The sequence below is a fragment of the Lutra lutra genome, chromosome 1 (genome assembly GCF_902655055.1).
Source record: "Lutra lutra chromosome 1, mLutLut1.2, whole genome shotgun sequence".
Taxonomy (NCBI): Eukaryota; Metazoa; Chordata; class Mammalia; order Carnivora; family Mustelidae; genus Lutra; species Lutra lutra.
The window spans coordinates 117534470-117677028 of record NC_062278.1 but is presented as its reverse complement, the minus strand read 5'-3'; the positions used below and the strand labels follow the sequence as shown (position 1 = coordinate 117677028).

Below are 142559 nucleotides of genomic sequence, written 5' to 3'. Positions count from 1 at the left end.
TTGTTCCGGGTAACTTGTGTAGAAAGCCTGAACACAAAAGAAAATTAAAATACATCCCAAAGTGGTGTTATTCTCCATCTCTTGTTGAACAGAGTGAAGAAATATGGACACTTCAGTGATAGCAATACCGTTTAGATCTTAATCAGAACAGTAACTGAAACTGTTAATATCTCCTCTGTACACTAGGGAAAATGGAGAATAGTTTCTCAGCTGAAAATCTCTGTTGCAAAATTTCTATAGGATCGCTCGCTGTAGGTAGGGCGATAATCCATGACGTTGCGACAGCTGGTCTCCTCCCAGCACACACCAACCCCTGACAGCATTCATCTCTTGGATCTGAATCATTCTTGGCAGCATACAAATAGCTCTGACATGGGTGGAAACCAAGATACAGACAGGTTAAGTAACATACGCTGGGTCACGTGGCTAATTAGAGAGCTGGCTCTTAGCTGCCGTCTGAAGTTACTCCACTACCAAGCCGATTGATACTCATGTCCCTTGTGGTAAAGTGAGGCTTTTAGCGGGAAAAGAAGCACAAAACAATGAATCCAAACCAAAAAAGAAAAAGAAAAAAAAAGTCAAGTGTTTGTTCCCAGGCTTATTCTCTTTGAACGTGGCTTTGGAAAATGGTGTAGTCAGCGTTTTTCCTACCAGTGGATTTTAATTTTCCCACCTCTAACATTGCAGGTATTGGCAAGAATCAGAGGGAGTTTTAAAAAACTGGAAGTTCTTGGTTGGTGGGATAGCCCACTTTGAATCAGAAAGCCCCAGCACAGGGTCACCTTGGTGACTCAGTCAGATAAGCATCTAATTCTTGATTTGGCTTAGGTCATGATCTCAGGGTCTTAGGATTGTCCCCTGCCCTCGGCTTGGAGTCTGCTTGAAATTCTCTCTCTCCCCCCGCCTCTGCTCCTCCCCCTGTTCACATGCACTCTCGCGCTCTCTCTCTCTCTGTAAAATTAATAAATAAATAAAATCTTCTTTAAAAAAGAACCACTAGAAAGCCCAGTACAGTCCAAGTTTCTCCATCCCCCTCCACCTCCTCCTCTTCTTTCTCTCTCTCTCTTTCCCCTCTCCACACAGACACAAGATCATTCAGCCAGGAGTTTGGGAAGAAGAGAGATAAGCCAGCAGACTTTTAGGTGCCTTTCACATTTCCCTTTCAATGAACTTAAGTAAAACATCTGTCTTTTTCGGCATATGGCCCAGAGAGTCACCTGTTAATACTGTGTCTCTAGCAAGGGTTCTTTAGCTAATGCAAAGTCAAAAGAGACTGGAATGAGCAGGTAATCAGTATTCCCACAGAGACAGATCACTTGGTGATACATAGAGTTTCCATCCGCAAAGTGGAGGAGACAAACACTTAAAATTTTAAGTGTTCTTTTTATAAAATAATAATACAGGAAAATCAAGAGCTAAGCCCTGACAGCACGACTAATTTCAAAATACTGCAAATTGGTCCAATGTTTTTCAAAAATCCTAAAAGTAAGGGCATCTGGGTGGCTCAGTTGATCAAGCGTTTGCCTTTGGCTCAGGCCATGATCCCAGGGTCCGAGGATCGAGTCCCGCCTGGGGCTTCCTGCTCAGCGGGGAGTCTGCTTCTCCCTCTACCTTTTACCTCCGCTTCTGCTCGCTCTCTCTCTAAGCTCTCTCTCAATATTTTAATTGAGAGAGAGAGCTTTAATATTTAATTGAGAATAAATATTAAAATTAAATTAAATTAAAATTAAGTTAAAAAATAAAAAACAAAAATAAAATATTAAAAATATTTTAATTTTAAAAATCCTAAAAGTAACAGTCCACAGACTCACCAACCCTCCCCATGTGCTTTCAGGAAATTCTACCAACGGCAGAAGAGAACATGAAGGAGGACGGGTCTGTCAAAGAAGATGAGGGAAGCCAGGTAGAAGCTAAGGCAAACCCTACAGCTGTGTTGTACCATTCACTCTGCCATGCCCAGTACCCTCCAACACTCACACTCTCCACTATTCTCTCCCTCTCCACTCACCTCTTTTTCAATCAGATCATTTCAACAGTTTTCAGTAAGGAAAAAAAAAATCCCTCCTCTTTCCAAGGTGGAGGGTAGGGGAAAATGTCCTCAAGAATGCAGGATTCACTTCATCAGCCTGCGGTGGTTGTGATAAACTGTGAGCACTCCCAAATGAACGATTTAAAAAAAAATACTTAATCAAGGGGAGGTATCAGGCAGTAAACACACACTTCTTGTACGCATGCACATCACAGCTGTGAACAAGGCTAGGGCGTAGCCCCTGCGCTGGCCCCGGGTGAAGCCCCAGCTCATTCTCTTACTGGGCGCCTTTGGGCAAGTTATTTCATCTCTTGAGGCATCCAATCTTTCATCTATAAAATAGGGATAATAGATAGATGATTGATAGATAGATAGATAGATAGATAGTTAAAATAGGGATAGTAATAATACTTCCCTCCAAATGCTGTTGGGAAGACTGAACGAGGTCAATCCTGTACGGGCAGCTAGTCACACTTGTTGCAATATAAGTACCTAATGTGTGTGATTGGTGATCATTTATCTTCCAGTATCTTTTCTGAGATATCATACAGGACATGGGACTGGGACAGGAGGTGCCTATCTATAAAGATTTTCAGAATAACGAAGCCCAGGTCTTAGCTCCCTGGAAATGGATACAATTCGTCTCTGAGCATCAAGTGTCCCTGTCCTAGAGACTTCTGGGGGGATCCTGAGGAGCAAGTGTTCACCCCTTCTGTGACTTGTGAACATAAGTTTGTACCACTGGGCTGGCTTGGAGCAGTCCCGCTCTGTACTGGTCCTCGCAGGGAAGGCCACCTGTGCTTGAAGTGCTTGCGCTGTTGAATTGCCTTCTTTTAGTCACATGGTCTATGACGGAAAACTGGAGTCTCTCTATACTATACTCGGGAGGAGCCTGAGGGCATGAGGGAAAGAGAGGTGCACCTATCACAGATCAGCGATAACTTCATAGGGAGTTCGCGCCTCTGTCTCCCAAGTGGTTACAAGCACAGTTCAAATCCCGGCTCTCTCCCCTCCTGTGGAGACCTGTGCAGGTTACTCATCCTCTCTGAGCGTGTTTTCCCATCTGAAAAATAAAGAGTCGGTCCTGCCTGCCTTGGAGCATTGCTCTAAAGACTAGAGGTAATATATAAGGTGGGCACATGACACCTGGAAACGCGTCCCACACCATGCAGCGGTTCACACATCCTTCATAAACAACAGCGCTTGTTCTGCAAACTGGAATGGCATGGGTCAGAGAGGATAGTTTCCTTCTGTGAATACTGAGAGGTATTTGGCCCATGTGAGCCCAGAAATGAGCAGACCTGGAGCAAACCCCCACTTGCTTGCCCTGTGACTTTGCACCAGTGGCTTCCCAGCCTGAGTGTCAGGCTTCTTGTATGAAAATGAAGAGGCTGGACAGATCATCTCAGAGGTCCTGGAGCTTGGAGACTTGGAGAGTGTGGCCCTAGTATCTAGACTTACGCTTCTGGGCTCGTTGGATAACAATTACAAGATCAAATTATACGCAGCAGTGTAATGTATGACCCAGCATCCCACTCTTGGTTACACACTCAGCAGGAAAGTGTACACACGTGCAACTGTGTGTGCAAGGACATGCATTACAGGGCTAATTGTAGGAGTCGGAAGCCAAAAACAAACTAAATGTCGAGTTGCAATAGAATGAGTAAATAGGGGCGCTGGGTGGCTTAGTCATTAAGTGTCTGCCTTCAGCTCAGGTCATGATCCCACAGTCATGGAGTCGAGCCCCGTATCTGACTTCCTGCTTAGTGGGGAGCCTGCTTCTCCCTCTCCCTCTGCCTGCTTCTCCCCCTACTTGTGCTCTCTCTCTCTGTCAAATAAATAAATAAAATCTTTTTTAAAATATATATTAAAAAAAGAATGGGTAAATAATTGTGGTGTCTTCACACAATCCAATACTACACAGCAAAGGCAATGAGCAGACCCATACTACACACTAACAAAGGGAAGGGGACACAAATACAATATGAGCCAGAGAATTCAGACATAAAGGAGTCCCTACTGTTTGTTTCCATTTACGTAAAGTTCAAAACCAGGCAAAAAATTAGATGTCAATCAACAGATGAATGGATAAAGAAGATGTACATACATACAATGGAATATTACGAAGTCATCAAAAAGTCCACAAAGTCTTGCGAATTGCAATGAGGTGGATAGAACTAGAGGGTATTATGCTAAGTGAAATAAGTCGATCAGAGAAAGACAATTATCATATGATCTCACTGATAATGAGGAATTTGAGAAACAGGACAGAGAATCATAGGAGAAGGGAGGGAAAAATGAAACAAGACGAAACCAGAGAAGGAGACAAACCATAAGAGATCTTAATCTCAGGAAACAAACTGAGGGGTTTCTGGAGGGGAGAGGGTGGGAGGGATGGCATGGCTGGGTGATGGACATTGGGGTATTTGCTATGGAGGGTGCTGTGAATTGTATAAGACTGATGATTCACAGACCTGTACCCCCTGAAACAAATAATACATTATATGTTAATAAGAAAGGATGTTTACCCAGTTTAAAAAAAAAAAAACAGGCAAAACTAATGCATGATGTTAGAAGTCAAGACCACCATTAGGTTGCAGTAACAACTTTGGGGGGTCAGAGGGGAGTGTCAGGGGTGTGGGTAAGGCACTGTTTATAGACACAGGTGTGTTCACTTTGAAAACACATAGAGCTGCCACACGTACAATTTGTGTGTGCATATATATGTTATATAGTTCAACAAAATGTGTACATAAAAGTATGCACAGAAACATCTTTGGTCTCCTGAGTCCCCAACTTTTATTTCCTCCTCTGTGTGAGACACTGTCCTGGGGAAGCCGAATAAGAAGACAAAGCATCTACCATCAAAGAGCTCACAGCTTTGAGGGAAGACAGATGGGTAAACAAAAAATTACAATGTGATGAAAGGCTGTGATGTGGGTTTGAGCTGAGGAATGTGGGAACCCAGAGAGACAGAGGAGTGACGTTTGAACTGGGCCTTGAAGAGCACTCCAGGCAGAGAGAACCATGTGTGTAAACACAAACTGGGGAGGAGGATTGAGAAGGATCAGCGTGGATGAGGAAGGATATATAACCCGGGGCCAAGTGTTTATCTTTTAAGTCCTTGTATCCTAGGCTGAGCTTAATGGGCTCTATAATGTAGGGCACAATAGGGAGTCACCGAAAGGTCTTTAAGCAGCTGAGATTTTCTAAAAGCACTTCCCATCACATCATCGTACTTACTTGTATCTTCCCGTCTTACAGATGAAGTGTCCTCTTCAAGCACAAGCCAGCCCTTCCACATCTACTCTAAAGCCCCATTCCCTCTCACCTACCCGAGAATATGGCTCTGGAAATGCTACTTCTCTTGCCTGCATCATCAACATTTTCTCTTTATGGAGCCTTTGACACTAGCACACAAACCTGCGATTACTTCTTCCATCCTAAAAATAAAAGGTGCACTCAGCCTCATTTTTTTCTCCAGTTACCATGTCCCTTCTTTCTCTGTATGACAAAACTCCTAAAAACATTGTTTATGCTTGACCCTTCCACTTCCCATCCTCCCATTCTCTAGTAAACACACTTCAGCTGTACCTTCACCCCCAGAACTCCACCAAAACAATGATCTCCACATGGCCCCACCCAGTAGTCAGTTCTCCAGTCTCTACCTTGCTTGACCTTAAAGCAGCAATGACTTAGTCAATGACTTCTCCTCAAAGCATGCTCTTTACTTGGCTACCAGGGCACTCTGCTGGCTTTCCTTATACCTTACACCCTGTTCTTTCTCAATCCTTACTGGATCCTCCCCTTTTCTGGGCTTCTTTGTCTTGAAGTTGCCCCAAAGCTTGGCCTTTGAATCCCTTCTCTATCTCCACTTATTATCCTGGTGATCTCATTCATTTCCACACTTAAATTCTGTCCATAAGCTGATGACTCCCAGATTTATATCTGTGGTCTGTATTTTTCCTCTGACTTCCAGACACATCAGTCCAATTGCTGCTGACATCTCCCACTTGGATCGTTAGTAGGCATCTGAAACTGAGCTCATGATCAGTCCCTCAGATCTGCTCCTCATACAGTCAACCTCATCTCAAAATGGCGACTCCATCGTCCCCAGTTCCCTGGTCAGAATGGTCATCCTGACTCTTCTCCCATACAATGCATCCAGTCTGTTAGCATCACACTGCTGAATAGTGGGAAGTAAGATGTAGAACAATAATGTCATTTACAACAGTCTAGAGGAATGTGGGACACAAGCCTGACCACGAAGGTTGGACCCTGACCATTACTCTTTGAAAGAGAATGTGGCCTCTTGAACTATAAGACCTCACAAACAACAAAGTTCTTCACTATGAATGAAAAAAAAAAAAGAATAATTGGTAGTGGAGAGCTATCATTCAGCCGTAGTTGGAAAGGATTGTGCAGACCTTAGTCAAACCAACTGCTTCGCTTGGTTAGGGAACCTCTCAACTAGGACTCCTAGCCAAAGGTCGCCAGGCTCTGTACCTGTACAGACTCTGTACTCTGTACACACTTAATTTCCAACATGGGCATATAGCTGTTTAGAAAAGGAGCAGCCCTTCCTATGATTAACATTAGCCCACTGGCTAACCTAGAGTACTTGTCTGTCAAAAAATGGTGTAACAAAAACCATATGGTTTCACTCATATGCTCATATGTGGAATCTGAGAAACCAAACAAACAAGGAAGCAAACAAAAACCAGAAATAGACCCATAAATACAGAGAACAAACTGATGGTCGTCAAAGGGGAGGAGAGTGGGGAAAGAGCAAAATGGGTGAAGGGGAGAGGGGGAGGTCCAGACTTCCAGTTATGGAATGAATAAATCACAGTGATGAAAGGCACAGCATAGGGAACAGAGTCAATGGTATTGTACAGCACTGTGTGGTGACAGATGATAGCTACACTTGTGGTGAGCATAGTATAATGTAAGGGGACATTGAATTGTTATGTTACACCTGAAGCTAAGGTAACATTGTGTGTCAACTATACTCAAATAAAAACATTTTTTTGAAAAAAAAAAAGTAAAGGGTCTAAGATGATCTTAGCAAATGCTTAGCATTCATGCTTCCATTCCCTCCCCGAATGTGTTCTAAGACATTACTAATCAATCTTGCTACTCTTTTGCTCTCAACGTAGATTTGATTTCAGAACCCCTTTCAACCCAGGAGCCTAAGAAGTCATCACCAATTGATCTATCAGCTTTGGCAAACAAGTTTAAACCTAATTATCTTCCTTTGTGGCAAACAAGTTTAAACCTAATTATCTTCCTTCCTTCCTGGTCCTTGACAAGTAACTATATAGTCACATATACATACTCAAAACAAACAAAAAAAGAAATGATAACAGTAACACTAGGCCATGAAAGTTAGGCTCAAAACCCACCCCCCTCTAGGATGGGGTTTCCTATCCTAGGATTTCTGCCCCACACTCATCCCTCCCTCAAACCATACACATATCCTCTATTGGTTCATGTGAGAATGGGCAAGTCCTGCCCTCTCCCAAGGTATATTTCTGAAAATCGTATTATAAGTGGGTTATATTTTCTTATAATAACAATAGAATAATTGGGAGGTTGTGCTTCTGATTGAAAAGTTGGCAGCAAGTAAATCACAAAGATGATCAACAGTATGTCATTCAAAGTCATCCAACAACAGCCTCCTGGAATTAATTAAAGTGTGAAACTTTAAAGTCCCTTAAAAATGGGCCTCGTATATGACACGTACAGATGAGACAGTGTTTATGAAGTGATCACGTACCATGTAAGAGCACCCAACTCTCCTGAATCACCAGTTAACCCATCTAAAATGAATATGGGAACGTCAATAAATGGTAATTAACTTTTTAATTTAAAGGATTGGGTTGTTCTTCTTATGAATTAAGAAGACTTTGGGGGATAAGTGAGATGATCCAGATTTCTTTGGAGAAGAAAAGGAGTTGCCAAGGGAAATCTAAACCATGGCTTTCTCTTTTTCCTAAAGAGACACCATTGGCCAGTGTTTCTTGAAGGCTTCTTTGTGCCAGGCACGATGCTGAGGGCTCCAACAAACAAAATGATTCAAACTCATTCTGCTGACCTCAGAGCTGCATTTGTGGAACCATTCTTTCCAAGACAGCTCTCACATTGTCTGAATATTTGCAGACCTTACTAGAGAGTTTGAGTACATCATAGATGTCACCTTTTTTTCCCCTAAAGATTTATTTATTTATTTATTTATTTATTTATGAGACCGAGCACACAAGCTGTGGGGGGAGGAGAAGAGGGAGAGGGAGAAGCAGACTCTGCTGAGCAGGGAGCCCGATACAGTGCTCGATCCCAGGACCTTGAGATCATGACCTGAGCTGAAGGCAGATGCTTACCTGACTGAGCCACCCAGGCACCCCTGGATGTCCCCTTTTTGTTTAACTTCTTTTCTCTCTTTAATATATATTTTAATATTTTTACTAATTTTCCTTAACTTATAGTAATCATACAGTACACCAATCATCTGGAATCTACAGGGACTTCTACTAGTGCTTCTCAACCCTAACTGCACATCAGAATCACCCAGGGAAACTTTCCAAAATCCTGATACCTGACAGTACCCCAGACTGCTTAAATTAGAATCTCCGGGGTGGGACCCAAGCACCAGGAATTTAGAGCTCCCAAGTGCTTATCATGCACCCAGGTGAAAAACCCGTCAGGTGTCCTTCCTTGACGCTCAATAAATCCCTGTCAGTGCCCAAAGCCAACCTCCTGATGCTCTTGGATTGGGTCAGCTCCATGCTCTAGGAAGAGCCTCATTTTTCCTACATAAAAGTGGTTTGTTTGTTTGTTTGTTTGTTTTTGGTCTAGAGTTATCAGTTAACATGGTAATCAGGTAACAGGAGAAAAGCCTTCATGGATGTTGCCAATTCCATTCCTGACTGTCAAGTTGTGTCTGGGTTCCTTTTTCTCCCCACTGGGTGACATGCATGCTCCACCTACATCTAGTCCTCAACCCAAGGGTCTCCCAAGAAGGTATAATGAGTGTTGGTCCAAATTCCACTCCAAATTCCCTTATTACTTTTGCAGAGTTGCTGTAAGAAAGTACTATAGACAGTGTGGCCTCAATCAACAAATGTATGCTCTCACAGTGATTCTCTCATGGGCTAGAAGTCTGAGAGCAAGGTGTCCACAAGACCATGCTGCCCGAAGGCTCTAGCAGAGGACTCTTGCCTCCCCCAGCTTCCCAGGTTGCTGTGTCCTGCTCCCTGGCTCCCAGCTGCAGCCCCCCGTCCCCCCCGCCATTATGTGCCATCTCCTCCTCTCTGTGTGTCCTTCATGTAGCCTTCTTGTAAAGACAGGAGCCATTGGATCCAAATCCCGCCCTCATCCAGTGCGACCTCACCTTAACTAACTATATCGGCCAAGACTTGATTTTCAAATAAGATCACATTCCCAAATTCCAGGAGGACATGAATTTGGGGAACACACAATTGAAGCCAGTACACCTCATAAACTACCTGTGGGTATTCTTTCATTCCTAGGATGCAGACAGTAGAAACATTTTATCCCAGTCTACCTGTAAATCTCATTAGGTAATTAATCCTTCTCTAGGATATGAGAAAGGAAACCATCTGCCCATAGCAAAAGAAAACAATTTAGCTAATTAGGTTGGCCTTTTAAATGTTTTTAAGACAGAGAAATGAAAAGGGCAAGTGTTATGCTTGTATTGTTCCGGTTTTATGCCATGTTTTTAGTCATTTTGCTAGTTCCGTGCCTGTTAAGAACCAGTAAACATGTCATATTTAAAGTGTAATCAACTCATTTTTTCCCCTAATGAAGCTTGACAGGCTATAACACACACACACACACACACACACACACACACACGCACACTCACAAAGGAACTGAACTGTAAACACCTTTTATTGTTCAAATTTGACATTGTAACTCTTCATTTAGATGACCCCAGGAAGCTTCAAGCAGAGCTCAGGCCAATGATGACAATGGTCAGACTTTGTAGGAATCCCTGTGAGATAATCATCTAACACGAGTGGCATCTACTTCACTAACAACACTCCTTTACAAAATCGGAGGCAGGTTTTCTCCAGATCTGTTTATATTGCTCTTCGACCATATGCCCCAGGTGTATTTGCAAAATTAAATGGTGTTAGGCTTGGAGAAATGAAAAGAGGCATTTATAAAACCCCAAAAGTCCCTGAGGTTCCTGGGCTGACCTAGAGGTCTGGGTTTGGGAATTCACTATTCCCACTCCCATTTCTTCCTGTCATTTGAGCTGTTGCCTTAGAGATGTCACAGCCCATATGTGCTTCCTTCTGTGAAACAAGGCCCATGATCATTGGCTATAGAACATCAGGGGAGCTGGAAGAACAGCCGGATATGGTAGCTTATTCTCACCACCAAGCTGCCCTGACTCTGTGCTCAGAAAGGCAGCAGGCAGAAGCAGATCAGAGATGGAAAATGAACAGCAGGAAAGGGTGAAAATCAGGATGCAGGCTCTGGAGTTGGACATCCTGGGTTCAAATTTTAGATTCATTTTGGGGAGGGAGGGAGATACTTAACTTTTCTAAGCCTGTTTGCTCATCTGTAAGAGAATGACAGCACTTGCTTTGTGGAGTTGTATGGAAATAATGTGATTGTGAATGTAGCAGAGCGCCCAACACATCGTAAGCACCTTAGCAAATGCCATCAGCATCTTAGGAGTCCATGAGCCAAAATTAAGCAGAAACATTCCCTGAATACAGATTCTTCACTGCCAGCTTTCCTTGGCTGGCACTGATGTGAGCTGTTGATTTCAGGTCTGCAGCAAAGGAAAAGTGAGCCCTATAGGCAGACCTGTAACCGGCTCCCAGGACAGGCAGAACAGAAGTACACATCGGGTCTCGGAGAAAACCTCAATTTGCTCTTCAGGGCAGCTTGGGCATGATTTCTGGTCCACCTACCACACCAGTCATCCAGTGTAGAAGTTAAGGAAGGACTATGTGAAGGACCTGTAAATTATTAGATGTTTTCCAGGAAAGCATTTGGAAAACGGAAAAAATGAAGGGATGGTCATTTCTTCCCATTGTTATGATGACAGAGAAGCATCCCAAGGAGGGAAGGAGCCCAAGACAAGGTTGAGTTGCTGATAGAGATCAGACTTTAGGGTCAACTAACTGCCTAGAGTGGGCATGGTGAGATAAAGACTATACAGTGTCTATCCTCCAGCCCCACACCAACTGAATCGCATTCAGTGAGGATGAGCTGCAGCTTGGGGCAAGGGGGCTTGTTTGGGGCTTGGGTTTTTTGGTGTTTTGTTTAGCTCCCTAGAGGGTTCTAAGTTTCTTCTAGATTGAGAGCCACTGTTGGAAAGTCTTGTCCAGAGCTAGAGGCTGGGGCTTAGGCTGTTCTGTCTGAGCCTGAGCATCCAGAGATAACCTGGGGGAATGGACTTTGGAATAAGAGAGGAACAGAGGAAGGAAGAGAGGAAGTAGCGTGGTGGGAAGAAAGAAATGATCTAAACCTGAAAGGCTCGCCAACGTTAATTGCTGATTTTGACCCTAGGAAAAGCTAATAAGTTGTGTCTTGTGCAGACACTGTGCTTGGAACCTTGACAAGCGAGACATTATGCAATCGTGACATCATACCCACCCTGGGAGGCAGGCATCCCTGCCCCACTTACCAGAGGAAGAAAGAGAGAGGTGACACAGTTTGCCTAAAGGCATCTGGCTCCTGGCCAGCTGAGCTGGGATCCCAGAGCAGTTCCCCTGATCCCAAGACCTGACAGGAGCCCTGGTGAGAAGGCCTAGTCTGGATTTTCTTGGAATGTTGGCACTGAGCTGGACAGGACTCAGGTCTGTGAGGTATAAGGAAGATGAAACAGACAGATGAGTAAGTATGTGAAAGCAGGACACTGGAGACAGGAACACCTGGGAAAGCCTAAGAAAGGTAAAATAATCAGGATGTCCAGGCCTCCGAGATTCCTCCACCCCTTGGCAGGAGGTGGACATGAACTTGCACTGTTCTTGCACAAGACCCAGGGGTACATAGGCCAGAGCCACCTAAGGAGATACACGGGGATTGCAGTGGGAGGTTGCGGGGGAAGTACCAAGCAAAGGTAGTCAGGAGCTGAATCTCGTTCCTGAGAGTTGCAGTTCCCAGCAGGCAGCACGGCCCCTCCAAGGAGCCACCAAATAGGACTTGGAAACAATTAGTGGAAAGAAGCACGGAGAAGCACGCCCGCGTGGGTGGGCGGGGTAGGGAGTGTGCACCCCGCATCCGGGGCCTTCCAGTGCAGCCGGTGTGACCACATCGCCTCCCAGGGCTCGCCAGCCCGCCTCTCCATGCTTACCTCACCTGTCTCGCTCTCAGAGCATCCTGCCTTGGTGCCCTACTTTCGATTTGGTAATTTTTTTTTTTTAATGAAATATTCCCGAAAGGCAGAAGAGTATAGAGAAAAATATAATTTGTGCCCACCACCAGGCTTTGTCAAATCCTAACATTCTTTTCCATATTTGCTTCAGATGTTTTTTTTTTTAATATTTATTTATTTATTTGATAGAGAGAGAGCACAAGGAGAGGGAGCGGCAGGCAGAAGAAGAGGGAGAAGCATTTCCCCAGGAGCAGGGAACCTGATCAGGACCCCGGGATCATGACCCAAGAAGACAGAGCTTAACCATCTGAGCCATCCAAGCGCCCCTCAGGTATGTATTTTTTTTAGAGCAAAACCTCACAAATAGCTTTGAAGCCTCCATGTAGCACTCCCTGATTTCTTTTCCCTTCCACTGATCCCAAGGGAAAACACTCTTCAGAATCTGATGTTTATTATTCACAAGCATGAGTTTTTACCTTTACCACATGGAGACATCCACAAATAATCAATGGTATTTTCACATATTTTTAACTTAATCGTACTGGAATCATACTGTAAACTTAATAAAGCTGATTTAATGTTAATAGATTATAATAAAAATTTTACATAAAATTAGAACTAGATAGATAAATAATATATGGAATATGATTTTAAATACATATTAATATAGATGAAATCAAACAGCTGCTTGCTTTGTTTTTTGCTAACACCACTGATTTGGGATTCATCTATGTTCATGTTAATTCATTTATTTGGATGCTGTGTAGTGTCTCACTGTAGGAAAATATTATAATTTATGTATCCTTTGATAGACAGGAAGGTTTTCCACTTTTTTTCCAGTGTTCCAGTTTTTTCACTGTTGCAAACAGGAGCAGAATGAGTATTCATGCTTATGTATGAGTTTGCCTGGACTGTGCACCTGGGAGCAGCGTTGCTGGGTCGAGGGATTGTGTATCCTTTACTTCTTTTCAGCCTCTTTGCCCTATTCCTTGCTGTCATGAGTACCTCCCCAGACAGGAGAAGATCAGGAATGGAGGGGCCTTCCAGGACTCCTGGAACCAAAGATCTGGAAATGCAACCCATTCCAACAGAAATTGCTAGACATAAGCATGCACTACGTTTGAGGGTCCACTCTGAGCTAGGCTCTGTGTGCCAGTTGTGGGATCCTCCAGCTCAGATGATCTCTGGGAGCTGAGGAAGGCAAGCTGCTCCTCAGAGATGGAAGTCTGTAGAATTCCCACCAGCTGGGCTTGGGGTTCAACCTGAAACAGACAGCTGCCCTGCCATTTTTTTTTTCCTTTTAAATATTTAACTTCATTTCCTCCTGATCATCAAAGTAATATGTACTCTTGACAAAGACCTTAGAAATTTTAGAAAAATATTTTTGTGTTAATCATGTAAAATTTCACTCTTCAGAGACATTCATGATTAACATTTTAGCCTAGTTCTCTCATCATTTTTTAGTATTTTTCCCTTGCATGTATATTCTACTTGGATTTTTAGCCTAATAGTATATAACTTCCATATTATTACCTTCCATATTATTAATTTCCATATTACTAACAGACTATAAACATAATTTGAATTTATTCAGATTATTTTATCTTTTACTTTGTGTTTTATTATCTACCTAAGAATTCTTATATAGTGGATATTCAAGTTATTCTTAATTTCTATTTTCACAATTATAAATGCAGTGGCCATCTTTGGGGATAAATAGTTGATGGCCTTTTGGACCCTTAAGAGAAAATCTTAGATGTAATTCTTAGAAGGGCAAAGAGCATTTTTTTAAGGTCTTGATAAACATTACTAAACTATTCTAGAGACACCATATTACAGGCCCGCTGACAAAGCGTTCAGAACACCGAGCTGGCCTACCTTCACCCAGTCCGCTAACTGTAAGCTCTTCTTACACCAGGGCTCACACATGGAAGGAAAGGGAACCTTTAAATGCTGCCAGGTTTGGTGGAGAAGAACATTTGGCATTGTCCCCAGCAGTGTGTAGCAAGCTGCTTCCTTCCATGAGAACCAACAAGACAGCAAAATGGATGAATCATACTGTGGGAAAGTCAGACTCCAGAACCAGGTACCTTATATATAGTAGACAATTGAAAGAGGCCCCTGGTGACAGAAGATAATGCTATTTAAATTTCCTTAGGTTGAAAGCAACAACAACAATAAAAAGACTCTGGCTAATTTAAACAAAACAGAAAGGACTTTGCTGGAAGGATACTGGAGTCAAAGGGCTGTTGGGTATGTTGTGCACTGCACAACTCAGGCCATGGGGAATCATTCACATCATCTGTGTGAATGGCACTTCCTAGGGTTGTACAGTTCACTGCCTACACAACTGTATTCAACAGCCCTGCTGGAATATCTGATAAAACAGTTATTTCTCAAATCATCTGTGCTGAAGGACCAGGTTTATTATTGTTGTTGTTGTCAAAATCCATTGTAGATCAATACTTGGGTAAATTAAATAAATGTAAATTACTACAAAAATGAAATACCATTTGGTGTCTCAGTAGTGTCAATTACTACAGAAGTTCCTAAATGCTCAGTTTCTGAATGTCTGAATTTACGTCACGTTAGTTTGGGAAACATAGTTTGGGAAGCAACACTGGCCCACAAACCACACTTTGATTACACTTTGAGGGTAGTACTGACATAGATCACCCAAATGCAGAGAAATGGAATGGAATGAGAAGTCCAGAACAAATAGAACCAGGAAGTCATTCTCCCATTCTCCACATTGTTTTCTCTCTGCCTGTTGGTACTATTAAACCTCACTGCAGAATGACTTTCTCCAGATGGTAGCATGCATACCAACTAAGAGCTCTTTACATTTTATGTCTTAAAGCTTCAACCACCAGAGAAAGAATTATTTGGAATCAAATCGAAAAATTCCAGGGAAGAGGCTTAGTGGCCTAGCCTGGGCCTAGAGCTCACTCCTACAGCTACAAGCTGTGTCATTTGTGGCCAAAGGGTAAGACACATAAGAAAATACCAGCTCCTCTGGGGATCAGACAAATGGTGCTGGAAGCAGTCTTTAGAAGAGGGGTTCAGTGTTACCCAAAATAAGTGAGTGTGCCAGGCAGATAAAACAGTGGGTTTCCAATTATTTGATCTATGTTTTCCTTTTTCTGTATTCTACTGCATTCTTCTGAAATGTATTCCCCTCCATAAAAAGGACTGATAAACAATTAAGTGTGGGAAAAACTACAGATTTCAGCACCCTCACAGAAATTTAGAAGACATGTTAGTATATTAAAGGCTCTGAGAAGTCCTGCAAGAAGGAAACCTATTTAACTGTGTTTAATGCAGTGTTTCCTGAGCTCATTTGACCACTGAGAACTTTTTTAACATAACATCCAATAACACCCCATGATTTAGTGTTTCAAGAACACATTTTGGGAAAGTGCTTCTAGATGACAGATAGTCTCCAGAAAGTTGTGACTCAAATCCTTAAAAAAAAGAAAGAAAAGAAAAAAACTTTTAAACAAACTAGACAGCTGGGTATTTACAGAAACTGTAAATTATTTGCAAAGAGTCATTTTCTAACAGAAGTTACACACCATCCTGGTTACCAGTTTGTAAGCTCAGAGTTTTGTACGCTCAACCTTATTAACTTGGGGTACATCTCTGCAATGCCAGACCCTCCCTCTCTGGAACATTCCTTTCCCAAGGTACTCTCTCCCTGGTTGTTCGCAACCCTTTCCATGTGATGTCTAGCACACAGCCTTCTTCGAGGTAAGGCGTATCTTTATACCATTATATGATTGGTCACTGTGGTTTGCAAAAGCAACTTAATCGCACGCAGCCCCTGTCCTACCCCGTGTGCTCGTGTAATAAAGGACCCCACTGGGGTGAGCAACACACCTGAGAGCAGCGTTAACAACACCCTACATCTGGGGAAGCTTGGAGGTGGGGCCCATATTAATAAGTATAATGAAGGCCTTCTCCTCTTTAAGAAGAGATTAGAATCTTATCCCAGATCATCCAGCTGGGTTACCAGCACAACTAAAGGACAGAGAAAGCCACTGGAGCGATCAGGATCAGAGGGCAGAATATAGGCTGGCCACCTCTAGTCTGGAAACAAAGGCAAATATATAATCAATGGGTTGATATGATATTATAATGGCATTTATTGATTTTATCGTATAATGCATGATAAAATAGCCAAAACCAGTACTTGTATCAAGCAGGACCTAATGTCAGAAGGTGCTGTTCTAAATGCTTCACCTGAATTAGCTAATTTAATTCTCACACAACCCATGCAAAATGGGTACTTTTGGTCCTTCCTAAGGGAATAGGGGAGGAAACAAGGCACACAGGGATTCAGTTTCTGGCCCGCTGGTGAGCAAGAGGAGCTGAGCTTTGAGCCCAGAAAACCTCACTCTAGAGTGCAAACTCGCACCCACCACACTGCAGCTGCCCCCTCCAGCCCTTCCCACCCCGGGGCCAGAGGCCCAGGTACCTGGGTCTGGCTGAACAGCCATCAGTAAACAGGACTTTAGGGTTCTTCTATCTTGCTTGCTTTTGTTTTAACACAGGTGGCATAGCAACAATCACCATCACCAACATCTGTATTGTTCTTTGCGGTTTGGTCCTCATCACAAGCCATTATGGCAAATCAGGCAGAAACTAGAGTTCCACTTATAGATGAGGAAGCTGAGCCTCTACCCACATGCCTACCTACCAAGTGGCCAAACCAAGCCCTCTAAGTCGAGAGTCTCATCGGCTTAACTCATTTCCCGTGTTGGGTTCTATGGTAGCCAACATCCAAGATGGTCCCCGACAATCCCTGCCTCTCACGTCGTCCTCGCCCGTACTGAACAAGACTCCCCTGTGTGACCACTAGGATGTTGTGGAAAGGGGGCTGACTTCCGAACACAAGTCATGAAAGATGTTGGAGTTTCTGCTCTGATCTCTCTGAACCACTCACTCAGGAGTCTTGGTGGGAATGCTCCAGCAGCCCCAGAGAGGGGTCCCCAGCGAGGACATGGCGCTTCCTGCCCACAGCAGCACGAATGTGCCCACCATGTGAGTGAGCCCTATGGAAGGGGAGCCTTTAGCCCTGGCCAGCTGAGCACTGCCCCGGCTGACATCTTCACCGAAGTTTCATGAGATCCTGTGTTGACTATTGTATACATCAGTTTGACTAGCCATGGGGTACCCGATTAAACATTATTTCTAGGGGTGTCTATGACAGTGTTTCTGATGGAATTAGCATTTGGATTGGTGGGCTTAGTAGAATAGACTGCTCTCCCCTGTGCGGGTGGCATTATCCAACACACTGAGGGACAGAATAGAACAAAAGATGGAGAGAGGAGGATCTCACCCCTTTTTCTCCTGCCTCACTGCTTGAGCCAGAAAATCTCTTCTTCTCCTGCCCTCACACTGGGATTTACACCATCGGCTCCCCGATGCTCAAGCCTTCAGACTCAGACTGAACTACACCACCAGACTTCCTGGGTCTCTAGCCTATAGACAACAGATTGTGGGACTTCTTAGCCTCCATAATAGTGTGAGCTGATTCCTCATAATAAACTGTTTATTTATATACTATATTCATAGGTGGTGATATTCATTCTGTGCTATATTCATACAGCATATATTTACTATTGGTTCTGTTTCTCTGGGAAACCCTGACTAGTACAGACCTCAAGCCAGTCCACCTGGCTAAATGACTCCTGAACTCCCATAGGATAGGGAGATAGGAGTGCCTAGGTGGCTCAGTTGGTGGAACATCTGCCTTGGGCTCAGGTCATGATCCCAGGGTCCTGGGAGCCACCTCAGGCTCCCAGGTCAACAGGGAGCCTGCTTCTCCCTCTGCCCCTTACCCTGCTGGTACTCTCTCTTGCTCTGTCCCTCTCAAATACATAAATAAAATCTTTTTTTAAAAAAGAAGATTAATATGAGATAATAAATGTTTTTTGTTGTTGTAAGCCATTTTTAACTGTGGTTTTATTTTTGTTTTTTTTTTAAGTTTGGGGGAAATTGTTCTACAGCTCACCATAACTAATCCAGGTTTCAACTCCAAAGCTCTACTCTGAGGAGGGTCACTAACCAGCTGTGATCTTGAGAAAGTCTTTGAAACACACACTTGGACTCAGTTTCCTCCCTGCTAAATAATAATCTAGGAGAATTTCTGAGTCATTCTTAAGGTAACTAACCAACCATTACAGGGATTCAGGGAATGCTATCAAGATGAACTTCTGGCACAAAGAGGCCAGTTCATGACCAATGTCCTCATACACTGTATTTAAGGGACATTTCATGTGTGCATCTGACCTATCAACTCATAGAGATCTAATTCAAGACTCTGCTAGCAATCACCCGCACACGGTCCCTGAGCCTCTCTTTACTCCCCTGCTCTGTGCTGAGGCTCTCCACAAACAGGTGAGCCTTTGCTCACACTGTGGTTCGCCGAAAATGCCTTCCCAGCCCTCCATCTCCCCAAACCTCTCCCCTGCCGAAGGCCCATCTCAGATGCCTTGGACCCTGTGACTCGGGACCACCCACAGCAGGAGAAGCATCAGGCATCTCAGCAATGGTGGGCTGGTAAATGTGGAACAACCAGCTCTCTGGGGAGAAAAGGTTCGGATTTGCCATCTTTCTTGATTTCTGTGGTATTGACCCTCCTCCCACAGCCAGTTTGAAGCTCCCAACAGGACACCCCTCAGCGCAGACTTGGGAGGGGACACACACAGTCAGGCTACTCTGCCGGTACGGGCAGGTCCCAGGGCACCCCTGCATTTTGGACACCTCACCTTCCCTGACTAACTTCTTCATCATTTTGGAATGTCCCTGGGACCTGTCTCCCTCTCCCATCCCCAGCATTTCCCCCTCAGCCCAGGCCTTCTTCATCTCCTGCCTGGACTACTGGGACAGCCTCCTCCCTGTTCTCTCTGCCCGCACACCCTCCTCACTCCCATCCCTCCCCACTGACACCACTGAGGGAGCCTTCCTCTACCATCACCTCATGGCCCCATGTTGCCCATCCTCGAAGTCCTTCAAAACCATGAGTTTCAAGGGGAAGGTCAAGGTTGTTGAATATGCAAGCCCTCTATGACCTGACCTCTGTCCACCTCTCCATCTTCTCATACACACACACACACACACACATGCGCACGACACCCAAAGCACTTCTCTGAGGAACCATGGCACTCTTCATGCCCCCAATATTCCTCAGCCTTCTGGCTTCTCTCCAGTCACAAATCCCACTCCCTGCTCTGGGCTCATCAGCTTCACCCCCTTCCTCCAGCCCCTGTGTCTCCACATTCCCATAGTGTTTTGTTGAGAACTCAGTGGAGGAAACTACCATGGGAAATCACAGCCGATTCTGTGGCCCACTGCCTTTCTCACCCCTCTCAAAGCCACAAGCTCCTGGAGGGCAGAACCCTAGAACAAGTCTCCTATTCTTCAGTGCCTGGCATTGTGTTGTGGCCTGATGGAAAAGCCTCTCTGGGTCTGGAGAAGAGTGGCACCAGGAAGTCAATGGGGTGAGGCAATGGGAAAGGGCAGAGCCAGGGAACGCTCCCACTAAAGCCTAGGGTGGACCCCAACAAACAGAGATGTAGGTTGTTGAGGACAGGGGTTGTAGAAGGAAGGGACTGAGAACTCTATAGTGGCTGAAGCTCCCAAAACCCCAGCCCTATCTGTTCTCCCTATCCCTCTCCCTGGCTGGACAGGGACCCTACTCTTCCTAGTTAAAACCCCATCTCTTAGGCTCTGTGTTTTTTCTGTTGCTTTAAATTGAATAATTTTGGGTTCAAAATAGCTACTGGACCACATGTTAAAGGCTCCGGTCCAGGCCTGAGCCCAAGGGTGAAGGGCAGCCTCTCCTCTTTCCCCCCAAAATATTCAAACCTAGGTCATGGATCACCTAGACAATATCTCAGAGTTTAGGTAGTTTCCTTAAAATAATTACAAAAGAACCACCCTTGGCATGTCAGCTCTGCTCCATTTACTGAGAGACCAGTTTCTTCACTCCAGCTGGTTTTCCATCTGAAAAAGGAAGTTAGTGACCAGCTGATCACTAAAACCTCTGACACCATGGTTCTAAGTCAGTTCCCCCTCTCTGTGCCTTTTCTCATCTGTAAAATGGGACTAATAGTATCTACTCATCTTGGAAGGCTATTGAAGATCAAATGAGATAATGGTTATAAAAATACCATTGTAGGGGGATGCCTGGGTGGCTCAGTGGGATAAGCCTCTGCCTTCGGCTCAGGTCGTGATCCCAGGGTGCTGGGATCGAGCCCCGCATCAGGCTCTCTGTTCAGCAGGGAGCCTGTTTCCTCCTCTCTCTCTGCCTGCCTCTCTGACTACTTGTGATCTCTGTCCGTCAAATAAATAAATAAAATCTTTTTAAAAATTAACTAATTAATACCATTGTTGGGATGCCTGGGTGGCTCAGTACGTTAAGCATCCGGACTCTTTTTTTGTTTTTTTAAGATTTTATTTATTTATTTATTTGACAGAGAGAGACATAGTGAGAGAGGGAACACAAGCAGGGGGAGTGGGAGAGGGAGAAGCAAGCTTCCCGCAGGGCAGGGAGCCTGATATGGGGCTCGATCCCAGGACCCCGGGATCATGACTTGAGCCGAAGGCAGACGCTTAACGACTGAGCCACCCAGGTGCCCCAAGCACCCGGACTCTTGATTTCAGTTCAGGTCATGATCTCAGTGTTGTGAGATTGAGTCCCGTGTCGGGCTTCACGCTGGGAGGGGAGCCTGCCTAAGATTCTCTCTCTCCCTCTCCTTCTACCCATCCCCCACTCTCTCCCTCCCTTTCAAACAAATAATAAAACAAAATAAAAAATAAAATAAAAATAAATAAAATACCACCGTAGCTATATCTATTAGTCATTACTTGTGAAAGTTAATTATTGTGCTGAAAGTCCTTTAGAAACATTCCTAGGTGATTTAACTAAACTTTAACACGATCATAGGCATCTCAGAAATGTTAATTTAGAAGAAATACAAGAATACATTAAAGTTTCCCAAGTGAGGACTCTTCTCATCATTGGGCAAATGCAGAGATGAGACTTCAACTGGGTGAGCTATGGCAGAAACTGCAGACCAAGCCCGTAGCTTCATTCCTGCAATTTTATTCCCCAAGATCTACACAGAGGACTGGCCATTAGAATCCAGGCATGCCTGTTTATTCTAAGGCTTGTCCCGAATGTTCAGTCAGCCTTTTAACAGAGCTGCTGGGGAGAATTAAAGTAACTCATGCCTGTTTGCCTTTCCCAGGTAGAGCATAACTAGGTCACTCTGGTATTCCAGAACGTCCTCTTTCCATCATCGTCGTTTTATTGCAGGTGGTGTCATTATTCAGCCCTTGGGAAGCAAGGTCAAGGTTCAGAAGTAAGCCAGGATTCACTTTGATCTTCACGATCATGGTCACACTTTGTCCAGCAGCATGCCCTTTGTCTCCCGGTCTCCAAGCACAATAAAATTCTAATTAGGAAATCTCTATAATGTCCTTGAGAACTAGTACTCTTGGAGTGGCTGAAGCCAGGGACAGCAGGAATGACACCATGCCACTCCACAGCTCCGGCCTGAAAATTACTGCTGACCACTGTCCCAAGCTGCCAACCAAAGAAGGCCTCTCCCTTTCATTTTGCTCTGTAGATAGGCAGGGAAGCTCTTTTGAGTAAACATCTGTGAGTAAATCACCCTTGGCTCACGCCTCCCTGGGCCCCTGGCCACCCAGGCCCTCCCTCTGGAATCCTCCTGCCACTATACCCATGACACGGGGAGTACAGTTTCTGTTACAGTCATTCCAACTGATGTTCAGAATAAAAAGGTGAATTCTAAGCAGCTTACTTTTTCATCAATGTATGCTTACTCAATCTAGAAAGGTAGACGGGAATGGACGGCTAGATGACTTAGCTACAGGTGACTATCTTATCTTGCAACAGTGCGAAAATCCCTGCGGGTGTAAGACACTGAGCAGGAAAGACTGCCTTATGTCTCCCCACCACCCCCAAAACCAGAGTTAGCCAAGACCCGCAGTCCCCTGATAAGCAGATCAGAAACCTCCTCTTGGGATTAGCAAAGCAGCTCATTAGACAAGAGGCATGACAGCAGAGCCCACTGGTGCTTCTGGAATTGGATGAAATATCATTATTAACAAGAAAATGTTATTATGATATTAAAAGTTTTGATATTTGTCAATCAATTTACAGATTGAAAAGCAAGCCGTTCTCAAGATTGACATCCTGCTAATACAGCCGTGCAGGTTGCTGAAATGTGGAATTGTGTCCGTATCTGTTGGTAAACAGCCACTGAACCAAGCTTCTTCACTGTGCTCCTCCCCCTTGTGTCACCCTGGCCATCCAGCCCCTTCCTCCGGAATCCCCTTGAAACACACACCTGGCCAAGACCCGGCAATCAGAGTTCACGGCTGGCCCAAAAGCCATTCAGATGAGTGGGTGAACCCACCACACCAGTTGTTAAATATTTTAATGCCTCCCCTGCCTATCTGCACTGAGATGTTTCCAACGGACCAGCCTTCAGGGTTCTTGTACTCTGCACCCTATGCTCTGCTCTTTGGCTTGGTGGCAGCCCCAGTCTGGGAACACAAGTCAGGTGGCTCCAGAAAGCCACGGGGCAAATGCTGAGTACCTGGCCAGGCTTTCTTTAACTGCAAGGTAGGAGTGGGAAATGTCCGCAGTGACTAGCACTTAAAAGTGGCCTTCCCCCTCCACAGTGCCCCAAAGCCCCGGGTTGGGTGCCTCTTAAAAACCAGAAATAATAACACATCACAGCCACATGGGCAAGTCCCCAACCTGCCATCTGCATCCATTTCCCTCTGTTCAATCCAATGGAGAGAGATAATAACCTATCTTCGGTTTAATTAACATCTGGGCCCGCTGCTGGGAGATTCCCAAACCCATGTCTCCCTGTAATTGCAAACCTTTATTTATCTGGGCACTTTGATGACAGCCTCATAATGGGAGCTGTGGCCCCAACCCCACCCACATCCTCTCCCTTGCCAGCTGCCCACCTCCCCTTTGCCTCCCCCCAACCAACCCTCTCTATTTCTCTGCTGCCTATCTACCCCCAGACCCTCAGGATCCCTTGCCCCTAATCCCTCTCTCCTGTGCCATTCTGTGCTGAGAGAGCGCTGGGGATGTGGAGACCGGGAGAGCAGTCCCAGATCTGCCCATGACTTACTCCCCACCTTGAGATACCTGCTCTTGAAGTGCCCAGCCCTTTGCTTTGCACTCAGTAGGTGCTAAAGCTTGTCAGCAGTCCTCCTTTCTCCTCCATTCTACTCTTTAATCCCCAGATCTCTCATCTGAAAACTGAGTTATTGCTGCTTCCCGTGCCTGCCTCCCTGGGTGGCTACAAGCATCAGGAAAGAAAGTGGCTGAAAACTTCCTTATGTTAAGCTTTTAAGTACCACCGACATAGAAAGCCAGCCTCCTCAGAAGGAGAGGGGGTTCGGTCATGGCCAGACAGGCCTCGCACACGGCTGGTTCCTGATGGAGCCACCCCAGGTCAGGTTCTGGCCTCCCATAGTGCAGATCTTGAGGAAATATTTGATCTCCAGCCCCAAAAAGGTTGGAGAAGCAGCACTCCCAGGAAGTAACAAGAGAAGGACAGAGCAGGCTTGGCCACCATGTGGCCCAACCTGCCCGAGACCCAACCCAAGCCTGCCCTTCAAGTCCCTCCAAGAGGACAGCAGTGAAAATGCCTCACATCTGCATCACAGTTTTCCATAAAAAGTGGCTCATAGTCTTGATATTCTTTGAATTGCACAATGGCATAAGGTAGCATAAGAATCTCTATTTAAAAACAAGGGCACTAGACCTCAAGGAATTGAACTTCTTTGTGCCAGGTCACACAGGGAGCCTTGTAGAAAGGGGTTCAATCCCAGGCCTCAGAGTTGGAATCCTGTGCTTCTCCCCGGTGGTGGTGACCTCCGGAAAAGACACCACTTTGTCTTTCTCCCTCTTTCCTTCCTTCCCTCTCCCTTCCTTTCTTCCTTCCTTCCTTCCTTCTTTTTCCTGCCTTGATAATAGTACATTTATTTCTACTATTTGCAGGTTTATCCCTAAACTTATCAAAGGATAATGACTGAGAAGCTAATGTCATATTCGATTGGCACGTGTAACGGTAAATTTCCAGAAAATTCTGTTAGATCCCACAAGCCTTTTTTAAAATATCATTTTGAATGAAAGCATTTCTAAAATGCTTTATACAGTTCTTTCTTTTAAAATTAGATTGGGGGGGCACCTGGGTAGCTCGGTTGGTTAAGCATCTGGCTCTTGATTTCAGCTCTGGTCATCATCTCAGAGTCCTGGGATCAAGCCCTGCGTCCAGCTCTGCACTCAGTGGGAAGTCTGCTTGAGGGTTCTTTCTCTCTCCCACTGCCCCATCCCCTACTCATGCTTTCTCTCTCTGTCTAAAATAAATCTTAAAATTAAAAATAAAATTAGATTAAGTGTGCCTGGGTGATGCAGTTGGTTAAGCCTCCAACTTCTGGTTTCAGCTCAGGTTGTGATCTCAGGGTCACGAGATCAAGCCCTGGGTCAGGCTCTGTGCTCAACATGGAGTCTGCTTCAGATTCTCTCTCCCTCCCCCTCTGCCCCTCCAGCTCATGTGCGCACTCTCTCTCTCTCTCTCTCAAATATATAAACAAAATCATTAAAAAAATAAAATAAATTAGGTTATTATAAATGTAACACGCTAATAAAAAAAAAATAACCCCACCAGTACAGTACAGTATAAAGTATAAAGTAAAAGTTCCCTTATCCTGCCTACCCCTTGGGCCAGTGTGCAGTCTTGGCTGGCTAGTAGAGATGTTTCTGACAGGAGACAGCAGGACCTCATTCAGACCACTGGGTGGAGCTTGGAATTCATGTCAGCCCTTCCAGGAGCACTCAGCAACCACTCACACACCTGGCCAGGTCCCCCTCTCACCTGGAAAGCAGAGCTGTCCCTCTTCCCCAGTGTCTGGGCTCCATGGGGGGAGGAGCTGAGCCCTCAGTGGAAGAGAAGAGCACAAGCATCTCCCCTCAGGTGGCCGGAAGTGAGTGAAGAAGGAACCTCCTTGTAGGGCTTCTGCTCTGCCCGGCACACTGGGGAAGAATGAGCCGACCCACTCTGCAGTCTCACAGAAAAGTGTGACAGACAGCAGGAAGGCAAAACTTAGAAGAACTTTTCAAGAACCACAGCTGCCCCTCCAGGTGCGGGGCTGTATCAGGAGAGAGGTCTGCTCCCAAAGATGGCAGGAATTCCCAGACGCCCTACAGAGGAGAGAGCCCACCTCAAATGTTTCCTTTAGTCTTGAGCAGATGTTTGCAGCCTCTGTGTCTGAAAAGTTACTTGAGTTCTGGGTCCTGAACTATTCAAAGCAACCCTTAGGACCAGGTGTCAACTGAATGATGCTTCCCTTCATAAACTCTTATAAATAGCAATTTCCTCTTGATCCTCCTGAGGTCTTTGCTCAAATAAACCTGAGCTAGACTGCATTTCCCAGCTGTTCTAGCAGTTACGTGTAGCTAGGGGCTGAGTCCTGGCCACACACACAGAAGTTGTGTGCATCACTGCTAGGCATGCCCATTAAAATCTCCAAAAGATCATGCACTCTCTTTCTCTGTCCACTGGAAGACATTGTCTGGTAGAAGCAGGTGACCCAGAGAGACTTCTGAGACACTGGGGTAGGGGTCAGCACATGTTTTCTGTAATGGGCCAGATAGTAAATATTTTAGGCCTGTGGGCTATGATCTTTGTTGCAACTACTCAACTGTGGAAGGCAAAGCCGCCATAGAGAATACGTAAATGAATGAGCGAGATTGTGTTCCAATAAAACTCCAGATACAGAAGCAGCCAGCAGGCCCAATTTAGCCAACTCCTATTCTAGAAAGTGGTGGAGTCACAATACAGATAGAGCCTGGGCCCCGACTGATGGTTTGACAACCAAGACTCTTCATTCAGAACAGTGCATAGGTGAGAAATAAACTCTTCCTATGTTAAGCCAGTGAGTGTGGGACCTGTTAAAGCAGCTAGAATTCTTTATCTTATTTAATTATACCCATCATATTCTATTACTTCTGGTTGCCAAGTTCATGGGTCAGAACTTGGCAGTTCTGACTGCCAAGAAATCTCAAATATTATTCTGGCCTTCAGAAGTACAGGGCTGGAGAGAGGTTGCAGGTAGATCTTCAAACACATCCTCCAACCACCTCCCCCATCAAAAAAAAAAAGTTTCTAGAAAACTATGCTTCTTCTAGAACCTAGATCAGGCAAGGTTTGATGACTCCGTCAGAGCCTTTGAGGAGACCGCTTTGACGGTTGAACAGGATGATCATCTCTTATGTGAAGCCCTCTACAACTACACCCCCTCCCTTGGATGGATTGGGGTGGTGGGGCTGCCCTTCCTCTGTGTTCCCTCAGCACTTTACACATAAATTTACTATACCTCTTTTGATGTTGGATGGATATCACAGATTTTGGTATTTCCCTCTGGATTATGAGCTTCATGAGGGCAAGGACTGCTTGTGGTTTCCATCCTTGTTTCCTTCTTGTTTCCCACCTCCAACCCCCCAACTCACACTGCCCCCATCTCTCCCCCACAACTAGCACAGTGCTCGGCACACAAATAGGTGCATTATAAATGCACACAGTATGGGGTGCCCAGGTGGCTCAGTCGTTAATCGTCTGTCTTCCACTCAGGTCATGATCCCAGGGTTCTGGGATCAAGCCCTGTACCAGGCTCCCTGCCCCATGGGAAACCTTTTCTCCCTCTCCTACTTCCCCTGCTTGTGTTCCCTCTCTTGCTGTGTCTCCCTCTGTCAAAAATATAAATAAAAATCTTTTAAAATAAATAAATAAATAAATACAGACAGACAGACAGTAGATGCATTATAAATGTTTCTTCAGTGAGGGAGAGAACAGGAATGAATGGATGGACACCTGTGAAAGTTAAGGTCAATATTACCTGAGTTATAGATTGGGAAACTACATCATTTATCATCCAAACTAGGACACTTTGAGAGTGAAGGGTGTCTCTGTTATAATTATGTGATGACCTTGGGCATAACTGGGACTGTCCTGAGCAAACCAGAATCAATGGCCACCCCAGCAGTAGGCTTCTTTGGATTAAGGTCTCCAGTGATACCGAGCATTCTTAAAGGAATTTGGTGATTTCTGTTAAGTTAAGGACTTTTTTTAAGCTTAAAAATAAACAAAAAAGAAAACTCAGGGTACAATGGAAAGGAAAGGGTGATGTGATTTGAAGTTTTTCTTGGCAGAAATGTGGGAGGATCAACATAGCTCTCTCATTGCGCTATGAGTTTTCACTGATCATTTCACACTAATGCCAACCACAACAGCTTGAGTTTACAGTACAGCTCATATTCACCCTTGAGCATAGTCCCAGGCATACCCACAGGAACACGCATACACACACACACACACACACACCAGTTCCATCAGGACAAGAGGACCCTAAATTTTCCTGTGTGTACTCTAACTATATAGAGGTTTCCGATAAAAACCTAGAACGTCCCCGTTACTTTTTTTTTTTTAGGATTTTATTTATTTATTTGAGAGAGTGATCGAGAGAAAACATGAGTAGAGGCAGAGGGAGAGGGGGAAGAAGACTCCGCTGCTGAGCAGGCAGCCTGGTGCGAGGCTCGATCCCAGGACCCTGGAATCATGACCTGAGCCAAAGGTGGGCACTTAACAGACTCAGCCACCCAGGTGCCTGAACCTCCACATTTGTACAAAACAGTGTATAGAATTACTTTAAGAGGACTCTGTCCTAGTCATAAACATCTATCTGAGAGGTGAATTAAATTATGACTGCAAGTATTTGTGGAACGCTTCGGGGAGAGAGGTGTGTGTGTGTGTGTGTGTGTGTGTGCCCCCACATGTGCCTGAGTATAGACTACTAACCATAGTGGAATTACTGATCTGGGCTGATAATCTCATGCTGATGAAACAAATCCCATTACAAAGAACAAATAAAAATCCCTCCAGAGAGCGCAAGCAGGTGCCATGCTCTCCTGCCACGCCTGATGGAAGAGATTGGACTGGACACAGAGCCACATGGTACATGTGGTACCTAGAGCTTCAGACGGAAAGTTAGCCCCTAATCTTTTCACATAAAGCACCCCATTTAGAGACCCACCTACTGTTTCCTATTCTTAATAGATTACTTCTCGTTTTGCCTTGTTTTCCTTCCTTCAGTCCTGGGAATATGTTTCATGGAAAATGTTCCTGCCCATAACACATTTGCACTATGGGGGAGCCCCACCAAGGCTCACTCATCCCAACTGTGTTATTTCAATCGGGATATTTCAGTAGCAACCACTCCTTTCCTGTACTACCCTTGACAAAACACCTGCTCATCCAATTTTTAGATTTTTGAACCTCAAAACAATCTGAGAGAAAGTTTAAATATGACTATCTCCATTTCACAGAAAGAACTGGCGCCCAAGGAGACTTGCTCAAGGTCAAGGAGCTACTGTACAGGAAAACCAGGGCTGGAACCAAATCTCAAGTCCAGTTCTCTTTCAGCCATCCCTTATAGCCTTGTCCACAGGAATACTGCCTGCCATCCACCATAGCTACCCAGTCCTACATCTTTCAGTTAATATGGGACATTTGCTAAGACCTGAGTCAAGGAAAGGAATGGCAGAGATACAGCATAAGACTAATACCTCTTTTGACTTCAGCAGTGTGAACATCTCCAAACAGGTCTGACCAACCGTGGTCTCTGGGAGCTTTCCTCCGTGGCAACAACTGCTGTGGATATGAGAGGAAGGGTCCCACACACCTTGGTATGTTTACATATCACTGTTGGACAACCATTATGTGGTTTGGTCAAAGCACAGATGGGAGCAGCAAATCACGTGATGCTCTTTTAAAGAGATGAGCTCCTCTGCTGGAAACCAGGTGGTGAACAGTTTTCCCTGAGAATCAGGGACACTGGGGGCAATTGGATGCAAAGGCTAAGATGTATTCCTCCACAGAGGAGGCCTTGGGGGAAGACAGACAGCAGCCATAAATAAGGAAGTGCTGGTGGTTTTGCCGTTCAGTAGATGGTACTTGGGAATCATTTGCAAGCCCTGAACTGGAACACAGAACTGAGAGTGTGCTGATGCAGGACCCTGTGGCCCTCCCCACCCATCCTCCTTCAACTCACATGACCTTGGAACTATCACTTTCTCTTTTTCTAAATAGCCATTCAGCTGCAAGAGTGGAACCTTCAGGAATATGGCTTATGGGGTCAGAACATCTGTAATGTGAATATTTCTTCCTGCCTCCTTCCATCATGGTGCCCAAAACATCCTTCCTATTTGGCATCTTATATCTCAAAGGCTTTGAATATTCAAGAGTCCCCTATTAGAATGTTAATTCCCTAAAAAGGCCCTTTAGGTAAGGGAGAGCCACTGTAGTCTGAGGAACAATATCTTAAGACAAAATTGCAGACCTTACCTCTTGCAGAGAGAAGGGGAGCCCTACACTTCAGACACACACCATGGGCCCATGGCACCAAGGAAGAGGGACTCCCCACATTACTGTTGAGAGTTTCTAAAAGAGGGCAATGTGGTGTCTAGGAAAGAGATGAGAGGAAAGTAGAAGCCTGCTACAAGCTCTGATCCCTGTGACACCTGTCTTTCCCTCTCCTAGGCCTCAGTCTCCTCATCTGTAGAGGGAAGGGACTGAGCTGGAGGAGTGCTAATGTTCTGTCTGGCTTTCAGGGTCTCAGTGCTAGGGAGGGGAGGAGATCTTGAAGTCAGCTGGTGACCCTTTGAGTTGAAGGTTAGCTAGTCCTGGAACAGAGCAGAGGGAGAATCCCTGACAAGCAGCTAAGAAGAAATTCTCCTAGGAGAAGGATCTGGAATTGGGGTGGGTCCTGGAGCAAGGAGTAGCCTGCCACAAGGGGAGGTAGGCAAGCATGCCCCAGGTTATCAACCTCCTCTTATTCCCAGACTTGCTGCAAGTGGGTCCTGGTCTCCATCTTTAGGAGAACAAACACCCTGCTGCCTGGTGCCCTCAGGGCCTTTGATCAGATGCCTGGGCTCTGCTAAGTTTCTCTTGATAGTGGCTGGGTTGCTTCCAAACTTAACTGATCTCAACCCAAAAACACAGGGAAAAGAGTATAGGACTTAGAGTCAGGAGACCTGAATTCCGGCCCCATCTTGCTGAGTGATCAAACTTAGGCAAGTCCTTTTATGGTTCGTTACCTGGCCCTAACCTGGTCCTTAGATTCAATGTGGGTCCCCATTTTAGCACCCACTGTGGACTCCAAGCTTTGAGGTAGTGAAAGGGCTGCTTAACAAGCAAGTCTTGTTCTGGCTTGGTGGAGAAAACCTCCGCATTAAACTCCAGTGGGGGGGATCCAGGCCACAGGGGGGTCCCAATGATGAGCCCTGGTCCCTAGAGCCCCAGGACAGAGGTTTCTTTTATTCTGTCCCACTATGGGATGGAGGAAGGCAGAAACACACTTGAACTTAACATTTACTCCTTTTTCAATTCAGAACATTAATGCTAAAAGTCTTGCTGTTATATAATCCAACACATCCATTTTATTCATGAGGTCCTGAGGCTAGAGGGGGATTAGTGACTTGATTAGGTTCATGCGAAGGGATTCCAGGTCACTTCAAGGCCTGCATCCGAGGCTCTCCTTGAAGGCTTTCTGCCATACCACATTATCTGAGCCTTCATTTGACTCAAATTAGAGGGATTGGGGCCATAACCTTGGGGCTGAGATGAGCAGGGATGGGACTCCAACTCCATCCAGAGCCAATTCCAAATAAACTCCCTTCTCCAGACCAGAATCACCCTTCCCTAGGAAGTTCAGGGAAGTTCCAAGGAAACTCTTGAGAATTGAATCTACCTCGTGTAGAGACGAGGAGTCAGTTGAACCCCAATCTTCCCTCCTTCCCAAACATATGTCCTCAAAACCTTCAGGGGCACCTGCGTGGCTCAGTCAGTTAAGCATCTGACTCTTGATTTCAGCTCAGGTCACGATCTCAAGGTCATGATCACATGGTCGTGAGATTGAGCCCCGCATCAGGCTCCTTGCTGGGCCTGGAACCTGCTTAAGACTTTCTTTCTCCCTCTCCCTCTGCTCCTCCCTCCCTCCCACCTCAAGCACAGACACACTCTCTCTCTAAAAACAAAAAACAACAACAACTACAAAAAACAAAAAAACCTTGACTCCTCCATCTAGGTAATGCCCTTGAACTTTATCAGGGCTATTCTCCTAGCTATTCTCCTAGGCTGAAATAGAATGGTTCCTTTACTCCTTCACTGCTGTTGCCTGAGTACCAACTAGGTGCAAGGCTCTGTGTTAAGTTTGGTGAATCAGAGATGCCTGAAGACACATGCCTGTCCTTGGAGTGTTCAGCCAACCAGGAAAGATACAGATGCTTAATAATCATGATGCAATGGGAAGAGCTCCCCCACCCTCAAACTAGACCTGCTCTTCTAGGGTGAGATCTCACCAGACCAGATCTCAGGGTAGGAGCAAGAGGAGACCAGGTTCCTCTGGGGGCCGCCACCCCACCCACCAGGAGCATTCTTGCCAGGAAGACACCACCTGCCCTTTCCACCTCCAACATTAGGCAGCCAGCAGATACTCATTCACACCTGGTGACAAGAATGGCATGTTTAATAATGACTTGACAAGTATTTATCATTAAGCATCTACCAGGCATGAAATGTAGAGGTATCAAAGAAGGCGGGGGCGGATCACAGAAAAATTCCACTGCCAGTTTCTGCCATCCCAAAGTGAAAAATTTTGTTATAAGCCATGAGAATGGGAGGAATGTGAAAAGAGCATGGGTTTCAGAGTTTGGACCCTTGGGTCTTGGTCCCTCCTGTGTAACCTTGGACACAACATCTCCCCTCTAGGGCTCAGTTTGCTCATCTGTAAATGAGGGACAGAGCCCAGAGATTGCAGGACCAGGGCCAACTAATGACTGTGTGTTTGATTTGTTTGTCCTTTAAAGTTTGGGCTGCCTTTTCTTTTAGGTTTGGTTTCAGGTCTGAGCTAGGCTTGCAGGAAGGAGGAGACATGAAGACAGGATCAGGTGGGAAGCTGGGCAATTAGAGAAGCCAGAGGGAAACGAGGCCTTACAGGAGGAAATGGGATGAGACAGAGCTGAAGAGGGGATGTAGAAGAGGGGGCTGTCAGAGGGGCCACCGTCTGGGGGGGGTGGTTAGAAACATGACCCTTGCTGGTGCCACTGAACAGACCTAGAGAGGGGAGGGAATGGGTGCCAAGTGCCAGGGCCACCTAGCCATTCCAGCCACCAACGCGGTGGTTATTCAGGGCTGCTCAAAATGGGATCACCTCACAGCGGCTCATGGTGGGGGCAGGTGGCCCCAGGCAGCCTGTGGCCTGGGATGGGCCAGCAGGAGCAGAAAAGGCCCCAGCTGATAATAAAGCCAGATCCAGATGTGGCCATATGCAGGAAAACCTGGTATTGGGGTCCAGAGTGCCTGACCTGTAGCCTCCCAGCCCTCCCCGAGCCTGGAGTAGTTTCCCGCATGTCACACGTGATTCCCAGGCACCCGTTGCACACACACTTTTCGCTCCGTCGTGCATCACTTCCCAGCAGATGTGAGGACCACTGATGCATACCATGTGGAGGAAAGTGTTCTGCTTATTAAATTACTAAATCCTGCTAAAAATGAGGGCAACTGGCTCCTAACAGAATTTGTATGTTTCTCGTGATCCTTGGTGGACTCCCATGCGGTTTTTTCTGTCTCGAGTGTGGTGCCAGGGGTGGATTCTACCAGCCCATTCCCTCTCCTTTCAAGAGCAGGGCCCTTGAAAAGCAGCTCTGTCTCTGGGAGGGAATTGTGCTTTCTCAGTCTAACAGAACCTTTCTCATTTGTTTAAAATCTGTTCTGCTGACTCTGGGGGCAGTGGGTGGGAGGTTTGCTTTAGGCACCAGCGTACAAGTGCATGGAGTGGGTGTTCTCTGCAACTCTCAGTGCTGAGAAGGTCTGTAATACTACCGTTTATTTCATGCTGTCCTACCTTCCCCTCGCTCCCCATCAACGCACACCACACATGGTACAAACGAATAGGGGAGGATGTTTTTGCGGTCAAAGAAACGCGTCCTCTGAGGACTCACGCTGCCACCCGACAAGACCTCTCTTGCCACGGAAGTCACTTCGTTTTTCACGCAGTCCGTGGTGCGTTGTTGGACACAAAGGATTACTTAGACTGGGGGAGAATATGGAAAGTGTCTCGCAGCATTTAAAGTACCATCAGGTTACGCAGAGGAGGAACCTGAACCCCAGCTCACAGGAAGGTAAAGCTAGATGTGATGAGTAAGCCAGACCTCAGTGCTCTCTGGAAGGCATGTTTCATCTAAGGGCTTAGTTTTGCTTTGGGCACCACTCTTTTCCGTCCAAGTGTCAGGAGCAAAGCAGTGTTCCGCTTTTGCTTTTTTGTTTTTTCATTCAGACTTCTCTTCTTATGCTAGTGATATCAGCCCTGGAAGACTGAGATGTAAGAAGAGGTGAATCGTGTTTCACCGGATCTCTTCTAGAATTACAGCAGCCAGAGTGCTATGGGTGCAGTGGGGATAAAAGCCAAAAGGCAGAGGGGAGGAAGGAGGGTAAGGGAGGGCAACAGGAGGGAGGGAGGGAACTGGTTCTTTTGCAGGCTGCTTATTTTCTTCTTCCTCCTTCCTCAACCCCTAGACCCCCCCTTCCCTATTTATAAATCAAATAACTGGAAAAATCAGACTTAAAGAAATAGTTGCCTTCCATTTATTGATGGTGTTGGTTTAAATGTCATTTGTCTGCACTTTCTGACCAATCGCCCTACCCCCATCAGTCACAGATAAAAGCCAACCTTGGCATTGGCATTAGACCATTAACTGGTTAAGAATGAAAACACACAGTGACACCTGGGTGGTTCAGTTGGTTACGTGCCAACTCTTGATTTCAGCTCACGTCATACTCTCAGGGGCGTGAGATGGAGCCCTGAATCAGGCTCCATGCTCAGTGGGGTCTGCTTGAGATTCTCTCTCCTTCTGCCCCTCCCCCCACTCTCTCTCTCTCTCACACACACACATATACACACTCTCTCTCAAATAAATCTTAAAACAAACAAAAAAAAAGGAATGAAGACACATAGACCCTGCCCCACCACCATGTACCAGCCACGTGATCTTTACCCTCTTTAATGTTCTTATCCGTTTCAAAGGGCAGAGGAACTTGGCAATGTGTGAAAATAATTTCAGATGTGAAATCCAGTCATGCAAGATAGTGATGGGCCACACAGCTGTCTGCTAGGCTGGTGAGCGCTGTACGGAAAGCACATGGTGTGAGTATCTGGGGAAGGGAGGACTGGACTCTCCCGACCTCTCTCTACATGGGGGTTTTAAAGCTCATGTAATGATGTATATCTGAGGTATTTGGGCAGAGGGGTAGGGACTCTCAACCAAACCAAAATATAAGACTCAAAAGCCTAGACCTTGTCTTAATGCCCTTAAAAAGTGATTCTGAGTATTTTTTTAGTTATTTCCCACCCACTTACACATTGCTTTTCATTTCTCAAGGTAATCTTTTCTTTATTTTTAAAGATCTTATTTATCCATTTGAGAGAGCAAATGAGAGAGAGCATGAGAGGGGAGAAGGTCAGAGGGAGAAGCAGACTCTCCGTGGAGCTGGGAGTCCTATGCTGGACTCGATCCCGAGACTCCAGGATCCTGACCTGAGCCTAAGGCAGTTGCTTAACCAACTGAGACACCCAAGCACCCCACGTTTCTCAAGTTAATCTTATGCCCAAACCAACTCTGTTAATTAGGAAGACAATCTTTCACCGTCCCTCTATGGTTCTAACAAATTCCAGACTCCTCAGGATCTGTGGGTCTAGCTGTCTAAAACGTAATTACGACGAAAACAAAACAGAGCAGCCTCAGGACAGCATGGAAGTGGGATCATTTCTGCAACACAGGAAATGGAGCCCAAAGGGGCAAAGGGAATAAAATAATTTGAGGAAGGCACAGTTTTGGCAGCGTCTCATTACAACTTCCGGATGATCGGGTATAGCCAAACCAGAGACATCTGTTTGGAGTTTACAACAGAAACAAGCTCACAGAAAGCCTGAAAACACACACACACACACACACACACACCCCAAGCTCTACCAGTTCTTGTCTGCCTTGACCTCCACACTATTCCCCCACTGGGTCACGCTGGGTTGTAGAAGGGAAGGAAATAGGTTCTTCCGCCGGCCTCCCCACCAGCCCCACCTGCGCCATGACTCATTCGCGCCATGATCAGAACTTACCAACCTTCCTCTCTCTTGATTTTCCTCCAGGAAAAACAGAGATGGCCCCACTCCTCACAGAGCCCCAAGGACACTTTCTTGAGGTCTCCGGTTGATCTTTAAAGCCCCTTGAGCTGTTTGTAAGGGAAAAGGTGACCCACAGAAGAAGGTGGTAAAACCTCAGAAGACCTTGAAAGTCACTCCTTCCTAAATTACCTCACAAGTCTGGGAGTGAGGAACAGAACTCACCCTCTACCTCCAAGAATTAACTCCGAGAGACCAGAAAAGGTCCACACCACCGCAGTTTACTGCATGAAGAATATGGGAGGATAGGCTCAAAGAGAAGGCAAGGGCTGGCCCCAGCCCCGGCGCCCACCCTGCTGGAGAGCGACAGAGGCCCTGGACTACACAAACAGCGGGTTTCCCTTCTGGAATCACCTCCAAGCACCGCGAAGGCCAAACCCCTTCCTACCGCGCCATGGCACCGATGGCCAGGCCCTCTTCCAGCCCCATGGCCCCCCAGCATTTTCAGCAGCACTTCCAGACGCTCACCTGTTCTGTGACATTGTCCTCTTTATTCTCTCCCCACTGGCGTGCAAACACAACCAGAGCAGTGCTACTCTTAAAAAAAAACAAAATGTTTTATACCCATTTCTGTATATATAGCTGAACAACATTTTACATGTCCCTTTTGCACAGCAAAAGATATAAACATTTAGCTCTGAGAACACAGTTATGTACAAAAAAAATGTCAAAAATACTTCACAACAGTGCAAAATATTTTACACAGTATCATGGAGGGAGATCTTTTGAGCAGGAGGAAGGTGTGTGAAAAAAACTCCTTTTTTGTTGTTTTAAAGATATTAGACGTCTTTAACTGTAAACAAAATGCAACTTTCTTCCATTCCCCCCCCCACCATCCCCAAACAATTATTTGAGGAATTTGGCAGAATTTCAAGGGTCTGAGTCTGAGGTAAACAACCCAAGCTCTCGCACCAAAAAGACTGGGGGCAAGGAGGTGGCATTACAGCCTCAAACGTTGCGAGAGAGAGAGAGAGAGAGAGAGAGAGAGAGAGAGGAAAAAAAAACATGTTTTTTAATGACATGTCAATGACAGCGCTAGGCCGCTCCCTGTTACTGGGTCTGGTCGGGGAGGAAATTAACCCCTCTTCCTCAGGCCCCAGCTGCCCCACAAACAGGAAACTGGCCAGCCGGCAGGCATCCCTTGCTAACCAGCGGGCCCTTTTCTCACCGTCCGCCCGCCTCCCACCCCCACGCCCCCAGCCCTGTCTCTCTCTCCCTCCGTGCAGTCTGAACCCTCGCACATCTCCACACGCAACCTGAGCCCCGCTTCAAACAGAGCCAAGTGTGCTGAAGGAGAGGGCCAGGGCAACTCTGGGCCTCAAGTGTCCCATTTCCCCTTTCCTGGGGGCGGGCGGGGGACGGAGGAGATGGGTGTTGTCCAAAAGACAGGTGAGGAGTCATGGTGGGGCGCGAGGGGTGCGCACAGGGGGCTGCTGAGATCTCAACCCGAGTGGGGCTCCTCTGGGTTAGCGCCTTCGTTAGGGCCCGACCGGTCCGCTGCGGTAGCAGGGGAGGTGGCGTCCGGGCCCCCGCCTTCGATGGAGCTCTCGCTGCCGGTACTCTCGCCGGACAACAGGCGCGTCACCCGCAAGTCGGCCTGCAGGCTGCGCACGTCGTTGCCGAAGCTGAGTTCTCCCAAGTCGTTAATAAGCTGAGACAGCTCGGCCTTCATGTCCGTGGCGCTGCCCAGCAGCAGAGGCGGCGGCCCAGCCCCAGGGCCCAGGGAGACCCCGCCGCCCCCTAGTGCCTCCTCGCGGCCACTTTCCAGCGTGTCCAGCAAGTCCCCGCATTCCAAGTGCATGGCCACCACCAGCGCTCGCTGCGCCTCGGCCTCTTCCGCTGCCGCGTCCCCCTCCTCAGCACGGTCCGCCTCCTCCTCCTCCTCCAGGCAGCTCTCCGTGTGCTCCTCTTCCTCTTCCTCCTGCAGCTCCTGCTCCTGCTGTTCACCGAGCAAGTCCTCGGTGATGGAGCCCAGCTTAGGCGCGCTGCGGCTGCGTTCCACCGGTGGCTTATAGCAGCAGGGTCCGTGCAGGAGCAGCTTGCGCAGAGGCACTAGCGGGATGGTGTGCGCGCCCACCAGCTCCTGCTGCTGGTGACGCGCATCGTCCCTCCGCTTGAGCCGTTTAAATTCCGCCAGCGCGTTGGCCGACGTCTGGTACAGCAGCAGGGCCATAGCCTGAGCCTTCTCGGGCTTGGACACCAGCACCGCGTGGCAGCGCAGCATTACCGCCTTGTGCTTGAGCTCGTGCCGGTATACCCAGGCGAAGACCTTGGGCAGCCGCGCGTCTGCCACGCAATAGGTAACGCGGTGCAGCAGGTAGAGGTGGCCCGGGCGGCGCAGCGCGCGCTCCTCAGCATGCACCATGCGGATACCCTGCGCGCTCACAGTCAGCTTCATCTTGGTGCCCTGACGTCCCGCCTCGCTCTTGCTCCAGATCTTGCCCACCGCTAGGTCAGTGCAGCCGTCGCCGCGCGCCTGGATGGTGGTGGCATTGCCCAGGTAGAGCACAGTGTAAGTGGGGTCCTCGCTGGTGATGTGCAGTTTCTTGCGCTTGGAGCGGAACATGCTGCCCACCCGGCTGAGCGCGCCTTCGGGGCACGCCCGCGCCAGCGAGCTGAGCGCCGAGTAGTGCAGGCTCACCGCGTAGCCCTTGGGCTTGGACGCCTGCCGTGGCGGTGCCTCGGCCAGCAGCTCGAACTTGTGTTTCTTCCACGGCAGCATCTCCGGAGGGCGCCCCCGCGCAGCTGGGCGGCGGCGGCGGAGCGCCGGGTACCAGCCCCGCTGAGCCACCCGCCCTGGCCGGGCTCGGCCCGGGCAAGACAGAAAAATAAAACTCAGCTGGGAGTGGCCCACTGATAGATAGGGGCTTAGGGAGTATCGTCCTCAGGGACCCCGCCGAAGTGGGTACAGGTTAAAATTTTAAAAAGAGAAGAAAATGTCAGCTGCGAGTTGGGGGCGGGGGGTGGGTGGGGGAGAGGAACGCGCACAGATTTACCCCAGCCAGGGCAAGGACGAGAGCAGAGTCTTAGGCAAGCAAATTGAGAGAAAGACGAAATCAGAGTGGAACGTTAAAAAGAGATGCGCGCGCGCAAACAGAGGGAGCCCCAGCCAAAGCAGCCGGGACGGGACGAGAATATGCAGGAACTCCTCGGCGAACCTAGAAAGGGCCCCCGCGCTCACGCTCACACACACACACACACACACACACACACACACACACACACACTCCCCAGGGCTGGAACTAGAAAGAGCGGAAACTCGATAGCGAGTGTGCCCAGGGGTCCGAGCTCCCGCCCCCAGGGGGTGCTGGAAACCGAGAGTCTCTCCTCGGGGCTGATCCCAGATTGTGCGGCTTGCCCCGAGTGCGGTCAGATGCTGCCCCGGCTGGCCGCGGCGGCCCCGGCGCAGCACTCCGGCGGTGGCTCACTGCATCTTCGCTCCGGCCGGACGCGGGGACTCGGGCTCGGCGGGCTCACTGTCCCGGCTGGCTCCGCCGGGGCAGCGTGGGGCGCCGAGGGCGGGGCGCGCGCATGGTCGGCTCCAGGGACGGTCGCTACCTCATTTCTTCCCTCCGGGGGGGTCCGACTCCGTTCCCGAGGTCCCCAAGGTCTGCTGCCCGCCCTTGCGGCGCGCCCGTCCGGTGCTGCAAGCGGTAGCCGGCTTGCCAGCCTCACATCCTTGCGGTCCGGGAGCAAGATCTCGGGTAAATATAGGCCGGCGCGAACCATTCGCCGCGCGGGGACAGGGGAGGTGCACAGAAGAGGATGCGTTTCGGGCCCGGACGCCCGGCGGGTTCCTGGTCTCTTAAAGGGACCTAGTTGCAGCCATTTGTCGAAGGAAAGGGGAAACCGGTCCAATCTCGCAATTACATCTCAAATTTACCAGCATCTCATTTATCTACAGGTATCGCCAAGACCCGGGGTTACCCCCTCGGGAAAGGCGACTTGAATTCTGACACTCCACCCTCGGGCTGAATTGCAACTCACTAAATAAATGTGTGTCTACATCGAAACTTCTGGGGGAAGTGGTGGAAGATGGGATTTAGACTAATTTACTATGTAAAGAGGTTGGGGAAAGAGTGGTTCTTTCCTTGTGTGACAGCTCTCTGAGAATGACTGGTGTTGTTTAATAATGTATTTTTTCACAATTTATTTTTCATTAAAGGAAGCAAGGAAAGCCGGAAGCAAGGAAAACAGCGAGACTTATCTTTTAGGGTCTTGGAGCCCTTTCTCCACAGACAAGCAGATAGTGAGAAGTGAGATGAGCGTAACGCCCTGATAGGGGTGAACGATATTGTACAGAGTCCATAAATAAAGTGTTTCTGTCCCTAGTCCCTAGCAGTGGCCCTTCCTGCTCTCAGGCTTCAAAGAAGACGAGTTTTCGGAGACCTATACCATTCCTAAGTAATGCTTATGTGTGGTTAGAACTCATTTTGTTTTGGCAGGCCAGTCATTCCGTTTTATTACATCATTGACACATTTTGGGTGAGAATTCCTAGTAAAAAATCCAAATGACGTTTTTTATTTCACTAATAATGCTCAGCCACCATCCACTAGGAATGATGATCACATTATTATCCTTTTCTCCTGGGCTGCCTGAACAGCATAGCCTCAGTCCTCTGACCAGCTTGACCCTTGGCTGGTAACTCATTTCTGGGATCCTCAAACAACAAGCTTGCCTCGGTGGTCTGCTCAGTGAAAGCAAAAAGACTTCAGCTGGAGTGGGGGATAAAAGTCCAGATGATCCTACATTAAACTGCCAAGTTTGTCCCAGAGGAGGACAATGGAACCCCTTACCCCATCAGCCTTATCCCCTGACGATCTTAGATATCTTTGGCTTCCATGCCAAAACCACTGATTTCAGAACCCCTGCAGCCCCTCCTGGAAATTCTCTGGAGCCCTACCTTTGCCAACTTTTAGCCTTTCTTTTTTTTTTTTTTTTTAGATTTTATTTATTTGATAGAGAGAGATCACAAGTAGAGAGAGAGAGGGAGAGAGGAGGAAGCAGGCTCCCTGCCTAGCAGAGAGCTCGATGTGGGACTTGATCCCAGGACCCTGAGATCATGACCTGAGCTGAAGGCAGAGGCTTAACCCACTGAGCCACCCAGGCAGCCCTAGCCTTTCTTTTAAATTTAAATAACCTTTCTTAAAATTCTAACCCAATTTTCTCAGACTCATTGGTGCTGAGTTTCAACATAACTTTCCTGAGTACTTTTTGGTGCCAGGCCCTGAGCTAAGAGCAGACCCAGTTCCTGTCTCCAAGGAGCTCCCAGTCCAACAAAGGATGCAAACTGCACCCAGCTCAGGCTTCCACTGAATCTAGGAGAGAACCCTGTGTCCTCTAGTGCCTGGTACACAAATAGGCACTACTTGATTGCTGAAATTAATGAATGAGATGTGCGTGTGAACAGGAAGACAGAGCAGGCTATGTGCCCTGAGAAAGACCCAATGTACTATGAGAAGCGGGAAGAAGAGAAAGTTCGTTTTGAGTAGGAAAATCGGAACAGGCTCTGCGGAAGGTGATGTGTGAGGAATGAGCAGGCTTTCTCCAAGCAGGAAAGAATTAAAGGGCTTTCTGGATATAGAGGACAGCAGAATTCTAGAACGTGAAAATGCATGCACACATGCAGATGAGGGTGGAGTTTAATGATTATAACAAGGAGAGAAGAAAGTTTCCCGGTGGTGCTTTTCAGGCCCTCCTAGTCTCTGAGGGAAGAAACAGCCTTTTCATGGCTAAGTCTTGCCCCAGGGTGTGATGCCTTACTTCCCAGCTGCACTAATGGACTAATGGAGGGACACCAGACCTGGTGCTGGAATGAACTAGTTAGGACAATAATAAGCCACTTAAGTCAAGGTGAATTCCTCTTCCGCTTGAATTCCTGGAAAATCTTGCAAAGGCAATCGGGTAGACTGCATGGGCTCTAAACCGAAAAGTCTGGTAAAAAAGCACACCAGATTCACGTGTTAAGTGACCCTTAGCTGGGCATAATCTCGAAGTCTAAACTCTACAAGTAGATGTCATGTTCGGGTACCATTTCCAAGTTGCTCGGAGGTCCAGGGTCAGAAGGGCTTGGGGAAGACAAGGAAAGGCCAGTGGTGGGAGCTAAGGCTGGTCTTAGCTTCCACAAGGGCACCCCTTTGGCATCAGGTGGTAGGAAGCGCTGGGGACTACAAGGCAGGGAGGGTTCCACTGGCTGGCCTGACTTCTCTGAGGCAACGAGGACATCAGTTCTGGGGGCAGAGGCCCACAGAGCTGCTCCTCTGGGCTGGTCTCTGCCACGCCTGGGCTGCCTTCTCAATAAGTTTGTTTTCAACCCTGGGAGAGCAGAGAGGTTCTAGGTAAATGTGAACAGTCTGAGGTGTGAGTCACAGTCTGTGCTGGGGCTCACAGACCCAGGAGGAGGAGGCCCAGGCTGTCTCTTGCTAGCCTGGGCCCAGGGCCTGGACCTGGGCCTGAGCCTAGGCTGGCTGGCAGAGTTTCTTCAGCCGGGAAAACTGGTAGCACCATCTATGAGCCCACACCATGGACCTGAGACACAGGGCAGTTCCAGAACAGAACAGGAGCCAAGGCAGTTGGGAAACAGGTCAGCAACTGCATCAGACCTTGGACTGGGCTTTTTGTGTGTGATGCTGCCCCATCTACTGGTGCCAGGAAGAAGTGCCGTTTCGTGGGGTGGTTTCTCTTCCAACCGGGTAAGGCAGTGGTTGAATCAATTCACAGCCAAGTCACAGCAGGCAAGAAACCTGGCCTCAGACCTGACATCCGAGAGTCAGCCTTTGAGCTCACAGAAAGCATTCAGGCCCGCTCTCTCCCACCTTATTTCTTACATCATGGTCCTCCCTCTCGGGCTTCCTCCCCCAACACCCCATGGAATGCCTCTTGGCTTTGGAGATAACAAATGACTAATCTAGGATCCTCGAAGTCATCCAATAAACATTTGTTGTGAGTCTACGGTGGTTGTGATGTAGTTGCTGGGGATACCGTATGAAAGCAGACAGACAGGTCTTTGCCCTCATGGGATTTATATCCCACAGGGAGGTAGATAATACGCAAACAAATAATAAAATCTCAAACAGTGGTAAGTCTCAACACACACAAAAATTCAGGGCTAGGAGCAGAAGGTGGCTGGTTGAGACCACATGGCCAGGAAAGGGGTCTCTGGGCAGTAATCTCAAGGAGATGGAGTCAGCCATGCAGGAACATTCTAGCCTGTGCTGATGAGTAAGGAGGTCACAAGGCACATGTGGCCATTGCACACATGAAATACATTTGGTCCAAACTGAAGTGTGATGCAGGTGTGAAACACATGCTGAATTTTTCAGACTTAGAAAAAATGAAAATGTCTCAATCGTCTCATAATAATTATATGTGGAATGATAATATTTTGGCTTTGTTGAGTTAAATACACCATATTATTAAAATTAATCTTGCCTGTTCCCTTTTACCTATTTATTGTGGGTTCTAGAACACTCACAGCTATAGATCTGGAGAGCATTGTGCGAGGCTACCATGCAGGCCTAAAGGTGGGAATGAGCTCAGGGGGTTCAAGGACTCCCCAGCTTCAAAAATCCTACTGTGTGATGACAGCCTCTGGCCTTTCAGCCCTCCTCATTTCTAACTCCTATTTTATTAATTCTTTTACCCTCCTCAAGACCTCCAGTATTGACATCAGCATCTGTTACAGGGTGAACTCACCCACAGGCCACACCAGGAGCCCCTGGGCCAATTTCTGGGTCCTTTAAATCAGAATCTCCACTGAAACACCTCTGTGGTTGAACACATCCTGAAGTTTGGAGAGCCCCCTGCCCTGGCCCACCTCATGTCTTCCACTACCGATTTTCCTAGCCTCTTATCCTTCCCTCTCCCCCTTTCCAGGCTCCCTCAAAGTGGAGGTGGAACCCTCAAGGAGAGTGTGCTAAGTGAGAGAAGCCAGACATAAAAGGTCACATATCGGGGCGCCTGGGTGGCTCAGTGGGTTAAAGCCTCTGCCTTCGGCTCAGGTCATGATCTCAGAGTCCTGGGATCGAGCCCCACATCGGGCTCTCTGCTCGGCAGGGAGCCTGCTTCCTCCTCTCTCTCTCTGCCTGCCTCTCTGCCTACTTGTGATCTCTGTCTGTCAAATAAATAAATAAATAATCTTAAAAAAATAAAAATAAAAATAAAAATAAAAGGTCACATATCATCAGAGTCCATTCATAGCAACTGTAGGCATTAGGTGAATGCATAGTGACAGAACACAGGTGGGTGTTTGCCAGGGGCTGGAGAGAGGAAGGAACGGGGAACAGCTGCTTAGTGGATATGGGGCTTCCTTCTGGGATGATGAAAATGTCTTGGAACTACATAGGAGTGGTGGCCATACAACATTGTGAACATTAATTATTGCTTCGTTGTTGACCTCAAAATGGTTAATTTTATGGTATACGCACCTTATCTCAACATTTTTTCTAAAATGGAAGAAGGAGGCAGAGAGAGGTCAGAGCGATGTGATGTGAGGAGCCAACGCTCCCTTGTAGGCTTTGAAGGTGGAGGGAGAGGCCACATGCCAAAGAAGGCAGGCAGCCTCTAGAAACTGGAAAAGGTCAAGACAAATTCTCCCCCAGAGCGTCCACAAAGGGGACCCTGTGACACCTTGATTGCAGCCCACTGAGACCTGGGTTGGGCTTCTAACCCACAGAATTGTCAAGCTCCTGTTGACTTACACCAAGCGTATGGTCATCTGTTACAGTGATCACACTCCTCCCTGCCAGCCATCTCATCTCTTCTCCTAATTCCATTTCCTCCCCCACTCACCTCAGTGAGCACCCTCCATCCTCACCACACTTCCAAAACTGCCCACTCCCCAGCAGAGCCAAGTTCAGGACCTAGAGCTTCTTCAAGAAAACCATGGCAGTAAGAGCAACGTTCACGGTGTGCCAACCCCAACTAACCCACTCGCTCAGCCACATCCATACCTTCTCCCACCCCTTTCCTCCAGGCACCCTGGGGCGCATGGGTGGCTCAGTCATTTGAGCGACCAGCTCTTGGCTTGAGCTCAGATTATGACTTCAGGGTCGTGAGATGGAGCACCACGTGGGGCTCTATGCTCAGCACCGGGTCTGTTGAAGATTCTTTCCCCCTCCCTCTCCCTCCCACTCTGCTGCTTACTCTGTTCTCAAATAAGTAAGTAAATAAATAAATAAAATCTTTTTCTAAAAGAAGTCTCTTTTCCTTTGAACCTGTCCCCCTCAAATCCACCCCCCACACTGATACCAAGCCACAGATTTGAACTTGTACCTCCTCCCACTATAACCACTTGGTGGTTTCCTACCAACATAGGTTGCAGACTCAGCTTCTCAGCAGAGTACATGAGAATTTTCAGGTCTGGCACCTGCCTACCTCTCCAGCTTCATTCGCCAACTTCCCCTGGCTGACCCCTTCTCACTTTTAAAAAGCCAGCTCAGGCACCATCTTGTCGAGAAAAGGGGCCCAGGCCTCCCTAACTCCTTCTCCATGCTCCTTGTATCTCTACCTCTGCACTTGCCTTTTGTAATGTTATTGTCTTTAACTCTGCCTCCCTCACTGGACTGTGAGCTCTTGAAGAGCAGCAACTACACTGAATTCATCTTTCTGTCCTCAGCTCCTAGCACAATACCTGCCACCAAGTCAGTATGCAATAAACAGTGTACAATGAACAAACATTAACGCCGTGTTTATTTTCACAGCAAGCGACCTATCACAAGCACAGGCTGTCAGAACTGGCAGGGCTCTTCAGGACAATCTTTTTTGTTTTGTTTTGTTTAAGATTTTATTCCTCTATTTATTTGAGAGAGTGAGGGGAGGGAGAAGGACAAACTGACCCTATGCTGAGCATGAAGCCTGACATAGGGCTCGATCCTACCCGCCCTGAGATCAGAACTTGAGCTGAAATCAAGGGTCGGATGCTCAACCGACTGAGCCACCCAGGTAACCCCTTCAAGGACAATCTAGTCCCCCCTCTCCTGGTTCCACAGATGAGGAAACTGAGGTCCCAAGAGTGCACATGCATGGCTGTACCATTATTCAGGAGGCAAGCTCAAATCAGGTAGGACCCACGTGGCCCGTATCTCCATTCAAGGCTTTTTCCTTCAGCTAAACATAAAGCCAGAGACTTTTATTTATTTTTTTTAAAGATTTTATTTATTTATTTGATGGAGAGAGAGATCACAAGCAGGCAGAGAGGCAGGCAGAGAGAGAGGGAGAAGCAGGCTCCCTGCTGAGCAGAGAGCCCGATGCGGGGCTCCATCCCAGGACCCTGAGATCATGACCTGAGCCGAAGGCAGAGGCTTAACCCACTGAGCCACCCAGGCGTCCCAGCCAGAGACTTTTAAATACACAAATATGCAGAGCATATTTCCTGCTCCCTCCTTCTATGAAGGGCTATATCTGGGGGGTGGGGGGTTCATGGCTTCATTTGGTTGAATGGGCAGACTCAGCCCTCATCAACCAAACACTTCTCCCCATAACCTAAGCTGCCATTTGCAGGGCCCCTTAATGGAAATTCCCCTTGTTATTAGCTGTCACTGCCACCAAAGAAGCTGGAGTCAAGCATGACTGTCATGGGATTTACACAGTGAGACTTTGTTCTCTCTAGCAGTCAAGATCACGTCCAGGTCCATGAGAGCCTGGTGGCCCACTGGGCTCCTCTGCTCTGCTCGGTGACCCTTAATTTCTCTGGGGTTTTCACTTCAAAAACAATGAGAGTTGTAGCAGTTCTTATCTTACAGGAAATGGCATAAAGAAGGACCAATGAAATTAAATGTGCATGGTAAATGCTTGGAGGTTTTCACATTGAGAAAGGATATTATGCAACTTGTGTTTTCGTTTGTCTCTTGTTTTGGAACGTCTCTCTGGGCATGTTGACCTGGTGCATCTTTAGCGAGCCTATGCAAATGAGCTGGCAAAGTTACAACTATTCCGTCTCAAACGGTAAGGGCACTGGCCTCGCCCCACTAGGTGCTGGGGAGATGCTCAAGGCCTCACCTTGAAGGTTCTAATCCAGTATCTGTTGTTTCTGAAAGAACTTGAGGAGGTACTTTCGGTATGCTGTAGGAGAGGAGATACAGGTGCAAATAATGTGATCTGAGCTAACACAGGCTGAGCTGAACACAAAACACTGGCTCAGAGGGAAAAACAATCTGCTCAGACATTGAAGACACTCATCAGGGAGGGGGAAGGCTTCACGCTCCACTGAAAGACAAGCAGGTTGCTATGGACAGAGACAGAGGAAAGGAATCCAGAGGGAGAAAATGGCCCATGTAGACGGTGGTTAGTGTTGAACACTAAACAACTAGGCCAAAAGCAGGGAACTCAAGCATACTGAGCACTTACTAGGTGTCAGACTCTGTGTTAAATGCTTTGGATCCTTCCAGATGTTTCATTCTCCTAAGAGTGTGGTGAGGTCCGTGATGTTCTCTTCACTAGAGGGAAAGGACTGAGGCTTGGAGGAGTTCAGAAACTGGCCTAAGATTGCCCAGCCCTCTGGGTGTGAGTCAGGTGAGGACCTGACCCTGGAGGGCCTTGAATGGCAGGTGGAGGCATTTCCCAAGCTGTGGTGAGTCACTAGGCATCTGAGCAGGGACTTGCTGTGATCAGAGCCATGGCTCAGACACCCACATCCCCGCCCTGACTCACTGAGGGTCCCAGGTCCTGCCCCTCTCTGAGCCCTGTCCTCCCAGTGTGTGAGCTCAGAAAATTCCCTTCTGGTCTTTAGTTGCAGGAGGCTGTATTGGTTTCCTAGGGCCACCATAACAAATTACCATAAACAGGTAGCTTAAAACAACAGAAACTTTTTTCTCTCACAATTCTGGAGGCCAGAAGAAAGAAGCATTTTCCTTACCTATTAGCTTCGGGCTCTAGCCAGCAATTCCTGTACTCCTGAATTTAAGAATCTCTGTCTCTGTCCTCACAGTCCCCGCCCCCCCCCCACCCCCGTGCTTTCTCTGTGTGTGTCCAAATTTGTATCTTCTTATAAAAACACATTATTGCATTAGGACCCACCCTGATTCAGTATGACCTCCTCTTCACTTGATTACATCTGTAAAGACCCTCTTCCCAAATAAGGCCACATTCACAAGTATCTAGGGTTAGGATGATAATCTATCTTTTTGAGATACACCATTCAACTCAAAACAGACGCCATGACAGGAAATTGCAGGAATGAGAGAGGAAATTAACAAGTCAGACACCTACAAACTCCCGAAGTCACCCTGTGGCCCATGTTGGCCATGACGCCTCTCCTTTCACGAACTGCTGGCCTACAGTGTCTGCCGCCCAGACAGCACCCAGCCAGAAAAGCAAAGGCATAACAAAGAAGTCAAAAGAAGCAAAACCTTGAGCCTTATGAGAGAGCCTTTCTCATCAGTGCCACCAGAGGCAGGAACCCAGTTGGTTTGTCCCCTCTGGAGTTGGAGGGAGGAGAAATTGTTAGCCCCTGCATGGTTAGCTTTAAAACACACAAAACCTAGCCCCTTAACATTTTCACTTGTGATAATAGCATTTGTAATGAACGTTGACTGAATTTGCTAGATGGCGGTTCACAGTGCCCTCAGCCTTCCCAAGATAAGCACTGTGGGATGTCGTCTTCTCCCCAGGCTACATGGTGAAGTCATACCCTGCAATTGCCAGCCTGAGCACCTTTTCTGAGACCACCCTGTTATGTCAAATACTGGGGTGACATAGGGTAGTGAGAAGAGGAAGGGAACCTCCCAGGGTAAGAAGTTTGTTAAGCACCTTTGTGATCATCTATTCCAGCCCCCACTTTGGAGCATGAACCTGCTTTAGAACATCCTGATGCTTGCTTGAATACCCCTGGTGGAAGGGAGCTCACTATCTTATAAAGCTGTCCACTCCATTTTTGAACCACTCTGATTATAAGAAGGTTCAAAGAAATTAAACCTAAAATTGCTACTCTGTAGCTTCAACCCATTTGATCTAGTTCTGGATGCCTTGTGTCTACTCAGAGCAATCTTCTCTCCCTTCCCTTAATAGTCCTTCACATAAATAGAAATGGCCCCCACATATCCTTGGAGTCCCCACTCCCGAGGCTAGTCACACTTCCTTCACCTTTTTCTCATTCCCTCACCTTCCAAGTTGACATGCTAACACTTGTTAGCATATTAGAGTAATTTAAGGGGAGTGGTCGGAAGTCCATTCTGGTTGAGTAGGGTCTAACTGGCAGTGTAGGTCATGGCTCCACCACTGACCTGAGCTATTTAACCTTGGATGAGTCCCTCTGCAGTGGTTGGCTGCAGGACAACCACTAAAATTTAAGCTCATAGGGACAGCGTGTTTGTCCAATGCTGAATCCCTGGGCCTAGCGATGAACAAGTGAATGAATGAATGAATGAATGAATGAATTGGGGAAAACCTGGCACTTCCTAGCTGCAGATTTTAGAGTTGGTCATTAGTAATTCTACATCTACTCTCCTTTACTTTGCTTCACTTTATTGGGCCTCAATTTGTGCAACTAAACGTTCAGAAAAATAGGGGCCTGGGTGGCTCAGTTGGTTAAGTGTCTGATTTTTTTATTTCGACTCAGTTTCTGATCTCAGGATTGTGAGATGGAGCCCCGAGTTGGGCTCCTCACTGAGCGTGGAGTCTGCTTAAGATTCTCTCTCTCTGGGGCGCCTGGGTGGCTCAGTAGGTTAAATCCTCTGCCTTCAGCTCAGGTCATGATCTCAGGGTCCTGGGATCAAGCCCCACATCGGGCTCTCTGCTCAGCGGGGAGCCTGCTTCCTCCTCTCTCTTTGCCTGCCTCTCTGCCAACTTGTGATCTCTGTCTGTCAAATAAATAAATAAAATCTTTAAAAAAGAAATGAGAAAAAAAAAAAAAAAAGATTCTCTCTCTCCCTCTGCTACTTTCCCACTCCAGAAAAGAAAAACAAATGCATAGGGTGGGAATGAGAAGTAATTGTTTAATGGGTACAGGGAAAAAAGTTCAGAAAAATAAAAGTTCCCTTTCTCACTTGACTACTGTAAGGACAAAAATAATTACAAAGTCATCTGTGAGTAAAAATCCCTGGCTATTCCACATAAAACTACAAGAGTTTTGGGGGTCGCCTGGGTGACTCAGTCACTTGAGTGTCTGACTCTTGATTTTGGCTCAGGTCATGATCTCAGGTTCGAAGGATTGAGCCCCATGTTGTGTTCCATGCTTAGCAGTCTGCTTGTCCCTCTCCCTCTGCTCCTCCCCTGCTCTCGCTCTCTCTTTCTCTCTCTCAAATATATATACATATATATGTGTGTGTGTGTGTGTGTGTGTGCGTGTGTGTGTATACACATATATATATATAAAATCTTTAAAAAGGAAACTACAAGAGTTTGGGAAAAATTCATAGGTTCTAATATAATATATATAGGCTCTTGTAGCCTTTATCACCAAAGCAAAAGGTATTTTACACTTTTCATTGCACACAGAATGACTTGCACCAGCAGGCAATCAATGTTTGATTGAAGCGATTTAAGTTAGTCACTTACAAGAACCACAATTAAGGGCTGCTAAGAATCCACCCACTTTTTACAGGGATAAATTGAGAATGGCAGATGATCGAAGGGAGTTTTCCTTACTGACTGAATGACTGCAGACACTGCCAGACTTCCATTTTCACAACCCTCAGCCTCACGCAAACAGCTTTACTGTCCCGATGGAACGAGGTGCTGTAGAGAATGGGTGAGAGGGAGGAGCAGGGCTGCAAGCTTGCCTTGGAACAAGGTTTCTGCCACTGACCTGTTTTTGGCCAAAGGGTGAAAAGAAAAAACGGAAACCCACCCACTCTCCTTTCTCCCTCCCCAAACAGATGTGGGGCCCAGGGAGGCACAGTAGTGTGGAGGTGGTGAGCAGAAAGCCACTCCAAAATTTGTTCCTGGGTGTGGGTGTCAGGGTTTGCAACTACATTTGTTTAGCCGAGGAAAATCAAGGATTATGCAACACCGTCAATGAGGAACACTCTCTGTTGCTCTTTGGAAGCTGGATATGAATCAATATCAACACAACCTCCTCCAGAGGTCAGCTGTGCAGAGAATCTCGGCTTCAACAGAAGATCTCAGCTATGTGGAGAATCAGGAGGATCTGACCAGTTTTCCAACATGGACCTGGTAGATGAGCATTTCCACTGTCGTGTCAAAATGATGAGAGGAGTTTGGCTGGGTTGTGTTGTTCCCCAAAGTGTGTGGGTAGAATGGCTTCTACGGTGGGAGGGCAGGAACCTGGGCTGATTTGTCTTTGCAATACCTTCCACTTGGTCCGTAGCCAGCACCGTGCTCTACCCTCACCACCACTACCACCACTACTGACTCAATGTCAACTTTCCCCTCAGTTTGGATCCCATAATCTTATCTCATCAGGACCCTCAATTGCCTTCCTCCTTCTTCTTAATGAACTAGTCTCATAATCCCACATGTGGATTTTTACCTGCATCATCCAATTGTTTGGGAAAGAAACTGTTCAGCTGTGAAAATTGGTACCCCATGAACTACTAGGCAATGATCTTTCAGCATTATCTTATTTGCTACTTCTGCAGGATAGGGATTATTCTTACCCCAATAAACAAATAAGAAAACTGAGGCTCAGATAGTTCTTTTTCCACAATGACAGAAATATTAGAAAATTAGAAAATATTAGAAAAATTTAGGAAAAAAAATAGGAAATGTTAGAATTATTTTTGTCTTACTTATTTATCAGCTAAGAATAGTTGCTGCTATTGTGATCTTACAATGTCAGTGTCTGTTTGACTCTCTGCTAGTCTCGATTAAATTTTCACTTTACTTGGTTAAGATTTTTTGGAGCCTGTGGATAATGACAATAGAACCCCAAAGTGCTTGCTCTCTCTAAATCTCTGGAGATGACAAAATCTGGAAAAGGAAACAAGGGTGCAATCCCAAGTTCCTGACTGAGCTCTAGGAATGAGATGTCAGGCTTCTTTCTCTCACCTACTGTTGCAAAATCCATGCAATCTTACTTTATGAGTTAAGCTTTATTTTTTTTAAAGATTTTATTTATTTATTTGACAGAAATCACAAGTAGGCAGAGAGGCAGGCAGAGAGAGAGGAGGGGAAGCAGGCTCCCTGCTGAGCAGAAAGCCCGATGCAGGGCTCAAACCCAGGACCCTGGGATCATGACGTGAGTTGAAAGCAGTCTTTAACCCACTGAGCCACCCAAGTGCCCCAGAGTTAAGCTTTATTTTTAACCACTCAGCTTCAAGAGAATTCCAGGAACTGTCAATTTACTCTCTTCCATGGATCCTTCCCATATCTTAACATGGAGATTATGCAGTATTTAAAGATACACCATTTCTATGTTAGGAAATGGGAGGGAAACACATTCTGATTCATTCCTTCACTAATCTGCGGTCACTGACTTCCGGAAGCTTTGCCAACTACTACATTGCTTTTCAGCAAACCCTTGGCTGTTTCCCGAAGTTCACTCCAACTCAGTTAAGAGTTAGCTCTTGGTGGGCTAGGCAGGGAATCCAGAGATGGTGGGTGATATGGTCCCAGCTGGTCATGCCCCTAATTCGCTGTGGTTGACCTTTTAGCCAGTCCAGTGCCTTCCCCTACACCGAAGGGAGTGGACTCCTCTTGCTACCCAAACCGTGGTCGCCCTTGGGCCAGAGCATTTACATCAGTGTCACCCGGAAACTTGTTAGAAGTGCAGATCTGCATTTTGACGCCATTCCACGTAGGATTCACAGGCATGACCAAGTCGGAGAAGCACTGGGTTCTGAAACGCACGCTAACAACCCTCATGCTTCCCTTTTCCCAGCAACATACGAGATAGCTGATGAGATCTGGGGTTTGATACCTGACGCCATACAAATTCCATCTATGACGTGAGCAAGCTTCTTCCTCTCTGAACGCGGTAGCACTGCGGTGGTTCTCACGATGTAAGCAAAACGCGCAGCACCCCACAACCCTCACCCAGCCTTCCATCTGCCCGTCGCTGGGCCATTAACGATGGAGTGAGCCCCAGAAGCCCAGGTCTCAGAGCGAGCCGGCTCACTGTTTTCACTTTAACAATAGGAAATGTTAGTGCAATTCTAAGTGGAGTTGTTGTTGTTTAAATAAAGCATTTAAGTCATCCGGTTGGCTTTCCTTGCAACCTTGCCAAGCTCTGGAAACATTCCTGACGCTTCCTTTCTGAGCTCCCATCCAGTCCGGAACTTTTCTCCCCAGTTCACAGCTAGGAAAGACTAGGTAAACAAAAACTATTTAGATTCTGGGCTTGACGGCGTTGGGGCCACACCTTGAGGCGCAGGCGAAAATCAGCGCCAGCCTGCGACGCCACTTGGCGCGGCAGAAACGTCCTTCACTCGTGTCTCCGCCCTTTGGTGACAAAAGCAGCTGGGAGGCGGGGCTAAGACGCGGAATACGCTCGGCCATGTTTTTCAGGTCTCCTAGTTCCTCACCGGACGTTAAAGATCGACACACGAATCTGGAAGGTACCATTATTTTGATTCACTCATTCCATCCAAACTCGAGATATTCGTAGACATAGCTATAGAAATTAAGTTCCTTGGACATATTCATATTTATATTCTGTAGCAGTGGCAATGAGAGGTATACGAAGGGTAGCTTGGAGTAAGTCATTCCGCCTTCTTTTCAACTCGGGCCTCCGCTACTTGGGCTAGCTTTACGCCACTTCCGGGGACCGAGCTCTTGAATACCGGAAAACGCGCGTGCGGTGCCGGGAGCGTTCGTGCGAGTGTTGTGCTGCCATGGGCAGGCGGAGAGCGGCAGGTCCCGAGACCCTCGGCCGGGCTCTTATCCGCCAGAAGACTCAGCGAAGCCGTAACCACCGTCACAGCGACTTCTGGGTAAGACAGAACTTATCGTGTTTCTTGGCCTTTTTTTCTAGCTATGAGAGTTTGCATGCTGCGAAGCCGCGGGGTCAAAAATCACAGGAAATTTTTGTAGGGAAAAGGACGCCTAAGGAGGGCTCGGAGAGAGGAGTATGTTTAAGTTCCCCTCAGGCGGGTAAGCAGGCCCCCTTTCCATTGAGGCACAGGGCGCAGAGGTCGAGGCGGGAAAGGAGAGCTAGTGTGATGATGAGGCTGTTGGGAGAGCTTGAAGCGTGGTGAATGTAGGGAGCGTTTGAAAGTTTCGGAGCAGAAAAAACGGAAAAGCTACTTCTTTTTTGGTGTTGTTCAAAGAATGACTCCTCCAGGAGCCCGGCTGGTTGCCACCAGAAATACAAAATAACTCAAATGCTTGCTGCATCCTTTTTATTCCCGAACGGTTTCGGTGGATGATGAACACTGCATCTCCAAACCGTGGTGAGCTGGCCCAGTACTTCCCTGGACCTACGGATGAACACACTTTCAGGATCCTAGAACAACGGATGGAGTAGTTTGATGCTTGTTTTTCTGACATACCCCCTACGTATTTGAGATTCGCTGTGCTAACTGTGTGTGCGCGCCACTGTAATACCATCTGATGTCCAGCCATTTTGTACGCAGAGTAAAGGCATACGGGGCTCTTCCATAGTCATCAGGTCCAAGTTACTCTAGACATTAGATCACTGATCATTTTTAGTTGGTTTTGAGGGAACTTGTTACAGTATAACCTTTAGGAAGTGGTAGGAAGATTGAATATGAATTCTTAAACGAATCGGATTTTGATTCTTACTCTGATTTTTTTGCTGACCTGTGGCCTTGAAACCCACCACCTACTCTTTTAATATTCGGGGTTTTTTTATTTATTTGTTCCTGTAATGAGCATGTAGCTAGAATAGTGTTTATCAAACTCTGGATTGCACCTGGGAATCAGTTAAGTAGGTTCCAACTAGTGGTTTTTTAACCCAACAGGATAGAACTCAAAATAGCAGAGTGTATTACATGCGATAAGGTAACTTTGTTTCAGCATTCTTTTTTTTTTCCCCCCATATTCTACTGCTTGGCACAGAATTGTATCATTGTGTGTATCACAGCATCTGAGTCACTATGTAATCTGCATTTTTTACTGTGGGTCTCCATAAAAATTTTCAGTTAAGTCTGCCAGGATCAGAGAGTCTGGATTCAGATTTTCTCTCTACCATTTATTAGCAGCACCTGTAGGCAAATTATTTTTATCTATTTGAAACTGTTTCCTTGTCGGCAAAATAGAGATACAGTAAAATTTATTTCAAAAGCTTTGAAAATTAAATGAAATAATGAATGGAAAGTGCCTGTCGTATCTAAATGTTTACACTCCTAAATGTTAACTGGTATTAGCTTTGACTCTAAAGGGGCTGACACCACCTTCACGACCACAGAACAGTTCCTTGGGAGGTTAGAGTTTGTTCAGATGTCAGAAGCAGAAGAGAACAGCTGTATTATTACCCTGTGTTTTATTCATAGTTGCACACAAGTGAGCTCAATGATGGCTATGATTGGGGTCGTCTTAATCTTCAGTCAGTGACTGAACAGAGCTCCCTGGATGATTTCCTTGCGACTGCGGAACTTGCAGGAACAGAGTTTGTAGCTGGTAAGTTGTTTATTCCCGAGTACATAAGATACTGGTCATTCTTCCAGCTTTGCTGACTCGATGCAAATTTGTCTACTTGGAAGTGTTTTGTGGACCCTACTAAACTCAGAAATGGGTAGTCTTTAACCCAAAGGCAGATATCCCAGAAGAGTGTAGGAAGGTCTGTCTAATCAAGTAGAATCAAACTGTGACATTGAGAATGTGCCACAGTTTTAAAATTAAGCTTTAAAAAACCTTCATATTATACATTGTATCGAGTTCAAGAAACTCAGTCTTTGTAGAAAAATGACCAGTCAGCATTGTGGGGGCAGTACCAGAATTTTCCAGAAAATGTTTTCTGATACCATTGTTAGAAGCCAACTCCCTGGGCCTGCTGTTGTTATGTAGGCAGTTTGAATTGTATTTTAAAGCACTTGTTGACACACTGTAGTGAATTTTCCATGCGTGTAATCTGTTTTAATCACTGCTCTCCCATGTTTTTCTGTATGTGTCTTCTGAGCACTTAGAAAAGTACCTGGCACAGGTAGCATTATAAACTATTTCTGTTGCTCTTTTGTTGTAAACCTTACTGTGCTGTTCAGCGAATTCATTCATTTATTTAAATGTTCTTATTGGGCTCCAGCTGCTCTCAGGAATTGTACTGGCTACTGAGAGTACAGTGTTGAATAAGATAACTTTTGTTTCTGCAGAATTTTGTTTTAGGGGCTATGAAAGAAGTCTGTAGCAAACAATGGGATCATAAAAGATGTAGTTAGTTTTCATTCTGTCTGAAGGACAACTAGGGCCAAGCAAGGAAAGCTTTACGCTGGGGCTGAGTCTCAAAGGATGAGTAGGTATTAAGACAGGTGAGGTGACACAGGACGACGTATCCAGGCAGGTGGAGGACTCAAGCTAGTATGTGAGCAGTAGCTTACCTTGCTCACAAAATGGTTGTAAGTTGGCCTTGCGGGTACTTGAAGTACACAGGGACAGGATGTGATGCGCAAACACTAGGGGGTGGGCAAGGGCTAGAGCCTGAGAGAATAAGGGCTTTAAAGGAATCTTTCGACAAGTTTAAGCAGGTGTCAAACATTATTTAGATTTCATTGTTTTGAAAGATCACTGATGGATTTTGAGGAGGAATGACCAGTTAGATTAGTCCAGCAAGAGAAGTAGGCCAGACTGAAATAGTAGTAATGGAAGAATGGCACAAAGAATCAGAACAAGATTAATAGGGAGATGGAACAAACCAGATGTTGTAGAAAGGCGTGGAGTAAGTGCAAAAGAGTGAGGAGTGGTAGAGCCAGCATTGGAGGAGAGAGAAAAGGGCATAGAAAGAGAGGAAGGTGAGGAAGTAGAGTTCCTGAGCACGTTTTATTCTTTTGAGATAGTTGACTATGGCAGGGAGAAGTACGTGTGTGCGTGTGAGCTTATCTGTGTAATCCAGGTTAGTACCAGTAGGTTATGGGGTAAGAGCCAGCAGAGAGGGAGAGGTTGAAAATACAGCATCTGGGGGCGCCTGGGTGGCTCAGTGGGTTGAAGCCTCTGCCTTCGGTTCAGGTCCTGATCCCAGGGTCCTGGGATCGAGCCCCGCATCGGGCTCTCTGCTCGGCAGGGAACCTGCTTCCTCCTCTCTCTCTGCCTGCCTCTCTGCCTACTTGTGATCTCTGTCTGTCAAATAAATAAATAAAATCTTAAAAAAAAAAAAAAGAAAAGAAAAAAAAAGAAAATACAGCATCTGGTTTCACAGTATCAAAAATTTAAAGTGCATATTTTATGACCTGGTGTTTCCACAATATCTACACTAGATCAGTGGTTCTCAGGGGTTAGCATCAGAATTACCTGGAAAGCAGATTCCTGGGCCCCTTCTCTGGAGATTCAATAGGTGTGGGTTGAGCTTGAGAATTTGCATTTCTGACAAGTTCCCAGATAATGCTGTATTTAAACAGTGAATACTTGGAAACAACCTAAGTGTTCAATAGGTGGGAAAATGGATAAACTGTGGCATAGACATGCTGTGGAATACTATGTGGCAGGTAAAAGGAATGAGGTAAATATGTGGATACTTAAGGATGTCCATGTCCTGTTACCATATGAAAAGACCAAGTTGTGGAGTAGTACACATAGTATGGTACCATTTGCATTAAGAAAATAATCTGACTGGGTCACCTGGGTGGCTCAGTCAGTTAAGCATCTGACTCTTGATTTTGGCTCAGGGCCTTGTGATCAAGCCTCATGTCGGGTCCTGCATCGGTGTGTCTGCACAAGATTCTCTCCCCCCTCCTCCAAAAAAAAGGAAAAGGAAATAATCCGACCAATCTGTATATCTATGTGTATATTAGGAAAAAACTTAGAGGCCTACTCATTTAATCAATAATCTCCAGAGAGAGAACTGAGATTGTAGGGGTGGGCAGAAGAAGGTTAGGGGTGGGTCATAAAGAATGTTTGCCTTTATGGTTGAATTTTTTTAAAAGGAGAGTTTATGGGGGTGCCTGGGTGGGCTCAGTGGGTTAAGCCTCTGCCTTCTGCTCAGGTCATGATGTCAGGGTCCTGGGATCGAGTCCCACATCAGGCTCTCTGCTTGGCAGGGAGTCTGCTTCCTCCTGTCTCTGCCTGCCTCTTTGCCTACTTGTGATCTCTCTCTGTCAAATAAATAAATAAAATCTTAAAAAAAAAAAAAGAGTTTATGTATTATGTAGCTTAAAAATTTTTAATTTTTAGAATCATGAAGGGAAATAGAGTTTAATGAGGAAATGGAACAAAGTCTGAGTCTGGAAGGAGATGGGAATAGAATGGGGTCAAAAGGAAGCTGAAGGTTGGTGTACGCATTAAGAAATGTGTAGAAGAGAAGGTGAAATGGTGGGTATCTAATAGTTTCAGTTTTTCTATTAAGGTAGAAGATCATCTGAAGGGAATGTAGTTAGAGTTCAGGGAATGGAAGAACCAAGAATATAGAGAGATTGTCTTCCTTCTAGGTCAAGTCCTAGGACTTACCTAATGTTGAGCCCATAACATTTGTAGTGACACTGAATTGTCATATAATTAATATATATTTTCTGTATCTTTGGAATCTCTATAATGATAAGAATGTCCTTCTGTATGCTAGTAAGATAGTTGGTGCTTGAGGAATCTCAAGATAGCTTCAGGATGAGGGCTGGTCTCTAGACAGACCTAGTTGGTAATTAGAGGATTGGAATTTTTCGGCACTACCAAGTTAATCACGAAGGACTGATGATTTAATCAATCATGCCTACACAGTGAAACCTTCATAAACCTTTCAAAAATCCATTAATACCTCATTGTTTCATACCTTCTCATTCTTTCCCTTAGTAATGCAGAGGTGATAGAATTCTGTTTCAGTTTTCTACAGTCTGAAGATCCTACTGGACATACAGAGATAGGGGTTCTTAATCAGGAAACTACATATTTCTCTTGTCTATGTGAACCCTGCAAACGGCATGCCAAATTTGTGTGTGTGTGCATGCGCATGTGAGAGAGAGAGAAAATGCGTGTTTTTGGATGGGTCATTGCTTTTTAAATAAATTTTTATATGGGCCCCTGGCCTAACCAAGGAGGGCAGAATAATAAGAAATGCTAAATGTTCTTTGGGAACTCTACTTTTAAAAGATGACACAGGTAGTACTCTTTATTTTCAGCAAATAAGTAAGCGTGATGTTGTGCTGTTTTGTCTTCACCCCTGGTTCCAATAACTGGAGCTTCTAAAACCTTTGTAACTTCCTGAGTTGGGGATGAGAGGAGTGTCTTTTGTTATTCATTATAATCCCCTTACAGCTCTTCCATAGTTTATGTTAATGGGGTTACTTGTGGACCCTAGATAGCTTCTGCAGGGGGCTGATTGCACAAGGAACCAACCCTGTTTTTAGAGGGTTGGAGTTCTGAGGACCTCAGTAGAGGTGCTAGAATTGAGCTCGCCACCAGTAACCAGTGATTGAATCAGTCGTGCCTGTGCAATAAAGCCTCCGTAAAAGCCCATTCAGAGACTTGGCATTTGAAGTGCAACAGTTTTGGGGGACTGAGCCTTTAAACCTGTGGAGGCTTATACAACTCTTGATAGTGTCAGAATATAATGGAATTGTAGGACATGCAGTTGTTGTCCCGAGAGATGGAGAGCTCGTTCCTGGTGTGGGAAAAGACACATTGGGCATCAGGAGTGTTCTGAGTAAAAAGAGTTCACAGCCAAGTGGCTGCTTTATCATGCTACTTGCTGCAGCCCTCAGAGCAATGCTGCTGAAATGGGAACGAGAATGGATAGTTGGCTTTATCTGAGGGTTGGGAGATGAGACAGTGGGTGCAGTGGAATAAGGAACTTTGATGTTTAGTTGGAGACTGGTTGTACTATATGGTTTTGGCCAAATAGGAAAAGAAATGAATCTGTGAGCCTGACGAGGGACTAGGAGAAAAGGAAAGACTCAAGGGGCTAGAGGCATGTAGAGATTAGACAAAGCAGAGTGGGAACATCCACTGGGAGATCACCCTTGGTAGGAGGAATTCTGTGAAAGAATTACCAGATACGGGGCTTGAGGGGTGTGTTTTTTGACTCTTGGTTGAGGATGCATGAATGAAAATAGTGGTTGGGTGGACTGTACTGGAGGTTGCTTGACTGTGCAGATGGAGCTCCTAGATGGTGTTGATGGTCTGACAAGGGTAGCAGACTGTAATCTGCTTAAAGATCAAGAGAAACATTGCTGAAGATGTTCTGTTATCTTTGAATAGGATCTTCCCTTAGCAATTTAGTAAGAAGCTTAACTGGCTTCTCTCAGTGAGTCACCTGCCCGTGGAGACTAGGTGGCTGTGTGTGAAATAGAGACCCAGAGCCCTAGAGCAGAGGTCTCTGTAGTTTATACATGGACATGGCTTTTTATTATTATTATTATTATTCCTTTGAATTGTTATATAGTAGTAATTGTGAATTGGGCATTCATCATAAAACATCCTACATAATTGATGGCCGTGTGATAGTTCACCAGTTTTAACTGGAGTGAGTCTCCTTGCTGAATCTTTACTTCCCCACCCCCCCATTGGGTGATAATTATTCCCCATAAGTAAAATGAGATGGGTTGTACTCAATCTTTGCAATCCCTTCCCACTCTTACTGTTTCTGTTTCCTTGAAATGCATTCAGTATATGGAGTTTTATAAAATGAGTATTTGAAAAAATGATTGGCCTTTTGAAAGCTTTAGTAAAGATTTGTCTCTTTCATTCCTTTTTTGGTAGATAGCTTCACTTGGAAATTATTTATCCAAGGCTGGAGGCATCTACATCAAGAAAGCTCAAATTCTGTTTTAGATGCTATATTTTTTCATTTTAAGGTAATAACTAATATCCACTCAATAGATTGCCACTTCAGTTACAATACTTTCTTTTCTTCTCTAAACAGAGAAGCTTAATATCAAGTTTGTGCATCCTGAGGCTAGAACTGGACTGCTATCTTTTGAGGAGAGCCAGAGAATTAAGAAACTCCACGAAGAAAACAAACAGTTCTTGAGTGTGCCACGGAGGTGAGTTGAGCAGAAATGTAGGACATTATAAGGCATCCTGAGTATAAAATTTTTCATTTGATGTTCTTTCTTTTCCTGTTTCCTTTTATCACTGCCATTATTAAATCCAAATCCCCTGTTTTATTTTGGTAATTCACATGGAATTTTTTTTCTCTGTGATTGTTTCAGACCAAAGTGGGACAAAAACACTAGTCCAGAAGAACTCAAACAGGCAGAGAAAGATAACTTTCTAGAATGGAGACGTCAACTTGTCCGGTGAGTGTTGGAATATAGAAAGATTGGTCTTGAAATTCTGAGCCTAGCATTTTGGTGTGTTTGCGTTGGTCTTTGCATTTTGAAGGCCTGATTCTTTTAAAAAGAAATGGTAGATTTCTTCTTTCGAGTGCAAATTCTGTGTGTGACCAGCGTTACTGGGTACAAGTGCATCTTGGCACAAAGATGATAAATTGATTACTCCACTCCATTCCTGGCCTTCACTCCCTCATACTCTTTTCTAGCCGTTAGTCACCCTGGAGTTGATCACTGCTCTCTTAAGCATTCTTCCAGAAGGAGGTGTGTGGGAGAAATGTTATTTTGAATGTCTAGGGCTTAAATAAATATAAAATTTCAAGTTTGATTTTCATTTGGCTCAGTAGAAATTAATAACAGTTTGATAGTTAATATTTGCAATGCAGTGAATTTGAGTGTTTTTACTATTTGAAACCTTCGATTATAATCTGGCAAAGATAAAAACTTTTCATTCTAAAGCCAGGCTAGAAGAGGAACAAAAATTGCTGTTGACTCCATTTGAAAGAAATTTGGACTTCTGGCGCCAGCTCTGGAGGGTGATTGAGAGAAGGTAAGTTACCATTTTCCTTTTGTGTAACTAAGACATTAATGGTATTAGATTAGATTCAGATGTTGGTAAATGCTCATAGACCCCAGGAGCCGGGGTGCTCAGGGATTAAGCTATGCAAATGGCTATTGAGAATTATTATAAAAACTGAAAGTGTAATGCTATATTTCTTTCAAGTATAGATTTTTTTTTTAATTAAGTAAACATGTTGATAAGTGTGTGAGAATGGTGAATGTTTTCTGTAAGATGAGTTCTGAAGTACCTACAGTTATTTCAACAGATGTCTGTTGATTCCTCTTGGAAATATGGGTGTGAAAGGGGTAGATGTCTGCTTGCAAAGAGAAAATATGTTGTATTGGGGGGGATCGGGGGCACAGGAATGAAGTGCAGTCTTTCCTAAGATGATCAGTACATGGTAAATCCAGAGTGTGATTCTTGCTGTATTACAGATAGAAAGGCAGTGGGCCAAGTTAAAACAGAGGAAGGAGCACCTGGTAAGGATTGTGGGACTCAAGGAGTGATTTGTTTTAATTGGAATTAGTAGTGATGGTCGCACAACTTTGCAAATATACTAAACACTACTGAATCGTAAACTTTAATTTTTTTTTAAAGATTTTATTTATTTATTTGACAGACAGAGATCACAGGTAGGCAGAGAGAGAGAGAGTGGGAAAAGCAGGCTACCTGCTGAGCAGAGAGCCCCATGTGGGGCTACATCCCAGGACCCTGGGATCATGACCTGAGCCACTGAGCCACCCATGCACCCCTGAATCGTAAACTTTTAAACGGTTTAATTTTGGGGCGCCTGGCCCAAATCTCTCTGCCTGCCTCTCTGACTACTTGTGATCTCTCTCTCTGTCAAATAAATAAATGAAATCTTTAAAAAAATAACAAAAATAAAATAAAAGGGTTAATTTTATGATGTATGGATTATATCTTAATTTTTTTTTAAAGATTTTATTTATTTTATTTATTTGACAGAGATCACAAGTAGGCAGAGAGGCAGGCAGAGAGAGGAGGAAGCAGGCTCCCTGCTGAGCAGAGAGCCCAATGTGGGGCTCAATCCCAGGACCCTGGGATCATGACCTGAGCCGAAGGCAGAGGCTTAACCCACTGAGCCACCCAGGCACCCCCCCCCCCTTTTCTTTTTTAAGTCACTTGCATACCTTCTCCATCCTACTCCTGCAGGGGCAGAGAGAAGGCTGTTGGGCTGGAATATAGGGAAGTCAGGGTAACAAGGCAAATCTCTAAAGAGTCTAGAAAGTAGAAGCTTGCTTCTGATTCCCAGACTCTGTGCAGGCCCCTTTGATTCAGTTAGGCTTGAACAAGGCTCAAGAAGACCCACTGATCCTGGGGAACTTCTGTGGAGCACAGTGGATCTCTTCTTCAGGACCTCTTGAGCAGTTAAAGATGTGTACTACTGCTTCCAAAGAAAAATGGTAACAAGGTTTAACATATGGAAACCTGGGGCGCCTGGGTGGCTCAGTGGTTAAAGCCTCTGCCTTTGGCTCAGGTCATGATCCCAGAGTCCTGGGATCAAGTCCCGCATCGGGCTCTCTGCTCAGCAGGGAGCCTGCCTCCTCCTCTCTCTCTCTCTCTCTCTCTCTCTCTCTGCCTGCCTCTCTGCCTACTTGTGATCTGTCTGTGAAATAAACAAATAAAAATCTTAAAAAAAAAAAAAACATATGGAAACCTGGCCTTGGAATACCCCCATCTGCATATTTAACAGTATTGTTTTGTTTTTCTGCTTGTTTTTTTGATTTTAGGTTTTCTCCTACTTTCTACATTGTCTGACTTTACTCCCTATTCCTTTTTTTTTAATTTATTCTGGTTTCTGACTTTTATGTAAGAGGCCTCCCTCAGGTATCAAGTGACTTTTTTTAAAGATGTTTATTTGTTTATTTGGGGGATAGAGAGAGAGAGCACAAGCGGTGCGGGGAAAGGTGGGGAGGGTAGGGCAGGGGGAGAGGGAGAAGCACGCTCCCCACTGAGCAGGGAGCCCAACAGAGGGCTTGATCCCAGGACCCTGGGATCATGCGTGACCTGAGCTGAAGACAGATGTTTAATCGACTGAGCCACCCAGGCACCCCAGTGTGATTATATTTAGGAATGAAGCATTCTTAGGGCACCTAGGGAGGCTCAGTGAGTTAAGCATCTGCTTCAGACTCAGGTCATAATCTCAGGGTTCTGGGATCGAGTTCTGCATCAGGCTCCTTGCTCAGCAGGGAGCCTGCTTCTCACTCTGCCTGGCGCTCCCCCTGCTTGTGCTCTCTCTTGCTTACTCTGTCTGACAAAGTATAAAAAAAAAAGAAGAAGAAGCATTATAAACATGATTGACAAGACCACCTGTTTGGTTAGAATTTGCCGACTGTGGACTTCACTGTACAGGACCAAGTAGGGGTCAATTTTATTCTGTTGGAATACCCCTAAGATGTTAGGATTTGTAGGGGTTTTCCCTAGAGCCAGTCAGTTTCTTAAAAAGAATGGTCTCCTGCCAAGAGCATGGCTAAAGGTGGTGGGTGGTAGGATGCAAAGAAGTTGTGCATTTCCACTATTTGCTGCATAGACTTGTTTAATCCCCTCTTCTTCAGTATCGCACCATTTTCCCACCTTCTGTGCTTGAGGTCTCAAGTCTTCAGCTTCTCAGGTTCATTTTCTCCATAATAGACCCTAGCCTTCTGCCATTGGGATAGGAGATTGAGGAGGTGTAGTTGCCTACCTCGATGGCACAGGAGAGCAGACCTAAGAGCTCCTCATTCAGATTGATTGCAGTTTTACACTTCACCCTTGCCTAGAGACCTTGCATCGGACACTTCATATCTGCTCCCTCAGGGCTGGGGAGTATGAACAGACTTGCTTCTTGACTGGGCTACCATGTCTCAATTGCTGCTGTTCTTTCTCTTTGTCCTAATAAGCTTCAGAGTTTACTTTCATTCTTAGAGGTTTTGAGAGGGAAGCATATGTGTTCATTCTTTCAAACTTGACAGAATGGCCCTTTACCCATCTTTTATGTCCCTAAATAAGCACCTGGTTTCCTGAGAGGGAGCCTGTACTTGTTGAAACTCCTCACTTCAGTTATTTTACAGTGTTACTTGCTCTGTTACTTTCATTATGAGGTATTTCTCTTTTTATAAAAGAGCATGTTTGTAACTTGCGGTATATAGTTTTTATCACATGGAAGTAGTTCTGATTGACATAGAAATATTATTGAAGTGACTACTGCCACATTTTTTAACAGGAAATATTTATTGATGTGTTTGGTACAACAGATGTCTCCTGTTTGGTAACAAGGTAGCTAAGCCATCTGCCTCTTTAATTTCAAGCGTAGTTATTGGAAAAGATTTGATGTATACCCTGTCACTGAAATGCAGGAAGCTGCTGGGGCACTGAGGGCAGAACTCCGTATTCAGGAGGATAAGGCACTATTGTACTGCAGAAGCCTTTCCTGGTACACGGTCAGCACTTTGCTCTGCAGCCTCAGGCAGCACGAAGCAAGCGGTCTGAAGTTTGTCTTCTCTTCCTGGTGTCTGCTTGTTTGCAGGTAGACCTGATGTGGGTGGACCTTGCAGTTTTAGTTTATTAGGCTTTGTCCATGTTTTGCAGTCATTGTTGCATTTACTGTTAAATCCTCACAGTTTGGGAAAGTGGTAGGTAATACCTTAAGGAAGAAATACCGGGACCCACTTAATTAGAGAACTTAACAATTTGTCATTAATTAGCAAGTCTGTGAATTCTTGGAATCACAATATTATGCTGGAAATTTATTCTGAAAGAACATGCACTTGGATTGTTAAAGCCCTGCCTTAAATGGTAAGTTTGATTTAATACAATTCCTCCGTGTCCAGCCTAGTTGCATAAACATTACCTCAGAACAGGCTAACCAGACCCGGCTTTTTAGGAGACCACTGTGCGCGCGCCTGTGGCTTGTTTCCTTCTGGTGGCAGCCAGCCGCTAGAGCATCTCTTCTAGCCGTGGAGGCAGAATGAAAGGAGGATCCTCCCAGAGAAGTAGGAGATTTATTCTCAAAGCACTCGGCTGCTCTAGTCCCTACTGCATTTGCGAGGGCTCTGAGGAGCTTGCTCTCGGCCACAGAAAGTTTTCTTATTGCTGCATCTTCTGTGTGATGCAGAAGTTGGACTCCTTGGTCCTGCTTCAGTGTGCCATCTTAAGTTGATATTTTCCCTTTTTGTATTTTAGCCATTTCAATGCTTCGTTGTTAAAACTGGTGGGTGATGAGTTGCTAGATTTGTTTTTTTTCTCTTCAGCCCTGGGCTTAACTAAGATACAGGCTTTGATAGTGGCAGCTGTCAGCAAGTGATTTATTCATTTTCTTTTGAGGCCTGAACACCAGTGTAGATTAGGTATTGAGTACACAGTAGACCTCCCCTTGGACTGAAGTATTTGGAATACTCTTGCCTCACCAGAAGAGTTTACTAGAAGATACAGTTGAGCCTTAGAATGAAACATCAGAGGCTCTCTAGGACATGGAACAGCAAGAGAATGTTATGATTACAAGCACGTCCTCTGGTCCAGATTGACTCTCCATTCCAGCTCCATCACTTAGCAGCTGGTGACCTTAGACAAGTGTCTTCACTGTCCTATGCCTCAGTTTCCTCATAGGTAAACTGGGGGTAATTGTACCTTAAAACGTTAAATGTGTCAAATGCTTAATGTGTGGAAACTGCTATTGTTGTTATATGGTCAGTGTTGCACCTCACAGTGATTAGAGTATCTCCCCTTTCTTTTTCAGCGATATCGTGGTCCAGATAGTAGATGCTCGAAACCCACTCCTGTTTAGATGTGAGGATTTGGTAAGTGAAGTGTGACAATTCAGATGTGAAGTTCTTGGAGCCGCAGCGGGAGGACCGCATCACTGGTAGCAGTCCCTGCTGGCAAGCGTTCAGTTCTGTCCTCTAGCTGTGTTCAAGGAGGCCTCTTCATGTGTACTGCTGCTCCTTAGACAGGTGTCTTCCATCAGAAACTAGTATTACCATCTGCAGGAAGGACAAACACCTGACTTTTCTAGCTTTTAGTTTAGAAGCCAGTTTGTTAATAGACATTTGCCAGTGTTTCTCATTTTTTAAGAGACATCAGTTGAACTGGCATTGTACTTACTAGTCACAGCTTACCCATACTATTAAGTTCTCTCTCTTCACACCTTAGTTATTACCTCTTGTGATATTTTACAAGCAAACTAAGTTTGTAAAACACCAGCAGGAGTAACAATTAAGGAGTGAAGGCTACATGAAATGAAATACAGGTTTTAAATTAATAAAACACTGTACACATGTGAAGTACTCCTGTTAGTGTTTGGGTCCATAATAGTAATAGTCCAGAATATTTTTTTACAGATTTTGTTTATGGGACGCCTGCGTAGCTCAGTTGGTTGAGCATCTGCCTTTGGCTCAGGTCATGATCCCAGGGTCCTGGGATCAAGCCCCACACGGGGCTTCATCCCAGGGTCCTGGGATCAAGCCCCACACGGGGCTTCTTTCTCAGCAAGGAGCCTGCTTCTCCTTCTACATGCTGCTCCTCCTGCTTGTGTGCTCTCTCTCTCTTTGACAAATAAATAGACAAAATCTTTAAAAAAAAAAAAAGATATTAGGTATTTATTTGATAGCACACAAGCTGCAGGGAACAGCAGGCAGAGGGAGAGGGAGAAGCAGGCTCCCCGCTGAGCAGGGAGCCCAGTGTAGGGCTCAGTCTCAGGATCCCAAGATCATGACCCTAGCTGAAGGCAGATGCCCAAACAGCTGAGTCACCCAGGCACCCTGCTGCAGAATATTTTTAAATTCACTGGTGAGGGACAAAAATCAGAATGCTAAAACTCTTATGAGGTCTGCTTTTATATCTTGTTTCCTAATGAAGAGCTGTGGTTGTGAATTAATTTCAGTTACTGGGTCTTGTTTTTCTTTTAGTCTTCAAAAAGTATTTTTTACGTGAAAAGATGAGATTATATTGGCTGTCATCACTTGGCTGAAAAATAATCCCTGCTGGCTGGGAAACGTCCTAATTTTGCATTTCTTAAACTTTTGTATAAAAGAAACAACTCAGCACTATTAAAGAGAGGAGCTACAATCTTTAAAGAAAAATAATCTATTATACTTCAACAGGGTAGGAGAGCATTTCCTTTTACCCTTTCCAGTTGCTAATATTGAGGGTATTTTTAGGTATATATTATCTAACTTTTTCAGAGCTTGTTGAGAAGGATCAGTAGAAAAGTACCAGGATAGAAAATCTTTAAATTAGGATTGACTTAAAACTGAGGGCAGTAAAAACCTTTAGTACTCTATGGGGGCTTTCAGTATAATTAGCCCAGTTTTCACTTGTTTGAAGAGGCCTTTCTAAATACCTTTGTCTTGCCTAGGAATGTTATGTGAAGGAAATAGATGATAATAAGGAAAACGTCCTTCTGATAAATAAGGCCGATTTGTTGACTGCTGAGCAGCGGAGTGCCTGGGCCACATACTTTGAACAAGAAAATGTGAAGATTATCTTCTGGTCAGCTTTGGCTGAAGCCATTCAGCTAGCTGGTGACACTGAGGTAACCCTGGGAGACTTTTTGAGGTTGCGTTTCTGGGAAGAAGATTTCAGTTTCTGGTTAGTAAGCTTTGTTTTCCCTTATTGAAAATTAATGGTAATCCAAATGCTCTGGTAGTAGGGTAACGTATAGAAAAATGAGCCACAAGGTTACTTTCCCTGGTTGTCAAATAATCTGATGTCTCTGGGGCTGTATGGTACACACTGATACTAGCTATAATTTTTTTATTTTTTTAGATTGATTTTTTTTTTTTTTTAAGATTTTATTTATTTATTTGACAGAGATCACAAGTAGACAGGCAGGCAGAGAGAGAGAGGAGAAAGCAGACTTTCTCCTGCTGAGCAGAGAACCCGATGGGGGGCTTGATCCCAGGTCCTGGGATCTTGACCCAAGCTGAAGGCAGAGGCTTTACCCACTGAGCCACCCAGGCGCCCCTATTTTTTTAGATTTTTGACAGGAAATTATATAGGAAGTCTAATAATGATTTTGTAATTGTTTTTAATAGAAGGCGGTACAACTGAAGGGTTTAACTCTACTTCTCAGGACTTGATTAGAATCTCTTTTGACATTGTTTTCAAAACAAATAAATGAAGTAATCCTAAAGATATACCATGTTATCTTATTTTTTTTTTCTTTTAAGATTTTATTTATTTTTTGAGACAGAGAGCACAAGCAGGGGGAGGGGCAGGAGAGGGAAAAGGAGAAGCAGACTTCCTGCTGAGCAGGGAGCCCCATGCGATGCGGGGCTCCGTCCCAGGCTCCTGGCATCATGACCTGAGCCAAAGGCAGATGCTTAACTGAGCTACCCAGGCACCCTATGCCATGGTTTTTTTTTGTTTTGTTTTTGTTTTTTTATCTATTTATTTGACAGGCAGAGAGGCAGGCAAGGGGCAGGGGGAAGCAGGCCCCCTGTTGAGCACAGAGCCCAATGCAGGTCTTGATCTCAGGACCCCAGGATCATGACCCGAGCTGAAGGCTGATGCCTTAACCCACTGAGCCCCACCCAGGCGCCCCAATATACAATGTTATTTTTTAACCTAAATTTTACAGAAACAGTTTGGAGTGTTTTTGTTTTTGTTTAAGTAATTTCTGCACGCAGTGTGGGGCTTGAGATCACAACCCCAAGATCTAGAGTCACATGCGCCACCAACTGAGCCAGCCAGGCACCCCTGGGGTGTATTTTCTAATAAAAAACATAACTATTAACTAGTAATAGCTATGAAGTACTATTAGTAGTAGAATCTTAGAGCTGAAAGAGACTTAAAGTGATGCCTTTTTCCCTAGCCTTTTCCTTTCATCTCTGTCAACCATCTGTAGGCTATTTTGTATGTTGAGCTGAGTGCCAGTGAACAAAATGCCCTCCCCTTGATGAGCTCACAGGTAGCTCCATGAATTCCTTCCCTTACCTTCATGGCAGACAGTCATATAATCTCTGTTATTTATCTGTGTTAAATGATAGAGACTAGGTAGCTCACTCTATCTACCTTTAGAAAGTTTTTCAGTTCAGTGAAGCCAAGGCAGCCTCCCTAGCCTTTGATCTGTGGGCTCTTCTTTGTCCCCTTAGTCCTCTCTGTGTATATTTTCTGGTGTCCTACTCATCATGGACACAGTATCTGGGACACTGTTCATCTCAAGTGCCTGTCTCCCTGTGTCAGGAAACACTTAGAGTTGGTGGCACCTAATTGTATGTGTTAATATTCAGAGGGATGACTATGTCCTGTGATCAGAATATTCCCGGTAATTCCGTTTTTGTTTTTGTTAGTTCACCCCATTTCAGAGGAGCTGAAGCTCGTGGCTCATTTAACCTATGAACAACAAAATCCCTCAAATATTTTTTTTTTTTAAAGATTTTATTTATTTATTTGACAGAGAGAGATCACAAGTAGACGGAGAGGCAGGCAGAGAGAGACAGAGAGAGAGAGAGGGAAGCAGGCTCCCTGCTGAGCAGAGAGCCCGATGCGGGACTCGATCCCAGGACCCTGAGATCATGACCTGAGCCGAAGGCAGCGGCCTAACCCACTGAGCCACCCAGGTGCCCTCAAATATTTTTTAAAAAAGAAAAAACTTATGCAAATCTGATCCCATATTTACATGTGGAAGAAGTTTTTCATTTTGTGTTTACCTCAATTTAGGACATATAATTACTCTGAAATATTGTTAGCGATTTAGGGCTAAGAGAATTCATTTTGGTTGTACAGTTTGCTTTTCTCTCCTCCTAGCTTTGAATCTACAAGTTTTGTGTGTTTGTCCTCTGTATTCTTTCCAGTCATTAATAACATTGTTAAGCAGATTAGGACCAAGCCAAGAACTCCGTAACCTTTTGTGAACTTACTGAGCCCCCCTGTAAGCATTTTGATGTGATGAATACAGATGTTTTCACAAGGATGTAACAATAATAATTATTCCATTGTTACTATTGTTAATAAAAACTAAACCATAGGGGCACCTGGGTGGCTCATGGGTTAAAGCCTCTGCCTTCTGCTCAGATCATGATCCCAGGGTCCTGGGATCAAGCCTTGCATCGGGCTGTCTGCTCGGCAGGGAGCCTGCTTCCTCCTCTCTCTCTGCCTGCCTCTCTGCCGACTTGTAATCTGTCTGTCAAATAAATAAATCTTTAAAAAAAAAAAACTAAACCATAGAAAGCTTATTCTGTGCCAGGTACTGTTGTCCTAAGCACTTTATACATTGTATTCATTTAATCATCTCAGCAATAAGTGTAAGTGCTTATTATCCTCAGGCAGTCAGTCTGGCTTCTTGGGTTGTCTTCTTAACCGTTATTTCTGTGTTTCAACTCTTTTCTGTTGAGATCAATGTTTTATGGAAATTTTTTTTTTTTTAAAGATTTTATTTATTTATTTGACAGAGAGAGATCACAAGTAGACGGAGAGGCAGGCAGAGAGAGAGAGAGAGAGAGGGAAGCAGGCTTCTTGCTGAGCAGAGAGCCCGATGTGGGACTCGATCCCAGGACCCTGAGATCATGACCTGAGCCGAAGGCAGCGGCTCAACCCACTGAGCCACCCAGGCGCCCCCCGGAAATTTTTTTTAATAAATATTTATCACTGTATTACTTAGCCCTGATGTATCAACCCCATAACTATCAAAAATGGAAAAAAGATAGTTTCTATATCGGTGGTATTCCCCGAACTGTTAACCAAGTAGTACCTTGGTGACTGTCTTTCTAGGGTTCCCAGCTGCCTTGTAGACTTGCTTCCATACCCAATTCTGAGTTGGCAGAGCATGGTTATGGAAGATACTATTTCTCCCTTTTTAAGTTAGCCATCATTTACTTCTCCCAAGTCTTTCTGAAGTGTCTGCCGTTTTTCATGATCTCCTCAGACCAATAACCAGCTACTGTTGTGATACCAAAGCTAGCATCACATCTGTCATTTGACTGTCAAACATGAATTTATTGGAAATAGTTTGATAGTCACTGTTTTCTCATATGAAATTTGGTTCTTCCTTTGCAATTGTTTGACCCCTTCTTACTTGGGGGAAAAAAAATTTTCAGATTTCAAGCTGAGTACTTTTGTTTTCTCTTGGCTGTCTGTTAAATTGCACTCTTTTCCCCCCACCAAGGTATTGACTTTTCCCTTCTTTTTATTTTTAATATAACTGGCACAAAGTTCTTTTGTTGTCTTTATCATTTTTTCTGAACCTAAACTGCTTCTAGTTTTAGTAGTTTTTTTAATATACATCCACATTCAGTTCACATTATTGTTTTGTTTCTTTCATATTTTAAACAATCCAGAAGAGCTTACAATGAAGACATACCGTCTTTATATTCATTGCTCTCATAGAAATTGCTTCTAGTTCTATAGTTCTATTATAAGCCATGCTGCCATGTTTCTTTTTGACTTGCCAGACCTGAGCATGAAATCATGCCTATTTTCCCTAACATTTTGTTTATATCTCTACTTTCCTAAAATTTAGGATACTTGTTTAACTGAGTTCATAGTGTCCTCTTCTGTGATGGCTACTCATTCTAACACTAGGTAATTTAGAAATGATTTAAAGTTGCATCACTTTTAAATCCAAACCCATCCTCTTGTTAAATTAATAATACTGTATATTGTCTTGCTTTTGCTTTATTATCAGTAGGAATTCAGAAGAATTAACACATCCTTGAAGAGTAAATGATTCGTATCTTTCTCTTTGCTTATGTGAATAAGTTTCACATGTGGAGTTGAGTTTTGTTGCTTCTGCATTTCATCCAGAGGGAGCTATGCTCCACAGTGCTTTGATTTATTAAAGGCGATTACAAAGGAATAGCAGTTCCCTGTAACATGTAAATCATGGTCTTTAAAAATGGAAATGTAAAAAGAAACTCAAATTATAAACCATGCCCTTCTTGTTTTGTGCAAAGAAGAGAATGTTAAATATTTTATCATTAATGAGAAATGCTTTGTTCTACAGCTTGGTGCAAAATAACATACTGCTAAAGAAGTCAGCTTGACACCAGCTTTTTCTAAACTCTTGCTTTTTTTAAAGATGTATCTGTTACAAACATAATGTGTAAAGTGAAGGTCCACTGCTCCTCCCGTCCCCAGAGAGCACCACTTCTGCTAGTTTGTTGTGTCCTTTCACCAAAAAGTTTACCTTGTCTCCCTGTTTCATCTTTTCTGGTCTCCTTCATAACTTGTCCTGTCCTGTCTTCATCTGAGATAACCAGCTCTGAGTACATTCACTAGGGTGGAAGGTGCCGTTGTCATACACTTCTGAACTTTGGTGGTTTCTGTCCTCTCTTCAGGAGCAGGTGAAAGGGGATGCTGGAGAAACCAACACAGCCGAGTCTGAAAAGTCCAGTTGTGATGAGGCTGTGGTCTCATGCAGTGAGCCCGGACATCTCCCAGACACCAGTTCCCTCGCACTCAGTGACGTTGCCCCTAGCGATGAAGACTCCAGTGAGTATGAGGACTGTCCGGAGGAGGAGGAAGAGGTTTGGCAGACATGCTCGGAAGAGGATAGCAATCCTGACGAAGAGGCCTGTGGCCTGGACTGGCAGGGAAGCTGTCCTGTGGATTCTGAGGCTCAGGGTAGCAAGACCCTGCGGAAGGAGTGCACACACAATTTTACCCACCTGGTATCGAGGCAGGAATTGTTGGAGATCTTTAAGCAGCTGCACACTGGGAAGAAGGTGAAAGACGGACAACTTACAGTTGGACTGGTAAGATGAAATAGGTCCTCAGATTGTTACTGCATGGGTACTTTCTTCTTTCTTCTTTCTTTCTTTTTTAAGATTTTCTTATTTGAGGGCTGCCTGGATGACTTAGCTGGTTGAGCATCTGCCTTTTGCTGAGGCCCTGGGATCGAGTCTCACATCGGGCTCCTTGCTCAGCAGGGACCCAGCTTCTCCCTCTGTCTCCTGCTCCCCCTGCTTGTGCTCACGCTCTCTCTCCACCTCCCTCCCTCCCTCTTTCTCTCTCTCTGACAAATAAATAAAATCTTTTTTAAAAAGTTTTTTTACTGGAGAGAGTAGAAGTGGAAGGGACAGAGGGAGAGAGAATCCCAGGCAGACTGCACTGAGCATGGAGCCCAAAGTAGGGCTTGATCTCGGGATCCTGAAATCACGACCTGAGCCAAAACCTGAAGCTGGATGCAACCGGTTGTACCACCCACGTGCCCCACCACATGGGTGCCTTTATTTCTGATCCTTTGGTAGCTACACTGGAACCCAAGAGACCAACCAACCTTTTGGCATCATAGGGAACATTATTGCCTTCTTGTTGTCTACTGGCATTGTGGGAATAGCTAAAGTCCAGCTCAAAAGAGTAAACGCTCTCAAGACTTATATTGGTTACAACCCTGTTTATATCAGTTATCTTCTCTCATCTTCCATTTCAGCCCTACCAGTCCTGTGACTTACAAAGAGGTAGCAGAATGAGAACGCCTTTAAGGTTGTCTTCAGACTTCCAGTTCAATAATCTTACCTCATATTGGTGTTATGTGATCCTTGCCAACCTGTACTGTAAATATTCCAGGTGTATTTTAGGGAAAATCCCAGCATCTTTGGGCCAAGTAAAACGTGACTGCTGCTTTAGTTGCATAAGAACAAGGGAGGGGCACCTGAGTGGCTCAGTGGGTTAAGCCTCTGCCTTCGACTCAGGTCATGGTCTCAGGGTTCTGTGATCCAGCCCCTCATCGGGCTCTCTACTCAGCAGGGGGCCTGCTTAACCCTCTCTCTCTGCCTGCCTCTCTGCCTACTTGTGATCTCTGTCTGTCAAATAAATAAAATCTTTAAGGAAAAAAAAAAAAGAACAACAAGGGAAAGGAGTTCCCATCCTTAGCTACATATACACTAGTTCTAGAGGTGACTGTGAGAAGTGCTACCTCAAAGATGTACAGCACAGCTCCAGAGGCCCCATCTTTAGCTAAGGAGATGTTAGATGTCAGAGAAGGTTATTGTAAAGGTCTCTCATCCAAGAGAACAAAAGCATGAGGGAAAGTAGATCATGACAGGTTTAAAATCTTCTAACTCTTAAGTTACATACCAAGTATAGCTAATCCTAATTGTTTTGAAGTGTGCTCCCACCCACCCCTCCACAAGCCTACTTAACAATGATTGTAGCACGTCAACGTTTCACTTCAGAGTGCGAGTTAAAGGAATTGCCCCTAGAGCTGGCACCTAGTACACTACCCAGTTACAGTGGGATGGACTCACTTGCTGTGAAGCTTGGAGAACTTAGGTCATTTTCTTCATGCTACCAGAAAGCAGCTTCCCTAAATGCTAGTTTCTTTCTCACACTTAGGGAAGTACTAAGCAGCCCCTCTACTTTCTGAATGTTTTATTCTAGAAATCCCAAGAATAGGTTAATTTCCTCAGTCTACAAACATTTACTGGTCACGTGCCACAGGCCAGGCATCCTGTTGGTCCCTAGCAGTATATTGGGAGCAGACAGACCCAGTCCTCACCCTCCCAGAGCTTGGAGTTCCAGGTGTGGTGCGTGTGAGAATACATCCTGCAGCCTGTAGGAGTGTGTAATGAAGGAGCTTGATCTGCAGAAGGTGGGGGGAGAGAACAGCAACAACAGTGCCCTCCCCCCAACGAATGCCATCGAAACAAATAGTAATAAGTCATGTAATCAAGATATAAACAAACACAAAACATGAGAATATTGAGAACGATGAGCAGTCATCTGAAATCTTTATGTAAGAGGTTTCTCACCTTCAAGTATAATGTGAGGTTTTGACAAAGAGACCATGGGAGGGCCTTCCAGACAGACAGAGGGTAAATGCTTATGCAAAGCCACAGGAATGGAAATGTGTTCATGGAACAGCAGATAACAGTTTGGCTAAGTGTGGAGAGGAGCGAGAACAAAGACTGGAACAATGGATATTGTCTGTAATGAGGCCTAGAGTAGAGGTGGAAGATTTAGGTTTTATGTTTAATGGAATTGGTATTTATAATCTTCCAGTCACACTGATAAAGGATTCTTAGAAGTAAGAGGGAATTGGATTTGGAGGTACAGGGGGAAGCCTGAGGAAAAGCCTGGAGCAAGGCTGCCATGAGAACCTTTATATGATCCTGCTAGGAGTAATTGAAGAGCTTTAAGAGCTTGCTAACCCATATCAAGTCAATGTGCCACTTCAAATTTTTAACCAATTTTTAAAAAATCTTTTTAACCAATAAGACAGAAACTTCCTAACAAGTTATTAAAAATTAAAGATTAATTGTATGTGGTGGTGTTTAAAATGCCTGTCTGATGCTTGACTTCACCCACAGTGTGAAAAACAGCAGAAACAGTGAAATGCCTGTGAGATGGGACATCCTGGGGAAAGCTGGGAACAGAGGGCTGAGGTTTATCGTAACATCTGCTGTTACAGCAAGACCTATAAAAGTAAAATGTACTTAGCTTGACTGTTCATCACTGCAGTGATGAGGAAGAATTTATTCACCAGGAAACTTGTCTGAATAAATATGCCCATACCACCGGGGAGAAAATTGTCAACAAGCAGCATCTATTTCAAATGTTTTAAAGCCCCCAAACACACTACTGTTGTGCTTTGTGTGTATTTACTTTGGGTTCGACAGAGGTAGTGTTTAACTCTTCAGTAACTGAGGTGTCTCTCGCAGGTGGGCTACCCAAATGTTGGTAAGAGTTCCACAATCAACACCATCATGGGTGACAAGAAAGTGTCTGTATCTGCCACACCTGGCCACACCAAGCATTTCCAGGTATTTCTGCAGCATCGACTTCTCAGATTCCTCCCTCTGGGTGCTTCTTTGAACGTCTTTGCTACTCGTGTGCTGGTCTTTTCCCTTCCTCTACTGTGTGCCCAGCGTAAACTTCTCACTTATCTTTTAGACCCTCTACGTGGAACCCGGCCTCTGCTTGTGTGACTGCCCCGGCCTGGTGATGCCATCCTTCGTCTCTACTAAGGCAGAGATGATTTGCAGTGGAATCCTCCCAATTGACCAAATGAGAGACCACGTCCCCCCTGTGTCACTAATATCCTTTCTGCTTTGTAAAAATTGGTTATATTCTTGTGTATATTAGGGCTTCAAGTTTGTTTGGGACATTGCTTTGCATTGGATAAATTCACAAATGCTACTGAATGGAAAAACCTGAAATACTGGCTAGTGATCTTTCCAAGTTTATACAGTGAAGTAGCCTCAGGACTGTGGGAGGAAGACCTCATGTCCCGATGGCAACTGTGTTGCCTGTTATCAGTGGGAGAGCCTGGGCTTTTGGATCTCGGCTCCCGGTTGAATCCTGACACTGGTGTTCGACTATTTCTGTTACCTTTGTAAGCTTGCTTAACCTTCCAGAAACATTCCTTTTCTGAAAAATTCCGAAAAACTACTTCACAGTTGATGATCTCACAGTGAGAATTGTAATCATTTTAGCCAACATTTATTGCATGCTTACTGTGTGCTCCACACAACACTTACCAAGTAATCTCATTTAATTCTTGAATTAAAGAATTAAAGTAAATTAAAGTACCCTTGACGTGGGTACTGCTGCTGTTCTCATTTTTTTCAAGCTTGAGGAAAGTCAGGCACAGAAAACTTAAATAATTTGCCAAGATCTAGCAGCTAGTAAGCAGCTGATTAGGAACCCTGTCACCTCCCAGCATAATGAGTTACCTTCTGTGAAGCATCTAGAATAGTGTCTGACATGAAAAAAGTACTCAGAGACAAACCTTTTAAGAACCATGGTGTCTTAAGGTTTTACCGTCCTTATAAGCCAACATGTTAGCCTGTTTACTATGCTGTGTGTGCTGGTGGGAGACAGGCCACTCCCTGAGACCAGCACACCAATCTGTTAGTTCCTAGGTAGGGTAAGTTATAGTTTCCTAGGTAGGGTAAGTTATAGTTCTTGACATGATCCTTCATGACCTCCCTGAAGGCCACAGCTTTTCATGCACCCCAGTTTAATTTCTGTTTCTGTAAGAAATGAGGAAGAAAGAATTCATTTAGGATAGGTAAAATATAGTGTATTGCTAAAATAGAATAGTACACAGTATTTGAAAAGACTGCACTAAGTCTACCTGTAGTGACCTGGGTAAATCTGAAAACATTACATATACGATCTGACACCATTTCTGTAAAAACTGTCATCTTGCAGAACCATACTTTGAATTAATAGATACTGGTGAAGGTCAAAGTCTGCAAAGTGGCCTGGTGACTGCACACAGACTCACATACCTCCAGGCGGCGAGGTGGGGCTGGTACAGTGTTCGAAAGGTTTGCATTTTCAGCACTTTTTTTTTTTAAGATTTTTTTTTTTTTTTTAATTTATTTATTTGACAGACAGACATCACAAGTAGGCAGAGAGGCAGGCGGGTGGGAGGGGGCAGGGAAGCAGGCTCCCTGCTGAGCAGAGAGCCTGATGCAGGACTTGATCCCAGGACCCTAAGATCATGACCTGAGCCGAAGGCAGAGTCTTTAACCCACTGAGCCACCCAGGCTCCCTTTCAGTACAGTGTTTTAATAGATGACATTGTTACTACCTCTTGATGGTTGGGAACACATGTTACACTAAATGCTTCTCTGTATATTTTCAACTTCTCTGTGAATTAGTAATCAGGTGTGTACTGAGTACTTATCACAAGCCAGGTTAGGTTGGGTTCCATGGAGGCTACAGGCATCAATCAGCCGTGGATCCTGCCCTTGCCAGATTCAGTTGGGGGGCGGTCAGATGGAGCATGTCCATGAATAACTGGTACAAGGAAGCATGGGGTTTAAAGGAAGAAAAAGTATTCAGAAATTAGTAACTACCCTTCTTTTCTAGAGAGGTAAAAAGGTTTCTGTCCTGGAAGTGCTGAATTAGGAAGAATGTGTCTGAAGCTGTGGTGGGGAGGGGTTCAGTTCAAGGGAATGGATTCCTTGACAAGCCTATGTTTGCCAGAATATTCCAAGACGTGTCTTAGAAGCTACCTATGGCATTAATATCATAAAGCCTAGAGAGGATGAAGATCTGCATCGACCTCCAACATCAGAAGAACTATTGACAGCTTATGGATGTGAGTTGTGATTTATTTTAAAATATGAACGAAAAAGTAACATAGTTGATGAGAGAGTTACTCCTGCAAAGATACAAATTCACATTATTCCTTAGTATTTGCCATGTCCTTTACATTGTTGGTACTTCTGTTGTCTCTGTTGGCCTTGCCCACAAGCTACCCTGCAGGTGGGTTCAGAGTGCAACAGTGAGGGAGGGAGAGCTGACCACTGCCTGAGTAGTAGATTACTTTATCGTGTTAAGTGCTTCCTGGAGCTAGAGAAGGAGATCATTTGAGTCCCTGGACCTTCTTCAGGTCTGCTCTTTGTGGACCTTGACAGTAGCAATCAGTCCCACTCCAGGGGAGACATGATTTCCCCTGCCCTCCTGGTCTCCGGCCCCTCCCTGTAGGAGGCCTACATGCAGACAGTGTCAAAAGCTCTGGGGGCATGCCAGCAGCTGTCACATGTGTTGAAGAAAAGGCCCTTAGGGCATTCACTGGTTTATTGGTACTCAGGTGTAGACCTGCATTCTGACTGAAGCCATGTTGGCTTTTTCTGGAGTCTTCTCCCAAACAGAAGTGAAGGAATGTTGGGAAGAAAATGAATATGCTGTGATAGCAGGATAGGAGAGTTGTGAGGGCAGCATGGAAAAGGAAAGTCCTCAGAAATTGGGACAGAGTGGAGCATGGTCAGGAAGGGGACACAGAACAATCTCCCTTGCTTCCATCGGTCCTTTGAAAACCTTGTTTGACTTTAAAATGAGTCAGCCACTCTCCCACCTCTGTGTCTTAACCCAGTGCTACGTGGGAGCTAGCTGCCTATCATTCTTCAGCTAATTGTGGTTTATTTACCTTAAATAGAAACTTTAAAGGTGGTCTGGAGGAACCTTTGTCTACCTAAAGAGATAGCAGTGTTAGAAACATTTCCATACATATGTGGCATACATGCCTTTAAAGGAACTGCCACCAGCCGGGAAGGAGTTCAGGTTATTTGAGTGATTTGATACAAAGAGAAAAAACATGTATTTTTCTCACAGAGAAAGGTGATTTGATATGAAACACACTTAAACCAGAACTTGAACTTAGGTTGAGAGACTTTTATTTTTTTAAGGTTTTATTTATTTATTTGACAGAGAAGGAACACAAACATGGGGAGTGGGAGAGAGAGAAGCAGGCCTCCTGCCACTGAGCAGGGAGCCTGATGTGAGGCTCGATCCCAGGACCCTGAAATCATGACCCTAGCTGAAGGCAGACTCTTAATGACTAAGCCACCCAGGCACCCCTAATTGGGAGACTTTAAAAAGAATGAATACTAAGCAGTTTTGATGAGACTGGTGTAGTCACAAAATCATAGAGCTAGAAAAGACCTTAAAGATCACACCACCGGGGCGCCTGGGTGGCTAAGTGGGTTAAGCCTTTGCCTTCGGCTCAGGTCATGATCTCAGGGTCCTGGGATCGAGTCCCGCATCAGCCTCTCTGCTTGGCAGGGAGCCTGCTTTCTCCTCTCTCTCTCTGCCTGCCTGTCTACCTGCTTGTGCTCTTTCTCTGTCAAAATAAATAAATAAAATCTTAAAAAAAAAAAAAAAGATCACACCACCTTTCACCTCCTTTTCTTAAGACAAGTAGTCTGAAATCAAGGGCATGAAATGACTTGCCCACGATGGTGTCTGGTCAGTGGTATAGCCTGAATGAGAACCTGATTCCTAATCCCGACCTCTGTCTGGGACCAGAGCCTGAAAGATGGGGAAAGGTGGACCTCCACTGGACCTTCCATTTAGTTTGACTTCAGATAGAAAGAAAAGTAATTGAGTTTGAGTTTTTTAAGATTTCTCATCTAAATCTGATAAAAATCAGAATAAAAACAGATGACCACATATGTACAGTTTCTGAGATCATCTGCAGAATAGTTTCTGACAGTTCATTTTAAAAGATGTTGCTAAATTTTAATTTGCATTTCTTTAAATACTAGTGAAATGGGACATCTGTCCGTATGTTAGCCATTTCTGTTTCTTTTGGGAATCACCTTTTTCTAAGCATTTTTTGTTCTCTTAATGATTTATAGGAGTTCTTCATGGTTTCTTTGGTCCTGTAGACATTAACAATTTTTTTTTAAATATTTTATTTATTTACTTGACAGAGAGAGAGATCACAAGTAGGCAGAGAGGCAGGCAGAGAGAGATGGGGGAAGTAGGTCCCCTGCTGAGCAGAGAGCCCGATGCTGGGCTCGATCCCAGGACCCTGAGATCATGACCTGAGCTGAGCTGAAGGCAGAGGCTTAACCCACTGAGCCACCCAGGCACTCGACATTAACAATTTTAATAGCCTTTTTTTTTTTTTTCCTTTTTTGGCTTGATGGGGTTTGGTGTTTTACTTGGGGAGAGTCTTCCCTATCTAAGGACAAAATTGTTTCCCTCTATTTTTTTTTAAATACTTTTAGATTTTTAATTTGCCTAAATGTATTTTTTAATATTATGTGAACTAGAGTTTTATTTTCTTCCAAAGTGGCAGAGCCTACTACACAGCTAGTAGGTGAGGAAGCCGAGTTTTGAACCCCACCTGTCTGCCAAAGCCTATATTCTTAACCACTATGCTCTGCTACTCCCTCTGGTTGAGTCAGTATTAGAGGGATCTTTGCAGTATGTTTGAGAAGCTGGAAAAAGCATAGCTAGATCACTAAACAAGAAGAGACTTACTCACTGTATTACTTTTGGTGTTGCTAATAATAGTGACAACATAGCATTCTACAGGTAGCCTCCATGATTAAATGTTCATAAAATGAAGAGATGAAAGAAATAACTAGAGTAAAGAGAAATTGAATATCTCTGTTACCACTTGGTGCTTGGATATCAGAACAATATCGTCTGTTCACCTGGATTGTCAGATGTCTTTATAGTGCTAATCAGATTATCTTCTACAGTGATGGTTGCTTTTTGAAAGCTAGTGACTCAAGGGTGCCTAGGTGGCTCAAATGGTTAAGTGTCTGCCTTCGACTCAGGTCGTGATCTCCAGGTCCCAGGATTGAGCCCCATGTTGGACTCCCAGCTCAGCGGGGGGTCTGCTTCTCCCTCTGCCTCTCCCCACTGCTTATGCTCCCCCTTCCCCCCTGCTCCCCCACCCCTGGCCAAATGAATGAAAATCTTTTTAAAAAAATAAAGCTAACAAGTCAGGATGCACAGTTAGTGGGGTAACAGACTAAATTTTCATCACCTTGGTTGTCTTTGTTGTGACTTCGGTTTTGCACCGTTATTTGCCTCACAGACATGCGAGGATTCATGACGGCGCATGGGCAGCCAGACCAGCCTCGGTCTGCTCGCTATATCTTGAAGGACTACGTCAGCGTAAGTGAGCCCGGCTCCTTGTTGCTCTGGAGTAGATAGGCCTTCATTCTCACACTGTGCTTTTAGATGCCGGCAACCTGTTAGAAAGGAGATATTTCCTCACTGAGGTTGTGTTGTCAGAGAGGCCACGTGGGCAAGGTTCTCGCGGCTTTTCTGGGTAAGGGGATCCACAGCCTTGGCCAGGCATTCTTGACCGGGGCAGCTAGCGTCATCTGGACCTGGCATGTCACGAGCAGCGTAATGCGAGGCAGAGGGCGCTGCACGTGTCATCGGTGAAAGTGAGAAAATGGTGCCTCTGGTTTTTCCATCTCCCGCAGCCCTTGCTAGTTCCTGTGACAGCTGTGTCCCCACCCTCCCTGCAGTGTAGCTGGTCATAAGCCTTTGTCCCTGCGTTTGCCCTCATAACAGCAGCACTCCCAGCGAGCCCTACACAGAGGGCAGTGCGAAATGTTTTCTTTGTGTCACCTCGTTAAAAATACACAGCGAGTCTATGAGGTTATTATTCTCATGTTACAAATGAACATGTGCCAAGTTTGGGGTTTTCCTTGTAAGTAAAATAAGAATTAATAGTACCTATCTCATGAGATTATTATGCGAAATAAATGAGAAAAATATAGGTATGTGGAGACACACACACCACTAAGCTCAGGGCCTCACACATAATTAACCCCCAATAGTATTTATGGGTTAAGCTGAATTCTTTTCACAAACAAGCATTCTGGATCTCCAGTAATAACTGGCTGTGAGGATTTGGCTTTGTTCGGCCTTCTTAGTGCCATGTCAGCAGAGCTCTGGCAAGCACAGGAGTCAGATTGGGCAGCATACCCTCTCGCCTTCAGTTCTGGAAGAAAGAAGTTAGTAGAATATTCGTATGGATAAATTATGCATTGATTCACCATTTATAAAACCGTGGAAGATGAGTTAAAACCAACACAGTTTATAGAGTGCTTACAGTGGGAAGTGGAAAATCTGCGCCCAGTGAGCAACCGCGGCCAGCCCAACGTCCCCATTAGTATCGTCCCACTGTCCGGTTGTGTCCTGGTTTTTGTTTTGGAAAATATTTATCCTAAGTCTACTCATGTTAGTGTACTGAAGAACACTTCTGTAGAAAATGCAAACAAGGTAAGAAGGAGCACAGTCGTGTGTTCGTTAGGGCTGTGGTTATAGGTGACAGAACTCTGCTCAGCTCTCTGCATCAAAAAGCAGGAAGCTTGCCAGAGGGTGCCTGGCGGAGATAGCTTCTCGGAGGACTTTTCTTCTGGGATAACACACATGGCACCTGTGATGTGCTGTTACGCTTCTTGATGTCTTTGTAGGGTAAACTTCTGTACTGTCATCCTCCTCCTGGAAGAGACCCTGTGACCTTTCAGCAGCAACACCAGCGACTCCTAGAAAACAGAACAGATGGTGGCGGACTGAAAATCCATTCAGGCAGAAGTAAAAAAGTAATACAAATTGAAAATATAGTTGATAAAACTTTTTTTCATCAAGTAAGTTTTAAAGTTTTTCTTTACCTTCTGATCCAACACATTTTATATAGCAGTTTTGTTGAAATACTCATTCACATAGCATAAAATTCACTCTTTTCAAATACAGTTCAGTAGTTTGTTCTATATTCAGAGTTGTGCAACTATCACCATAATTTTAGAACATTTTTTCACTCTAGAAAGAAATATTATACCCATTAGCAGTGACTCAACATTCCCCCCTCCCCCCAACCCCTGCCAATCCCTCATCTACTTTCTCCTAGATAGATTGGCCTATCCAGATAAATAGAATCACCCATTCTGTGGTCTTTTATGACTTGCTTCTTTAACTTGGCATCATGACATCAAGGTTCATCCATGTATCAGTACTTCTTTTTTATTGTCAGATAATATTCCATTGAGTCGATAGACCACGTTTTATTTATCAGTAGATGGAATTTGGCTGTTCTTTCTTCTGTGCTACTGTGAACACTCATGTACAAGCTTTTGTTTGAACATAAGATTTTTCAGTTCTTTGGGGTATATAATTAGGAGTGGGATTTCTGGGTCCAATGGTAACTCCATGTTCAACATTTGATTTACCACCAAAATTTCCAAAGTGGCTGTGCCATTATACATTCCCACCAGCAGTGTATGAGGGCTCTAATTTTTACATCCTTACCAGTATTTCTTTTATATATATATATTTTTTAATTTTTTTATTTAATTTTTTTTTAGATTTTTTTTTTTTTCTTTTTAATTCATTTGAGAGAGATACAGAGACAGAGAGAGCACAAGCAGGGGGAGAGGCAGAGGGAAAGGGAGAAGCAAACTCCCTGTTGAGCTGGCAGCCCAACGTCAATCCCAGGACCTGGAGATCATGACCTGAGCCAAAGGCAGATGTTGAACCATCTGAGCCACCCAGGCGCCCCCTTACCAGCATTTCTTTTCTTTTTCATTTTAGCCATTCTAGTATATGTGAAGTGATATGTCATGATTTTGATTTGTATTTCCCTAAGGATAAATGATATCGATAATCTTCTCATGTGCTCATGAGCACATGTATGTCTTCTTTGGAGAACACTTCTACTGTTGAGGTATAAGAGTTCTTTATATGTTCCAATATAAGCCTTTATCATAATATGCAAATATTGTTTACCATTAAGTGGGTTTTCTGAGCCAATACATATTAATTTTAAAGAACAAATATATATGTAGAGCAGTTAAATCCTGTAACTGTATTTAATATATTTATTAAATGCTTTTGTGATTGCTACAGCCAGAAAAGTTGGGGTGGGGCAGGGGTCATCTGTATCCAGAGAATGAGTCTTACTGTATTTATATGATGCTTTATTTGTGTCCCTCACACCGTTTGTTAAGGTGGGCCAAGCAGATAGTATTGTCCCCATTATTATCTACCAGTGAGGACATTGAAGCCCACGGAATTTAAGTGACTTATTCAAGGACACTTGTCTTAAATGGCAAAGCTGAGATAGAACTTAGATTGTTGTGGCTCCTGGTTTGAATTATTTTCAGTCTTACCAATATTTAGAAGGAAATTTAATGATATGCAGAAAGATTACAGGTTCTTCCTTGGGCCTACTATTGTCATGCAAGACGTGTAAATGGAAGTTTTAAGTGTTTATACAATGTTTCTGAAAGTCATGTGCAAGAAAGCTAAAAACTCACAGATACCAAAGCTTTAGCCTCTAGAGTAACATTTTACTATTATAAGAAGATCATGAAATACTGCTTTGCATTTCCAGAATCATGTGGGATTTATTTTTTTTTAACTCAGTAAACTTAAAATTTGTTTAGTTCTTTTTGTTTGTTTGTTTGTGTTCCACTTAAGTAAAGTCACAGGTTTACAAAAACTTTTTTGAGCACTTTCTACGTCTGCCTACTGTGCTAGGACCTAGGATACCAAAATGAATAAGACACTGTTTTCAAGGAGATCACATTCTAGCTAAGGGGAGATGGGCAAGTTAACAAATAACATGACATACCAGGTCTAGGGCAGAGGTGTAAGTCAAGTACTTTGTGAACCCAGACTAGGGAGCAGTTCCTCCTGGGGCTGGGAGGAGAGTAGGCGAGTGAAGCTATGGAGGGGTGGTAAGACCTCAGCTGGACTCTGACAGACAGCTAGAAATGTGCCAGGTGCAGGGAGTAGTGAGGGCACGCCCCGGGCAGGGGGAGTAGTCTGAACAAAGGCATGAAGAGATGGGGGTGTGGATTCTCTGAGTAAACAGTCCATGTTGTCAGTAGCCTGTGTACCATGTGAGGGAATAGGAACTCGATTCCCCAGGCTGCAGGGAGCCACCAGGGGCTTGTGAGGACAGGAAGAGGAATATGTGATTGGAGAAGTCTAGTGGAAGCCTGGAGCCTGGATGAGAGGAGTCTTGCAGACTCCTCTCACTTGCAGTGAAAGTGAATACCAGGCTTAGAGCCAGGTGGTGGAGAGGAGGGGATAGATGCACCAAATCCTAGAGCCTGGGATCCAGAGAACTCAGTGGCTGGGTGTATGCAATACACGAGGAAGGCAATGGGAGTGCTCTGTTGTGGCTAGTGAGAGATGGTATTTGAAGCTCTAGGACTAAGCAAAGTTGAGGACAAAGAATGCACTGAAGACAGAATGCTGAGAAACTTATTTAAGAATGGGGAGAGAGAGGCGCCTGGGTGGCTCAGTCGGTTAAGCGTCTGCCTTCAGCTCAGGTCATGATCTCAGGAGGGGACCCTGCTTCTCCCTTTGCCTGCCGCTCTTCCTGCTTGTGCGCTCACTCTCTCTTTCTGAAAAATAAATAAAATCTTATTAAAAAAAAAAAAAGTGAGGAAAGGAGCAGTGAAGGAAGTGGAAGTCTGCTTTGAGTTCTCCATAAGTAATTCCGTGCTCACATTTCAAATAATGCTGTCTTACTTCCTAGGAAAATGTGAGAGCTTTGACCAAAGGAGTCCAGACTGTGATGGGCTACAAGCCAGGGAGTGGCCTGGTGACTGCAGCTACTATGAGCTCTGAGAGCAGGGCTGGGAAGGCCTGGAAAAAACATGGCAACAGAAATAAAAAAGAGAAAAGTCGCCGACTCTACAAGCACCTGGATACGTGAACTTGGGCTGTGACAGAAATGGCATCTGCCTTGTGCATCCAGAATAGAAGAGGAGCTGTTCTGGCCTGCGATGCCGTGGCCACACCAAACAGTCTGTATCTAGACGGAGAGGCTCCTTGGGGCACAGACTCTCACACAGTCATCTTGGAGCCCCAGAAACCTTGTCCTGTAGAAGGCTGAACTTAAGATGAGGGAACGAATGAGTGTATGTGTGCGAGAACAGATACATCGATGCATACTAATTTGTAAGTTGGGGGTTTTTTTGAAAAGTACTAAAATTAAATTGCCACTGACAGATGTTTTATTGGTTTATGTAGATACACTGCCATTTGGACATTTCATGTTCTTTATACAGTTTGAATTTGCAAGACATGACTGGGATTTTAGATGGCTTCTTGGGGGAACATTATTTAGGTTAATGATTCTCAACCTCACACATACCCAGCACACCCCTGGGATGACATAAGGCATATCAGATCTTGGAATAGGGGACTGGCGTGTGTAGTTTCCAGAAACTTCTGGAGAGCACAACCTTCCATGGAAAATCACCATCAACAGGAGCCACTACTACAGAAGGAAGCAAGGGATTTTCTGTGGCTAACTGCAGGGGTGAGAAGATTGGGGGATAAGCAGCTAGTTTTTGTTTTAGTCATAGGGATTCCTGATCACCTTGGTACTTAAAACCATCAAGAATGACAAAGGCAGGGGCACCTGGGTGGCTCAGTCAAACGTTTGCCTTTGCCTCAGGTCATGATCCCAGGGTCCTGGGATCGAGTTCCATGTCAGGCTCCCTGCTTTGCAGGAAGCCTGCTTCTCCCTCTTCCTCTCCCTCTCCCATTCCCCCTACTTGTGTTCCCTCTGTTGCTGTGTGTGTATGTCTCTCTCTCTCTCTGTCAAATAAATAAAGTGTTTTTTAAAAAAGAATGACAAAGGCAGTTTACGTTTTATAGTGCCATTGTGTGTGACAAATACACAATGGTTGCTTCAGCCTCTCACTTTATTTTTGTCTCCATTTTTCTGTGAGCCTCATTATTCCCTTAAATCAGAAACCTACCTTGTTTTGTAGGTAGGTTTGTAGGACCTGCTTGTTTTGTGTGATAGGTATTTTTGAAACTCTAATGGAAGTTATGGATGGATGCTTTCTCCAGAAAAATGCACATTTCCATAAAAAACACAGACACTCAAAGCTCATCTATGAATTTGCAGTTAAGCCTTGCCCTGTGTGGCCATAAAGATTTTTAGATCTATTTGAAAATGTCTTCCACCTAGAGAATAAAAAAAGTGTACTTGTTCATTTAACAAACCCTCCTGTGTGGTGGGAAAGGGCACTAGAAAATGGCCACAGCAGGAGAAGGGCCTGAAGAAGGAAAGACATTAGCAAGAGCCGCCACCCAGGGCCTTTGAGCTTATGGTGGGATTCTGGATGTTTTCTCAAAAGTACTAGATAAGCCAAGGAAGGGTTTATAAACCGGGGATTACTGTTCTCTTCTTCTTTAAATGTGGAGTGAGAAATTACTCCAGACCAAGGTTGAGGCAGACAGAGGAGGCAAAGCTAAGAAGGTTCTAAAATGGTGTTGGTCCATCTGCAATAATCTACTTCTAGTCATTCTTTTAATCTGAGAAAAATGAGACAAAATTAGTAAAAAAAAAGCTCATGACAGGAACAGCATTGGCATGTTAAAATATACTTTGTGCCAGGGCGCCTGGGTGGCTCAGTCGTTCTGCATCTGCTTTCGGCTTAGGTCGTGATCCACTCAAAACTCCACATGGGGCTCCCTGTTCAGCGGGGAGCCTACTTCTCCCTCTCCCACTCCCCCTGCCTATGTTCCCTCTCTTGCTGTGTCTCTGTCAAACAAATAAATAAAGTCTTAAAAAATATATATATATATATATTTATATATGTATATATATATGTATATATATATGTATACTTTGTTCCATTTACTGAAGAACAGGCACAGTTGTGTGGGAGAAAACTTCCATACTGAATGAACAAAGCATGTACAGATTTAGAATAAGTTTTGCTTTAATGATAATGTAATAGCTAAAACATGAGACTTTACAGAAAAAGTAGGTACATATGCTTCCATGCTCTTATTTTTGTAACAGTTTTACTGAGATTCATATACTGTACAAAATCACAATTTAACATATACAGTGTAATGGTTTTTAGTATATTCAGAGTTGTGTAACTTAACCACCATAATCAATTCTACATTATTGCCACAAAAGGAAACTCAGGACCCTTTAGCTATTGGATCCCAATCTTATCCCCTCAGCCCCAAGCAACCACTAATCTACTTTATATGGATTTACCTCTTCTATACATTCCTATAAATGGAATCATAAGCTAAGTGACCTGTGACTGGCTTTCACTTAGCCCATGTCTTCAAGGTTTATATGTAGTTTAACACCTCTCAGTACTTTATTGCTTTTAATTGCCAAATAATACATTCCATTGGATGTATATACCACATCTTGTTTGTCCATTTATCACTTAAAAGACATTTGGGTTTCCAGGGGCATCTGGGTGGCTTCAGTCAGTTAAGGGTCTGTTTCAGCTCAGCTCATGATCCTGGGGTTCTGGGTTCCTGTGATTCAGCCCCACATCAGGCTCTGCACACAGCGAGGGGTTTGCTTCTCCCTCTTCGTCTGCTGCTCCCTCCACTTGTGCTCTCTCTCTCTCTCTCTCTCTCTCTCTCTCAAATCATTAATAAAGATATGTGGGTTTCTACTTTCTGTTTTATGAGTAATGCTGCTCTGAACATTTGTGTGCAAGTTTTTGTTTGGACACAGGTTTTTAAATCAGGTATATATCTAGGAGTGGACCTGCCCTACATTTAACCTTTTGAGCAACTACTATTCAGAATGGCTGCACCATTTTACATTTCCCATCAACAGGTTCTAATTTCTCCATATCCTTTTTTTTTTTTTTTTTTTTTTAAGATTTTATTAGAGGGGCGCCTGGGTGGCTCAGTGGGTTAAAACCTCTGCCATCAGCTCAGGTCATGATCCCAGGACCTTGGGATCAAGCCCTGCATTAGGCTCTGCTCAGCAGGGAGCCTGCTTCCCCCTCTCTGTCTCTGCCTACTTGTGAGCTCTGTCTGTCAAATAATAAATAAAATCTTTAAAAAAAAAAAAAGAAAGATTTTATTAGCACAAGGATGGGGAGGAAGAGGCAGATTTCCCGTCTAGCAGGGAGCCCGATGCAGAGCTCTATCCCAGGACCCTTGGGATCATGACCTGAGCCGAAAGCAGATGCTTAACCTACTGAGCCACCCAGGCGCCCCTAATTTCTACATATCCTTGTCAACACTTGTTACTGTCTGTCTTTTTGTCTTAGCCATCCTAGTGGGTACAAAGTGGTATCTCCTAGTTTTGATGTGCATTCTCTTAATGACTTAATGATGTTGAGCATCCTCTCATGTGCATACTGGCCACTTATATATCATCTTCAGAAAAATGTCAATTAAGATAGATCCTTTGCCCATTCTTTAATTGAGTTATCTTGTTATTGAGTTACAAAAGTTCTTTGTACATTGTAGGTATAAGTCCCTTATCAGATCTGTCATTTGCAAATGTTTTCTGCCATTCAATAGGTTGTCTTTTCATTTTCTTATAGTGTCTTTTGGAACACAGTTTTAATTTTGCTGAATTCCAAATGTATCCATTTTTTTTCTTTTGTTGCTATGTTTCTTGTGTTAAGTCTAAGAAACTGTTGACAAATCCAAGGTTTACTAAGATTTACCCCCTATGTTCTTACACAGTTTTTACATAGAGTTTAATAGTTTTAGCTCTTAGATTTATGTCTGTGGTCCATTTCGTGTTATTGTATATGGTATGAAGTAGATAGACCAGCTTCATTCTTTGACATGTGGTATCCAGTAGTCCCAACACCATTTGTTGAAAAGACTAGTGTTTACCCATTGAATTGTTTTGGCACTCTTGTCAAGAATTGAACATAAACATGAGGGCTTATTTCTGGATGTTATACCCTTTGGTATTTAACTTCATGAGTGTGGAACAATTGTGAAGAGCATCTGACTCTATTTTCTAGCAAGTCTTCCTAGTAAGAGATGTTTGTGTGGATGCCCCACACCACTACACATCCCTTAGCCCACGGTGGGGTCACCTGCAGCCCCAGTGGGCAGTTCCTGTGCAGGTCTTTCCACCACAAGCCCTGTATTCCCTACTTCTTTCTACTGCCCCACAGGGCTTGCTCAGCCTGCACACAGGGCAGTCTAGAAGGGCTGGGGCTAGAACACCCCCAGAACCACCACCAACTGGTAAAGAACGGGGCTGGTTAGTAAGTGCCCCAACGTCTGTCACTTGGTGCACACACTGTACGCATGCCTTACCGTGTCCTCAGGGGAACTGAGTCCTGCCTGCCCACAGCCAACATCCTCTCACTAACTCACCCGTGGCCTTTCTCCCATCCCTCACTTTCTCCACTCCCTCATTTCTGCTTCATGCAGAAGTGCAGGATTGCCTCCCAAATAAACTAAACCTGAGGGATGCCTGGGTGACTCAGTTAAGCGTCCAACGGTGATCTCAGCGTAGGTTGAGTTCAAGCCCCGCATTGGGCTCCAGTCAAGAAAATTAACTAAACCTAGGTCCTCTGCTTAGAGTCTGAAGAACCAAAACTAGGACACCCTGAAAGGGGCTTTCTGTTTTCATCTTGGCTTCTGCCCACAATGTGTCTCATTAAGTATCCTTTCAATTTTTTTAGGTATTCTCACCCACGTTGTAGCAGTTAGTACTGTCCACTTACAAATTCCAGTCATTAACATTATCTCTATTGTTCTGAAATTTTTCCCAGCATTTTATTACAAGAAATACACCGCCCTTTTAAAGTAGAACCTGCTATACATCTGTCGTCTGCTTACTTTTCAGGAAACGAGAAGGAAGTTAAGGTTTTGGTCAAGATGCCAGTTGCCACATATGCTTTCTTTGAAGGTAAACTGGAAAATGTGGCAGCAAGCCAGAAATCTGCTTAATGCCACGCCTCTAACTTCTTTGTGGGGAGAAGTGAGGAAAATCATTCAAAATACCCACCCTTAACCATTCGTTGTCCGTGCATTCCTCATACTATTGACCAGTTGAGGGCCCTACAGAAAGGAAGGATTTTGCTTTTAAAAGACTGATATGGGGTGCCTGGGTGGCTCAGTGGGTTAAGCCTCTGCCTTCGGCTCAGGTCATGGTCTCAGGGTCCTGGGATCGAGCCCCATGGAATCCCGCATGGGGCTCTCTGCTCAGCGGGGAGCCTGCTTCCTCCACTCTCTCTCTGCCTGCCTCTCTGCCTACTTGTGATCTTTTTCTCTGTCAAATAAATAAATAAAATCTTAAAAAAAAAAAAGACTGATATGAAGGGAGAACAATTTTGAACAATCTAGAAGGGAAAGGCATCATGTAAGTGAAAAGTGCCCAGGACACAGTAGACTCTGAATACATCTTGTAAATGTTGTATTGAAGTGTAATATGTATACAGAAAGTGCACAATTGTGAGAGTATAGGTAAACTGACTTTTCATAAACAACACATTGATGCAACCAGCACCTTGATGAAGACACGGAAGGGTCAGCATTTCATGCCTCAGCCACAAACTGACCTTCCCCAGGGTAACTGCTGTTCTGACCTTTTCACCAGATTTTGTATGACGCACACACACAATCTACAGTGTGTCCTCCTCTCTCTGGCTTCTTCAGTCCAACATTGTGAGATGTGGCCACAGTCTTATATATAAGTAATAAATCTGTCATTGCTGTAGTTTATGGTTCTATTATTGATGGACATGAAGATGTTTTTGCAGGCTTGTGTTTTTTTAAATTTTTAATTTATTTTCTAGAACAGTGTTTGGGTCACAGCAATATTAGGCAGTAAGTACAGAGTTCCCATATTTGACAGTCCTCATGTAGGCACAACCTCCCCCACCCTCAATACCCCACACTCCAGTGGTACATCTGTTAACAGGGAACCTACACAGACACATCATTATTCTCCAGAGGGTTCTGATTTTTAAAAGTAGTGCTGCCGTAGATGTTGTAATACAGGGGTTGTCAAATAGAACTTTCTGGCAACAATGCAAATAAATGTTCTATAATCCAGGGCTATTCTATAGGTAACCACATCTAATGTTGACTATTAGGCACTTAAAATGTGACTCGTAACAACTTCAGAAGTTAACTGCTAACAGTAATGACTCTTAACTCTTGCCCAGCCCAATAATCAAAGGTCAGAATGGTGAGAATTTTTTCAGGAGAGTAGGGGAGGAAAATGGTGGATTTCACATTTATAATTTGAACATCTTGGCTACTTCTAAAGTAGCAAGATTTGCAAGAGTTAGCAAGAGTTAAATTAGCAAGAGTTGCAAATATTCAAGTACTGAATTCTATTTAGTTGGCTCTTTAAAAAGGTGAGTAACCCAGCTGGCTCAGTCGGTAGAGTGTGAGACTTGAGTCTTGGTGCGTGAGTTTGAGCCCTGCATTGGGGGTAGAGATTACTTTAAAAAAAAAAAAAAAAAAAAAAAGGTAAGGCTTTCCTTGATGTAATGTTTCAACATCCATGAGTTCCATTAGCCCCTGCCTAGCTTCTAAGCTTTGTGAAGTAAGTGACTTTAAGCAAAAGGATGTTATTAATAAAGAACTTGAAGTGGAAGAAAAAGCACAATTTTCACAAGACCCAGCAGTGAGTTGATGATAGAGTTTTAAGTAGAACCCCGGGTCCCAGGAGTCCTACCACCTGCTTCCCTCATGACACTCCAGTGTGTCCACAGTGGGCCTGACTGAGATTTGGAAATGCCATTATTTCAAAACGCATCCTCTGAGCAGTGGTTTCTCTGTCTTCCTAGCAGGTAAGTCACACTGGCAGAGAGCCTTTTTTAGTGTTGCTGCTTGAGTAGCAGCCACAAACCTTTCCTCTAAATAGTATGCCCTACAGGAACGCTGGCAGGCGGGTTAGCATGTCCTCAGAAGGGAAAGCAGCTGAGCTGAGGCCCTGTGTGTGTCCCCTCCCTCACCCCGCCTGGTGGCTGGGACCTCCAGGCACGCGTGGCCCCAGCCCCTGCAGGACAAAGTCCAGTCTGCTGCAGCCCCTCCCTGTCCAGGACAAAGCCCGTGGGCTCACCGCTCCTGCCAACAGGAAATGCCTCTAAGCGGGGGAGGGAGGACCTGTGTTCTGGTCCTTGTGTTAGCTTTTCTTTTTGGCAAGCTCTAGACAATGGCCAAAGAAACGGGAGCTTTAGCTTCTAGGCGGGGCCACTGCAGGGCCTCCGAGGAGCCCAGGAAGGGAACTGATCCACTTCCTGAGGGCCCACCAAGTGAAAATCCTTTTGGAAGGTCCTGGCCGAATTTGGGAGGGGTCTGCACAGCAGGGAGGGCATGGGTTAGCCTATATAACCCCACTTCCCTGACGGCTGGGTGGCTCGCCCGCCATCCGGCCTGTCTCCTAGTGCCAAAAGCAAGCTTACTCCCCAAAGCCTCCCTCGTGGGGTTCTTAAAAGCCCTCCCAACACACCCGCACGCACAATGGTAGGGGCACAAAAGGATCTTAAACACGCTCTAACTACAGTACCTACCCCATTTGTATGGGCTGTTTAAAAACCCATTCAGTTGGGGCCACCTGGGAGGCTCAGTCGGTTAAGGGTCTGCCTTCGGCTCAGATCATGATCTTGTAGTCCTGGAATCGAGCCCCAGGTTGGGCTCCCTGCTCAGCAGGGAGTCTGCTTCTCCCTCTCCCACTCCTTCTGCCTCTCCCCGTACTTGTGCTCTCTCGCTGCTCAGCAGGGAGTCTGCTTCTCCCTCTCCCACTCCTTCTGCCTCTCCCCGTACTTGTGCTCTCTCGCCCCTTCTCTTGCTCTGTCAAATAAATAAATGCAATCTTTAATAAATAAATAAAATCAATTGACTGGGCAGTGCAGTCGGTTAAGCATCCGACTCTTGGTTTCAGCTCCATGATATTGGTTTCAGGCCATGATCTTGGGGTCCTGGGCTTGAGCCCTCAACTGGGCTATGCCCTCACTGGGGAGTCTGCTTGAGACTCTCCCTCTCTCTCTGCCCACCCCCACCCCCTGTCTAAAATAAATCTTTTTTTTTTAAAATGCATTCATTCATTCAGTAACTATTGGAGGAGTACAGGCCCAGTGGCTTGTGTCCCTACAGGATCAGGACGCAGAGCAGCCTGGGCAGGGAAGACTGCCTCGGGAGGCTCCAAAGCCCACACTCTTCCCATTGTGTTTTCCTGTGAGCCAGCGTGTCCAGGAACTGCCAAGAGCTCCCCACGGTCTGTCCGCCCCGACTGAGGGCCATCTCCACAAGCCGGAGTTTCTCATAAGAATCTCACAGGAAGCCTGTGGGAAGGCGGCGTCATAGGCTAAATAGTGGCCCCCCAAAATACCAGGTCCTAATCCCTGGAACCTATAAATGTCACCTTATATGGGAAAAGAGTCCACAGACGTGATTCAGTTAAGGATCTTGAGATGGGGAGTAGCGTGGATGATCTGAGCAGGTCACAAATGCAGTCTTTCTGGGAAAGAGGCAGAGGGAGGAGATCTGATGCAGAACAAAGAGGGTGATGTGAGCGCAGGAGAGATGGAGTTAAGTGCTGAGGCCTCAAGCAAGGAGCGCTGGCAGCCACCAGCTGCTGGATAGAGCGAGACAATGAATGGATTCCCTTCCTAGAGTCCCCTTGATTGTGGTCCCCGGAACCTGCTTTCAGAACCGGGAGGGAATATATTTCTTTTATTTTAAGCCACTCAGTTTGTGCTCATCTGTTAGAGCAACAGGAAGTGATTCCAAGCACTCTTGCCCAGAGAGCTGGACTCAGCAGGAGTGCTTTCTGACAGGCAGCTGAGGGATCCCCACACCTCACCGCCCCCACAGACCGGAGAGGGGACTGAGAGCTTAACCCCTCAAATGAAGGGTTTTTAGTCTGGGGTCTCATCCTTCACGAAATCCATAGTTGCATTTCAGGACTTCCACAAATTCCTAAGATTGTATGAACAACCGCGTGGGTGTGCACACATGTTCTTATTTTTTGCGGATGAGGTTTTCTCCAAATTCTCAAAGAGTTTACTGAAAAGGCTGAGAACTAACCGCCTGAACAAAGAACGACTGAGGGGTCCAAACTCGGTCCAGGGTGGGGTGGGTAGGAATGAAGCAATTTCTCCAACCGGGCTCAGCCTCCAAGGGTTTATACTGAGCCTGAGGGACAGAGAAGTCTTCATAAGAAGCAAACCAATTAAATTCTGATGTCTTTAAGCCTCAACAAGGCAGAGCCCAAGGCAGCCCCTACCCTACAGGAGCCCTGTGAGAGGGTGACAGGACATAGGCAGGGTATGTCCTCATTTCAGCGAGATAGTGTGCGGAACAGATTCTCTTTTGGGAACAGTAGGTAGGCCACGTGACCAGAAGAACCCGGGATCCAGGCAATCGCAGGTCAGTATCCACACGTACGCCAGAAGAACCCACAAAGAACCAGCAGGCCGGGCCTGCAGACTGTGGGTGTTTTTTATAGCCTACGAGAAACTCGGCTACTATATTTTTTCTTTTTCCTTTATTTTTTAAAGATTTTATGTATTTGAGAAAAAGCGAGGGAGATTTTTCCTTTTGACTTAACCTTTTTTTTTTTTAAAGATTTTGTATTTATTTATTTGACAGAGATCACAAGTAGGCAGAGAGGCAGGCAGAGAGAGAGAAGCAGGCTCCCTGCCAAGCAGAGAGCCCTATGCAGGGCTCGATGCGGGGCTCGATCCCAGGACCCCGAGATCATGACCTGACCTGAAGGCAGAGGCTTTAACCCACTGAGCCACTCAGGCACCCCTTAACTTAAACTTTTAATCTTGCCTTAGTTGTCTTAATCATTTCCATATTTTGATTTTGGCCCCTTCTGTTGAATAACATATTTTCATTTGACTTCTACTTATTCTATTGCTTCTTTTTTTTTTTTTTAAGATTTTATTTATTTATTTGACATAGGGAGAGAGATCACAAGTAGGCAGAGGCAGGCAGAGAGAGAGGGGGAAGCAGGCTCCCTGCCAAGCAGAGAGCATGATGTGGGGCTCGATCCCAGGACCCCGAGATCATGACCTGAGCTGAAGGCAGAGGCTTTAACCCACTGAGCCACCCAGGCACCCCTATTCTATTGCTTCTTTAATGTCTCTCTCTCTCCTACTGGACTGTAAGCACCATGAACGTAGGGACTTGATTGTTTTTCTCAAAAACGTGTCCTCAGAGGCACCTGGGTGGGCAGTTAGATAAGTGTCTGCCTTCCGCATAGGTCCTGGAATTGAGCTGGTGTCCGGCACCCTGCTCAGTGGGGAGTCCGCTTCTCCCTCTGCCCCTTCCCCTATCCTGCTCATGTTCTCTTTTGCACTCTCTCTCAAATAAATAAAATCTTTAAAAACAACAACAACAGGGGCACCTGGGTGGCTCAGTGGGTTAAAGTCTCTGCCTTCGGCTCAGGTCATGGTCTCAGGGTCCTGGGACTGAGACCCTCAGGCTCTCTGCTCAGCAGGGAGCCTGCTTCCTCCTCTCTTTCTGCCTGCTTCTCTGCCTGTTCCTGATCTCTATCTGTCAAATAAATAAATAAATAAGATCTTTAAAACAACAACAACAACAACAAAAAACCTGTGTCCTCAGCTTCTAGCCTGACATACCTGACAAATAGTGTTTCATTTCTCCTGTGAGTGGTCAGAACTTTAAACATAAATTAATCTGTAAAATAATGTAGCCACTTTGCAAAACCTTCTGGCAGTTCCTCAAAACCTCAAACATAGTTACCAGGAGCCCCAGCAGTTCCACTCCTAGGGACACGCCCAAGAGAACTGAAAACCTTTTACACGAATGTTCACAGAGGCATTATTCATAATAACCAAAATGAGCAAACAACCCAAGTGTCCGTCAACTGATGAACGGATAAATAAAATGTGATGTATTGACATAACAGAATATTATTCAGCCATAAAAAGGAAGGAAGTTCTGACACAGGTTGTAGCATGGATTAACCTTAAAAACATTATGTGGAGTGAAAGAAGAGATAGAATTTCCAGAACAGAAACACCTGGGTGGCTCAGTCTGTTAAGCATCTGCCTTTGGTTCAGGTTATGATCTCAGGGTTCTGGGATGGAGCCCCACATGGGGATCCTTGCTCAGCAGGGAGCCTGTTTTTCCCTCTGCCCGCTGCTCCCCGTGCTTGCAAGTTCTCTCTCTCTCTCTCACATACACACAAATAAATAAAACCTTTCACTAACTAAATAAATAATAGAATTTCCAGAACAGAAAAATTGTAGAGACAGCAAGTAGATTTGTGGTTGCCTAAGGCTGCCATTGTGGAGGGGATGGTAATTTCTAAGAGTACTGGCTTCTTGGCAAGTGATGAAAATGTTGTAAAATGAGATAGTGGTGGTGGTTGCACAACCCTGCGGACACCCTAACAACCACTGAATTGTAAACTTTAACAGGGTGAATTTTGTGGTATATGAATGAGATGTCCGTAAGGCTTCTATTTAAAAAAACAAAAACAAAAAACCGAAAAAAAAAAAAAAAAACTAAATGATAGGGTCACCTCCTCGTTTAAGCAAATTTACTAAAATCAACGAGGAAACTTTAAGATGATAATAGCTTGTTTTCAAGTACAGCTCCGTGTGTACCAGCATTGATTGTGTGGCAATGTGGCTGGAGGGGACAGCAGGATGGCCAAGACCACCGCCCTCCTCGGCTCGCTGGGGCACCTTCCAGGGTGACTTTCTGGAAGTCTGGCTTGGGGACTGCGGGGTAGGAGTGCGTTGTGTCCCTCTGCCTGGCCCCCCACCACCCCCGGTCCATTATACCCTAGGATCAGACCTGCCGCTCCCGCCGGGAGCCGCAGCACCCAAGCGCGGCACCAGGCGCGAAGTAAGGTGTATTGTTCGGCTCAGAAAATGGAGTGCATTAGTGAGCGGACAGAGTGCCTTACCGTGACCCCCTCGGCTCTGGCCGCCGGGGCGAGGGGCGGGGGGTGACCGCGAGGGGTCCGTCCGGGCGCGGCTGTCGGGCGCCGGGGGCCGCAGCCTTTGTGCGGAGGCTGCTGCCGGCTCCCGCCGCTGGGGGGCGGCCTCCCGCCCGCCGACCCCCGACAATAGCGCGCGGGGTGGGGAGCCGCGCGGTCCCGGAAACTTTTCCCTCTCGCCGCCGCCGCCGCCAGCGCCCATCTCCGGGCCGCGACCGTGCGCTCAGCCGGGGCCGCCGCCGCAGGGGGCACCGTGCCGGAGGAAGGGGGCGCGGGGCGGCCGCGCGGGAGGCCGGGGCCCGGGCCGGGCGGAGCGGGAGAGCCATGGGGGAGGCGGCCAGCCCCGCGCCCGCGTCCGCGCTCTGGGACTGGGACTACCTGGACCGCTGCTTCGCCCGCCACCGCGTCTGCATCTCCTTCGGCCTGTGGATCTGCTCCACCTCCTGCTGGATCGCCGCCCACACGCTGTAACAGGGACGGGACCGGGCGGCGCGGGGGTGGGGGCTGGGTCGGCCGCGGGGGGCGCGGGGCGCTAACCTCCCCCTCCCCCACCAGCTCCCTCCTGGAAACCTGGAGGGAAGGGGGCAGAGAGGGAGGAGGCAGGAGGCGGCGCAGCTCCGCGATCGAAAGGAACCTTCGGGGGCGGACTGGAGTCGGACAGGACTTCTTTCCGGATTCGGCGCACGGAGAGGCTGGCGCGGGGCCCGCGGGAGGAGGCTGGGTGGTGCAGTGCGTGGGGCCCGGGGCGGCAGCCGAGAGTCGGGGGTTCTATTGTCAGCGTCTCCTCGCCGACTGGCGGTGTGAGCTGGGCAAGCTGTCCGAGCCTCGATTTCCTCACGTAGATGGGGTTGATAACTCTCATGGGTCGGATGGCAGGATTAGATGAGTTAGTCCCGGTAAAGCTCTTAGTATCATTAGCGCTCATTAAACATCCTTATTACTGCTCCCGCCCTGCCACCGGCCTTTGGCAGAGGCAAGGACCTAGGACGAGGCTCTCGGCGTTTCTGGCCTCCCTTTGCCCCAGGCCCTCTGACCTGCAAGGGGGACGGGCGAGGATCTGACTCTAACCACAGCCTTTGCCCTGTCCAGCATCTGGAGCCCGTTGGCCAGGTGGTCACCGTAACCTGGGTCCTAAGCTGGCTGAAGTCTGGCCCAGGATGGCCTCCAGGTCTCGGGCCACCCTGTCCCCAGCTGGTGCTACCCAAGTATTTCCTGGCAGAGGAGAAAGGAGCAGCACCCCAAGGGAGGCCGGCAGCCGCTCAGCTTGGGCACCCCGTGGACATTCCACTCCCTCGTGTGATATTGCTATGGAAATTTGGCAGCGCCCCTACCCAGTCACTGGAATGCAAAACAAACAAACCAACCTTAGAACATTTACTGTGGGCCCAGTGTGGCATTTATTAACTCACTTCATTCTGTTATTACTCCCATGCACTCAGGGTTCTGGAGGTTCTGACAGGTTAATTAACTTGCGCAAGTGAATGGAAAGAACGGAACCCCCAGACCCTTATAGAAAGGGGCAGGCTTGAGGATTAAACTGTCCAGCTGACACTAATGAGGCAGCCTACGTGCTTTATTAGACATTTTCCTGACCTGGAAACTCGGGTTGGGAGAGGTTAGGTAACTGCCGCCCTCCCCCCGACCCCCGCAAATGCCCCCTCTGCTTTTTCAGCCCGCCTCCTGTCTGGACACCATCCTCCCTGAGCCCAGACTTGTCTTCAGGGATTGTATGTCCTCCAAGCTGGGTGTGGCCTGGGGTAGGGTCCCCGGGGGTCCCCCTCCCCTGACAGCAGGGAGCAAAGCCTCCGCCTGTGAAGCCAGAGGGTCCGCCATGAACTCACCTAGTCAGCATAGACCCATCTTTTCTCAGCTCTCCAATGTGAGGGTTGAAATCAACTGCTTCTCATCGGAGTCCGAGGGTCTCTAGAGTCTTTGCTCTTAGACTTTGAATTGGTGTCAGGAGCCCAGAGCCCAAATGGAAGGTTTCTGTTCTCACTGCGAGCTTTGGGCTTTGCTGGCAGATCAGGAAACCACTGGGCACCCAGCAGCCTTCTCTCTTCCTCCATTGTTCCCCAGGGCAGGCCCTCAGAACCAGCCAAACAGTCCTGATGACGTGGAGTGAGTTACACCTTGTGGTTGAAGGAAATGAAACAAGAGCTGCAGGGGTGCCTCAGTTTCTCCATAAAATGTAGCGTGGAAACTTCTAGAACAAAGTGTTTCTGAGATCCAACCCAGTGTTTCTGAGAGATCTCTCGCCCCTTCCAGGCTGTTGTGCCTTTCTGTGCTGGTTCCGGGGGAAAGGGGCAGGGCAGGGCAAGAAAAGGGGAGTAAGGGAGAGAAGACAGCAGTGGGGGCCCCTAGGGAGAAGTCAGCCCAAAGTGCCATGGCATCTTTAAGAAGTTTTGTTCTCTGTGTGTGTGTAAAGAACATGCTTAAGTTAGGCAAGGGCTGGCAGAAGCCAGGCCTCCCCTCTGCACGGACAGACAGCTTTGAAGGATTTCACTTGAATTTGAAATGAACAAGTTGCCTTTTTGATTTGGGCAATTACTTTTATAACCGGCATGTTTCCTTTCAGTAATCAAACCTGACAGTTAGTTTGTCAGCACTGAGTGGTAGGTCATGAACTTGAGTTGGCCTGATTTGTAGGAGGAAAGGAATTCCTCTTCATTAGAGAGGCAGGTCTGGCTCCTGCCATGGGCTCGTGCTGCAGTCTTTGATCCTTGATTTTCCCATCTGTGAACCGAGTTCAAAAATACCTGCTGAATCCCTGGGGGAGAGAGTGCTTCACAGGGACACAAAGTCACAAGTGCCCTTTTCAGACACCTGCTTTGGGAATCCACTCTTGGCTGCTGTGTCCTGTCCATACCCATCCACTCCCCTATCTGTCGCTACAGGCTTCTCTATCTGAGGTGTGCAAAGAAATCCGGACGGGACCAGTCAGTGCTGTGCGCTGCCTGCTGCCTCCTCAGCAGCCTGTGTGACACCATCGGGGCCATTCTGGCCAGACAGCTCACGATCCAGGTGCGTCAGGCCCACAGGTGACAGTGGCTTCTGTCTGGTTCCATCACCTTCGAGAGGCGCTTTCGCCTCAGACCTGTGCCCTGTTGGTCTTTCTGCCCCTGTCCAGGGCTCTTGCCCTGATGACCACGTGGCTCACTGCTCAACTCCTTCGAGGCTTTGCTAGGGGTCAGCTTCTCGGTGAGGCCTCCCCTGAGCACTCGTGCAGACCCATGCCCTACCTCCACCACAGGGACCCCAGCCCCTTCACCCTGCTCTGTTTTTTCCCATAGTTGACCCTCAATACACCCTCTGCTTTCCTTACTTCCTGTGCTTGCTGCTTTATGGTATGCTAACCCCTACTAGAGGGTCAGCTCCCCAGGGGCAAGAGTTTGTACTCACTACTTTATCCCTGTCACTTCAAACAGCAGCTGGGACGGAGCAGATGCTCAGTAAATAGGGATGGTTGTGGTGATTGTGTTCAGAGCCTCAGCTCAACAGGGGCGGCTGAATGCTTTTCCCAAGCAGTGACGCAGGCTTTGGGGCAAGTGATAAACAATGTCAAGCTTGCCCAAGGTCTAAGCCCTCGAAGCTGTGTAAATAGGGCCTATCCCAATAGGCTGGTGCCCACCCAGGTGGATATGACGGAAGGCAGCCTCATGGCTGCGACACACACTGGGAGAGTTCTAACCCTTCTTCGAATAATACTGTGTCACAAACAAACAACCTTTTGTTTCTGGTGCCCATTCTCATTCGCTGACTGAATACAGGGAGGCCCAGCTCCATCCGGGTCATAATAGCTGACGTTTATTAAATACTTCACTGTGAGGGGCCCCTGAGTGGCTCAGTCAGTTAAGCGTCTGCCTTCGGCTCAATTCATGGTCTCGGGGTCCTGGGATCAAGCCCTTGCTTAGCAGGGAGCCAGCTTCTTCCTCTGCCCCTCCCCCCAACTCACATGTGCCGGCTCTCTCTCTCTCTCAATTTTTAAATTTTTATTTATTCATTTGAGAGAGAGAGAGAGACAGAAAGCACAAGCAGGGGGAGAGACAGAAGCAGACTCCCTGCTGAGCTGGGAGCCCAATGTGGGACTTGATCCTAGAAACCAGAGATTATGACCTGAGCCAAAGGCAGATGCTTAACCAACTGACCCACCCAGGAGCCCCTAAGTAAAATCTTTTAAAAATAAATAAGTAGGGGTGCCTGGGTGGCTCAGTGGGTTAAGCCTCTGCCTGCAGCTCAGGTCGTGATCCCAGGGTTCTGGGATCGAGCCCCGCATCGGGCTCTCTGCTCAGCGAAGAGCCTGCTTCCTTTCCTCTCTCTGCCTGCCTCTCTGCCTACTTGTGATCTCTGTCTGTCAAATAAATAAATAAATAATCTTTTTAAAAAAATAATAAATAAATAAATAAGTAAATACTTCACTGTGTACTTGGCACTGAGGGCTTGTCTCATATTACTTCATTTAATCCTCAAATTATCTTATGACCTGGGCTCTCTCCTTATCCCTGTTTTACACACATGGATCCTCAGGCTTAGAGGTTGAATAACTTTTACAAGGTCCCCTAAACAGCAGAGTCAAACTCCATAATCTACTCTTTTATTTATTTTTTTGAGATTTTATTTATTTATTTTGAGAGAGAGTACGCATGCACACATGAGTGGGGGGTGGGGGAAAGGGAGGGGAAAGGGGAAAGAATCCCAAGCAGGGAGAGAAGCTCCAAGCTGAGCATGGAGCCCAACTTGGGACTCAGTCTCATGACCCTGAGATCAGGACCTGAGCTAAAATCAAGAGGTGGATGCTTAACCCACTAAGCCACCCAGGCACCCCTGCAGAGTCTGCTGTGAACCAGTGACTCCACTGTCAGGGTAGCTGGTGCCTTGGTAGGTAGGAGCCTTGTCCGTTCCTCGCGGTGCTGGTCTAAGCATTTTCCATGTATTGCTTCATGTAATCTGCTTAGCACTGAGGGAGGCACTGTTACTATCCCTATTTTACAGAGGAGGAAACTGAGGCCCAAAGAAGGCCAGTGGTTGGGCCAAAGTCCCACAGCAGAGACTGGCCATGCACTGGGAAGAATGTGGAGTGAGAAGGGCAGGGCTGGTTCTGCTGGTGGGCCTCTGCCCGAGGGATCGGTCACTCACATGCCACCCCCCGTCCCTCACTCCTCGTCAGTCCAGTGGAGTTGATAACCAGCCTTTCCTGGGGTCAGTAGGCGGCTTCGTTGGGATCACCACAGTAGTGGGAGAGGAGACCCAGGATGAGAGGGGCTGCAGAAGCTGGAGAACGTTCGAGCACCAAGAGTCTGTCTCCTTTTCTCCCAGGTATTCACAGGTGCCTACCTCGCCGCTGCTGACTTGGTGAACTTTGTCTTCATCCTTTTCCCCATATGCGGCTGCCAGTGGAAGTCTCATCGCGGTGAGTGTGTGGGCCTCGCTCCTGTGTGTTCATCCGCTCTCTCATCAGCGGGCCCTGTGCTCCTTGTCGTTCCTGAGCCGGGCCTCTCCTGGGCGCAGACAAAAGAATGAGCTCCTCGACCCCAGTCAGAGAGGAGGCACGGCCCTATAGAACCATCCGTGCCACTGGTGAGGCGGTGTGCGCACGCCACGCGCAACCAGAGGGAAGGCGGGGCCCGTAGGCATCAGGAAAGGACGTGACCGTGGAACAGGGCCGCAGGGAAAGATAATCCAGGTGAAAAGGATCATATGAGCAAAGGCCAGGAGGTGGGATGGGACAAGGCTGGGGGGAGGTACAGCGCTATCTCACGGTGCAAGTCCAGGATGGCCAAACAAAGCCCCGTAACTTCCGGAAATGGATGCCAGGAGTGGGCGTGGGCCACCTCGGCCGAGGGGGGACTGCAAGTCACTGAGCGGGGATGGGTCACCCTGACTCTGTGGGTTTGGGCCTTCCTGAGAAGGGGCAGCAGGGTGCCCAGACCTGTGTCCAGAAAGGGAGTGTTTGCCTCAGTGGGGTGAGGTAAGATGTCTCCAGCTGCTCAGCACTGCCCAGAAGGGACATGTTCTTACTAGAATCTTCAGAGAACTGGGGTGCCTGGGTGGCTCAGTCAGTCAAGTGTCTGCCTTCGGCTCAGGTCAAGATCTCAGGGTCCTGGGATCATGTCCTACATTGGGCTCCTTGCTCAGTGGGGAGTCTGCTTCTCCCTCTGTTTGCCACTCTCCCTGCTTGGACTCTCTCCTCCCTCTGACAAATAAATAAATAAAATCTAAAAAAAAAAAAGAATTTTCAGAGGACTATCTGTCTTATATTTCAAGGAGACTTCCAAGACCGTGCTCCTTTTTTGCTCAGTTTTGGGCCCCAGCACAAGCATGGTGGTGCTTTCCCTAAGGTTGGGCCAGTTCTGCTCTGTGCCAGGCTCTGCGGAGATTCCAGAAGCTGCTGGGGCATGGGCCCTGCCCTCGGGGCTTCTAGTCTTTCGGAGGCTACTCTGTACACAGATACATGTGAAACACAGAACACTATAAGAGGGCCGAGCAAGGAGAAGAGCACCAGTCGTGAGGGTGCATGGCCTGGGGTGGTAGGGAGGAGGGATTTCTCCAAAGAGGAGGCACAGCCGTGGGGCCTTGAAGGGTGGGGAGGATCTGGCCCACAGAACAACTTGGGAACCCATTCTGGCATCAGGGCTGGGCTGACAGCTGGTTTGCACATGTCGCTGTCCGTCGAGTTCTAGAGCCCAGGAGCCTGTGGCATTTTGCTGTTTGTTGCAGGTCGGGGCTCCCAGGAGAGGACGAGGAGGCAGCGGCTCAGGGCCAGTGTATTTGCTCTGGCCCTGCCGCTGAGCCTGGGACCAGGCTGGGCTCTCTGGGCCACCACCCCAAAGGCCTCAGGCCCTGTCCGAGGGTCCCAGCGGAGGCTGCTGGAAAGCCTGCTGCAGGTGAGGCTGAGCCCAGGAGGACATGGGGGTGGGTGTGTCCCGTCCCTCCACATGGTCCCAGCAAGTGCTCTGGGTAGGGGTAGGGTTCAGGCTTGCCGTCATTGGGAGGAAACCACTAAGATTGGGAAAGGATGGGTCTGGGATGTATGGGCACTGAGTGTGTCACCTGTTCCCACAGGACAATACTGAAGTCCTCGGCTACCTGCTGGGCGGCATTGCTGTCTTTGGCTCCTGGGCTTCCCAGATCCCCCCGCTCTCCAGAATCGTGAGGCTGGGTCGGGGCTGGGACTGTGGGTTACCGTGGCAGGTCTTAGGGCCCTTGGGAGCCTCTTCCAAGCTCTAGGTCCTGGGGTGGAGGCTTGTGTCACTTGTGTATTTTGTGTGTGTACGTGTGCATTTCCACACGTGCAGGGGCTGGTCAGCCAACGCAGGGGAGCTCATGAGACCTGTTACGGCCTCTCACGGGAGAACCCATTGTGTTCTCTCCATAGCGAAGAAAAGCAGGCTGTCAGGGAAAAGGCACTGGGGTTCAGTAAACAGACATCCTGTTAGGAAAATGAGAAGGTTTCAGAGGAGAGCATCACACAGCCACCAGGCTTCTGGATTTCTGGAAGCATCTCACCACAGAAACTTCCCGGGCATCTAGGCTGAGGGAAGCCCTGTGTTGGCCGGTTCTGGAGGAGACGCAGCCGTGACTTGAGATGCTGTGCTCGCCCTTGGGAAACTCACAGTCTCGTGGAAAGACACAGAAATGCAAAGCAGGATATTTTAACGCTCAGAGAAAGATAGAATCAAATGTTTGGGGTTTCAGAAGGAGAGCGGGCTCCCACGCCGCTCCAATGAGTGAGGGTGAAAACGTCACACTGCCAGGTGGGGGGGGGGAGTTGGGGGCGGAGGGCGATGCCAGGGCTGCCTCAGCGTGGCTCCAAACCAAAGGGAAGCCCAGAGGAGGCAAAGGTGAGCGTAATGGGCTCCTCACTGCCTCTAAAAAAAAAAAAATCACTTTCCCCAGAACATCATTTAATAGCAGTTCCAGGAGAGCAGGATTCGGGGATGGCAGCTGCTTCGTTGGTCATTTGTGGAAAGCAGAAGCCTGGGGGGCTGGCTGGGAACCCCCCTGGGCATGCCGACTCCAGATCAGGGGAGGGAAGTGTGGGAACCCCTGGGACATGGGGCTCGAAGACCTTCAGAGGGAAGGGTGCAGTGCCTGCCTGTATCAGTGCCCTGGGGCCACCATAAGAAAGGGTCACAAACTTGGGACAACAGGCTTCAAGGTTCTAGAGGCCTGCAGACCAGTGTCAAAGTGCCACAGGCCCGAGCTCCCTCTGGAGGTGCTAGGGAAGGAGTTTTTTCAGGCCTCTTCCCAAGTTTCTGGAAAGTTTCTCGGCTGATGGCTCCATAACTCCAGGGTTCACACGGCGTTCTTTCTCCCTGTGTGTGTCCTCATGTGGCCTTCCCTCTGTACGTATCTGTGCCTCAGTTTCCCTATTATAAAGACATGGTCATACTGAGCAAGGGTCCACCCTAATGGCCTCATCTGAACATGGTCATCTGCAAGGCCACGTTCACTGGTTCTGGAGGTTGGGAGCATCTTTTGTGAGAGGGGAAAACAAGTCAACCCCTGCATCAGGCACCTAACATAGCCCCATGACTGTGTCCTTCCTGTTGTTCATTTTATTCACAGCATTTGTCACAGCCTGAAGTTAGCTCCTTCAGTTATTAACCAAGTTGTTGGTCCCCAGTAGAACACTAACGCCCTGAGGGCAGTGGTTTGGTCTGTTTCATTCCCTCTGTATTGCAAGTGCTTGGAGCCCACCCGTGGTAGGTGCCAGAAGACACTTGTTAATGATTGACCTAATCTGGTCTGGGAAAAAGGAAGCTTGTGGAAGCAGGAATTAGAAGGGCTTTCTCGGGGCAGAAAGAGCAGTGCTGTTCTCTGTGGTCTTGGGGAAAAGAACCAAAAGCAAGACTGGAAAGAGATTGTGGGTTGGGGGGGCATCCCATTTATAATTTAGATGCGTCGCATAGTTTCTGGAATGTAGAAAGTGATCAGTATCGTTATTCCTGTTTTAGGAGGTAGTGGGCTCCCCATCACTAAAGGCATTCAAGCCTGATAGCCCTTGGCAGGCAGATAGAGTTAGGTCGTATTAGGGATTAGATTGGGCAGTCTCGGAGGCACCGTCTCTGGTCCCAGGCAGAAGAGCTCAGAGCTAAGGAGCCCTTGTGAGGGAGAAACTCATCAGGGTTTGGGTGTTCTGGGAAGCCTAGCCAGCATGGCTGTGAATGCTAGATCCCCTATAAGCTGCTTCTAATTTACCCCTGGTGGGGGCGCTGAGGAACAGAATGGTTGGGTGGCTTTGGTGGAAGTTTCCCATTCTTCCGGAAGTGACACACCCCCTGACCAGTATGGCCTCTGCCGCAACACTGGGAGTGTCGCCGTTGCAGGATGCCCCACCTGCTTCCAACCCCCAGCGCGGATTTGCCAGGCAGCCACAGGGCTGGACAGCGCCCCTGGGTTCTCTGTGACCAGCCAGACAAAGCCCACAGGTGCTGAACCTGCCACATCCCGAGTCACCAAGCCTACTCCAACCTAGAGTGGGTGCTCAGCACCCATGGTGTGTCCAGCGTGCCAGCAAATAGAGCCCCACAGGCTCTTGTGCTGACAGTGAAGAGAGACTGAGTTTTGAGGTCAGTGGGAGCCAGGAGTGGGTGGACACATGAGTGACAACAGAGAGCTCACCCGACTTGGTGTCATCCTAAACAGCAGCAGGTGGAAGGTCAAGGGGCAGAAGGCAGGTCCCAGCGCTGGCCCTGCAAGTCACCTCTCTCAAGCCCTCAGTATCCGCAGTAAATGGAGCTGGGCAGGCTGGGGGATCCCCCAGGAGTTCTCATCACAGCAGTGCAGACTGCTGCTTCCTGGGCTGAGTCAGGGGCGGCTGGAGGGTCAGGGACCACCTGCCCCAGCCAGAGCACTGGCAGTCTCTATGAACCAGTCTAACGGACATGGCCAAAAAAACCACAAAAAAACAAAAAAAAAAACAAAAAAAACAGGGAGCCCTGGGGAACCAAACTTGAATAAATGCAGAGGGAAACGAAACATTCCCAAGCAGTCTCTTCCAGAGTTAAAATAAAAATGGGGAAAATCAGCCAAACCTTGCTTTTTCCTCTGGGTTTTTTTTTTTTATTCTCTAATCATAGCCTGTATATCTCTAAATTCAGTTATTTAATAAGTGAAATAAATTATATGTTACTTATATTTATATAAATTTAAATATACCGTGTGATTATATATAATTATAAATATGTAGTATACATATACATATAAATGTATATATAAAGTGACTTCATACATGCAAAGGGTATTTAACATAAGAATATTGAATATGGGTTATTTGCCTTTTTTTTTTAAATCAATATTGTCATTACTCATTCTCCAAAAATAATCCCTGACTTCAAAACTTCCAGGACCTTATCTCTAATGTTCCTGGCCTTTCCCGTCTGGCCAGATTCAGCACTGACGGTCTCAGGAAGAGATGTCAGTCCCTGGCTATTCAGAATTCTTCTAATTCACTCCCATTCTCCCAGGTGACATTCATGAGCCCCTCCCCAGTGCTGGGTGTCAGGGATGCTGAAATGGGAAGGATGCTCTCAGGAGCCCTCTGTCTGCTGGGATGCGTCATGTGTCATGGGGCCTGGAAGTGGGAGTTTCTCACCCCCGTTAGGGTGGAGGTGGTATGATAGTTTTCTCAAAGTTGAGTTTAAGCCAGGTTCTGAGGCATGAATAGGAGTTCACCAGGCAAAGGAAGCAGCTTGAGCAAAAGTGTAATTAAAGCAGCACCTTTAGGAACCAGCCATGAGCAGAGAGAGGGCTGCCATGCCAAGAGCCTAGGTCTTAGAACCCAGCTCTGAGGAAGCTGGGGAGTGACAGTGTTTCCCCCTGCCCGGCTCCCTCCTCTCTCTGTCCAGTGCCAAGGTAAGGCGTTTCCCTCCATCCACCTGTGGACCCGGCTCCTGTCGGCCCTGGCTGGCCTCCTCTATGCCTCGGCCATCGTGGCCCATGACCGGCGGCCTGAGTACCTGCTTCGGGCCACGCCCTGGTTCCTGACCTCCCTTGGTCGAGCTGCGCTGGACCTCTCTGTATCCACCTGGGGCCTAGGAGGCTCGACTGCTCGTGTCTCATCTCCTCCCTGTCCCTGTGGTGCCTTCTTTCCCTTTTGCTAGATGGAGCTCCCTCCCAGGGGCCAGGGACTAGGGTTGAGTCCTGGGGCAGATAGATGCAATTGCAATTATTTGCAATTTTGCATTTTGTTTCCTTGATGTACAAGTAAGAGAAGGAATGATCTCTTGGCTGGAGCACCGCAGAGCAGCGAGGGGGAGTGTGCAGGTTCCTGGCCCTGGGAGCAGAAGACCCATGCACCAGTCTCATTGCTGCTACTCCCCTGGGCAGGGCCCCACCCTCCCAGAGACCCGTTTTCCTCATCGTTGCCCTTTCTCTACAAGGCTAGGAATGGGCTTTGCAAGCCGACCTGCCATGCAGGGCTAAGCATCCCCGTTCTCTTGTCTTTGGCACTGGAGCCTGGGCTGGGGATGCAGAGATAAACACTGACAGGGGCTGCCCTTTGTTAGTGACTGCTGAGCACCCTTCTGGTTCCCCAGAGGGTGTTGTGTGACACACGGACACTCCAGGGACCTTGACGTGAGATCCTCAAGGGCAAGCTAAGCACAGACGGTGGGCAGATAGAGAGGTAGACAGTGGGTAATTTATGTACGAAAACGTGTGGATTCATCATAAATAGTTTAGAAATAGTTTAAAATGGTGATTTTTCTCATGGACTATATTTGTTTTCTAGGGCTGCCATATTCAGTTACCCGAAGTTGGTGGCTTGAGACAAAAGAAATGTATTCTCACAGTTCCACGGGCTACGAGTCCGAAGTCCACGCAGGGCCACACTCTCCTGGAGGCTCTGGGGGAGAACCTTCCCTTCCTCTTCCAGTTTCTGATAGCCCCTGATGCTCCTTGGCTCTGGTAGCATAATTTTATCTCCTGCCTCAGTCTTCACAAAACCTCTTCCCTTCGTTTATCTCTGTGTGTCCTCTGCTCTTACAAGGACTCTAGTCATGGGATAAAGGGTCCATCCTAACCCACTATGACCTCATCTTAACTATATCAGCAAAGACCCTTTAAAGAAAAAAAAAAAGAAAAAGATTTTCTTTTTAAGTAATCTCTACACCCAGCACAGGGCTCGAACTCACAGCCTCCCCCCGCCACCCCAGATCAAGAGTGGCTCATTCCCCGACTGAGCCAGCCAGGGCCTCCAAAACCCTATTTTTAAATAAAGCCACTTTCTGAATTTCCAGATGGATATGAATTTGGGCAGCGGGACACTATTCAATCCATTCCGTGTACTGTCCCTGTAAGCCAAGCCCTTCAAGGAAGATGTTTTCAAAATGCTTTTGTTTAATGAGTATTTGCTGAGTATTTACTAAATTCTAGAGGCAGGGTCTTGCTGGCTACTGGGTCTTTGCCAGGGATATGTAGAGAAAGTCAGACCCGGTTCCATTTATTTTTTTTTAAAGATTTTATTTGTTTATTTGACAGAGATCACAAGTAGGCAGAGAGAGAAGGGAAGCAGGCTCCCCGCTGAGCAGAGAGCCTGACACGGGACTCGATCCCAGGACCCTGAGACCACAACCTGAGCCGAACTTAGAGGTTTAACCCACAGAGCCACCCAGACGCCCTGACCTGGTTCCATTCTTAAATGAGCTCATGTCTGTTCTGGGGCCAACCCTGGCAGAATCATCCCATGAGGGAGAGAGCCTGGGCATGGGGGGGGGTGCTCTCGGGGTGCAGAGGTGAAGGCAGCCATGGGCGGCTGAAATGCTCTGCTTCCTTGGACCTTAACTCTCCCTCTCAGATCATATTCCTCTCCTGGGTGATGAAGAGCAAGATGAGACGGGCCTTGGGATTTGCCCCGGGAGCCAGAGAGAGCCCGGACACCCAAGCCCTCTTGACCTGCGCAGAGAAAGAGGAAGAAAGCCAGGAGGCAAGGTCTTGCCAGCTGGAAACCTGCTGGTCCCACGGGGGGCTGGATGTCCTTCGAACTAGGACACTTGGGCACTTTAAAAAACTACTGTTTATGGAAAAAAAGAAAAAAAAATGAACTGTTTTTGCCCAACACTAAGGGTGCCCATAGGATTCTCTGCTTTTCCAATTACAACATATTTTTTTAAGTTTTTTTGATCATTTAATAACTTTAATATATTTTTATCAATGTAGATGGAATAGTCAAATGTCCATGTATGCTCTTTAGCAATTTACGTCCATATATATATATATATATATATATATGTATATGAGTAACTTAACAGGTAAAATTAGAAATAATATGATTTTGCCCTCATAGTTTGGAGAAACACGTATTCCCACTTTCACATGCGTCCATGACGTGTGCATCATCGCCATCACTAACACAGCCTTTTTTCAGTTGGTATTGCTAACAGCTGGCCTTTCAAGGTGTTGTTTATGGTCGTGTCTGCCATTTACAATCACGTCAAACCAGCACATGTGTTTGTCCTCTTTTACTGACTCGAGAAGGTGACCTCTGTAAGTAGGCAGAGCTTCTCTTCTCCTAACTGACACAGTTTACCTTTGTCAAAAGTCCTTGGTTCCCAATAACTGAGAAGTCACCTCATGATACAGCAGTGCTTATAAGGACTGGAACAAAGCAGCCCCCACTTTTCTAAGATAATTTCTTTTTTTTTTTAAGATTTTCTTTTCTTTTCTTTTTTTAAATATATTTTTTACAAGATTTTATTTATTTATTTGACAGAGATCACAAGTAGGCAGAGAAGCAGGCAGAGAGAGAGGAGGAAGTGGGCTCCCTGCTGAGCAGAAAGCCTGACGTGAGGCTCCATCCCAAGGACTCTGGGATCGTGACCTGAGCCGAAGGCAGAGGCTTTAACATACTGAACCACGCAGGCGCCCCAAGATTTTATTTTCTAAGATAATTCCTTGAGGAAAGAAATCTTGCCTATTACCTGGGCTCCTCACTATCCTCATTTTTCTCTCAGAGAGCGTAAATGAGACTGAGCAAACTGGCTCACTCCTTCGAACATTCTAGGTTTAACAAGGGACTCTGACTCAGTACATGGAACAGAAGGTAGTGGGGCATGGCCAAGGTAGAGGAGTTGTTGTAAGTGCTTGGCCCAGAGCTCCATGTTCCCAGCAAGGCTCTAACAGGAGGTTATTTTCATTCCATTCTAGAAACTTAGGAAATTGTATCCCCAAAGGGAGCCAATGTGCTTAAAGAGAGCCCCGTGTGTCTTGGTGTTCTGAAGGAAGGAAGTAGAGCCTTTGCAATGTCTTCTGTAGTTTTTTTTTTTTTTTTTTTTTAGATTCTATTTATTTATTTGAAAGAGACAGCATGGTGGGGGAGGGGGAGGGTCAGAGGGAGAAGGAGATTCCCCACTGAACAGGGAACCTAATGAGGAGCTCGATCCCAGGACCCCAGGATCATGACCTGAGCCAAAGGCAGATGCTCAACTGACTGAGCCACCAGGCGCCCCTCTTCTATAGTTCTTTCCATGTGGTCCTCAGCATGTGGTCCCTGGACCAGAACTGCCCACCGACTCGTTGGGGATCCAATTCTAGGGCTCCACCAGCTCCGCCAACTTTGAAGTGCTGAGGGTGTCTTAATGCGTCCATTGGATGCTTCTGATGCACACTAATGTCTGGGAAACACTGGTTTACAAAAGTATTTATTTAGTGCCTACTACAGTGATTCCCAGACTTTGCCATGCTTTAGAATCATCTGGGGGCTTTGAAACACCAGGTCACACCCCTACCAATGGATCAAAATGTCTGCTGGAGGTGGGCAGAGCTAAACATTAGCTTGTTGTTTTGTTTTGTTTTGTTTTGTTTTGTTTTGTTTTGTTTTACAATGCTTGGGTGACTCTACTGTGCAACAAAGTTTGGGAACCACTGACCTACTGTGACCTCAAAGAAAGAGATAAGAGGGGATGCCTGGGTGGCTCAGTCAATTAAGCATCTGCCTTCTGCTCAGGTCATGATCCCAGGGTCCTGGGATGGAGCCCCACACTGGGCTCCCTGCTCAGTGGGGAGTCTGCTTCTCCTTCTTACCCTCTCCCCCTCACTCTCTTTCTCAAACAAATAAAATCCTAAGGAAAAAAAAAAGGAAAGAGATAAGATAATATCTTCTAGGAAGCAGAAAGTGAAATGTAGCATGAAAGGACAGAAAAAATATTTTAGGGATTCTTTTGAACAAAATGGGACCTTGTTTTTGGAAAAATGTCTCCTGACTAAGAATCCTGTTTTTGTCTCCCCACCTCCCCTTAAAAGAATTCAGATTGGGTGCCTCTCACTACACTTCCACCCTGCAAATCACTCAGGACAATGGCAGCCATCAGTCGCTACTTGGAGCTGACCATCGAGCCGGTGCAGCAGGTACATGGCTGTGGCCCACAGCCAAAGGACGAGAAGGGTGGGGGAAATAGTCGTGGAAGGCTTCCTGGAGGAGGTGACACTTTAGCTGCGGGAGGGGCAGAATGAGGCAAGAAAGCATGTTAAAGGAGGAAGAAGCTCTCTAAGGCCTCAGTGGAGGCCAGGTGAAAGACTGGAGAGGAGGCAAGGGAGAGATTGTCCCACTGTGGAGCCTGTCATCCTGAGGGGCAAGAGTCCAGGAGGCAACAGGACCAGAGACTCAGGGTCATATGTGCCTTTTAGAGGCGTCACTCAGGCAGTGCTGGGGGGCAGACTAGCTCTCCGTGCCAGTTCTTGTGCTATCCCCGGTGTGCGTCCTGACGCCTTCCCCTCCCTCAGTCCCAGTTCCGACAGTGTCACCACACGGCATCCCACACTTGCCATGTCCAAACAGAACTTGGGATTGCCATGTCCTCTCCCTCCCCCGTCCTCTTCCTGGCAGTTGGTCAAGCCTCAGACTCCTCTCTCCCCCTCACTGCATGTCCACTCCATGTGTGAGTCTCCTAAAAACCGCCTTTAAAATAGAGCCAGCAGCCTCCTACCTCATTCCCTTCTCCAGGGTCAGACTTGTCCCACCACCTCCACCTATAGTCAGCAGTCAGAAGGGGCAATTACATCGTGCTCCTTCCCGGTCCCCAACCCCCTGGCTTCCCATCTCATACAGAAGAAAATTTAAGACCCTGGAGCCCAGCGCTCCCTCCCTCCCCACTCTCTTCCCTCTTCACTCACTCCTCCTAGCTGCCTGGGTTTTCTCTCCATTCCTGTGCCTAGAATGTTCTTCCTCCAGGTTGCTTTTATATGGTGCTTCCTTCCGGTCTTCCAGACTTCAGTTTAAACGTCACCTTCTCTGGGGGACTCAGTCTGTTGAGCGTCTACCTTTGGCTCAAGTCATGTCCTGGGATTGAGCCCCGCATGAGCTCCCTGCTCGGGCGGGGAGTCTGCTTCTCCCTCTGCCCCTCCCCCTGCTCATGCTTTTGCTCTTGCTCTCTCTCTCTCTCCCTCTCTCAAACAAATGAAATCTTAAAAAATAATAATAATAATAAATGTCACCTTCTCAAAAGCCATCCCTGACTACACACTCAAAAGTAGCCTCCACCTGTCATATCTCTCTCTCTCTCTTTTTTTTTTTTTTTTTTTTTTTTTTGAGGGGGAAGCAGGCTCTCTGCTGAGCAGTGAGCCTGATGCTGGGCTTGATCCCAGGACGTTGGGATCATGACCTGAGCTGAAGGCAGAGGCTTTAACCCACTGAGCCACCTAGGCGCCCCAATATATCTCTATTTTATTGACTTTTAAAATGCTCTACAAAGCACTTCTCACTATCTTTTACTTTTGTTTTTGTCTGTCTCCTTCTGAGATGTAAACTTTGCCTCCTTCTATCTTGTTTTGCCCAGCCACTGTTGCATGTGGCCCTTGGTAAAGGATGTTTGGACGTTTTGGAGCAGGCTTGGAGCTCAGTAGTAGTGGCCCCCGTGGGATGGGCTGGTGCTCAGAAAGAGTTTGGGCCTGAAAGATGGGTTTTACTCTTTGTTCTGTCTCCTTGGAAAGTGGGCACAGGTAACTCCGGGATGCCAGTACTGTTCAGAGAGATGCAGAGCATGCTTTCACAGTTAAGAGCCCACCTAGGCTGTTAAACCCTTCTTAGGATGGGAAGTCTGGGGAGAGAGCAGGGAACCTGGCAGCATCTGGGAACATCTGGCACTAGAAATTTTTAAATTATCAAACTTTTGAAAAATAATAGTGCAAAGCTTGCATTCAGTCTTACCCTTCCAACACCTGAATCTTGAATGGATTCCTGCTGCAGAACAGACTCCGTGAAAGAAAAGTGTGTCCCTCCTTTATTCTCCTCTACTGAGGCATCTGGCACATTTTTGAGCAAATACACCCCCTTGGCTTCTTCCTTCTGTGTCCACCAGAAGGCCACTGCCCTCTGTCGCTGAGGCGGCTCCCAGCAGCCAGCCTGAGCCCTGAGGTCCAGCCTGGGGAAGGATGCTGCTTCTCTGGGCTCTAGGGCCACCACTCCCAGTGTGTTTATTGAAAGCTAACTACTTGCCAGTCTTTGAGACAGTAGTAACAGCCATCGCTTCCATGATGCTTCTTATGCTAGTCATAGCGCTTAGATTACTGGACTAAGTGCTTTGTAACCAGCCATAGAAGTGATCCCTGTGATCTAAGTGCTTCCTGTACATGAACTCATGTAAACCTCACAGCCGACCCCTAACCTCATTTTATAGATAAGGACGACAGGGCTCAGAGAGGTTAAGCAACTTGCTCAGTGTCACACAGTTTGTCAATGGCAGAACCAGGATTCAGACCTGTCTGTGCCCTTGACCCCCAGACAACACTGCTTCTTACTTGACATAATGTCTGACACCAAGTAAGCATTTGATAAATGGTTGGCTTTTTTTTTTTTTTTTAAGATTTTATTTATTCGACACTGAGAAAGAGAGAGCATACAAGCAGGCGGAGCAGCAGACAGGGAGAGGAAGAAGCAGACTCCCCGCTGAGCAAGGAGCCCAATGCAGGGCTCAGTCCCAGGATCCTGGGATCATGACCTGAGCTGTTTAACCTACTGAGCCATCCAGGCACCCCAATGGTTGGCTTTCAAATTATTATTAATGCAAATTCTCATAACTATTATTATTGAATAATTAATTGTTGTATTATGATTTTAAATTGAGGCACAGGGAGGGTTAAGTAACTTGCCCAAGATCTCATACTTAGGAAAGCATAGGAATGGCTTTTAAGCCTGCCTGAGCCTGGGACCTGAGCTTTTTTATTTTTATTTATTTATTTATTTATTTTTAAAGATTTTATTTATTTGACAGAGAGAGATCACAAGTAGGCAGAGAGAGAGGGGGCAGAGAGGCAGGCAGAGAGAGGGGGGGAAGCAGGCTCCCTGAGCTTGCAAGGAGCCTGATGCGGGGCTCGATTCTAGGACCCTGAGATCATGACCTGAGCCGAAGGCAGAGGCTTAACCCACTGAGCCACCCAGGCACCCCAGACCCGAGCTTTTTTAAGGAGAACATGTTCTCTGTGCTCATTTCATGCCCTGCTCAGTTAGCCAATTTTTTTTCTTTTTTTCATGACAATGTCCTGGGGGGCAAGGTTGTGATGAACTAACTAGGTCCCTTGTTGCCATGGGCATCGCTGTGTGTCCTGTCTGCACAGCTGTCTGGGAGTAGACAAGGCCCACAGGGATGCTCACTTATCTTCCCAGCAGTCCCTCCTTGGCACTGGGCCCAGGGAGAGGTTTCCCAGGAGATGCATCCGAGTTTAGGGTGAGCTCAGGGGCTGAATGCTGTGGGGTCATGGGGATCAATGACTTGGAATATTTGAAAACCCAGTTCAGGTGTCATCGGGCCCTGAGGAATTTACAGACTCTAACATTGTTGTTGCCTGGGGCACCTGTCTAGCCAACTCTCACATAAAATCATGCCTGTGACCCACCCGGGGCTGGAGCCCTGTGTGATTTGGGGCCCAGTATGAGTAGCCAATCTCACGTATCCGGGACATTCACATCTTAGCCCTGCGGACCGCCCCCCCTTCAAAGGAGACAAGGCAGAGAATACTACCCCCTTTGCTGGATGAGGAAACTGAGGCTCCAGGAGGATGCGTTTCTTGCCAAGGTGTGTGGTTCACTGTGGAAGAAGTGGTTCTAGAAGGCAGGCTGTTCCCCTGTGGTATGTCAATGGAACGACCCAAATCCCACCTGGTTCTGAAACCCCGGCCAGCAGGGCTTTGGGGATCTCCAGCAGAGTCCCCGGAGCCCTGTGGAGGGAAACTCCTGAGATGGATGGATGGATGGATGGACGGACAGACGGATGGACAGACAGAAATCTTGCAAGTTTCTTCCTCACTTTACCCTCCGGAGCTGCTGGTGGGTATGAGGCCATGCAGTGCGTTTTGGCAGTAGCTCTCCAAATCACAAAAGCTCATACTCTCTGATCCAACAATTCTGCTTCTAGGAATGTATCCTTTAAGTACCCTGAAACCTTGGATGTACAATAGAATTTCCTGCAGCCAATGTTGTAAAAGCCAGAGATAGGAAATGCCCTCAAAGTCCAGTCAGTAGAGGACGGTTTTGCAGTTTGGGAACACTTACAGGATGCCACGAAAGGAACAGAAAGAGCAACAAAGCCACTGCTGTAGAACGATCCCCCTGACATATCGTGAAGTGATAACTCATGGTGCCTAGGAGAGTGTAGATGTGTTGCCACCTTGCATGAGCTAGGGAGCTGTGTATCTGCATTTGCTTGGATATGGAGAGATCAGGAACCCGAGCCTGGCTGCTCCTGGGGAGAACTGGGTGGCTCCGCATGCAGGTGGGGGCCGACCTTGCATTCTACACCCTTCTGTACCTTTTTTAAAAAGATTTTATTTGAGTTAGAGTGCGAGTGCATGAGTTGGGGGAGGGGCAGATGAAGCCGTAGATTCCCCCATGCGGGGCTCAACCCCCAGGACCTTGAGATCATGACCTGAGCTGAAGGCAGCCGATTAACCCTTGGAGCCACCCAGGCGCCCCTTATCCCCTTTGAATACTAGAGTACTGGAATGCTTTGACAATTCAAAAATAAAGCAAGCTAAGCCTCCCTGCCTGCCCTTCCCCATACAACTTGCAGGCAAGCTGCAGCACCACCAGGCTGCCCGGCGATGGACAGATGAGCCCTGGAGACGCCACCCTAGAGGAGCCCCCCTCGTACCCTCCCGTTCAGGTCATCCGGGCCCGCGTGTCTTCCAGCAGCTCCTGCGAGGTCTCCTCCATCAACTCGGACCTCGAGGTACACGCTGCCACCCGCCAGGTGCATGGCTGTCCCCCACTGCCACTTGCCGGTGCCTCCACGGGGCTTGCACCGCTGTTCTCGAGGCTGCCCACGCTAAGCTCACACTGGCTGGGCGGTGAGCGAGCACGCAGGGCGCTCCCGCCCCTGGGGGCGCGCACGCCGGGTGGGACTGAGAGCGTCCCACGTGATAGGAGTTCTGGCCTCAGGGCGTGCTGCAGTGCTGTCTTAGAGTCATCCGCATGTTCCAGTCTTAAAACGCACAAGTAATCGATTGACTTTCAGAGTCTGAGTGTTCCCCGAACTCATTTGACCATGGAGCATCTCTTCCCCGGCAGGAGCACCCGCATGGCGCTGTCAGGGTCGCATACAGGAGCCCCTTGCTGGGCACCGTGCCCGGCACTTTGGCAAACTTCGCCTCATTTTGAGTCTTTGGATCTGTGAACAAAACACAGGTCATATTTTGGATGCCAAAAGTGGCTGTAACTCTCGGGTCCAGCTGTTCGGTCACTGTCGGGCCCCCAGCTGTGGTTCCCAGCCCGGTTCTAGGAGGAAGTTTTCCCTTTGCCTACGGAAAATGAGAACAAGGGCTGTGTTGTGGGCGTGTGATGGCAACGGGAGAGTGGCCGCCATCTTTGGTAGGTCTTGGTTGGGGAAAGGAGGACTGTCCTTCCTCTGGCGTTTGTCTATGATCTGGTAGTTAAAGTGCCCTTTTATAAGATGATGATGATAATGCAAGTGGTAGTTGTGTTGAGTTTTGGGTTTGGGTTTTTTTTAATGGCCTTATCTGGCCAAATAGTTCAGTTAGCCATCCTGGGTAAATCCCCTAAACTTGAACTCGTGGACCCCAAAATCCAAAAGACTCAGAGCCACTGATTTGTGGATACAGTCCAGATTCCTCAGTGTGAGGTTATAGACCTTTCACGGCTACCCCAGCCTCATGGGACTCGACCTCCGCCCTTATTACCTCAATGTCCACCCTGGCCATGGACTGTTCCCTGTACCCAGGCCTCTGGGCCTTTCTCCTTGGGGTTCTTCCTGGCCCATGTATCAGAAGCCTACCCAGATGTCACCTGCTGGGTGACGGTTCATCCCGCCAACACACACACGAGATTAATGGCTCCTTTCTGTGAATGCCAGAACATAGACCTCTCTTACACAACTTCCATTGTTGGCTGTGTCCTCTGGTGAGCTGTAGGGGCTTGTCTCCCCAACAGGCTGGGCATGAGTTTTTTGGGGACTAGGGCCTGAGCTGCACTCACATTTCTCTGTCCCTTGATTCCAAAATACAGCGGGTCATTGAGGGCTGGGTTTTGAGTGAGGAGTTCTGCACCAGACCGAGCACCATTTGGGGTCTATGTATCCCCATGTCATTCAGTATTGTTTATTTCCTGGTTCCAGTCTCAGAATTTGTAGGACACCCACAGCACATGGCTTGGCAGCCTGGATCTAACAGTCTTGGCAGAAATCTAAGGCTGGGCGGGGCAAGGGGTGGGGAGGTAGGGAGAATGAGCCTGATGGCTAAGTGTGTTCAGTGAGGAGGAAAAGACAGTTAAGTCAATGGGTCAGGGAGGAGCTGGGGAGACCCAGGAGCAGTATTCGCTCTGTGGAAACAAAGGCAGTCAAAGTTTACGTAAGGACTGGACACTGACCTTGAAAAATTGGGAAATTTGTCTTGGTGGTAGGTTTGGGCCATTCTGTGATTTGTGGTCCTTGTCCTTCCCCCATTCTATTACCTCTATCTTTCTAGACATTGATTTTTTGAAACTATCTGAGTATAAAGGGTTAGGATCACACTTTTAAATTAAGCAAATGGCAAGGAAGGCTTTTGCCTATGTTAAAAGGAATATAATTTTTGAAGCTCCCTTGCCCCAGCCCAGCCCATGGCACAGTCCTTCAGCTTCACTCCCAAAAGCACACACACACCACAAATGACAAAGCGACTGCGTCCTGTAAAGAAATAACTTAGAATTTCACTAGATACATATGCTAACAGATCAAACGTATTGGAAAACTCCCAATACAGATGGTTCAGTAGATGAGCGGGAGATAGTGCAACAGCTGTGGGATCCGTGCCCTCAGCTGCCCCACCTTGTCTGTGTCTGTCTTGATGGCTTCTGCTTGTCCCCTCATACCCCGGAGTGAATGGCATCCCAGCTCCTACCATGGAGGCCTGCGAGCCCTTCTGTGTGGTTAAGGTGATGTGTTTATCTCTCCAGTGGTGCTTTATGATGTTGTAACTCTCAGAGGGTGGCTGTAGGTCCATACCAACCATGCACATACCAACCATGGTGAATACCTACTTCTCGCAGTGTTGGGGAGGCAGGGGAGCAGCGGGCCATCCCCACAACACTTAGTTCACTCCGTGCCTGCACGCCATCAGTCAGGATGATGGTTGTGATCGCTGACCCCGAGGACACGCGAGTCGAGTCGCGTGCCGGACGCTGCGTGCTCTGTACTTTACAAGCTCCGTGTAATCCTCCCAATAGCCCTGAAGCAGGTACCTTTGTTTTGTTTTGTTTTTTTTTTTTTGAGTTTTTATTTATTTATTAGAGAGAGAGAGAGAGAGAAAACAGGAGAGAAAGCTAGTGGGGGAGGGGTGGAGGGAGAGGGAGAAGCAGACTCCCCACTGAGCAGAGAGGCCCACGCAGGGCTCCATCCCAGGACCCTGAGATCATGACCTGAGCCGAAGGCAGATGCTTAACTGACTGAGCCATCCAGGTGCTCCTATCTTTGTTATTCTTGTTTTCCAGAAGAGGGGACTGGAACTCAGTGAGTTTAAGTAGCTTGCCCAAGAAAGCGTTCTTAATAATAGTAATGATAATAATAATGATAAAAATAAGAGGGAGCAGACGAGGGGTTCGGCACCAGCTCTGTCTGGCCCAGAAACCCTGCTGTTAACTGCCGCAGTGCCTTGGCCGGGACTCCTACCGGGGAGGTCTGCAGGACCAGGCTTATTATCCAGCATTCCCAGTTGATAGAGGAGATAAGACTCTTGCTGCCCACCCTGTGCTCCGCCTGGGTGCTCAGGGCCAGAAAACACTGGGGCTTGCAAGTAAATCCAGTAACAGCAGAACAAATACAGATAAGACAGAGACAGATAAGGCGGGTGAGCTCACGTGGAGGGAGACTTCGGATTATTTTCACCTTTCCTCAAATGTGCAGGGCTGGGTTAGTCAGGGCACCCGACGGATGATGCCAGAGCTTTCAGTGTGACTCATGACCCTAGAGGGAGGCCATGTGTTTGGACCATGTGGGCTTCTGGACATCTCCACAAGAGAGGCACGCTGCACAGAGACAGGATCCATGGGTTCATTCGCTCGCTCACTTGCCCACTCAGCACGAGGCAGCCCGCTCCTGCAGAGCCACCGAGGGCGGACTGAGCAGATGCTGAGGAAGGGTGAATGTCCCTGTGGTCTGCGGTGGGGGCTGTGGCCCTGAAGGAGCAGGGGTTTTGGGAATGGCCTTTTCCCTTTCTAGAGTAGCCAGCATCTGACTTTCCCCCGTTGTTGAAACTTCCTGTGCCTTTCTCCTCTCCTTTTTCCTCTCCTTTCTTTTCCTCTCCTCTCCTCTCCTTTCCTTCCTCCCCCACCCCAGGATAGAAGAAAAGATTGAAGTCCAGCTTTGTGACGAAAGAATGTCTAGTCATTTTTTCCTCTGTGCTCCCTTGCAATGCCATCGATCTGGAGAAAGAAGCTTTGTAGAAATTTTAGAAGAGGCTGTTTCTGGCTTTGGAACAAAGTCTGTGTCTTGTGTACACTTGTGTGTACATGTGTGGGGGACAAGAACAGTACCGAACGCCAGATTGCTCTGGCTAAAGAGGGTCAAGTCCCTGTGTGTCCCTCCTAATTCTGTGCTTAAGGCTGTTGTTGACAACTGAGACCACTCATTCCCTCTCCAAACCCTGCTTTCAGCACCAGCAGACCAGGACAGATTCCTTTGGATGTTTGCTATTCTGAAGACCAAATCATTCTTTTAAGGAAAAAAATTGTGTGTGTGTGTGTGTGTGTGTGTGTATGTACACACATATATAAAATATATTTAAATTCTTATAAAATATATTTTAAATACATATTTATTATATATAAATTTATATTTATGTATACATTTATTACATACCTTTTAAAAATATGTATTTATATTAATGGGCTATAAAAGTGCTAATTTTAGAAGGAAACACATGTAAGTATGAAGAAGGAGGCCAGACATTCCAATAAGTACCGAAGATCCAGATCAAGTTCAGGACATGCATTCTGCCCTCCAGGGAACTGTGTCCTACCCAGACAACGGGTGCCACTTGCAATGAGACCATGAGAAAGAATACTTTCTGAAAGGTGTTTCCAGTCAGCAAGTTCCCCCAGGGTGAGCAGAGAGGCTCCCCTGGACCCCAGAGGGAAATGAGCTGTGCAGGACACAGCACAGACTCGGTCTTCTCTGGGCTCTTGCTGACCTGCCAGGTGGCCTTGGGCCCCCACTGGACTGCTTGAGTTTCAGCTTCTTTTGTACCTAGGAATCCTGAGACTTGCGCTACCTGCATTACAGAGTAACTAGGAGGATCAGGTGGGGGCAGCTGGTGTGCCCCACACAGCGTCGTGGGAAGCAGGCTGGAGGCAGGCTTGGGTATGCCCTCTGGGCTTCTGGCTGTGGCCTCAGTCTGGCAGCACTCATCCTTTCTCTGGGCCTGCTCTGAAAGTGGAGACAATGATTTCGGGGAGGGCAGTGAGGCTCCGCCAAGGTCCGGATGTACTGTTCCCATAAATGCTCACTCTGAAATCCCAGCTCTGGACCAGGCCGTCTTTAAGGTCCTGTGCAGCACCATAACCTTGAGTGTAAACATGTATTGTGGAGGAGGCAGGAAGAGTTCGGGCAGGTGGGGAGGAGGAAGGCGTGGGGAGGTGAAACCATGCCCCATCTAGGGTAGGTGCTATAGAACAGCTTAACAAACTAGAGAAATAGAAAGGGTACCATTTGGAAGCATATGGTGTAAATTTTAAAAGTCTGTAAGGTTCCAGTTCAAAAGGAAATTCACTTAATGAATTCTGGGAGAAAATCGTAGCTAGTGTGGTACCTGGCCAATCTTAACACTTTATAATTGGAAGAAACAAAGATTTTCATCATCTTTGGTCCTGAGTCCAACACTGTGTCACCTCCCCAGTCTTGGGAGAAGTCACTTCTCCCTAAATGTAAGAGGACGCAGTCTAAAATGTAAGCCTGGAAAGTGACCGTGTTTCCTCAATGGTTAGGACACACCTCAAAGCCTACAGAAACAAAGGAAAAGTTGCCCCGTGCCTTGTAGGTGGGGGGATATGTGTTGCTTCTTGATTTCAGAAGCACGAAAAAGTGTGCCTTTAGAAAGGAGCTGAACTGACATATTACCTGCTGTGGTTCATGGAGGTGATGAAATCAGGGTCCTAAAGACAATTTCAAGACTGTGGTAATGCCCACTGACGATAAGGGAGAAAAGCCATTTGCACATTTTGGTTTGTGTGTGTATGTGTTTGTGTGTATTTCAGAGGGCTATTCAATACTGTTCATGAGGCTCTTGGAGTAGAATTATGGGATAGAATTTATTTTGTTTTTTAATTTATCTTGTTTTTGAAAAAAAAATTCCTGCACAGAAATTAACACATTTTGCTCTTGAAATGGGGAAAGCACCAGAATATGTGATTTATTTTCACTTTTGGGGATGTGGAGAGAGTTCTCAGAGACACTGGGGTTCATTGCATCCTTGGGCACACTGTCATTTTTGGCTTAAGAAGGAACTTTAAAAAGAAATCCCGACTACTGCTGCCACTAGAGGGCACTCTTCTTAAATTTTAGACAGTGATGGCGAAGTTTGGGAAAGGAAATTTCAAGCTTTCTTACCAATACAGTTGGGGGGCTCTTAGTCCTATTTGTTTGCTTGGCTTTAAATAAGCTTTTCAAATTTTGGAATAATAGGTAGTACAGAAAGATCCTGTGCGCCTCTGCCCAGTTTCCTGTAATGTTAACATCTTACACAAGAATGCTGTTTGTCAAAACTGAGAAATTAACACTAGTACATTACTATTAAGTAAACTACAGACTTTTATTTGGAGGTTACCAGTTTTCCCATTAATATTCATATTTTCTTCTGCATTTGATTCTTCTTCTGCATTTAATAATGTTTTTTTAACAAACACAGCCCCTCACTGTGTAAAATCAGATTGCTATTGCTACTTTGCATGAACATCTGTATTTTCGAAAGAAAGGTAAAAGTTAGCAACTTTTCTTTCATTTCTTTTTTTTTTAAGATTTTATTTATTTATTTGACAGAGAGATCACAAGTAGGCAGAGAGGCAGAAAGGAGGGGGAAGCAGGCTCTCCTCTGAGCAGAGAGCCCAATGTGGGGCTCAATCCCAGGACCCCAAGACCATGACCTGAGCCGAAGGCAGAGGCTCAACCGACTGAGCCACCCAGGTGCCCCTCTCATTTCTTTTTATTTCTGTTTCATTTGTAAAAGTTGTTTCACTTTTCAACCCCTGCGTCCTCCCAACATTTCTTTCATTCGCAGTATGTTGAACTATCATTTTAGTAATTTCATATCTTCTCCAATTCACCCTGGTTTTTTAAAATTCTGTTTTGTTTTTTTGTTTGTTTGTTTGTTTGTTTTGTTTTTTCAGTTTATGTCTCCCTCCCACAGCAGGCTGTCATTAAAAGATGAATCATGAATCTTGTTAGGTCTAATAATGCACTGTTCTTAGGATTTTTTAGAAAATGTCCCTATTTATGAGAGACATGTTGAAATATTTACAGATGAAATTATTTATTTTAAAATACTTAAGCAAATAAAAAATTGGAGAGCTAGAGCAGATAAAGCAGGGTGTGTCCATGGGTGTTCATTAGATATTCTTTTATTGGTATGTAGTTGAAAATCTACAATTAAAGAGTTGTTTAGTGTGCCTGGGTGGCTCAGTGGTTTAAGCCTCTGCCTTTGGCTCAGGTCATGTTCGCAGGGTCCTGGGATCGAGCCCCGCATCGGGCTCTCTGCTCTGCAGGGAGCCTGCTTCCTCCTGCCTCTCTGCCTGCTTGTGATCTATCAAATAAATAAATAAAATCTTTTTAAAAAAAAAACTGTTGGACCTTCAACTTAAAAAAATAATAATTTTAAAAATAATTTAAATTAAAAAAAATTTTTAAAGATATTATTTTATTTGTTTGAGAGAGAGAGAGAGAGAGTGTGTGCACGCACAAGCATGGGGAGCTGCAGCCAGAGGGAGAAGCAGGCACCTATGGCACAAGGAGCCTGAAGCCAGACTCGATTCCAGGACCCTGGAATCATGACCTGAGCTGAAGGCAGATACTTAACCGACTGAGCTACACAAATGTTCCTAAAAAAAATTTTTTTAATGGAATTTAAAAGAATTGAACAGTAGAGGCTTTGTTGTAATGTGACAAAGCCACATCGTCCGGACTGTGCAGATAGGCAGCTATTCGACGGACGGAGAAGTCTGCCGGACACCTGTAGATTCATAACTCTATGTTGGAAACACGTATCTCCCAGGCACTGCATGAGGTGCTGGATGAACAAGAGCAGACCATCCTGCAAACTTCCAGAACCTGAGTCAGACATACTCGAGCCTTGGGGTGGAACCACCCATGCAGTAAAGGCTAATTAAAACTGGATCTTGGTGGTAGAAAATACTCTATATTTTCAAGGGGATTTTATTTGCATCTCTCTTAGTTTTATGGGTTTGAGTTGACTCATCTCAGCCACGTGGTTAATAAATGGAAGATTTATTATTATGCCTGATAATAATAATAATTTCTAATAATAGTAATTTTAAAATCTAGTACAGATTATAATTTTTCCAAGGACCTGCAGCCCTTTGTAATTATCGCAATTATCTTATTGGTCATTTAGCTAGATTGTAGCCACCAGGAGCTGCTGCCTTTCTGCTTGCTCAAATCCTCTGTTCCTCTGCCCCCAGATCACTGCAGGGCCCTGCCGCCTCGCTCACTGGGCAGACCGTGCTGGCGCTGAGCCCTGCTCTGCTCTGCTCTGTGACGCTGGCGAAATCTCGCCAACACTTGTTTCCATCTCTCTTTTTATTCTGCAGCAGAAGTATTGGGAAGCCCTAAACTCGGAGCAGGTATGGACAATCATACTCTCTCTATTCCAGAAGGGATGTCCTGTGGCTTGATTCCATTTCCTGTTTTTGTGAGCCCTTCTTAGATGGCCGGGCCCATGCCACATTCCTTTAGGTAAAAAAAAAAAAAAAAGAAAAATGAAAACAAGAGGCAAGTCTGAGGATCAGGGGATTTTCCAGCCTCTCTCAGTTCCAAGTGCTTTCTGCTGTGCCCCAAATCATCAGGTAGGGACTCAGAAGATGTGGAACCCCAGGCGAAGCATGGTTTGGCAGACAAGCCCATGCACAAGCCTAGTAGCGGCAGGTTAGCGGTGGTGGTGGTGCTGGGGGCTGGCTGCATCCCCCCACACCGTCCTCTGGGACCCTGGGCAGCTGGCGCTGTGTCCATGCCTCCCTGGCCTGCAGGGGAGAGCTGAGCTTGTCTGATGACAACTTACCTGTGCTGCTCATCTCCCAGGATTCTTTCTGGTAAGGGTGGAAATCATCTTTTGCTCAGATTTTCTTTTTGCCTGGATTCCAGCAATGTTTTCATTGCTTAAGATGAGGTTTCAAAATGCAGTCTTCCAGGAATTCGGAAGGAAGAGATTTAAAATGTTTCAGACGCTTCACCCACTTCAAAGAGTGCACTTGATCGAAGAGGCTGGCTATTTGGTGGCCGCTGAGTTGGTCAAGAGTAGAAAGAACAACTCTGGAGGAGCTCTTTCGGGAGTTGGAGCGGTGATTCTGAAATATTACGGTGGCTAAAAATCACCCGAGGCACTTGCTAAAATGTCAGACCTTAGGTCCCAAACCAGAGAGGGGCGAGGGTGGATGCCCGGCATCCGTCTTTTTTTTAATGAGCACCTTGGGCGCTTCGGGTGAGGTTGATCACAGCCCGCTCCAAGAGCTGTGATCTGGAACGTGGGCCTGAGCCTGAAATCAGCATTCATCACAAAGCATACCATCCACCCTCAAAGAATGGAACAGGCCCCTACTTCCGCCCCTGGGCACCTGGGCCATGGAGCCTGCAGGGCCAGCGGGGGACTCTTTGGGGATTTGCTTGTTATCTCCCGCCCACGTCTGCAATCAAGCATAGATAAGTTAGCGCTTGAAGTGGCTGGCACAGCCCCAAACAGGTACGGGGCGGTGGTGGGGGGCCGAGCAGCAACAACCCAATCAGCTTAGTCCTTGGCCCACGGGGTTACGGGAGGAGGTGGCCTTTTTAACACGATGCTTTTTTAGGCACCAAGTAGTGGAACTCAGTTCAGTTATCAGTAAATCACTAATTGAATTGGGCTCTTCCTATTTCAAACAAAGCCACATTTTGTATTTTATAACTGGCATGCTGCGGGCATTTCTCTCAGTAGCTCAGGGAGCCCTACAGACCTTATCTAGGACCCTTATGACTGGACTGTCGGATTGAGCTTAAGTTTGAGCAGCTGGCAGAGTGTTTTTCTTGGAGGGCATGCCATGACTGGCTGTTTCCTTGCCCGGCTAGATCATCTGGCCTAGGCAGACACGATTTTTTCCTATGTTGTTTCCTGGGTCTCTTGATACTGTCAAATGTGACCTTGTCACTCCCAAGTTATCAGTCATAGAAACTCAGAAATTAAAGAGATCATATTTAGTTGCTGATCCAACACCCCAGCTTACCCATCGAGAAACTGAGGCCCAAAGAAGAGAAAGCAAGTTAGTGGCAGAAGGAAGACTTGAGTCCAACCCCCGCTTGCCTCCGTGGCTGGACTCACCAAGAATTCCCTGCTCTTGGCCCCATGCAAAGTTCTCTCTCTCCTTGGTCACATGAGAAAAAGGAGGACTTTGCAAACCATGTATCATCAATGCTTATATGACTTGCTTCTTTTTCTCAGCCTTTTGCTCCTAAGCTTTCACATACTTGTGTGAGTCAGAATAATAGAATAATCACTGGCAGTGACCACCTTCTCAATTAAGTTTTAAGTGTTTGCTTTGGACAAGTCTGCTGAGCCTCAAGTTTAGAGGAAATGGCGTGGTGGGGAGGAGGGCCAGGTGGCAAGGGCAGACCGGTGCTCTGCTCATAAGGAACTCATCCTCTACCTAAAAGGACAAGGCAGTGCCCATGTTCAGCTACAAATGACTTGTACAGGCAATACAAAGAAATAAGGGTGTGCAAGCTCAATGGGCAAAAGCAGTCAGAGTAGGCTTCCTGGAAGAGGAGGTACCTATCTGGGCCATAAAGAATGGGTTGAATTTGCCTGATCTATTCCAGGAATGACTTAGGCATGGAGGTGGGAAATCTTGGGATAAAAGGAACATGACTCATTCTCACTAGAGTAAAGATGGAAAAGGGGGGGTGGGGAGTGGGTCTGTCGGTTCTGGGTGGTTGTCCGTTAACTCCTTGCTTTAAAGTTGTATGTGTCCCATGAGTTCCTAGAAACGCAGGCCTGATTAACCTGCCCTTACTGTTTCTCCTTGTCTGTGCCTGGGTTGTGAGAACCAGGACTGGAGCTGTTGTTAGCCGTGGCGCATTGTAAGAGATGGGAAGCATCTGTTCCAACCAGGTACCATTTGTGTCTTTTCTCTACAGTGGGACCCTGAAGACGTAAACCTTAAAGGGAACAAAGATAACGTAGACATGCTCGGATCCCAGGCACACAGGGGATCCATGGGGCCAGTGGTCTTGACGTCTGACGAAGAACACCTAATGCAAGGCCATCAGCTCAGAGCCCTCAGCCAAACGTTTGTCAGGAATGGAGCAGGGATCAACCTACAGTGAACCCCATGGCAGGCATCTCAGCTTCTGCAGAGGTGGCTCATGAAAGTGAGGAGCTGGGTGTGGTCACTGAGCTTGGCTGCTCTGCATTGTGGCTCAGAACAGAGCGAAGACTCCGGGTCCCGTGGACAGACCTGGGCATTCACAGCTTGGTCTGAAGATCAGAAGTTCACAGACCACTCTTTGAAGTAGAAACTTTCATCTAAAGGTCACTGGGCCCTCTCTTCCTTTTCCCTTCCGATTCAGCCATCCTCCACATCTCTGCTAGGTGCCAGGAACGAGTTCATCTAACAAGCAGCTCCTATGTTTGGATCTCCACGGAGCCCCATTCTGCAAGTCCTGGCTACCCCCAGGAGATGAGAAGGGTGGGTCCGTATGCAGATCTAGACACCCTCACCAGTACTGATGGGACCTGGCTCCCATCAAAGTTTTCTGCTTCTGGAGGTTTCTGCTGGAAGTTGGAGATGGGACTGCTTGGTCGACCAGAAGTTTGTGAGATCATGGTTATTGAAAGGGCAAGCTAAGTTCATTGCTCTAGGTACCAGGAGCTGCTCCAACCAGCCAAGGTGTGTGCTGGGCAGGGTTTGCAGGTGAGCAGGCCTGTCTGCTTCAGGAGCTAACATGAAAGAGGCATGGTGGGAGGTGTTAAATTCAAGCACAGTCTTCTCATTTTAGCATTATTTTGATACCATGATCACGGGAGAGGGGAAGGTTGGAGGGAATGGGGCCGAGGTGGGAGTGAATAAGTTTACTGGAGTAAGTCATGACTGAGTTGCAGCATCTCACTGTGGAGTGCAGAGATGCCTGAATCCCAGCACAGCCACAAAAGCCGGCCATGAAGGGAACTGGAAGGCATGTCAAGAAACATAGCTTTGCTCCTGGCTGGCCCCTCAGAGCCTGTGTGACTTAGTTGCACTTACCCAGTTTCTCCAAAGGGGTAGTTTAAATCCCAGCAGCATGAAGAAGGGGGTGCCTCAGGAAAGCAAGGGGATTCCACAGACCTCAGCGGAGATCTCAGTTTTTTGAGTGGCCTCTGAGGTAAAAGTGAACTTAGAGCCACCCTATTTATCCCCTTTATCCAACTGCTCTGATCCCTTGGTGTCTTGAAATGGAGTTTGCCAAAGCCAGTTTTGCTTTGTGCTCCTAACCATGGAAGCTGTTCTTGGAGAGGAGATAAGAGTTGAGTGGGGGATGGGCTGGAGAGTGCATTCCAGAAGAAATCCTACAGAGGACTGGACCCAGGGAGGGATGGAATCCAGTCCAGGAAAGAGGAAGCTGATGTGGCCGGAATGGATGGCGCAATCTGGGCTAGGTGGTGAAGAGGCTGGCAAGGAATCAGACCACACAGGCAAGGGAGTTAGCACTTAATACTGTGGCTCATTGGCAGCCGTGACCAGTACTAGAGTAGGAAGGTGACTGACATGCCTCTGGTAGGCCACACCTTTTCAGGAAGCAGAAATGTAGTCATGGGCACAGTATGAACATGGAGAACATATTTAACTGGAGCAATAGCAGCAGGGCAGAAGGTGGGCTCATCTTTAGAAAGGCAAGAAGGCCCAGGGATAGGATGCCATCTCTGGAATTTACCTTTCGCATATCCTCCTCTCAAAAGGAGGCTGGCCCATGCTCCCAGGGGGTACCAGAAATTGCCCGAGTCTTGATGAAATGGCCATTTATCCAAGAACATCAAATAGTCTCGCTGATTTAAGCAGCACAAACTACCTGAGTCCCAGATGTTGTCTGTCTCCCTAGTTCCCATCATCCCAGCCTTCCTTCACAAACCAGTTCCTCATGTTGTGGTCCAGTCTTGTCTCAAAGCTGAATCCTGAAGAAGTCTCTTCACCCAGAGTGAACTATTAAATGGAAAATTTTGGAAGCAAACTTTGGCCTCCTTGTTCAATAAGAACCTGTCTGTTATGCAAAGCTCTGGAACCCCAGAGCCTTTGTAAAGAGGTGCCAACCCAAACTCTTTTTTCCTAGTCGGAGTGTCCCTGTCCTGGGCCACCACTGCAGCCTCATCCCTGTTGGACCAGGAGGATAATGGGAGTTACTTGCCCTGAAGACTCACTGAGCAGTGAAAGGGTTAAGTACAAGGGAAAAGGCTGGGAAACAAACTGTCATCATCATCTTTCACCCACTCATCTGGATGTGAGTGATGGTTTAATGTGGCCTCAATTGTGCTGCCTATCTCCATGGCTTGGAGCATGCTACCTAACCTTTGTGAACTGCGTGAAACAATACCTATCTACAATGCCTGTTGTGAAGACTAAGTAAATCAACATACATGAACTGCATTAACACAATACCTAACTCTCAAAGTAACCTTGAAAAGGGATTAGTTTCCATTCTCCCTAGACCTGCTGGGCACTTAGGTGCTCAAAGGGCTGTCAGTAACAAAAAATATCAGACTCACAAATAGAATGATCTTCAGAGGGTTGAATCCCCTCAACAATCCTAATAAATGATTATGTAGCCCCCACTTAAGATCTTCCCAGAAAGAGAGAGATTTCACTATTGTATATTCTAATGTCTGTATCCTTTAGGGAGAGTTCTGATCACTAAGACTTTCTTAAAATCCTGTCTAGATCCTGAAAAACCACTATCTCCGTATCTCCTGTGAGCAACATCTGAGGCCACACTCACGTCATGTTTGTTACCATGGGATGTGAGCCCCTACAGAGTAAGGAGAGGCACTCCGGCAAGGCGTGTCACTGGGCTCTAACTCCCAAATCTGATTTGGTGTGATCCTTGTCAAGTCATTTTTCTTTCTGGGTCACAGTTTCCTCATCTGTAAAATGAAAGGCCAGCTTGCTTTCTTCCCTTCTATGAATGTTCTGGTGAATTTGTTTTCCACAGAAGATGGACATCTTTATAAACTCTCTTAAGACAAATTTCAGATTTACTTTGAAAATGGGATTCAAGGAGCACCTGGGTGGCTCAGTGGTTGGGCGACTGCCTTCGGCTCAGGTCATGGTCCTGGCGTCCTGGGATCGAGTCCCATATCGGGCTCCCAGCTCCGTGGGGAGTCTGCTTCTCCCTCTGACCTCCCCTCTCATGCTCTGTCTCTTTCTCAAATAAATAAATAAAATCTTAAAAAAAAAAAAAGAAAATGGGATTCAATATATAACCATAGTTCTGTTTGGATTTTGCTATCCAATGAAGATAAAATTTGTCTTTGTAACATGAAGGGATCATGGGATTTGACATTTAAAAATTTTGCAGATTCCTTTCAATACTGAAAACCAAAAACTATGCCACCTTGCTTCCAAACTTGGGGATTCTGGTGAGTTCATTTAGTTTATTAAGAGGCTCTATTATTGGCAGTTTATTTTGGTGAAGTCACATTCTTGCTAAACCATGTCTTATATTGAAGGAAATATGAAAAATATTTTCCACAGTGTGAGAAAAAGGACCTGGCTCAATCACTGAGGAAAAGGATACTGATGTCTTAGGAGTGTCTCAAGACTGACTTCAGAATACTTTCAAGATTGTCTCCACTTCTTTTTCCGTGCCTACTTGATCATTCTTGGCACTTTCCAACGATGTGGGCATTGGTCTACTCTCTCCTACTTTACAATGTTACCCCCCACACACACACACCCCGCCCCATGTTCAGGTCAATGCTTTGGCGGAGAAGCCTCGGCCTTGAAACAAGCCCAGATGAGGCGCAAGGCTGACGCAGATCTCTTCAAGCTTACACATCCTGCCGGTAGAAATCCAAAGGTCACCATCAGGTGAGAGGGACGTTCTTAAACAAGAAAGAAGTTCAAGAAATGGTGCTAAATCGAATGATTTGGAGAACATCGGCTTTGCTTTTTCCTTACCAAACTCTGAAAGCTAAACAAGGCACCAGGCATCCTGGACTGCTTCTTCTGGGTCAGACACGTCAACAGCGCGTTAGCTTTTAAGTGCCTTCAGATTCACTGCAAACGAATCTGTTCCTTGGAGAACGCATCACCCTCTCCCGACTCCGCCAGGCATTTTCTACCGGCTGCCGGCACTAGCGGCCGAGGGCCCTGCTCTTCTCTTCCGGGGTCCTCGGGGTCTGCAGCTGCGATTACAGCAGGGCTTAGCCCCTATGGGGGACGGTCAGGAGCGCTTGCCCCTCCTCAACCCCTGCGGACCCGATCAGAACTGAATCCTGCCTCCTACTGCCCACCTCCTCCCGGAGAAGCTGCCAAACCCCAGCGTCCCGCGGTCCGCTCAAACCACCGCCCGGCACTTCCGGGAGGGGAGGTGCCGCGGGGCTCAGCGCGTGCGCCCTCCGTGGCCACCGCCTCCCTCCGGCTCGGCCGTGCGCGGTTTCCAGCCTCCCGGCGACCGCGCGGGGACTGGGGAGGGTCGCCTAGGGGCTGCTGGTGTCAGGATCGCCATTCTGGTGTTTTAAGGGGATCGCTCTGAGAAGATGTTACCGTGACTAACGTAGTTGACACCACTTGACATCCTTTACGGTATACTGTAGATCAGTCTTGTGTTTTAAATATACATTTTTTTAAAAAATAAAGACAGTGCGGGTAATGTTTGTTTTCAAAAAAGAATCAGGTTGTAGCAAAATGTTTATGAAGAAAAAGAACAGTGCCCTGCTCCTCCCCTCTGCCCTCAGCAGCCCTTCTTCTCAAGCAACGGTCCTTTTTCTTTCTTTTTTTCTTTTTTCTCTTCTGTTCTTTTCCCTCCCCCTCCCTTCCGTTCTTCCCTTCCCTCCTCCTTCCTCCCGCTCCCTCTTCCTACCAGTTTTTTTTTTTTTAACTTTATTTGACACAGAGAGATCGCAAGTAGGCAGAGAGGGGGGCGGGGGTGGGGTGGGGGGGGGGGGTGGAAGCAGGCTCCCTGCTGAGCAGAGTGCCAGTTGTGGGGATTGATCCCAGGACCCTGAGATCATGACCTAAGTGGAAGGCAGAGGCTTAACCCACTGAGCCACCCAGGCACTCTTCCTACCAGTTTTAACCTGCTGCTTGTAGTTTTCTCATTAGGTTTGATTTCAAACACGCTTTTTGGCTCTCAGATTCTAAGATTATACTTTTTTCTCTTAGCTGGATTATCTCCAGCTTGCACGAATTCCGGGCTAATAGGAAAGAGCTGCTTCACGTGTGTAATGGGCACTGTGTATAAAGAACTGTCTCCACATCCTGTGGGTTGCTAGGGGATCAGCCTCCAGTGCCAGAGCTTCTTTGGTTAGGTGGTAATTCCTAAACCAGCTTCCAGCTTCTGAATCCAGCCTGGTCCAATTCTCATGTTCCTTCAAGGCAGGCTGGCAAGTTCCACTCCTGTACTCTGGACTTGACCTTTCCCCTTCATCCTCTTACACCTCCCCAGATCATCACTGACTTAGCACTTGGAGCATCATCTCCAGCGCAAGTTTGAGGAATTTTCAAAACGCACAACTGGACAAAGGGCCCTCACCTACTGCAGCCATTTTGGCCTTTCCCAGAGATATCCTGGCCATAAAAGAGCTGTCCATAGGCTTTCCTTCTAACTAGTAATTGCACGTGGTGAATATGTCTATTCCAAAGCTCCAATATGTGTGGCACCTGTTCAAATATAGTCTCTTGGGCTCTACCCCGTTGTGATTTCCTAGTTCCGGCAAGACCTAGGAATCTTTACCAAGCTCCACAAGTGACTGAATCCATTACAGATGGTCCAGCACCACTCTTTGAGAAACACTGCCCTAAGGAAATTACTTTAAAACGGATCTATTTGCATGAGATGTTCTCATAAAACTATTTTGAACAGAAAAAAAATTAAAAAGTTGTCAAGTCCCCATACCCACTGTTGGGACAGATTAGACATAACTTCAATGAAGCAATGATATTTCACCATTAAATCTAAAAGATTAAAAAAAAAACCCCAAACCTGAAAGATTGGAGAACCACAGCCTGAAGTATTAGACCTTGAATTACCTTAAAATCATCTAGTTCTGCCTGAATGCCTTGCTCATTCTCACAAATGTATAAGTAACTTTGTCATGGATATGTTTATGAATTTTATACTTTTAATGCTTTCTACATTTTTCAATTAGTATATATTTATCATATAATTAGACAAAATAAAGAAACTTATAAATACATATCTGGTCCCCTAAATAGATGGAAAGGAGAGGGAGTTGGGGGAAATTGGAGGGGGAGATGAACTATGAGACACCATGGACTCTGAAAAACAGTCTGAGGGTTTTGGAGGGGCAGTGGGGTGGGAGGTTGGGTGAGCCTGGTGGTGGGTATTATGGAGGGCACATATTGCATGGAGCACTGGGTGTGGTGCATAAACATGAATTCTGGAATACTGAAAAGAAATTTTAAAAATAATTAAAAAATTTTTAAAATCTGCATAAACATTAGAAAAAGGGAAATCCATACGTAACTGTACTGTATATTGTGCATGCATTTTTTTTTTTTCCAATAAAGGCTGATTCTTTCTACATCTAACTCCCTGGCTGTAGATTCCAAGTTGATAAACACCTGTGCATGCATTTTTATCTTGCTCTCTGTGTGTATGTAGAAATTCTTATTCTTAGGATACACATGCCCAGCTGTTTAGGAGAGAAGCATCATGACTCAGCTGTTAGGGTCCCTGATCAAAGGAATGAGACTGATATAAAGCGAAAATCAAACAAAGCTTTATTTCACGCCAAGCATCAAAAATCAAACTGACCGGTCAGGGCTCTTACAAAAAGACGACGACGATGATTGCGACAAGGTCACTCCCAAGAAGGCCGCTCCGGACGAGGCTGCTCTGCACATGAGGCTGCTCCCCGGTTGGAGCCGCTCTCAAGAAGAGGCCACTCCCAAGAAGGCCACTGCTGGTGAGGTCGCTCCCCGGACAGGGCCACTCCCAAGAAGAGGCCACTCTGGAGGAAGCCGCTCCCAGGACGAGGCTGCTCCCAATGACGAAGAGGCGATGACGACCGCGACGATGACGAGGAGGACAACACCGATGACAGACTCTGCTCCCCATGACGCCACTCTGACAAGGCTGCTCTGGCAAGGCCGCTCCCCAGACAAGGCTGCTCCGGTGAGGCCGCTCTGGAGGAAGCCTCTTTCTGGATGATGCTGCTCCCGCAGGGGTGCTCACCGAGGAGCCCTCTTCCCAGACGAAGCCGCTCCCCGGAATGACACAGCTCCAGAGAGGCAGTGGCTCAGGGTTCCCCTCGAGGTTGCTGCCATCTAGGCCGTTCCCTGTGGCGCCGCTGCCGAGGGTCGCAGTGTGTGGGCGGTGCCGCTGGCGTCGGGGCCACTGGCGTCTCGGTGCCGCAGGCGTCGGGGTGCTGGTGGCGCGGGACCGCTGGCGGCGCGGTTCCACTGGTGTCTGGACCGCTGGCGGCTCAGGGCCGCCAGCATCAGGACCGCTGGCATCTTGACCGCTGGCGGCTCGGGACCGCTGGTGGCGCGGGGCCACCGGCGGCACTTATAGCTCTTACAAGAGCTGTTACAGCTCTTCTTCTCCTGCCCACTCTTCTGTTGCTCCCGCTGACTCTTCTCCTGCTTCTCCTGCCTTCTTCTTCTTCTGACAGCTCTCCTTCTTCTCTCTGCCAGCCTCGCAGACCAACCTTTATGGAGGTGGTTGAACCCCGCCCCTACACAGGTAGCCAATTGAATCCTAATTCACCCAGTGGATATACCCATGCCACACCGATTGGACGTCTCCACCCGGCCTGCCCCGCCCCTACATCCGGGGTCCACAAGCTAGTTCCTCTGGGAGGGGCAGGCCCTTACACAGCAACTTTTCAATGGCTTGAGGGGAGTGAGGAGTATGTATTTCCAGGCGTATATGTATATGGAAAGAGAGAGGTACAGTAAAGGAGATAAACTGAACAATGAGTGAATAGGGGTGAACAGTGTTTATGTTTGTTGTATGATTCTTTCAACTTTTCTGTAGTTTTGAAGTCTTCCTGCGTCAAAAGTTGGGTGGGGAGGGTACAGGAGTAAAGCCTCTCATAGTTAGCCCCACCAAGAGATGGCTGTCCGGCGGTCCTGCTGTCCGACTATCCAGCTGTCCATCCCACTTGCCAGTCAGTGGAGGACCCTGAAGCCTCCCGGCTTTGCAAAGCAACCAGGCGGATTCCTAGGGACTGTTTTTCAAGCAGCTTCCCTGTGTGGCTGGAGTCACAGCCCGCTAATTGTGGGATGATGTCCTGACACAGGGGATGGACAGATTCCAGTTTGTCTGGTCCTGAGAAAAAAAATAAGTCTTCTATCTTCGACACCCCTGATAAGGCGCCTCCAGGGACATGAGTAATTGTCAGACCCTGGGGATGAACCGGAGCTAAGAAAGCTGGACAATGGAAAGCCCTGAGCACCGTGACAAGGAAATTCTTCCCCTGAATTGCCTTTTCCTATTGAGATAAGATAATACACAATAAAGGACCAGGCTTAGAAGTGCTGCCGCCCGATCCCAGCGGGAGCGGCCTGAGCGGAGGTCCCCAGTAGGGCTTGCCCTGGCCTGCCACAGGGCAAAGTCATTGACCTCGGATGCAGAAGGCCCGTGGGCACGTCCTGGTCCCACCGCTCCCCAGCTGTGATGATGAGGGAACAGAAGGCTGGCTGAGGACAAAGCAGAAGCGGATACCCTGCAACCTTCCCCAACCCCACTCCTGAGTGGGACATTCCTTAGGAATCTCCCAACTATCTTAACGTTAATACCTTGCTAGAGGGGAAAACAACCTTAATCTGACAATGGCAAGGCCTGAAGGCCTTGGGTATCTTGTAGGTCCTCATATGAATGTTCTATTGAAACCTCCCTTTTTTCTTACCTCCCCCAACTCTGTTGTATATAACCTGCCACCCCTCCCAACCCCTGAGCAGCAACTCTTTCTGCCCATGGGTCCTGTCCCCGTGCTTTAATAACCCATTGTCTTGCACCAAAGAAGTCTCGAGAATTTTCTTGGTCATCGGCTCCGGACCTCACCCCACTGAACCTCAGACTGATTCCTGCTCTTCTCCTTCTTAAGAAAGTTCACTCCTCTCTGACCTGCCTCCTCGTTGGGTGCCACACACTGCAAACTGACCATGAATGGCCTTTTCAGCTCCTAAAGGCCAGTGAAGTATCAGTTATCATCATGACTTTGTAGGCATGAAGCAATTCGTTTTGTCACTCCCCCACCGCCTTTTGAGTCCACCTCACCTGGATGTCTTTTAGGCCTTGACTGCACTTTTATTCTGAGATTGTATGAGTAAAATTTCTTTGAACTTCTGCGGAGGCTGGATTGAGATACTCTGAGATGCTCCCTTTCTCCAGAGCAAACCAAGAGGAGCAGAAGATGTCACCCCTTTGATACCCCATCACCAGAAAATAGATCCCTGCCGGCAAGTGGTGACTCTCCCATGCTGGCCTGAGGGAGGGAGAGGAGAGAGGGAGCTGCTGAGCTGACCCTGGTTCTGTGAGCTACAAGGGAGGGCAAGCGGGCCTTCTCTCAGTCAGAGATGTGGCCTTGGCTTCTTGGGTGAGGTAGAGCAGAACAGGGAGAGCAGAGCCTTTGACTGGGCTTAAGGGGGAAAGGATTAAACTGAGTGAGTCGTATACGTGCAGAGCTCCCAGACACCAGAATGACTACAACCCAGCTCCACCACCACCACTCCAACCCCTCCTCGAAGATGTTTTGGGGAAGATGCACCGTTGCCCAGAGATTTGGATCGGGAGATATGCCAGGGCTCTTCCAGACTCAAGAATCTACTAACCCGTCCTCTGCTCACTAGCCATGTGACCTTGGACATGTTTGTTAGCCTTGTGAGCCTTAGTTTTCTCAGCTGTAAAATGGGATTATTAACATTTACCCAACTTACCACAGAGTTGTTATAAGCATTTGCAGACCTAAGATGAGGTTCCTGGTGAAATCATAAATGTACTCCCCTCTCTCTGTGTACTCTGTCCCCAGTTCTGGGCTGACGAATGCCTGGAGAGGCTGAGTGCCTGCAGTGGGTCAGAGCGAAGGTCACACGTGCTCAAGGGATGCACACTAAATCAGATTTCACCAGCCATCGTCCCTCTATGGTGACCCTTATGGCCCTTTGAGTCTTTTCTATCTCCTGTCTTTACTCTGCCCTTCTTCCTTCCCTTGTGTTCCCTCAGCTAGCACTTTCTGAGAGATTCTGCATCCCAGATATCTTGCCAGGCGGCTGGGGGAGTGCGCGAACCCCATGCCATGAGACTGTGTGTCTTGCCTGGGGCTGGAGAACCCAGAGCGGGGACAGGGATGAGGCGAGCAGTGGTCTCAGGGAAACTTGCATTGTGGGCTCACAGGGTGGCAGTCCTTTGGCTGGGGACAAGGCTGGAAGAGTGGGGCCCAGACAGGGGAAGTGTTCACTGAGAACCAGATATTTGAGGCTGTGTTTGAAGAACAGATGATTTCCACCTCACGCCTGTGTGCGTGAGTCTGGAGGCCCGTGGACTTTGATTCTCTGCTCCCGCATCCTTCACCAGCTCCTCCCCTCTCTTCAGTTTCTACAGGCAGCTTCTTCCTGGCCGGACGATCTGAAAGCTAGCAGCGTATCCTAGAATCACTGCTGCCAGGGGTTGTAAAATATTACTATGAAATCAAGGCAGTAACTCTCAACCCTGGACATGCACCAGAATCACCTGGGATTTGGTTTGGGTTTTCTTTTAATCCAGGTTTGCTGGCCCCACCTCTCGTATCTTCTGATTCAGTAAATCCGGGACAGGAGCCCTGAGATTGGTACAGTCTGCTCTCACAAAACTGAGGTAGAAATATGGTCACACCCACTTTGCTTTTCCACTCTCTCCCTAAGGACCGCACACGTTTTATTGCGGGAAGCTCAGCATCGCCTATAAAAGATTCCCACCTCACTTGGGGGTGCCGAGAACCCTAAAGGCTCAGCTGGTCCCCAAAATGAAGGAGCTGTGATAGGGTTAGGTGGCACTAGTCGGGCCTCATTCCCAGAAGGGAGAGGATGGGCAATGAACTGTCCACCACTTAACTTTCCTGTGCCTCACTTACCTCATTTGTGAAATGGGAATAAAAACAGTTCTTCCCTTGTAAGCCAGGCTAAAGGAGCTCAGAGAACATAAGGGCACACAGTGAGGGCTCGGTGATGATGGCCGCCTGCGGTTAGGGGAGTGGGCTCTGGAGCCAGACTCTTGGGTTCGCAGCCTGCCTGCTACTCTCCGTATAACCTCCGTGCCTCAGTTTCCTTCTCTGTACAATAGGGGTGGTTGTGACTCTCTCCCAGAACTGTTCCTGACTATTATTAAATGAATGAATAAGTGCAAGGCAGTGAGATTCACACGGGGCAAACAGCACCAAAGACAAGACTAGCCGTTGTCGTGACTTCTGCCGTGACCTCTTGCGGCCTCGTGGTGTCAGTGTTGGACACCGAGCCTCTCACTTCGCTGCTGCTTGCCCCCTGGTCCTGGCAGCCTTTCAGGCCCAGCTGTGGCCCTTCCAGAAGGGTCAGCTGCCTCCCCCTTTGCTACCAGTGGCCGAGGGTACCCTGACTTGGTCTCCTAAAATAGCTCACCTACATAGCCTCCTCCCAGGAGACCAGCTGGCCTCATGGTGCTGAGTCAGACCCAGATCCAGCCCCTGCAGCTGGCAGCTCCAGATTCTCCATTCTCCCACCCTCTTCCCCACGGAGACCCATCTGCACCCACAGCTTTTCTGTGACCATCCTGGACTCTAAGGATCCGAACCTATCCCCTTCCCCAATGAAGCTACTGTCTTTTTTTTTTTTTTTTCTTTAAATATTTATTTAGGGATGCCTAGGTGGCTCAGTCAGTTGGGAATCTACCTTTGGCTCAGGTCATGATCCCGGGGTCCTGGGATCGAGTCCCAAATTGGGCTCCTTGCTCAGCGGGGAGCCTGTTTCTCCCTCTGCCTGCTGCTTCCCCTGCTGTGCTCTCTCTCCCTCTTTCTCTCTCTGACAAGTAAATAAATAAAATCTTTAAAAATATATATATAAATTATTTATCAGAGAGAGAGAATGGATACGCATGAGCAGGAGGGGCAGAGGGAGAGAATCTTAAGCAGAGTCCGTGCTGAGCATGAGCCCAACGAGGGGCTTGATCTCACGACCATGAAATCACACACTGAGCTGACACTGGGAGTCCGATGTTCAACTGACTGTGCCACCCAAGTGCCCCGAGGTTACTCTTTTTTTTTTTTTAAGATTTTATTTATTAATTTGGCAGACAGAGATCACAAGTAGGCAGAGAAGCAGGAAGAGAGAGAGGAGGAAGCAGGCTCCCTGCTGAGCAGAGAGCCTGATGTGGGGCTTGATCCCAGGATCATGACCTGAGCTGAAGGCAGAGGCTTTAACCCACTGAGCCACCCAGGTGCCCCCTGAGGCTACTCTTTCAAAAGAAGTTACCAGAGTGAGTCTTGGGGTCCCCACACCCCATTTTGTTCAGAAGCCTGTCTGTTCTCTGTGGCCCCAAGCTATTCACCCTCATGAGGAAGATTCCCCAAGAGATTACCAGGTGCCCAACAGGCCCCCTTTTACCGGAAATACTGCCAGGGATCCTGAGGCGCTTTTTTGCTTCTTAGAGAAGAGAAAAGAATCTCTTCTTCGAAATCATATTATGTGTAGTTTTTAAAAACCCCACGTGTATTTCTAATATGCGGCCAAGGTAGAGAACCATTGAAATAGGAAGACTGACACCTAATGGTTATTAAAACTCACCCATGCCAATGGCTGTGTGCTTATTCCCTGAAGGCTGCCATTCCTCAGAACATTTTGATACTAAAATATCGGAGCTAAATCCGTCCTTTGAGATCAGCCGACTCCATGATCGCCAAACTCAGTGCACAGCAGAATCATCGGGGGTGGGGGGGGCCTGCTTATCATACACATTCTCACATTCTGCTGAGTCCGTGGCTCTGGGAGTGGAGGAGTTGGGGGGAAATCCCAAACTAGTGAGAGGCCCCTAGTGAGAGGAGGGTGTGGACAAAGTGGGTGGAAGGCTGCCCACTCAGCCGTGCCTAAGCAGGGAGCTGTGCGAGGCCCCGGAGGGGGGCATCCCAGGGAGAATCCAACAGAGTATGGGCATCAGGATCTAGAAACAACAGTGCAATTCTCCAAGCTAAATTTTAAATCTCTTGCCAAATAATATATCTCCTATCTGGCTTTTGGAGCATATTTTCAGATGGAAGACAATGTATGTCCAAAAGCAGGAACCCCAATATCAGCACCCTCCATGAG

General features: G+C 46.7%; 3 protein-coding genes and 1 long non-coding RNA gene across 19 annotated transcripts; 2 read left to right on the top strand and 2 right to left on the bottom strand.

Annotated features, from left to right (window-relative positions):
* Window positions 1–36209: 36209 nt before the first annotated feature.
* FAM43A (family with sequence similarity 43 member A) lies at window positions 36210–38941 on the bottom strand. Its single transcript, XM_047733523.1, has one exon. It carries the CDS (start codon window positions 38458–38460, stop codon window positions 37180–37182), a length of 1281 nt encoding a protein of 426 aa, XP_047589479.1. The 5' UTR covers window positions 38461–38941; the 3' UTR covers window positions 36210–37179.
* Window positions 38942–53409: 14468 nt separating this feature from the next.
* LSG1 (large 60S subunit nuclear export GTPase 1) lies at window positions 53410–86818 on the top strand. The gene is made up of 14 exons (XM_047733373.1): window positions 53410–53567; window positions 55089–55215; window positions 60593–60713; window positions 60882–60968; window positions 61465–61551; window positions 66299–66359; window positions 67916–68092; window positions 72837–73253; window positions 76161–76262; window positions 76393–76536; window positions 78430–78553; window positions 81791–81870; window positions 83187–83360; window positions 86258–86818. Exons 1-14 carry the CDS (start codon window positions 53469–53471, stop codon window positions 86435–86437), a joined length of 1980 nt encoding a protein of 659 aa, XP_047589329.1. The 5' UTR covers window positions 53410–53468; the 3' UTR covers window positions 86438–86818.
* Window positions 80795–99433, bottom strand: LOC125102365 (uncharacterized). 3 transcript variants are annotated; one of them, XR_007128117.1, is made up of 3 exons: window positions 98798–99430; window positions 82823–83258; window positions 80795–82711 (listed from the first exon to the last, which is right to left on the bottom strand). It is a non-coding gene; the product is annotated as an uncharacterized LOC125102365 (long non-coding RNA). The 3 variants fall into 3 exon arrangements; XR_007128115.1 differs by having other exon boundaries at window positions 80795–81947; XR_007128114.1 differs by lacking the exon at window positions 80795–82711 and having other exon boundaries at window positions 82788–83258; window positions 98798–99433.
* TMEM44 (transmembrane protein 44) lies at window positions 98549–130172 on the top strand. Of its 14 annotated transcripts, none has more exons than XM_047733421.1 (12): window positions 98549–98886; window positions 101314–101440; window positions 103733–103826; window positions 105134–105300; window positions 105479–105565; window positions 110151–110199; window positions 111216–111349; window positions 113660–113764; window positions 117325–117426; window positions 118420–118578; window positions 126657–126689; window positions 129229–130172. In XM_047733421.1, the coding sequence occupies exons 1-12, from the start codon at window positions 98744–98746 to the stop codon at window positions 129415–129417; spliced, it is 1389 nt and encodes a 462-aa protein (XP_047589377.1). In that variant the 5' UTR covers window positions 98549–98743; the 3' UTR covers window positions 129418–130172. The 14 variants fall into 14 exon arrangements, with proteins under 14 accessions (XP_047589377.1, XP_047589343.1, XP_047589439.1 ...); XM_047733387.1 differs by lacking the exon at window positions 110151–110199 and adding an exon at window positions 109267–109437 and having other exon boundaries at window positions 111216–111344; XM_047733483.1 differs by having other exon boundaries at window positions 111216–111344; window positions 129229–129372.
* Window positions 130173–142559: the final 12387 nt, after the last annotated feature.

Coding starts and splice junctions, on each gene's coding strand:
- FAM43A (XM_047733523.1), bottom strand. CDS start 38,460: ATGCTGCCGTGGAAGAAACACAAGTTCGAGCTGCTGGCCGAGGCACCG.
- LSG1 (XM_047733373.1), top strand. CDS start 53,469: ATGGGCAGGCGGAGAGCGGCAGGTCCCGAGACCCTCGGCCGGGCTCTT. Junction 76,537..78,429: donor ACGTCCCCCCTGTGTCACTA/ATATCCTTTCTG, acceptor TGACAAGCCTAT/GTTTGCCAGAATATTCCAAG. Junction 81,871..83,186: donor TCTTGAAGGACTACGTCAGC/GTAAGTGAGCCC, acceptor ATGTCTTTGTAG/GGTAAACTTCTGTACTGTCA.
- TMEM44 (XM_047733387.1), top strand. CDS start 98,744: ATGGGGGAGGCGGCCAGCCCCGCGCCCGCGTCCGCGCTCTGGGACTGG. Junction 98,887..101,313: donor TGGATCGCCGCCCACACGCT/GTAACAGGGACG, acceptor CTGTCGCTACAG/GCTTCTCTATCTGAGGTGTG. Junction 126,690..129,228: donor AAGCCCTAAACTCGGAGCAG/GTATGGACAATC, acceptor TTTTCTCTACAG/TGGGACCCTGAAGACGTAAA.